At 38.9% G+C, this 139801-nt stretch overlaps 1 protein-coding gene across 3 annotated transcripts; it reads right to left on the reverse strand.

Annotated features, from left to right (window-relative positions):
* Window positions 1–21631: 21631 nt before the first annotated feature.
* SLC25A12 (solute carrier family 25 member 12) lies at window positions 21632–120135 on the reverse strand. Of its 3 annotated transcripts, XM_086358081.1 has the most exons (19): window positions 120098–120135; window positions 119097–119144; window positions 99390–99532; window positions 83605–83720; window positions 78977–79080; window positions 75352–75491; window positions 64497–64643; window positions 62217–62355; window positions 61467–61560; window positions 59808–59892; window positions 47758–47839; window positions 46332–46490; window positions 43335–43387; window positions 42864–42944; window positions 28919–29059; window positions 26853–26991; window positions 24284–24442; window positions 24069–24159; window positions 21632–22731 (listed from the first exon to the last, which is right to left on the reverse strand). In XM_086358081.1, exons 5-19 carry the CDS (start codon window positions 79026–79028, stop codon window positions 22533–22535), a joined length of 1761 nt encoding a protein of 586 aa, XP_086214207.1. In that variant the 5' UTR covers window positions 79029–79080; window positions 83605–83720; window positions 99390–99532; window positions 119097–119144; window positions 120098–120135; the 3' UTR covers window positions 21632–22532. The 3 variants fall into 3 exon arrangements, with proteins under 3 accessions (XP_086214207.1, XP_086214199.1, XP_086214191.1); XM_086358073.1 differs by lacking the exon at window positions 78977–79080; XM_086358065.1 differs by lacking the exons at window positions 78977–79080; window positions 120098–120135 and adding an exon at window positions 119469–119685.
* Window positions 120136–139801: the final 19666 nt, after the last annotated feature.

Consider the following 139801-nt stretch of genomic DNA (forward strand, 5'->3'; position numbering starts at 1 on the left):
AGAGATATTACTTTGCCAACTAAGGTCCGTCTAGTCAAGGCTATGGTTTTTCCAGTGGTCATGTATGCATGAGAGAGTTGGACTGTGAAGAAAGCTGAGCGCCGAAGAATTGATGCTTTCGAACTGTGGTGTTGGAGAAGACTCTTGAGAGTCCCTTGGACTGCAAGGAGATCCAACCAGTCCATTCTAAAGGAGATCAGCCCTGGGATTTCTTTGGAGGGAATGATGCTGAAGCTGAAACTCCAGTACTTTGGCCACCTCATGCAAAGAGTTGACTCATTGGAAAAGACTCTGATGCTGGGAGGGCTTGGGGGCAGGAGGAGAAGGGGACGACAGAGGATGAGATGGCTGGATGGCATCATTGACTCGATGGACGTGAGTCTGAGTGAACTCTGGGAGTTGGTGATGGACAGGGAGGCCTGGCGTGCTGCAACTCATGGGGTCACAAAGAGTCGGACATGACTGACTGAACTGAACTGATGATTAGTGATGTTAAGCACCTCGTCATATATCTGGAAGTTGTCTTTGGAAAAATGTTTGGTTCTATACCCATCTTTTAATCAGATTGTTTGCTTTTTATTGTTTGGTTTCTATATTTTGGCTATTAATTGCTTGATATATGCTTTGCAAATACTGTCTCCCATTCCATATGTTGCTTTTTTTTTTTTTGCTGTGCAGAAGCTTTTTATTTTGTAGCCCTGCTTGTTGATTTTTCTTTTGTTGCTTGTGCTCTTGGTGTCATATCTAAAATATCACTACACCAATCAGTATCAAGGAGCTTTTTTGTTTTCTTCTAGGAGCTTTATGGGATCAAGTCTTATGTTTAAGTCTTTAATCCATTCAAGTTAATTTTTGTGAGTGATGTAAGATAGAGGTGTCATTTTTCTGCATGTGGTTATCCAGTTTTCCCAGCACCATTTATTTACGAGACTGTCCTTTCCCCATTGAGTGTTGGCTCCCTTATCAAATATTAGTTGATTGTTTATGCAACGGGTTATTTCTGGGCTCTCTATTCTATTCTATTGATCTATGTGTGTGTGTTATGCTACTGCTGCTGCTGCTAAGTTGCTTCAGTCACGTCCGACTCTGTGCGACCCCATAGACGGCAGCCCACCAGGCTCCCCAGTCCCTGGGATTCTCCAGGCAAGAATACTGGAGTGGGTTGCCATTTCCTTCTCCAATGCATGAAAGTGAAAAGTGAAATTGAAGTTGCTTGGTCGTGTCCGACTCTTTGTGACCCCATGGACTGTAGCCCACCAGGCTCCTCCGTCCATGGGATTTTCCAGGCAAGAGTACTGGAGTGGGGTGCCATTGCCTTCTCTGGTGTGTTATGCTAGTAACATACTATTTTAATTACTATAGGTTTGTAGTATAGTTTGAAACAAAGTGTAATCCCTGTGGCTTTTTTCTTTCTCAGGATTGTTTTTGATATTTGGGGTCTTTTGTTTTAAATCTCATATGAATGTTAGGATTATTTTTTCTATTCCTGTGAAAAATGCCATGGGAATTTTGATAGGGATTACATTGACTCTATAGATGACTTTAGGTAATATGGATATTTTAGAAATATTAATTCTTCCAGTCTGTGAACACAGGGTATCTTTCCATTTGTTTGCGACTTCTTCAGTTTCTTTCATCAAAGTCTCATAGTTTTCATTGTACAGATCTTTCACTTCCTTGGTTAAATTTATTCCTAAATGTTTTATTGTTTTGATGCCACTGTAAATGGGGTTATTTTTTTTTCTTTTCAGGTATTTTGTTATTGGTATTATGTAAATGTGGGGCTTCCCAGGTGGCTCAGTGGTAAAGAATCTGCCTGCCAGTTCAGGACATGCAGGTTTGATTCCTGGGTTGAGAAGATCCCCTGGAGAAGGAAATGGCAACCCACTCCAGTATTCTTGCCTGAAAAGTCTATGGACAGAGGAGCCTGCAGGCTACAATCCATGGGGTCAGAGAGTCAGACATGACTGAGCATGCATGCATGCAAATATAAATGCAGCTGATTCTGTATATTATATATATACAGATTTTTATTATTATTATATATATATTGATTTTGTATTCACACCTTTTAGCAGTGTGTTGTGTACTTTCCCATCTCCATGTCATTGACTAGCATCTTTTCATTCCAGCTTCAAAGAACTCCTTTCAGTGTTTCTTGCAAAGCAAGTCTAGTGGACTCCCTCAGCTTTCGTTTTTCTGGGAAAGTATTTCTCCTTCATATCTCAGGGGTAAGTTAGTCAGATAAAGTATTCCTGGCAGGCAGTTTTTTTTCTTTCAATGAACACTTTGAATATGTTATTCCACTCTCTTCTGACCTGTAGGGTTTCTGCTGAGAAATTTGCTTATAGCCTAATGGTGGTGCCTTTGTAAGTTACATAATCTTTTTTTTCCTGACTGCTTTCCGAATTCTCTGATTTTTTGACAGTTTCATTATAATGTGTCTTAAAGGAGGTCTTTTTGCATTGAGAACATAGGTTGACCTGTTATCTTCATGAATTTGGATATCCAAATCTCTCCTCAGGTCTCTGTTCAGCTGTTATTCCTTTGAATAAATTTTCTGCCCCCTTCTCCCTCTCTACTCTTTCTGGAACACTGATTATTCATACATTTGTTCTTTAGATGGAATCTCATGGATAACATTGACTTTCTTTACTCTTTTTCACTCATTTTTCTTTTTTCTGCTCTTATTTCAAAATTCCTGTCTTCCATTTGCTTCACAGTGCTATGGATGCTATTCCTTGGGTAAACATCTCATCTTATTCATGTACATTTTTCCCTGATAAAATTGAATTAAGTTTTTTGTGTAATTCATTGAATTTCTTCAAAATAGTTGTTTTGAAGAATCAGCTAGATCAAAGAACACCATACCTATAGCTCAGTTATTGGAAAAATTATTCTTTTGGTGATGACTTGCTTACTTGATTTTCCATGTTCTTTGTAGTCTGGCATTGCTGCTTTCACATCTGAAGTACCTGACATCTTAATTAAATCTTTATTGGTTGGCTTCAGATGGGGTATACTGCTCTTTGGGGCTGTTACGTATGGAGATTTCTTTGCCTTTGTGTAGGAGCAGTCCACTCTAGTACTCTGGCCTGGAAAATCCCATGGGCGGAGGAGCCTGGTGGGCTGCAGTCCATGGGGTCGCGAAGAGTCAGACACAACGGAGCAACTTCACTTTCGCTTTTCACTTTCATGCATTGGAGAAGGAAATGGCAACCCACTTCAGTGTTCTTGCCTGGAGAATCCCAGGGACGGGGGAGCCTGGTGGGCTGCTGTCTCTGGGGTCGCATAGAGACGGACACGACTGAAGTGACTTAGCAGAAGCAGCAGGAATACCCACTGTACTCTTTTTGCTCCCTCTTGTGGCAGAATTCTTTAAGCTTTTATGTCTTCTCTGGTTCTTACCACTCGGCTGACTGGCTGCAGGAAATCTCTTGTTTTCCAGAAGATGGCGCTATGGCTCCAGTTTGTGGTTGCTCTCTTGCCCACCAATCCTGGTGTATTTTTCTGACAGGGTTCACTTGCATTATTCTCGCAACTGCACCCCAAAAGTGCATAAGGACCTGGCCACAGAGTAAGGGAGACAGGAGTTTAGCATTCATTGCTAAAAAGGGAGGGACAAAAAGGAATGTCTTACCCCACCATGCTGCTGACCAACTGAGTAGTTTTTTTTAAGATCTATTGTCTCTAATCTTTCAGTGCAAATAAAATAGGTTATTACTGAATACTATTTTGTGACCCCTAAGAGTATTCACTAGTAGGATTTGCTTTTGAGTATCTGTAGATTCATCACAAAGTTGTGCATACTAGGAAGCAGAGAAGAGAGCTCGTATTTCAATAATTCCTTGTAAATAATACTTCCCATGAATGGCTAATAGTACAGCACATTTTGTAACTATAGGACCAGCTCAGGAGCCACTGCAGTACTAGTTCAAGAAAATTAACTGGAGCAAAAGGAACAGTACAAAAGTTAGTTGTTACATAAATTAACACGGTAGTAGTGAGCCTGGATGAAGGTGGCAGGTGGAACAGAAGCATCTACTCTCTCAACCCTAAATTCCGTAAGGTGCTAGAGTAGAAGAAGAATAAGAAATATGCTATAGTACTGAAAATGAGAGGGCTAGCGATGGAACTGAAATTGTGAGGAATGCCAAAAAGATAGAGCGCAGATGGGCTTAAGGCTATAGGCAAATAAAATGAGAGAAAATCACACAACACTAAACAGAGGAATGGGCTGGAGCCCAGAATCAACAGATACAAAAAGTAGGAGAGTGCCCATGGATACTTGGCAGGGTGGTTCATTAGGGAGCTGACTGAGAATAGCTAGACCAGTCCCATCCCCCAACCATGGGCCAAGTTGGGTACTGATGGGGTGTTTACACCCAGCCTATACCCTAACAGTGGGTGAAGCCATTGGAACTGGAGAAGCAGGGCAGTGCCTCACAGGTACTTGCTTACCCTCAAGAGGAAAAAAAAGCCTATATCCAGAATTCAACTAGTGATATATCCTTGCCTGGAAGCACAACTTACGTATCCCATCACTGGCTCTGATAAACAGAACAACATCCATAAAGAGTCTCGAATCAGCAACTAAATGAGCAACTAAGCAAATTACAAGTATGAATCACCAGAATACTTCAAGAAAGGCCTAAAGAAAAACTTGAAAAAAAATCCACAGAAGAAAGAAGATAAGTGATTCCATATCCCAGGGGCAGAGAAGATATCATAGGCATTAAATAAAGACTAAATGCCAGAGGGGTACAGCTTAAGAGCAAAGCTGTGAGCAGGATGAACATAAAGCAAGACTCTCATTACTCAACCTAGAAGTATAGATGGAAAAAGTATCAAGGAAAGCTGAAAGATACGGGTTCAAATATTCCAATACATAACTAGACAGGAGATAAAAGTATGTAGAGAGACAGTAGATTTAGGCACTGGGGGGTGGTCTGAAAAGTCTTAGGATAAAAGGGTTCATCCCTACCCAGCACAGAACCAGATGAATTTTTTAAAGGCAAAATTTCAAAATAACCATGATTAACAAGTCCTAAAAGCTGCTAGCTCCCAAAAAACAGGTTATATACAAGTTACTACTACTGTCATGGGGCTTCTCTTTGACAATAATGTATGAGAAAGGAACTTACTTTGAACCAAGAATCCTAGACTTCCAGTTTCCAGTCCTGCATGTAAGCAGCTTATACACTGCTAGTTCATCATAAAAGGAGGTAAAAAGCTAACTGAAAATAACTCCTCCTACATCTATAATAGGAGAAGGCAATGGCAACCCACTTCAGTACTCTTGCCTGGAAAATCCCATGGACAGAGGAGCCTGGCAGGCTGTAGTCCATGGGGTCGCTAGGAGTCAGAAACGACTTCACTTTCACGCATTGGAGAAGGAAATGGCAACCCACTCCAGTGTTCTTGCCTGGAGAATCCCAGGGATGGGGGAGCCTGGTGGGCTGTCGTCTGTGGGGTCGCACAGAGTCAGACATGACTGAAGTGACTTAGCGGATCTATAAGGGAAGTAAGGTCACAGGGCAAAGCACTGTCTCCAGAATTAGACTTGACAGGCACATACAGAAGATCACAACATATTGTAGCAGTAAACTCTTTAGAAATGAATGCCAGAGTAAGGAAACCTGAACCATAATAGACAAATCATTGGAGGTTCAGTGTGGACAACTCTTAAGTTAAAAAGCCAGGGGAACCCAATCATGCAGCAGGTAGGATGTGGGGACACTTGTAAGTTTTACCTCTTCAGTGTCTACCAGTTCCTCACAGTGAGTGTATGAGAATAATTCCAGTGTGTTTCTGGGAAGAGGAAAGGAACTATTCTGAAATACATGAGAGTATTTTTCTTTATTTAGTAAAGTCTACCCTCAGAGAAACTATTTAAACAAAGCCAAACTGACCCGGGAGGACAGAAGTAGCCAACTCCCACTCTAGCCATCCTGTCCCACCTAAGTGTGCTGGACTGGGGGACTGAGAAACATATCTAATTCACGGTCCAGAGGCATCAGTCAGACTGTTTGCGACCCCATGGACTGCAGCATGCCAGGCTTCCCAGTCCATCACCAACTCCTGGAGCTTGGCTCCAACTCATGTCCATCGAGTCAGTGATGCCATCCAACCATCTCATCCTTTGTCGTCCCCTTCTCCTCCTGCCATCAATCTCTCCCAGCATCAGGGTCTTTTCCAATGAGTCAGTTCTTCACATCAGGTTCAGCTTCAGCATCAGTACTTCCAATGAATATTCAGGACTGATTTCCTTTAGGATTGGCTGGTTTGATCTCCTTGCTGTCCAAGGGACTCTCAAGAGTCTTCAACACTAGGGGATCTTCCCAACCCAGGGATTCGACCCAGGTCTCCTGCATTGCAGGCAGATTCTTTACCATCTGAGTTACCAGGGAAGCCCATTCAGAGGCACAGGCTCACCTAAAGGCTGAGCTCTGATCACAGGCATATACACGTCTCCCCCACCCCTCACCACATCACCAAAGGCCTATTTACATTAATTCCTTTTACTTGGTTCATCATGCTCATTTGTCAGAAAAAAATTACAGGCATACTGAAATTTAAGACACACCATTGGAAGAGACAGCAAATATCAAAATTATGTAATATGGCACATGTGTCATATGGCAGATGTGGAGGGATGTTGGAATTATTAGGCTGAGATAAAACTATGAAATGTTAAGGACTCTACTGAGGCACCATGGAAGAACAAGTGGGCAACTTAGCAGAGACAGGAATTCTAAGACAGAATCAAAAGAAATGCTGGAGATAAAAACACTGCAACAAACGAATAATGCCTCGGATGGACTTATGAGTAGGCTGGACATGGCTGAGAAAAGAATCTCTGACCTTGAGGGCATCTCATTAGAAATCTCTAAAACTGAAAAGCAGAGAAAAAGTACTATAAGCAAACAAAACCCCCAGAATATCTAAGAATTGTAGGACAACTGCAGAAGGTGTAACATATGTGTAACAGGAATACCGGAAGGAGAAGAAAGGGACAAAACAAATATTTGAAACAATGAGAATTTTCCCCAAATTTATGTCAGACACCAAAATCACAAACCTAGTAAGCTTAGAGATAAATGCTAAACCAAAACAAAAACCTACACTGAGGTACACAGTATTGAAAGTACAGATCAAAGATAAAAAAAATCCTGAAAGAAGCCAGAGGAAATAAAATTCAATTTATCCTCAGAAACCATGAAAGCAAGAGGGGAGATGAATGAAATATTTAAAGTGTTGACAGAAAAAAGAAGCCACCAACCTAGAGTTCTATTGCCTGTGAAATTATCCTTCAAAAGTGAAGGGATAAGGAGTTTCAAAAGGTTGAGATAGAAAGACTCTGAGCTCACCTCCTTTCATGGTTCACACCAAAATTACAACTATTTATAGAACAACTATCAATGAAAAAGGCCAGAACCTACAAGAAAAGATCTACAACAAAAAAGAAGGAACTACAAGTCAGGAAGGGTAGAGTTGTGGTATACTCAGGACACATACTCCCAGGTGGGTGACCCAGAAACAGGAGAATAATTACAATTACAGAATTCTTCCTCAGCAAGGATCTGAGCCCCACATGAAATCCCCCAGCACAGGGGGACAAAAGCCCAGAACATTTGGTTTTGAAGGCTAGAGGTGCTTTACTTTCAGAACCATAAGGCTGTGGAAATACAGACTCCATTCTTAAAGGGCATGCACATAATCTCACACACATCAGAATACAGGGTAGAAGCAGTCATAAGAAAGGAGCCTGGTTCAGACCTACCTGTTGATCTTAGAGAGTCTTGAAGAGGAAGGTGGCAACTGGAGCTTACCCTGGGGACACATATCAAGGGATCAATCCAAGAAGAATACATAACAATTGTAAATATATATGCAACCAAAATAGGATCACCTAAATACATAAAGGAAACACTCCCTGGTGGCTCAGAGGGTAAAGCGTCTGCCTGCAAGGCAGGAGACCCAGGTCTCCTGGGTCAGGAAGATCTCCTGGAGAAGGAAATGGCAACCCACTCCAGTACTCTTACCTAGAGAATCCCATGGACAGAGGAGCCTGATAGGCTACAGTCCACGGGGTCGCAGAGTCGGAGACGACTGAGCAACTTCACTTTACACTTTACCAGACATAAAGGGAGAAACTGATAGTAACAGAATAATAATAGAGAATTTAACACTCCACTTACATCAATGGACAGGTAATTCAGACAGAAAATCAATAATAGAAACACTGGCCTTAAATGACATATTAGACTAGATGGACTTAATAGATTATATATATGTAGGGAGAGGGAACATTCCATCCCAAAGCAACAAACTACATGTTAAAGTGCTCACGGAACGTTCTCCAGGATAGACTGATTCCATGCTAGGCCATAAAACAAGCCTTAGTAAACTTAAAAAAATTGAAATCCTATTAAGCATCTTTTCCAACCACTATGCTATGAGACTAGAAAATAATGAGAACAAAACAAACATCTGGAAGCTAAACAATATGTAACTAACCAACCAATGGATCACTAAGGAAATCAAACAAGAAATTAAAAAATACTTGAAGACAAATGAAAAAGAAAACACAGTGATGCAAAACTTAAGGGACACAACAAATACAGTTCTAAGAGGAAAGTTTATAGCAATATAAGCTTACCTTAAATAAATAACCTAACCTTACACTTACAGGAACTAAAAAAAGAAGAACAAAACCCAAAATTAATGGGAGGAAATCACAAAGATCAGGGCAGATATTAAAGAAATAAGAGATTTAAAAAATAAAGATTAATGAAAGTAGAGCTGGTTTCTTTGGAAAGATAAAACTGATAAACCTTTAGCCAGACCCCTCAAGAAAAAAAGAGACAGGGGCAAAACAAAAAAAAAAATAAGATATAAAAAAGGAGATGTTACAACCAACACCATATAATACAAAAAATAAGAAATTACTGTGAACAGTTAAAAGCCAATAAAATGGACAACCTAAAAATGTACAATTTCCCAAGACTGAAGCAAGAAGAAAATATGAAGAGACCAATTACTAGTAATGAATTTGAATCAGTAATTAAACAACAAGAAAAAAAAACCCCAATAAATAGAAGTTGAGGACCAGGGGCTTCCCTGGTGGTCTACTGGCTGAGACTGCACTCACAGTGCGGGGGACCCTGGTTTGATTTCTGGTCAGGGAACTGTATCCCACACGCCACAGCTAAAGATCCCTCATGTGGCAACCAAGACTTGGTGCAGCCAATAACTAATATTTTTAAAAAGTCAAGGACCAGATTTGCTTCACAGGTAAATAATACCAAACATCCGCAGGTGAATACTACCAAACATTTAGAGAAGAGTTAACACCTATCCTTCTCAAACTGTGCTCAAAAAACTACAGAGGAAGAACACTTATGAACTCATTCTGAGTCCAGCATCCCCCTAATACCAAAACCAGACAAAAATACCACAAAAAAAGAAAAAGGAAAATTATAGGCCAATATCACTTATGTACATAGATGCAAAAATCTGCAACAAAATAGCAAACTGAATCCAACAATACGTTAAAAGGATCCGACCCCATGATCAAGTGGGATTTATCCCAGAGATGCAGGGACAGTTCAGAATCTGCAAATCAATCAATATGATACATCACAAGAAGAACAATCATCTCAACAGATGCATAAGTAGATAAGATCATCTCTAACAGATGCATAAATAGATATGATCATCTCAACAGATGTATATAAAAAGCTTTTGACAAAATTCAACATGCGTGATCACTCAGTTGTGTCCGACACTTTGTGACCCCATGGACGGTAGTGCACCAGGTTCGTCTGTCCATGGAATTTTCCAAGCAAGAATACTAGAGCAGGTTGCCATTTCCTACTCCAGGAGATCTTCCCGATCCAGGGATTGAACCCATCCATATCTCCTGTGTCTCCTGCATTAGCAGGGAAGCCCATAGACTCCTTCATCCAACAGCAACAGAATACACATTGTTCTCAAGCTCACACTGAGCGTTCACCAAGATAGACCACATTCTGGGCTATGATATATAAATAAATTTTAACCAATAGAAATCATGTAGTGGTGCTGGAGAAGACTCTTGAGGGTCCCTTGGACAGCAAGGAGATCAAACCAGTCAATCCTAAAGGAAATAAACCCTAAATATTCATTGGAAGGACTAAAGCTGAAGCTCCAATACTCTGGCCACCTGATATGAAAGCCGACTCACTGGAAAACACCCTGATGCTGGGAAAGACTGAAGGCAAAAGGAGAAGGGGGCGGCAGATGGTTAGATAGCAACACTGACTCAATGGACATGAATTTGAGCAAACAGTGGAGGGCAGAGGAGCCAGGTGTGCTGCAACCATAGGGCTGCGAAGAGTGGGACCACGTCTGGGCGACTGAACAACAATGCCTCCTCTAAGACCATGATGTAATTAAACTAGAGATCAGTTACAGAAAGGCAACTGGAAAAACCCATATGTGGAAATTAACATAGTTGAAGTAACATAAGGACCAAAGAGGAAGTATCAAGAGAAATTTTTTAAATATTTTGAATTAACTTATCAAAATTTGTGGGATGCAACAAAGCAGTGTTCAGAGGGCAATTTATAGCATTGAGTGAACATATCAGAAACGAAAAAGATCTAAAAATAATCATTTAAGTCTCTATCTTAGAAAACCAGAAAAAGAGCAAATTCAATCTGAAGCAAGCATCAGCCTTTGACTGTGTGGATCACAAGAAACTGTGGAAAATTCTGAAGGAGATGGGAATACCAGACCACCTGACCTGCCTCGAGAAACCTGTATGCAGGTCAGGAAGCAACAGTTAGAACTGGACATGGAACAACAGACTGGTTCCAAATAGGAAAAGGAGTACGTCAAGGCTGTATATTGTCACCCTGCTTATTTAACTTATATGCAGAGTACATCATGAGAAACACCGGGCTGGAGGAAGCACAAGCTGGAATCAAGATTGCCAGGAGAAATCTCAATAACCTCAGATATGCAGATACCATCACCCTTACGGCAGAAAGTGAAGAAGAACTAAAGAGCCTCTTGATGAAAGTGAAAGAGGAGAGTGAAAAAGTTGGCTTAAAGTTCAACATTCAGAAAACTAAGATCATGGCATCCGGTCCCATCACTTCATGGCAAATAGATGGGGAAACAGTGGAAACAGTGGCTGACTTTATTTTATTGGGCTCCAAAATCACTGCGGATGGTGACTGCAGCCATGAAATTAAAAGACACTCTTTGGAAGCAAAGTTATGACCAACCTAGACAGCATATTGAAAAGCAGACACATTAGTTTGTCAACAAAGGTCCGTCTAGTCAAGGCTATGGTTTTTCCAGTGGTCATGTATGGATGCGAGAGTTGGACTATAAAGAAAGCTGAGTGCCAAAGAATTGATGCTTTTGAACTGTGGTGTTGGAGAAGCCTCTTGAGAGTCCCTTGGACTGCAAGGAGATCAACAAGTCCATCCTAAAGGAGATAAGTCCAGGGTGTTCATTGGAGGGACTGATGTTGAAGCTGAAACTCCAGTACTTTGGCCACCTGATGCGAAGAGTTGACTCATTTGAAAAGACCCTGATGCTGGGAAAGGTTGAGGGCAGGAGAAGGGGACGACGGAGGATGAGATGGTTGGATGGCATCACCAACTCAATGGACATGGGTTTGGGTGGACTCCAGGAGTTGGTGACGGACAGGCAGGCCTGGCGTGCTGCAGTTCATGGGGTCACAAAGAGTCAGACACAACTGAATGACTGAACTGAACTGAAGCATCAGAAAAGAAATTATAAAAGCTAGAGCAGAATTAATTAAATTAAAAGTAGGACATTAATAGAAAAATTTTTTCAAAAAACTTTTAACTGTTTCTTTAAAAATGTCAATAAAATTGACAAGTTTCTAGTCAGGCTATGAAAGATAGAGACTAATTATTATTTATTTTTTAACTTTACAATATTGTATTGGTTTTGCCATATATCAACATGAATCTGAATCTGCCACAGGTATACACATGTTCCCCATCCTGAACCCTCCTCCCTCCTCCCTCCTCCCTCCCCATACCATCCCTCTGGGTTGTCCCAGTGCACCAGCCCCAAGTATCCAGTATCGTGCATCGAACCTGGACTCACAACTCGTTTCATATATGATATTATACATGTTTCAATGTCATTCTCCCAAATCATCCCACCCTCTCCCTCTCCCACAGAGTCCAAAAGAGTGTTCTATACATCTGTGTCTCTTTTGCTGTCTCGTATACAGGGTCATCGTTACCATCTTTCTAAATTCCATATATATGCGTTAGTATACTGTATTGGTGTTTTTCTTTCCAACTTACTTCACTCTGTATAATAGGCTCCAGTTTCATCCACCTCATTAGAACTGATTCAAATGTATTCTTTTTAATGGCTGAGTAATACTCCATTGTGTATATGTACCACAGCTTTCTTATCCATTCATCTGCTGATGGACATCTAGGTTGCTTCCATGTCCTGGCTATTATAAACAGTGCTGTGATGAACATTGGGGTACCTGTGTCTCTTTCAATTCTGGTTTCCTCAGTGTGTATGCCCAGCAGTGGGATTGCTGGGTCATAATGCAGTTCTAGTTCCAGTTTTTTAAGGAGTCTCCACACTGTCCTCCATAGTGGCTGTATTAGTTTGCATTCCCACCAACAGTGTAAGAGGGTTCCCTTTTCTCCACACCCTCTCCAGCATTTATTACTTGTAGACTTTTGGATCGCAGCCATTCTGACTGGTGTGAAATGGTACCTCATAGTGGTTTTGATTTGCATTTCTCTGATAATGAGTGATGTTGATCATCTTTTCATGTGTTTGTTGGCCATCTGTATGTCTTCTTTGGAGAAATGTCTATTTAGTTCTTTGGCCCATTTTTTGATTGGGTCATTTATTTTTCTGGAATTGAGCTGCAGGAGTTGCTTGTATATTTTTGAGATTAGTTGTTTGTCAGTTGCTTCATTTGCTATAATCTTCTCCCATTCTGAAGGCTGTCTTTTCACCTTACTTATAGTTTCCTTTGTTGTGCAGAAGCTTTTAAGTTTAATTAGGTCTCATTTGTTTATTTTTGCTTTTATTCCCAATATTCTGGGAGGTGGGTCATAGCGGATCCTGCTGTGATGTATGTCGGAGGGTGTCTTGCCTATGTTCTCCTCTGGGAGTTTTATAGTTTCTGGTCTTACGTTTAGATCTTTAATCTATTTTGAGTTTATTTTTGTGTATGGTGTTAGAAAGTGTTCTAGTTTCATTCTTTTGCAAGTGGTTGACCAGTTTTCCCAGCACCACTTGTTAAAGAGATTGTCTTTAATCCATTGTATATTCTTGCCTCCTTTGTCAAAGATAAGGTGTCCATAGGTATGTGGGTTTATCTCTGGGCTTTCTATTTTGTTCCATTGATCTATATTTCTGTCTTTGTGCCCGTACCATACTGTCTTGATGACTGTGGCTTTGTAGTAGAGTCTGAAGTCAGGCAAGTTGATTGCTCCAGTTCCATTCTTTCTCAAGACTGCTTTGGCTATTTGAGGTTTTTTGTATTTCCATACAAATTGTGAAATTATTTGTTCTAGCTCTGTGAAGAATACCATTGGTAGCTTTAGAGACTAATTATTAATTACTAATAACAGAGAAGAAAGAAGGAATATAAGTACAGATTTCAAGGACACTAAAAGAAGAATAAGCAAAACTGTGAAAAATTCTGCCCACATACTTAATAATAACACCTAGATGAAATAGACTAATTTCCAAAAGACACAATTTGCCAAAACTCACAAAAGAAGAAACAGATCATCTGAATAGGATTATATCAAAGAAACTGAATCAATAATAATTAACCCTCAAAAAAAGAAAGCAGCACACCCAGAAGGGTTCACTGGCGAATTCCACCAAACATTTAAGGAAGAAATTTCACTAATTCTCTACAATCTCTTTCAGAGGACACAAGAAGAAGGAATATTTCCTAACTCATTCTATGAGGACAGCATAACCTACTATGAGGCCAGACAAAGCACTCCAAGAAAACTATAGACCAGTATCTCTCTTGAGTACAGATGCAAAAATCCTCAAAAAAATGTTAGCAAATCAAATTTAATTATGTATAAAAAGAATTATATAACACAACAGACTGGGATTTATCCAAGGCAATACTGGTTAAACATTACATTTGAAAATCAATGTAATCCACATCCATAAGCTAAAAAAGAAAAATCACATGATCACATTGATAAAGAAAAAGCATTAAAACAATCAAACATTCATGATAAAAACTCTCAGTACACTAGGAAGAGAAGGGGATTTCCTCAATGTGATAGAAAAAAAATCTACATAAACGTACACTACCATCATACTAAATGGTGAGAAACATGAAGCTTCCTCATTAAGATGGAAGAGGAACAGCTCTCCACTAGGTGGAAGAAGGCAAAGATACCAGAAAACCTAAAAATGAACCCTTATATGCACAGTCAATTCATTTTTGACAAAAGCACCCAAAGCAATTCACTGGGGAAAGACAGTCTCTCCAACAAATGATGCTGAGAAAATTAGATAGCCAAATGCAAAAAGATAAATTTAGACTCTTCACACCATACATAAAAATTAGCTCAAAATATATCACAGGTCTAAACGTAAGAACTACTCATTGGAAGGACTGATGCTGAAGCTGAAGCTCCAATACTTTGGCCACCTGATGCAAACAGCCAACTCACTGGTAAAGACGCTGATGCTGGGAGGGACTGAAGGCATAAGAAGAAGGTGACGAGAGGATGAGATGGTTGGATGGCATTACTGATTCAGTGGACATGAACCTGGACAGACTCCAGGAGATAGGGAAAGACAAGGAGACCTGGAATGCTGCAGTCCGTGGGGTTGCAGAGTTGGACGTGACTTGGCGACTGAACAACAAAAGTAAAAAAAAAAAATCAAGAAAATCTTGATGGTCTCGATTTAGGCAGAGTTTTTAGATGATACCAAAATCATGATCCATAAAATTTTTAAATTAATAAATTGGACCTAAAATGTAAAACCCGTGTGTTTCAAAAGACCATTAAGAAAACACACTGGGAGAAAATAATTGCAAATCTTATGTAGGACTCATATCCTATAAATATGTATAAAGAACTCTTACAACTCAATAATAGAAGGGCAAATCCCATCTTAAAAATAGATTAAAGACTTAAACACAAATATCTACAAGCACATGAAAAGATGTCCAACATCTTCAGTCCTAGGGGAAATGCAAATGAAAACCAAAATGTAGTATCACTTCACACCCATCGAATAATTATAAGATCAGATCAGATCATATCAGTCGCTCAGTCATGTCCGACTCTTTGCGACCCCATGAATCGCAACATGCCAGGCCTCCCTGTCCATCACCAACTCCTGGAGTTCACTCAGACTCACGTCCATCGAGTCAGTGATGCCATCCAGCCATCTCATCCTCTGTCATCCCCTTCTCCTGCCCCCAATCCCTCCCAGCATCAGGGTCTTTTCCAATGAGTCAACTCTTCGCATGAGGTGGCCAAAGTACTGGAGTTTCAGCTTCAGCATCAGTCCTTCCAAAGCAATCCCAGGGCTGATCTCCTTCAGAATGGACTGCTTGGATCTCCTTGCAGTCCAAGGAACTCTCAAGAGTCTTCCCCAACACCACAGTTCAAAAGCATCAATTCTTTGGCGCTCAGCCTTCTTCACAGTCCAACTCTCACATCCATACATGACCACAGGAAAAACCATAGCCTCGACTAGACGAACCTTTGTTGGCAAAGTAATGTTTCTGCTTTTGAACATGCTGTCTAGGTTGGTCATAACTTTCCTTCCAAGGAGTAAGCATCTTTTAATTTCATGGCTGCAGTCACCATCTGCAGTGACTTTGGAGCCCAGAAAAATAAAGTCTGACACTGTTTCCATTGTTTCCCCTTCTATTTCCCATGAAGTGGTGGGACAGGATGCCATGATCTTCGTTTTCTGAATGTTGAGCTTTAAGCCAACTTTTTCACTCTCCACTTTCACTTTCATCAAGAGGCTTTTGAGTTCCTCTTCACTTTCTGCCATAAGGGTGGTGTCATCTGCATATCTGAGGTTATTGATATTTCTCCCGGCAATCTGGATTCCAGTTTGTGTTTCTTCCAGTCCAGCGTTTCTCATGATGTACTCTGCATATAAGTTAAATAAACAGGGTGATAATATACAGCCTTGATGGAACTCCTTTTCCTATTTGGAACCAGTCTGTTGTTCCATGTCCAGTTCTAACTGTTGCTTCCTGACCTGCATACAAATTTCTCAAGAGGCAGATCAGGTGGTCTCGTATTCCCATCTCTTTCAGAATTTTCCACAGTTTCTTGTGATCCATTGACTTTGGCATAGTCAATAAAGCAGAAATAGATGCTTTTCTGGAACTCTCTTGCTTTTTCTATGATCCAGTGGATGTTGGCAATTTGATCTCTGGTTTCTCTGCCTTTTCTAAAACCAGCTTGAACATCAGGAAGTTCACGGTTCACATATTGCTGAAGCCTGGCTTGGAGAATTTTGAGCATACTTTACTAGCGTGTGAGATGAGTGCAATTGTGCGGTAGTTTGAGCATTCTTTGGCATTGCCTTTCTTTGGGATTGGAATGAAAACTGAGCTTTTCCAGTCCTGTGGCCACTGCTGAGTTTTCCAAATTTGCTGGCATATTGAGTGCAGCACTTTCATAGCATCATCTTTCAGGATTTGGAATAGCTCAACTGGAATTCCATCACCTCCACTAGCTTTGTTTGTAGTGATGCTTTCTAAGGCCCACTTGACTTCACATTCCAGGATGTCTGGCTCTAGGTCAGTGATCACACCATCGTGATTATCCGGGTCGTGAAGATCTTTTTTGTACAGTTCTTCTGTGTATTCTTTCCATCTCTTCTTAATATCTTCTGCTTCTGTTAGGTCCATACCATTTCTGTCCTTTATCGAGCTCATCTTTGCATGAAATGTTCCTTTGGTATCTCTGATTTTCTTGAAGAGATCCCTAGTCTTTCCCATTCTGTTGTTTTCCTCTATTTCTTTGCATTGATCGCTGAAGGCTTTCTCATCTCTTCTTGCTATTCTTTGGAACTCTGAATTCAGATGTTTATATCTTTCCTTTTCTCCTTTGCTTTTTGCTTCTCTTCTTTTCATAGCTATTTGTAAGGCCTCCCCAGATAGATAGACAGTAATAAATTGTTGGTGAGAACGTGTAAAGTAGATATGTTATTTTCCCTGGGGGAGGTGATGGAAACACATTAAAACTGGATTGTGGTGATAGTTACACAGCTCTGTAAAGAATACCTTAGTAGAGCTATTAAAAGAAAATTTCACCACTAAACAAACTTCCTGTTTACACACTGGAACAAGTTAGACAACACCATGAGTAAAGAATCAGGTATAAAATGTGGGACATTCTGTAAGAAACAGTTTACAATGTTGAGGACAAATAAGCAGAGACAATTGCAGAATTAAAGACTAAAGGTACATAGCAACCTATATTAATGCATAAATCTCGATCAGATTCTGCACTAGAAAAACAAAAGATATTTCTGGAGTTGTTGCTGCTGCTAAGTTGCTTCAGTCGTGTCCGAGTCTGTGCGACCCCAGAGACGGCAGCCCACCAGGCTTCCCCGTCCCTGGGATTCTCCAGGCAAGAACACTGGAGTGGGTTGCCATTTCCTTCTCCAATGCAGGAAAGTGAAAAGTGAAAGTGAAGTCGCTCAGTCGTGTCTGACTCTTAGCGACCCCATGGACTGCAGCCCACCAGGCTCCTCCGTCCATGGGATTTTTCCAGGCAAGAGTACTGGAGTGGGGTGCCATTGCCTTCTCCTATCTGGAGTTGTTGGGGAAGTCTGAATTTTGACTGAATATAAGATGACATTATGAAATTATTGGTCAATTTTTATGCAAGATAATGGTATTGTTCAGTTGCAGTATGTCTTTCTTAGTATACAGATGCTGAAATATTTAGGGATGATATTTAGGGATGAAGTACCATGTCTGCAACATACTTTAAAATGGTTCAGCAAAAATAAATGTGTATTTGTAAAGATAAAGCAAATAGGGAAGTTAACCTGGTTGAAAGGTATTAAAAAAGTTCATTTTACCTCTTCAAACTTTTCTGTAGGTTTAAAAATTTTTTTAGAAGTGGAGAAACCTCATTCAGGCATACTTGGAATGACATTAAGAAATATATATATGTGTGTATATGCCTGTATACGTGTGTGTGTGTGTATATATATATATAGCATCTAAATATATGACTTACATAGGAATGAATATATATATTTACACATACAATGTTCAGGATCTCTTTGGTGATTATAAAATTTTATTAAGACATTAAAAGGACTTAGAATAAGACATATAACATGTTCATGGATTAGAAGGCCCAATATAATGACACTAATTCTCTCCAAATGGCCACAGAATCATGATCAAATCAGGCCCACCCTGTTTGCCTTTTTTTTAGTTTTGGGGAGGAAATTGACAAGCTCTTTCTAAAATGGACATGGAAGAACAACAAGAAGAGCCACAAGCTCTTGAAGAACAGCAAGGTGAAAGGACGTGCTATACCATATGCTAAAACTTTTTAAAAAGATAGAGTACTGAAGAGAGTGTGTACAACACAGGAGAAATCAATAAAACAAAATTAAAAGTCCGGAAATAAATCTTTGCATACATCAACCCTTAATATATAACTGAAAAGGCACTTTAAAGCAGTAGGAAAAAGGAAAATGTTTTTAACAAATGGTACTAGGACAACAGATTAGCCCCATAAAGATACAAAAAAAAAATTACCACATGTCAAAGACAGTTCCAAGTAGGATGAAACCTCAATGAGAGAGGCAGAACTATAAACCATTTAAGAAGAAAATATCAGGCGTATTCATAACCTGGAGAGAGAATAAGTTTTTAAGTGAAATATAAAACATGCTACCCATAAGCAAAAATTAATATATTTGAACATATGAAAATGTTAATCAAAATAGTATAAAAAGACAAGCCAAAAATTGAGAAAAGATTCTGCAATACCAATCATAAAGGAGTAGTATCCAGAATATATAAAGAACTCCCTGTAAATGCTTAAGAAAAATGGACAAAAAACTTGAACACATAATTCACTCACCAAAGATGAAATCCAAATAGTCAATAACCTTAGAGGCATTTTCCCATGCTATTAGTCAGAAAGTAAATTAGTAAAGTCTTTTCTGAAGAACAATGTGGTAATATATATATGAACAGATGAAAGGTGTTCAGCCTCATCTGATGTAAGGAAAATGCTAATTAAAACCACAAGATAACATTATACACTCAACAGATTAGTAAAAATTAAAGTGTCGGTACATTCTTGATGGAATGAAAATCAGTACGAACGTCTCTGGGAAATAGTTTGGCATGATCTAGCTAAGTTGACTGTAATAAACCCTGTACCCCTGGGTCTCTGCTCTTAGGTATACTTCCTTTTAAAAATGCATGCGGAAGTTGCTTTTTAGTCACTAAGTCATATCTGATTTTGTGCAACCCCACAGACTATATCCCACCAAGCTCCTCTGTCCATGGGATTTCCCAGGCAAGAATACTGTAGTGGGTTGCCATTTCCTTCTCCAGGGGATCTTCCCGACCCAGAGATCCAACCCAGATCTCCCGCCTGGCAGGCTGATTCTTTACCACTGAGCCAGCTGGGAAACCTTTCAAAATGCATACTCCAAATCTGAAAAAAAACAAAACAAAACAAAACTCTAAAACACACATACAAAATATCCAGAGCAGCACCATTTATAATATCCCCAAATTAGAAACAACCCAGATGCCGATGTTCAGAGTAAAACAGCAAAATAAATTATTATATTCAAACAATGGAATAAGCAAACTACAGCTTATACAGCAAATTACAGGGATGAATTTTATAATGTTTAGAAAAGGGAACAAGTCTTGAAAGTGTACAGTATAATTTGATTCACAAAAATTTCAAAAATAGGAACTAAAAAGTGTGTTTAAGAATGTATATATGGGTGGTAAAACTATAAAGAAATGCGAAGTAATGAAGAGCCAGGATGGTGCTAAAGAGGACAACAGGAGTTGTGATGGAAGGATCCTCGGAGGGAACTTCTGAGGTGTCAGAAATTTTCTTTTTTGACCCGGGTAGTTACATAGGTGTTTATGACCATCTCCTTAAAAAAATATCTATGTGTATGTATCTGTGTATACATACACATAAAGATGTTTTCATAGACTTTCTGCATACTCTACAATCATAAAAAGATCCACAAATGGTCAGTAAATGCAAAAAGACATTTGACCTCACTAGTAATTAGTAAAATGAAAACTAAAACAGCATTGATTACCTATCACGATTTGCCTAAAATAGATTGACAATATCCATTTTTGCTGAAGCTGCAAAGAAATAAGAGTTCTCCTTATGCTGTCAGAAGGAAAGTAAATTTGCAAAGCCTTTTTAAAACAATGTGACAACATATATAAAAATGTAAAACCCATTTATCTCATGAAGTACCAATTCCAATTTTAAATATCCATCCTAAGGAAATATTAGCACATGTACAAAATATGTATAGAAAGGTGTTTACTGCTCACTACAGCTTTGCTTGCAATAGTTAAAAAAATGAGTAAGTCTCAATAAGGGAATATTTATGAAAAGTATAACCCATATACTAGAATACTATACAGCTATTAAAAATTAAGATAAATCTTTATGAACTGACATGCAAAGATCTCAAAAGTGAACAAGTGAACAAAAGCAAGTCACAGAACACATACACAGCATAATTCTATTTTAAAAATATAAAAATGTATATGAATATATATATATATATATGTATATGTATGAAAACAGACTAAAATTTTATACTCTAACTTGTGAGCAGTGATTACCTTTGGGGCAGGGAGAGGAAGGGAGAATTAGGGTAAAGAGGGCACTTTTACATCTTATGCTATATTTCTGAATTTTTGTAAGAACACATCCACAGACTACTTGTTCATTTTTAAGAGGTGGTAATAGCAAAACAACTGTGTTGCTATTTATTCCATTCCAATGAGAACAACTGAATACATTTGGAAATAACTTGCTTTCAAAGCTAATTCTTTTGTTCTGGAAGGCCTCAAGAGAGCCTATCGTGTGTTACAGGGCTGTCAGCCATCAACTGGTGAACCATGTGTAGGATATTAAGTGACTTGGTTCATCTCCAGGCTCACCCCTTGAAAATATTTGCATACATTCTCCTATCCCAGCTCATTGGCAACGACAGTAATGTTTTCCCAAAGCACTTTGCTAAAGTAAATAAATTCTGATGCTACACATCAAATCACAAAGAGCAAAGTGTAGATGTGGCTGTCAAGATGTATGTTTAGGTCTAAATTAGCAATCACACCCTTGGTGAGTGACTTTTGGAATAAGCAGTTTGTATTTAGATTCATAAGGAAGAAGCTAGAGCCCACTAAATCTTCTTCTCCACTTACTCCACCATAGCCCTTTCCAAGTCAAATGATTTCCTATAAAAGCAGGAAAGAGGGAAGCCTGATCACTAGTCATTGGCAACTGGTAGTGAATCAAAATCAAAAGCACTATCAGTACATTTATGAAGGAAAATCCAACTCCATGCATACATTTTGGTGTGCATTTTATTTTTGATTGGAATCATATCCATACGAATGAAAATTGCCAAAGTATTCTTTACTCTTTTGAAAGCTAGGCCCTTGCCTTGCTGTGTCAGAGGAAGGCAAAAACTAAGCCAGTAATGCTGGAGACATCCCTGCCATATGCGCACTGACAGGAGAGGCGCTGCCTTGGAAATGCCTTTTGGTTGATGAACAGAGGAGAATCTATACACACGTGAAATACAAATGGAAACACCAGCACACGCAGTTCGTTAGCCTGGTCCTCCGGCATCCACTGGCATGCATCTGTTGCAAAGGGTCTCTTATTCAATGGTGTCAGCACTTGGTCTCATTATGCCTCTTATCAGCAAATACCTTTCTACTCCAGAACGGAAAACAAGCTAGGAATTAATTACATCCAATTTGATGCATTATTTCCATAAGTCACCAATAAAAGAATGAATTTAATTTTAATACATTTATTTTCGTGTGATTCTTAATAAAACACTTTCAAAACATTCTGTACATTTCAAGCCACTCAGAACTGCATTACATTCTATAAATGAGATTTGTTGGGATGAGGTGCCAAGATGTCTCTGTACAAAGATGTACAATATGTACAGTCGCTGTAAGTGCAAGCTGTGCAAAGCAGTCTAGAACACTAATTCATGCCAAGGCTTAGAAAACATTTCAACACATAAAACTAAAGCTTCAAACTGCATTGTAATTTTTTTTTTCCTGGGCAAATGATTAGTTTATAAACAAATATATGTATATGTCATATAGAAAGAATAATTTGATTCTTCAGCTCAGTCAGCACCATGCAGCTGACTGGATACATTACAAGGCTGCTCTCCTAGGCTTCTCTTTCTAGGGCGCCATTTTGCCACACTGAATGGTTGTCTTATCACTGAGCTGCCGCCGCCACCTTTGGCTGAACCACAGCAACACTAGGAGGTTTAAATTTGGGGAGATAAAGGCCAAACTTGTTCTCAATGCCAGCAAAAGTGGCGGTGGCGAGTCTGTATCCACCGATGTGATCAGGATTGGCAGGAGGAAGGTCTGCGATGCGTGACTTAGGTGTTGGTTCTGAGCCAGAGGGTTTGCTGTTGATAGGAAAAGTCAATGGTCAGTGTATTCAAGATTGATGAACAGCAGACACACGGCACTGAGGAGCAACTATACTCCAAAAAAACAAACCAAAAAAATGAAGACGACACACCACTGAACACTTTCAGTCTGACCCATGTGTCACCAAGAAGAGTGTCCAATTATTTCCTTGTCAATTACGCTGCACTAGTCATGATTTATAGCTGCATTGAAAGCAACACATTCACATATTTGATTTAGAAGAGAAATGGCCTCCATTTCATACACATAAGTAGATCCACAGAAAGAGAGACTGGAAAGAAATACACTCATATATTACCACTCTGGGAAGTAGGATTATGAATGATTTTTCTATTTTCCCAATTTTTTACACTAAGCATAAATTAACTGCAGAAAATTTACATTTTCTTTTATTTTGACATAATTTTAAAAGCTAACTTTTAAAGTAATAAGCTCGCAAAGGTTATTACTAAAATTATTTAAAGAGAAGTAAATATAATTCTTACTTTTTCCAGAATGCAAAAGTATTGAAAAGCCTGAAACTCTGAGATTGTCCTTACTTTCTTTGTATAAGTCCCTCAACTTCTTGGTTCAACAGCTAACTCCCTATCTGGCTTATGAGCAGGAAAAGAATTCATAGGTTTATGCAGTAAAGACTCAGATACAGAATTTGATCTTCTGCTGAAAAGCTGGTAATTGCTTGCTTTGGGTACAACCTTCCCCTCCCAGCAAATTCAAGTGATTCCTCTTGTCCATGGTGAAAGCTTCAAGTACTAACTGTCAAAAGGCGCAATTTGTGGCCTAAATCTCACCAGTGATTATGTCCATGGGCATAACCTTTCTTTGAACCTTTTTTTTTTTTTTGCAGAGAATTAGTTCTAAGAACTTCTAAATCTATCTAATAATAAATTATGGTGAATAATGAAATCATGAGGGTGTGAAAGGGCTTGACTGAGTTTTCAAAAGTTTACAAAAGTGTAACTAACACAAATTTATATTACTTCTGGTAAAAAGGCCAAATAAGGACCTAAATCCATGAAGCTCAGTATCTGCTTACACTAAAAAGGCAACTATTCATATTACATTTTAATTTGCTTCCTCTCTAAACTTTCCCCAAGCAGTTGCTTAATGCTATGTATGGGGTCACCCTGTCCAAGTCTTACTCCTCTAACAGTGAAGAATCTTAGGCCCATGGTTTGTTTTAAACGTATTGCTCCTGTAGGGTCCTCTGTCCTGTCGGTTGCTATCCCAAAAATGCCTTTATAGGCTGAACAAACACCTGTCTGGGGTTTTGGTGCTTTCTTTATAAGGGAGTTTGCAAAGTTGCACTTACAGGCCTCCAAAATCAATGTAAAACCACCGCTGGAGAAGTTCATAGGTGACCAAAGTAACACCAAACTGGGGAGAGGATCGAAACACTCGAGCTAAAAGATAGAGAAAGGGGGAGGGGGGCAGTTAACAGCAGGATGGCTACAGCAAAGCCCACAGGTGAGTAATGGGAGCAGGACCCCAGTGCCAACCAGCCTTTCTGCACGGCTCCAGCCCTACCTGCAGTTCCTTTCCAAAATGCTGAGGGCCCTTCTTCCCGGAGTATCTTCCTGAAACAGTCGATGACACCACTGTATGTCGTCTGGCCAGCGCGGGCAGCCACCTGCAGTCTTGTCTTGATGACATCAGCAGGGGTCACCAGAGAAGCAGCGGGCACACCTTCCAGGAGAAAGGCACATTTAATTCATCCCAAATACCTTACAGAGGATAGACAGACTGCTAACAACCAACAGTACAATTAGCAACTGTAACTGCTTTAACTCAATGCTTCTTAGATAGATACCTTGGGCATTAATGGAAAAAGGAGATATAATCCCACTAGCTGCTTCAGTGGAGTCGGGGCAAAACTCTTATTCGTTCTGAATTAGGAAGATCACTCTATGTTGCATGATCCCAAAGAACAGTGAGAGGAATAAATGAAGCAATATTACTAGGACAACTCCCAGTGTTCCCCTTTGGGTTTCAATTATTTTATTACCTCTTTCCTTTTCTTAAATAAGACAGTATTTTCATGTATAATAAAGAATGACGATAATGTCAATTTAATGAGCTGCTAAATATATCTGATAGCAAACTGTAGTGTTGTTTTTTTTTGCTGATTCCTGTCACCTTACTGTATGAGGTGAATATCAATACTCATATCCACTCACCCTTTGAGGGGCTAACTTGAGAGGTGACTGTGACTCCTTTCAGACATGCTTACATGACAAAGTCATTACAACTGAAGCAGAGGAGGCCAGGCAACCAGTTAGGGAACAGTAGGGGAACTGATCATCAAAAGGCCTTGTCAGCCGTTTCCTGTGCCCCAGCTCCCTGGGGCCACGCTGAGATTCATCAGCGGCAGGACACTCAAGAAGGATTTCACAACCACACCTTTCACTTATAAAACAAAACAGGGAACAAAGAAGCAAGATAATCTTCCTCAGGGGGAAGAAATTCAATTTGGCCTGAATTTCACTGAATCATCACTAGGCAGATGGAGCTGGCCACTCAGGGTAGGTAGTTGGGGCAGGCGGCGGGGAGGGCTCTGTTAGAGACGATGCAAATATCCTCCCGCCAAGCCCTATACCTTATTCACATGAAACTAGGTAAATTGCTGCCTTTGGAATGTTCTGAATCCTGAATGTTCTCAGTGCCTGCCAGCAAAGCTTTACAGGTAAAAATTAGAAAAATTCATTTCTAATTCTGAAAACTGACATCAAGTGTCTGTGGGCAAGAAGCTGGTGCTGACAGCTCCATGAAACGTTTACTTGGTCCCATCAGCCACTGGCGAAATGCCTGTCCATGATTAGAGTGTTCTTTGCTGCTGTCTGGATAGCAGAGAGCAAAGATGAGGAAAGATGTGCTGGCCCTCACTCCAACTGGGGAGGCTCTGGTGCATACCTGAAAGGAGCTGGATGAACACTCAGTGCCAAGGCTGAGCGGGTAGCATTATTGGCTTTTGAATTATAACCGCAAGTGACTGCCCCAAATAAGGGCTCAAGGCTCCCTGGGAGAGTTTCTTCCTCATCACGAGTCATTCCCTGTCATCATGGATGAGAAGAATGACAAGTCCACCCAGAGCCCCTGGAACCCAGGGTTCCTGCTCCATACCACACCCCCAGGGGTACCCAGGCTGCCCTGCTTTGCTGAGCCCACAGACCAGAGGAGAAGGCACGTAATGCAGGAGCCTGGGTGGTCAGAGCCACCTGAGTAGCCAAGGACAGCACTGGGCTTGCGTTCATTCACCTTGCCTGTCTCTCTCCCTAAGCAGTGGTGATGGCAAGTAAACACATGCCCTTTCCTTCTTCTGCCAAGTCTGAGGATTGCTGCAGTGAAGGACAACCTGGTCCTGCCCTTCTATCTGGAATCAGCTCCCTCTCAACACAAGAGAAAGGCTGGAGCATGGGATTGAGAGGAAGCTTCTTAGCACCGTCTTGCATTTGAAACCCCTGCTTCCAAGGGGCTCCGGGCACAGGAGAGAGGGCAGAACTTATGTAAACAACCATTAATAAAAGACAAAGCATGTTAAGAGCCAAGAAGAGATGCCACCGCAGGGTGGTGCTGCTGAGGAAGTATGACTTTGTTTGGTCTGATGAGGATGATGGTAGAAGGAACATGGACAGTTTCAAACTCAAGTTGGAGCCAAATCATGTTGATTCTACTATACAGAATAAGAAAGTGAGGGGATACTAGACCTGTGCATCAGGATGAGGTGCAACAAAGCAACTGATGTGATGAAGAACTTTTCTACATTAATGCTCAGCTTGACTGCACCCAAGGTTTCAGGGGCAGAGGAGGCTAAGAAACACAGTAACTGATGAAAGCCCAATTGCGATGGGCAGAGCTAATTTGGCTGCGAGTTCCTAAGCTGCATTAAGCTGTTTATCCACATTATGCAAATGTAATTAACGCTCATCAGAATTATAGCGCACCCCACAAAGGAGAAAAGGCAATCATATTTAAACTAAGTCAGATACAAACAATAACCTTTCCAGAAATAAAGAAGAGGAGCACAGAGATTCTGTACTTAGAGAATGGGGGTGGGCTGGGTAGGGACTCTTTGGGCTTAAAAAAAAAAAATAGTTACCTGCCATGGCTCCAGCTGCAAGGAGATTTATGCCTCCCACGTGTCCGTTTTCATCAGCCAGAAGTAGTTTGCAGTGAGCATAAACAGGAAAATAAATTGCAGAGAAGGGAATGTCTCGGAGGAAACACGCTTTGGCACCCTGTCACAGAGTGAGGAAATAGTGCAAAACAGTTGTATAAACAAGGTGTGAATGACCACGAGGGATCCAGGCTGACAAGCCTGAAATGTCCCTCAGACAGCATTGAGACTGACATGGAAGAGAGACAGGATAACAAGTCAGGCACCGGGAACTCGAGACGGGGCTCAAAGTTTGAGAGTCTGGTGAATCTGGAAGTCCTAGAGTCAGTTAACGATGGTATTCTGACAACTAAGAATTTTCTGGCATTTCCAGTATGGATTCATATTTTAAGGTTAATAAAAATTCAATGTTCAGACCTTCTGGGTCGCCTTGGTGAGTGCCAGGGGATGGGGTGTGGCTGGGAACAGACTTGTTTGATAGCTTGATTTCAAAGCAACCAACAAAGGCAGCTCCTCAAACTAACACATTACCAACTCAATCCACCCAGCTTAGAGCCCCTGAAGTACCAGGTAAGAAGCTATGGGTAGGAGCCATGGATAAGGAAGGGAAGCTTCCTTGAATCTGCCCCCAATGCAGGAGACTTGGGTTTGATCCCTGGGCCGGGAAGACGCCCTGGAGAAGGGAATGGCTACCCACTCCAGTATTCTTGCCTGAAGAATCCCATGGACAGAAGTCCATGGGGTCTCAAGGAGTCAGACACAACTGAACAACTAAAACCTTTTAGGGAAGGGGAAAAAGAAAGCACCAAACTTCCCTCCTCACTTGCCATGTCCTAAATGGCAGAGGACAGGGAAACCCAGACAAAATATTTTAACAGGAAGTTTCCCTGAGAGTAGAAATCCAGTCAGACAGCTTGTCTTGGTGACTGACACTGCCCCTTCCTCAGCCCACGCTAGCCTACTGCTCAGGCTTTAGCCGGCCAGGGAAATACTCCATCTTTGGTACTTGTTTTCCGGATGGCTCTGTTTTTAAAAGACAAACTCAAACATTAAAGAAAAAAAAAATTCCTGGGACTCTCTGAGAGATGCTAAGTCAGTTTTCAAAGGGAATTCTAAAAAGGATGGCAGTTGGGGGTAGAAGGGAAAGTATGTACAAAATTCTCAGGACAGGCATCATTGGTTTACTGGACTCCTAAGAGCTGTGTAGCTGTGATTCTAATCGAGAGAATTTCTAATTTCCAATTTGCAGCTACAGAAGCCAATTTATACATTTCTACAGTGATGGATCTATAAATAAATCAGACGCTGTGGAAACACAGTTGTCTATAAAAGCTAAATTTTTGTATCCCTCCCCTTACACCAGGCAAAAGAAGAGAAAGAAATACTCTTCCTTGTTTAAGAAAAATAATAGCTTCTGCTCCATTACATCTGATCTGTAATGATGGGAGTAAGCATACCTGCAGGGAAGGAATCTGTTGACTGGCATTTTGCTAAAGTACAGTACACTCTGGTTTGCTTTTGTTTTGCTTTTTTAAAATGCAATTCATTATTGACAAATCCCACCACTTAACTTCTTAAAGACTTGAATCCTACCAAACTCTACTACTGTTTCACTGTGGTCAAATTATTAAGACAAAGACAAGCTCCTACTGGGAAGATAACAATAGAGAGAGCTCAGACTCAAAATAAACATAAGACTATTTTGAAGTCAGTCCTTAAACCAGCCCCAAAAGAACACCAAAGAAACTTTTCCCATATCCACCGGTAAATAAAAGGCTGTGAGCCTGAAGCCAGCGGGTCTGTGGCGCTGGCCTCCCTGCTGGCAGCTTCATAAAAGCCTGAAGATGGTGTGGTTGTGCATCCCACTGCCTCTAACAGAAGTGTCCTGATTTTTTCTTTTCGTTTTGATTTTCTACTCTAGGAACTACCCTGCTGGACAAGATTGTTTTTCCATTTATGGGGAAGAAGTCTGGTTTTGACATTTTTTCACATTTTTATGGAGTACACTACAACCTCTCTATTGAGATAACCCAAGGGAATCTACCCACCTTATACAGACCAAAGAGTCCCAGGTCCCGGAGCACATTCAGGGCACTGACCCTGGGTCCTGTGGTGATCTCTCCAGCTACCTGTAGGCGAATCTTTACTATCTCCAGAGGATTAGTAAAGATGACCTGAGAGCCGCCAGCCTGCAGGCAAGAAAGGAGAGACAGAGCAGATTTCCATATCAGAGCCCGACTGACCCAGAGTACAGCCAAAAAAAATCTGGGGACCTTCACACTGTACCCCTTTACTCCTCCCCCTTTGCGGGGAGGGGAATGAGAGTCCGATGCTTTGGCTGATGCTGGAAGGGCTCACAGGGATGGCCCCAAACTCTGTCTCAAATCAACTTATGTCTAGTTTTGCTTCTATTTGAAATGTCAGGAGTGTTTCCCAGACCAGTCTTTCCTGGGTCAACCCAGCCATATCCAAAATGGCAAAACTAATAAACTCATTTGGAAAACAAAAGTGAAGCCAGATGTGGCAGCTGGTGCTCCAATGAAAGGGAAAGAGATGGTAGGAGATTGACTGGCAGCTTCTACCAAGCTGGAGCTAAAATTCGGATCTACATAGCTTCTTTGCTCTTCTTAAAAGCAAGCAGTCTCCTTAGCTCAACCACTTGCTGCCACTTTCTTGGAGTGTAGAACAATTAACACAGAGGTGTTTTTGCCCCAAGCTAGTCAAAGGTGGAAAGTCTCCTCTGGTTCAAATTCTAAAATGTATTATCCTGAACAAAACTCTGCAACTACATCCACACAAAAGAACATAATTTGGAAGGACAATTGCAGTAACATTTCAAGACCAAACTAGAAACACTGTTCAAGACAGAGATGGGAAATGGAGCATCTAGCTATCACAAGTACAAGAGAGGGCAAACCAAAGCCACACTCCACACTCATCCATGGTGAGCGACCATAGGGATATTTAAATTTAGATAATGAAAGTGTATCTGCACTGGAAATCTGTTGGGGCGGTGGGGAGAGAATGTTTAACAAAACTGCTACCAACTCTTTTTTTGGTTTCCATAAGAAAAAAAAAAAGTGTGTATGTGTACACATATGGATACATAAAAATAAATAAAAATTTAAAAACATAAATATATATACATTTCCATTCATGAAGTGAAAAAAATCTCATTTGCACATTGTCATCTTAAGTGTAGCTGTTTAATTATATAATCAGAACCACACTCATATAATCATAATTACATTACATAATCCTAACTTCTCTGTAATAACACGTCATATGTGAAACAGGAAACAGGTGCCTCATGGGGCACTGGAATTCCACAGGTATAGAAGGACTGTAAACAACACCCATAAAACCCACAAGCCACATGCAATGCCACTTCAATACTCTACCTTCACCCATATCCCTGTTCATTTTTCTGAAACCCACAGCCCTCCAGACCCCCTTTCCAAGGGGCAGCAAAAAGTCCCAGACCATTCTCCTAACTGACCAGGGGCTATAAACCGACAAAACACTCCTGTTCTCACCCGGATCCCTCATTCCTATCAATATCCACAACTGCCAACACCGACTCAAGATCCCTTTCCTCCTGGTGGGAAGCTGACTGCCCTGGAGTCCTCAGGGCCCTCATCCTCTTTTCGTCCACTGAGCACTGAGGGTGCAGCAATCTGCTGTCTCTCTCTGGATTTCCTGCAACTCCCAAATCTACACAACCCAGACCACTGGCACAAAGGTTCCTGAGTGACGCCTGATCCAATTTTATATGTTGATTTGTCCCTGCTTCTGCCTCTTAATCTGTTGCACTGCAGGCAAGAGAAAGTATTTCAATGTTTCAATCTAAGGAGACAATACTTTGAAAAGGATTGCTGGGTGAAAAATTATGTTAAAATGATAATCCAAGTAATTGCTCCTGTAGCTAGTATTAAAGGCCAAACCAATTATAAAAGTTTACTACTTCCTTGAAACCTCTTGTTTAAATAATGGTTGCAAAGACTATCTCTGGGAAAATGCGCTTTATGTTCTAAACTAAAGCAGATTAAAAAAAAAAAAAAAGCATAAAATGTTATTATAATCCCCCAAATTCACCACTACCAGATGATGTCAACCCCTGGGTTCTACTCATTAAATGTGGACATTATGTTTAAATAAATACAAAGTTCTTTCATGTTTTTAATCATTAGTAAATTATCACATCCTGCAGAGTAGGAATACTCCAAATAGCACTGTGCCCCCAACCACACAGACACAGCTTCCTCCTCTTCTGTCTCTCACAGACCCTTCTGGAAATAACTGTCAGTTTAGTGAAGTTTGTAGTTAACAACTCTCCAAATTTCTTCCTACATGTACATGTAATAGGCTTTCAATTAAAACAGTACAACTAAAAGAAGGAAAACACAAACACGTTAACCATTACACCCTTTAAGATCTGTTACCCAGCACTCGCACTGCATATACAAAAAGGGCACACAGTCAGAGCTAGGCTTCTTCTGGTGGTCCTGTACAGATGTGAGAGGCGGACCATAAAAGAGGCTTTTCTTTCAGCTTTCTTTCATCAGTTAGAAAGAATTGATAATTTCGAAGTGTGGTGCTGGAGAAGATTTGAGAGTTCTTTGGACAGCAAGGAGATCAAACCAGTCAATCCTAAAGGAAACCAACCCTGAATATTCATTGGAAGGACTGATGCTGAAGCTGAAGCTCTAATACTTCGGCCACCTGACGCGAAGACATGACTCACCGGAAAAGACCCTGATGCTGGAAAAAACTGAAGGCAGGAGGAGAAGGGGGCGACAGAGGATGAGCTGGTCGGATGGCATCACCGACTCAAAGAACATGAGTTTGAACAAACTCAGGGAGATAGTGAAGGACGGGGAAGCCTGGCATACTGCACTCCGTGGCGTCACAAAGTTAGACACGACTGAGCAACTGAACAACAATACCAACATATACTAAGTCCCATCAACACACTGGACACAATCACAAAACTAAACATATATATATTTATGTTCATATATATGTAAAATACATGAAACATAACAAGTGAATGTGTAAACAATGAAATGACACTATAGGCAAGGCACACACCTGTGTGTGTGTTTCACACCTATGTATGTACTCCACTATGGCTGAAGGAGAAAACTTCTACCAACTTCATGATCTATATATTCTTTAAAAATAATCATTTTTAAGAACTTTATAACAGACCTAGGAATATATAGACAACATCCAGATGAAACGGAACGAGACCCTGTGGGATCCTTTCTGTCTCCCATTTCTAGTTTGTAGGAAATAGGTCTCCTTCAGCCTCCCTGACCTTCCCTGAGTTCCAAAGGACAGATTCAAAGAGTTGCTTTTCAGGAAAGGGAGGGAGCAGAAGCCCAGAGACACAAGTAACATCAATGCAGCCAGGAGGCAGGGTTCTGGTTCCTCCCCAAGAAATATACATAACAAAGTACCTTTGACTTCTATAGGAACGGAGGCCCCCACGCAGGTGGACTTCAGGCTTAGTACAAGACTGCAGGAGCCCTGCCCTGTTCCCTCACCACTGACTCTGTACACGGTGGAAGACAATGAAGACCGATCCCCCTCCCCAAATGATTCTCCCTTTAAAAACATTCACAGTTGAGCAGAATCTTTGAAGTTGGTTTTTGGACACGAGTCTGCCTTCTGCCCAGATTGCTGGCCTCCTGAATTAAGCAACCTTTCCTTTTCTAACTAACACTCACTTCTTAAGTACTGGCTTTCACGCTGCAAGCAGCCAAGCCTGAGTTCAATAACATAGAAACACTGAATAATAAAGATTGCTATCTAATTTGCCTAAAACTTTGGATACGTTATAACACTTAAAGGAAAACACACAAGGCAAATATACACTGTCCTTTTTTAAGCTCTGAGGTTAACCACTCTCATACATATTAAACTGGGAACAGGGAGAAGGGGGAATAAAATCTGCAACTAATTCAATTACTCTGATAACAAATCTAATGACAAAGAACAAGATTATGATGTTATCACATCCTTAACTGTTTGCCCTCTGAGAAACAAACACATGAGGAAAACATCATTTCTCCTCTATTTTAAGACTCTACTGATTCTGATATCATGAATTTAATAACATATTCACAGGGGAAAAAACACTACTTACAGTAAGTATCATCACTGAATATACAGAATTTCAGATGTGTTAAAGTGTGAAATAAAAATATAGTAACTTTTCAATTAAAAAAGTATCTGTATTTTTACAAGTAGGCTGACATTTGCTATTTTTAAAAGCAACAAAATTAAACAAAAAAATTAAAATGACCAATAAGTAAATATTTAAGCACAAATAATTCTATGCTCTTATTCAGTCTATAATATTAGGTAATAAAATCATGCTAAGTGACATAAACAGAACATAAAACACTAGGCACCCATTTATCATAAATATGTCAAAATTTAGTTAAGTTTATCAAAAGCAGAATAGCTTAGAGATGAAAACATTGGTTGCATCCCCGGGAGGAGAAGTAAATAGCTAGGAGAAAGAATCTGCAAAGCATATGCCATTATATCTTTTAAATTCTGAATCAAACGAGTGTACTAACTACTCAAAAACAAAAAACAACCCCCACCCCCGCCACCAGAAATAAGAAACAGAACTGGTCTTAGAAACAATGGCTCTTTTTACAGACCAGGTCCTCTCTCATACATGCTTCCCCAAAGTAAACTTGGGAATTCATATACTTTAAATGCATTTGAAAAAACTAGTTAGCCCTAGTTATCTGTGGATCCAAAATTTTTAATAGGCTTATCTACCTATGCATATACAGACATCAAAAAAAATCAAACTAAGTAAAGCTAGTGATCTGAAATAATAGACATTGAGATAAATAAAACTTCAGGTTAAAACATGATGATACATAGCTATGTAGGCTTAAATGAACACTGTGTAATTTGATGTCTTCCTACCTTCCTACCTTGTACTTGTGTTAACTAGCATACCATTTCATACAGTAATACCTTTGGTGAACTTTTTCACTCATCATATCACCAAAATTAATTTCTAACCTCTAACTGCTAAACTTCCCTTTTAAACTTATTATTGTTTTAAAGAAATGCAAGCATTAATGCTAAAACTGACTTAGATACTCCCATTTTTCAGTATTAAGTTGTCATTTCTTTGTTCAGAACTGAATTACAAATGACACAACAAGACAGAACAAATCTCATTTTGAATGAGGCTTACCCACATCCAACAGAAAAGAGAGAATGGAAAAGCTGCTGTATCATCTTGTGTTGCAGAATTTTTTAATGGGAAAATAAACCAACTAAAGCTGACAACTTTAGTTATTAAAGCTTTAGTGACTTCCCTGGTGACAGTAAAGAATCTGTCTGTAATGCAGGAGACCCAGGTTCGATCCCTGGGTAAGGAAGATCCCCTGGAGAAAGGAATGGCAAGCCACTTCAGTATTCTGGCCTGGAGAATTCCATGGACAGAGGATCCTGGCAGGCTACAGTCCACGGGGTCGCGAAGAGTTGGACATGACTGAGCGAATAACAGACAAAGCTGACAGCAAAGTTAGGAGAAAAGGATGTAATGCTGAGATGTCACCACTCACCTTTGATGTTCCTGAGACCAAGGGGCTGCACACAGGACTGGGCCTGTTCGACCTGCCTGCATAATCCTACCCAGGGGCAAAGACCACAAAGACGCTAGGGATCCAGCCACTGGCTGCATGACCCCCACCCCCACCCCTCCACCCCCGTGCACCAAGTCCCCTGTTGACTTCCCTCTTTGATCTGTTGTCTCTTATAGTTTGAAACTATTTCCCTCCAACTGCCAAATGTCCAATCCAAACAATTCATTTTATAAAGTCTTCCCTTACAGAGACAAATGAAAATCTAACTTCAATTTAAGGCCATATCAGCTCCTTGAACAGATGTACAAAATATATGCATTTAAAACTGCCAGAAAAACAAGTAAGAGTCATAGAATTAGTTGTCACTTTGACTCAAGCAGGATGAAGAGAGACAGTGGCTCTGGCTCACAATGCCATCAACAAAGCATTCTTATTTTATAAAGCAACGGGAAACACTATGGTTCGCTCTAAAATAGTCCAAGACAGTCATAGTTTAAAAGGAGTGATGATAAATGCCAGGGTGTTCAGAGATAAAAACAGATTAAATTACACATACTGACATAATATATGTGGACTTTTAATATGTGTGCATATGTATGTGTGTTCATGTAAGGATGCAAGCATAAAGTTGAGACCACACTGGTTCCTGGGGATGGGAGCTGAAGGGACCATTTCCAAACAGCTCTTTATAGAGATCTGCAAGCTCAGCTTGTTGAGAAAGACATGGCTTGGGGAGCTAGTGAGCTACCACTTCGGGCTCCCAGGATTAGTAAATGCTCCAACTAACAAGTGGGCCTCTTGCTACACCTATATGGGCATGGATATGGTGGTGTGTGAGCCCAAGCGCACACATAGGCCAAAGGGAGAAAAAAGAACACAAAGATTCCGGGTTTGGAAAGCTGTCAACCTATATGGTTGTTAGCTCTGTAACCGTAGATAGGTCATAACCTTTTCATTCCTTGGCTTCCTAATATGACAATAGAGATTCCATCAGCTACCTTATCTACCTCACATAGCTCCTGTGCAGTAACCAAGGTGACAGCACCACACCGACTGAGAGCAAGACACAAGGGAAGGGATGTGTTCTCCAGGACGTGTGCTCATACAGGGCTATGAAAACACCTGCAGCATACTGGGGCCAGGTAAATGTGATCATTTACCTGGAAGAGGTAAATGTGATCGTTTACCTGGAAGAGGTAAATGTGATCGTTTACCTGGAAGAGGTAAATGTGATCAGTTAGTTAAGTGCTCTGTGCTGTGCTTAGTGGCTCAGTCGTGTCTGACTCTTTGCGACTCCATTGACTGCAGCCTCCCAGGCTCCTCTGTCCATGGGGATGCTCCAGGCAAGAATATATACCTGTGGCGGATTCATTTTGATATTTGGCAAAACTAATACAATTATGTAAAGTTTAAAAATAAAATAAAATTAAAAAAAAAAAAGAATACTGAAGTGGGTTACCATGCCCTCCTCCAGGAGATCTTCCCAAACCTGGGATTGAACCCAGGTCTCTCACATTGCAGGCAGATTCTTTACTGTCTGAGCCACCAGGGAAGCCCAAGAGTACTGGAGGGGGTAGCCTATCCCTTCTCCAGGGGATCTTCCTGATCCAGGAATCGATCCAGGGTCTCCTGCACTGCAGGCAGATTCTTTATCAGCTGAGCTACCAGGGCAGCTCCTAAGTGCTCTGGCTAGAGTTTAACAACATAAAAACAGATACTTAACCAGAGAGATCATTAGAAAATACATATAGGTCAGTCCCTTTAGACTTTTCAAGGGACTTCTCTGTTGACTCAGAGAGACATTAAATTTTTTCCCACTTAGGTTTACGGACATGTCTAAGAAATTCACATAATCCTTTTCTTTCATAAAACCACTACCATTAAATAAGTCACACACTGGGAAGAATATTCATAACATATATCTGACAACAGACTGTATCCATGATGTATACAGAACTCCTACAAATCAACAGTAACAATGAGTAACCTAATAAAACCAGAAGACTAGAACAGACAATTCACCAAAAAAGATAAACAGCCAATAAACACACGAAAGCATGCTCAGTATCTCTAGGCATCAGAGAAATGCAAATTAAAACCACAACAAGATATCATTTCAGACCAACCAGAACAACTAAAACAGACTAAAAATATCAAACATTTTGAGAATGGGGAATAACTGGAATATTTGTACACTGCTGATGAGACTGTAAAATGATACATCCACGTCAAAGAACCAACTGGCAGTTTCTTTTATAATAAACTGAATATACATCTACCCTAGTCTACTCTTAGGTACTAAAGAATGTTTATAACAATCTTATTTATAATAGATAAAAACTGAAAACAACCCAAAATGTCCTTCAATAGAAGAATGGAGAGCAAATTGTAGTTAATTCATACCATGGAATAATCTTTAGTAAAATTAAAACAAACAAAAAAACCGATACTGATACCCACACAAGGATGACTCTTGAAAACCCTTTATTAAGCAAAAGAGGTTAACCATAAAAGAAAGCATTTTGTATGAGTCTGTTGATATGAAATCCAAGAAGAAACAAAACTGTTGACAGAAATCAGAACAGTGGCTCCTTGGGGAAGGGGAAGCATGACTGACTGGAAAGAGGCATGAATTAATTTCCTGGGGTGAAATGTTCTTCATCTCACTCTTGAGTGCTGATTTCATGGGTGTATACAATTGTTAAAACTCATTAAGCTGACATATAAGATGTTTTTATACATTGTTATATCTAAATAACATATATATTCAGATATATGTTAAATTATTGTAATATACATCCATATAGTATTTTTTAAAAAAGAAAAGCCACTACAAAGTTGAATGGACTCATCTAGATTTATTTTGAAAAATGGACAAGGCCTTGATTTGATTTCCTAAGATAGTATCACAGAACAAAAGGAGATGATCTTAAAATCAAAATACTTGGGAATACATGAAAACTGCAACATATATTAGCTGTGTGACTGAGGTGAGAGGTAGACTTTTCGAGCTTCTGTTCCTCATCTACCCATCTTATAAGAGATGGTAATAGTGTAGGTGAAAGTACTTTGAAAAATTCTGAGTTGACATAGTATTATTCTCCACAACAGATATCATAATTAAACAATTATATTTATGTCTGATATGGACATGCGTGTATATACAAATATGTATATACTTATACATAAATAAAGAGAGACTTTCTTATAGAAAAATAAAAACATACATCCTGATAAGAATGGCTTACCTATGAGAACAATGAGAAAAATTATTTGAAGCCTGTTATTACATATACATTACTCATATGCACCCATAACAGATATTTACTGAGTAACTGTACACACATGTATACACTCTTATCCCATCTCCACCTAAAAAAGAGTGGAGAAATTATTAACTCTAAAATTCAAGTTATAGAAACAACAACAAAAAACAAGCAATCACACCTAAATCATAAATTCTGAACTAGTAAGTGTTTCTTGAGAAGACTTTAATATAGATATAAAGTAAGTTTGGCTAATGTTCATGATGAAGATTTAAATTATGAAAATGCACACTCTGTTTATAATTTTTTTCCCAAAGGTCATATCTATTTCCAAAGTGAGACGCTCCACTGTGATTTTCTGCTGCCCTTAAAAGCAGTGAGAGCTGCTTGCATTTCCAATTAGGAAGTCAGAGTTAACAAAACTGGACCTGGTTTAAAAAATATTGTGCATGCATGTGTGCATGTGTCCATTACATGCACACGATCATGTAATTAAAAACATTAAGAGGAAATATAACAAGATGTTGACGATAAAAAAGGAAACCTTCATTTGGTAATATCTCTGCTCAAAGCAAAATACTGCAAAATAAGGTTAAAAATTTCTGTGAAAGATCAAAGAGCTAAATGTAAAATCTAAAACTATAAAACCCCTAGGAGAAAACAGAGGTATAAATCTCTATGATCTTGGATTAGGCAATGACTTCTTTAGCTATGACATGAAAAGCACAAACAACAACAAAAAATAAAGGTAAGTTGAACTTCATTAAAATCAAAGTTCAATTCTGCAAAAGGACAGTCAAGAAAGTGAAAAATATCTGGAAATCATATATCTGATAAGGTACACTAAATATATAAAGAACTCCTATAATTCAATAATAAGACAAACAACCCAACTAAAAATGGCCAAATATTCTGAATAGATTGCTCTCCAAAGGCATATAAATGCCAGTACATTCATGAAAAAATGCTCAACAGTGTCAGTCATTAGGTCACAGTAAGATACCACCACATACCCACTAGGATGTCTATAAAGGACAGATAGTAAGTATTGGCCAAAATGTGGAAAAATAAGAACCCTCATACATTGCTGGGAGGACTGCAAAATGGTGCAGATACTTTGCAAAATGGTCTCACAGGTCCTCAAAATACTAATTAGAGTTACCATATGACCTACCAATTCTACTCCTAAGTATGTACACAAGAGAAATGAAAACATATGTCCACAAAACTCTTTACATCAATGTTCACAGCAGCACTTAATCATAAAGCTAAAAGGTGGAAAAAACCCAAATGTTTAACAACTGATGAATGAATAAACAAAATATGGTATTACTTATATATTATTTATAGGTATTACTTATATATATTATATATAGGTATTACCTGTATATAATTATGCTGAAATATTACTCAGCAATAAAAAGGCTTGAAATACTGATACATACCACAACATGAATGAACCTTGAAAACACTACTCTGAGTCAAAGGAGCCAGAAAAAAAAGGCCACATATTGTTTGATTCCATTTATAAGAGATGTCCAGAAATGGTGAATCATTAGAGACAGGGTCATAGGTTTCTTTGGGGGATAAGAACGTTCTAAATTGACTATACTGATAACTGCACAGCTCTATGAATATTCTAAAAGCTACTGAATTGTTTACTTCATGTGTGGGGAATTACATGATATATGAATTGTATCTCAATAAAGCTGTTATTTCAAAACTTCTCCTTAAACATATCAATCATTCAACGAATGAGAGAATGAATGAAAGACTGAATGAATAGAAACATATACCAAATATGAAAGAATACAGATTCAGAGACAGAAGTGGTTTGAATCTCAATTTTTCCATTAACTAAGTGCTTGATTTCACTGAGCTTTTAGTTTCTTCAACTGTATTAATAGCTGGGAATAACAAAGAGATAATGCCTATAAAGTGTTCAGTCTAGTATAAGATGCTCAAGAAATGGTAGCTATTATGATGAATTATAATCATAAGCATGTATTTTCTTTGGTGACATGTAAAAATGAAGTAAATCATGATAATTCTACTTTCAAATTACCAAAGTGGAATATGATTAGACTTAAGATTATCTGGTGAGAATGGTCAGAACTACCCTTTTTCTATGAGATATAAACATATCTTAAGTCTGGTTCCTTGCACAGGAGGAAACTCTAAATCTTTCTCAGCCTTGACAGCTTGTTGAATGAGAATGAATAAATGAAAGAAAGAGAGAATGAAAGCATACCAAATATGTACTAACAGAGATTTGGAGACAAAAGTGGTTTGACTGTCAATTTTGTCATTCACTAAGTGCTATATCTTCTCTCAGGTTTTATTTTCTTCAACTCCAATTAGAAAGGATAATGAGACCATGCCTATAAAATGTTCAACCCAATAAGAAAAGTCCCTACTGCTCATTAGCGTTCTAGCTGATCAGTACTAGAGTAAAAACAAAAACCAGCATCAATGATAATAGCAATATTTGGTTGGAGTAGTAGGTTTATGGATGCTCATTTTATTATAACTTTTAATCTATATAATGTGTTCTCTTTTGCATGTATCTAATATCATATACTTTAAAAAACAGATCACAAAACAAAAAACAAGAAAACACATAATGCTTAAGGACCAGATAGTTTCATTTCTTGGTTACTGCATGATCCAGGCAGTGCACATCATTTTGCCTAAAGGACAGCACAGTCATTTTCAGAGCAGTAGACTTTCCCTTGCACATGTAGGGAACCTGACGCCCTGGTCCTAGCTGACCCTTCTGCTAAGAAAAAAACCTATACATGCGTTAGTCAATACATGCGTTAGGCTAACACATTAAATACATCTTTAAAACTGAGTGACCACACTCCTGTTGCCTGGTGGCACTGACAGCATTTAGCCAAACACCCATAGGGCACTCCACATTCTACCACTACCCATACCCAGGATCCTAACGTTTTTATGATCAGGGTTCCCTGGTGGCTCAGACTGTAACGAACCTGCCTGCAACGGAGGAGACCCAGGTTCAATCCCTGGGCTGGGAAGATCGCCTGGAGAAGGGACTGGCTACTCACTTCAGTATCCTTGCCTGGAGAATTCCATGGACAGAGGAGGTTGGTGGGCCACAGTCCACAAAGTTGCCAAGAGTTGGACATGACTAAGCAACACACACACAGGGACAGGGAGCTTGGCAGGCTACAGTCCATGGAGTTGCAAAGAATCAGACATGACTGAGCAACACACACACACACACACGCACCCTACTACCTACCTACCCCTCAGGTAGCCACTCTTCCTAGTGTTTACCTGGTGATTGCTTACCAGATTTCATTCAGCAGAAAGACTACTCCTATATTCCACAATGCCTGATAGTCTATCAACAGAGACGTCTTCTTTGTTTAGGGCTTTATTCTCCAGTGAAATAAGTAGACTTTTGGGAGAAGTAGCATATTGTGCTTCACCAATCACTTACACTGTAGTGTGATCGAACTTATCAGTGGAAACTTGATAATTGTACATTTCCTTTTATCCTTGAATGAAGAGATTTAGAGGGAAGAGGGAAGCAGAAGTGTTTGTGGTGAAGAATTGCGGACAATGAAATCATTCTGCCTAGAGCCCAACCTAACTATTTTTCATGCGGTCAATTTCCAGCTAGACAATCCATCAAAGCCTCCAGAAATGAGTCATGATTAAGGAAGAAATGTAGAGTGTCAATACAACCCTTGAGGTACCCCCAGACTTCAACAGAAATTCCCAAAGTTCAAACCTAGAAACAGGGTCTTTACCTGGGAAGAACGAAGGAACCAAATACCTGATCGTAATGTAACTACTTAGGTCACAGGTCAGACATGGGGGAACAAGTCAGTTTCATGGGCAAAAACCTCTGGATATTACAAATGGAAACAAATAATTATCTATATGGAACAAGAGAACATGACTTGAGAGATTTCTGACAAATGTATAACATGTGTTGTGGCAAAACTGAGTTAGGAAATTTCTTAACCAAATTAAAACTAAAACCACTGAGAAAAATAATATGATTTGCAATGGGTCTTTAATTTGAAGAGAAACAACTGTAGCATCTAATTGGAGTAAAGACGAAGAGAAACTATAGTAAGAGCTAGCAAAGGTCTTAGTCTATGCCTATTATTTGTCCTTCATGAAAAAAAGAGAGATACCCAGAGACATGAGTCTTCTTTCTGAGAATGCACTTGGGCATACGTGACGGGGTAGAAGCAAACACACCATAAGCACACAGGGAGTGCACCAAGCTACCTCCTCTGTAAGAGCCGTGGTTGCAGAAAGGTAAGGACCTAAGTATGCGCCAGGCCGACAAACAGCATGAAGGAGAATCCAGAGCGACCTCTCTCTCTGACCCTCAGGGCATCTTCTCTGAATTAAAAGCCGCAAAGGTCACTGACCTCATCACCTCAGTTCCACAAACAACTGAAGAGGATTGAGCCAAGACTGTCAGCCAAGTCAAATGGAAGTCGTTAAAGGTTTCAGGGACAAAATGGATTAAACAAATTAGGTACTACTAAATGTGAAAGGGACACCACAAATTAGCTGAGCTGCAAACTTAGATTTGAGAATTGGACAAAATCCAATGTCATGCTCACATTTTAAAGATAAAGTCTCTGTGTTCAGAACTGTCAACAGCTTCAACATATTTATGGTTGCTTGCTCTGGTCCCTAAAAGAAGGGACGTTGTACTGATACTACAATGATTTACTCAATCCTACACCTAAAATAAAAGGGTCCAATTAATCAGTCATCTCACACTTACTCCAGTCAATAAAAATAAAAATAAATGGTAACTCTATCCACTGTTTTCTGTGGTATTTAAAAAGAAACAGAATTAGAACTTCAAAAAGTGTGAAAAGTAATGTTTCAGGAGCTTCTAACAGACTGAGCTAACAAAAATACCCTTTTCTGCCTCAAAACCAGTTAGATTAGGCAATAAAATATTTAAAACAATCATACAATCCAAGAAAACTGCTTAGAATTCCTTGAGCTCGAGGAGATGTCACTCAGGTATTATATCTGGTGTGCAAAAAGGCTAAAGGAACATACTTGTTGTGAGAAATCACACTATTAATACTTACACAACCTCCAGCGAGGATTTCTGCTAAAAGTGGAATGGAGCCATCTCTCCTGGTAAATTTGTCCCGGACAAAATCATTAACCTAATTAGAAAGACAACATTAATTAACCAGAACTCCCAATCACTGCCTTTAGTGGTACATTATTAGTTTTCCAAGTCAGCAAAATACTTGTCTCATATAAAATTTAAAATTAGCAGATGTCTACATATAAATTCAAAATTTTACAAATGCCTCGACAGTGTGCTAGTCTTAGCAGCATCGGTTTTGGTTTGTTTGGTTTTTTAAATTTTTTGCCATGCCGCACAGCATGAGGGATCTTAGTTCCCCAACCAGGGAATGAGCCTGTGGGCCCTGCAATGAAAGTGTGGGGCTTAACCACTGGACCACCAGGGAAGTCCCAGCAGCAGTTTTAATTTTTGGCTTAGTGATAATCTAAACTAATGACATAAATTCAATGAGTCAGTCACTTACAGTCAGTTTAATGGCCTTCTCTGGAGCAACCCCTATAAGTTGCGGTATCAGACCTAGGTAAACAGAGAGAATCGTTAGCAACATAGGTGTACTAGACATGAACATACAAGCCCAATAAGGCATTTTCCCCATTATTTCCCCATCAAACATCTTAGGATTTTCATGAAAATGGGAAAAAATGGATTAGCCTAAAAACTATGCATATGTATATAATAATTATTTATGTCAAATACAATGTCATACTGTCTATTGCTATAAATCCTTTTCTTAAACATGCTTCCTTTAAAGCCTAGTGATCTAACACCTCTCAAAAAGTATGAGGAAGCAATGGAGCCCATGGATCTTCTCTACTTTCAGAACACTACCAACAACAATAGAACCACATTCCCTCTCTTTACAACCAACAACATACTAACGTACATAGACATTTTAGAGAAGCCAATGATGTATGCCTGGAAAAGCTCTGGAAAGCATCCTGTTAAGCAGACCAGGTTCTGCCACAAATGATGCTACCTGTGTAATAGCACGCAGTGGCTTGGCTGTTACAGAAAATCAACTTCCATAATTTTCTCTTTAGAGAAATGCAGAATTTAGTGCTCATTTAAAAGAAAGCCAAAACTATAAAGAAAAATGCAGCTTAAAGTATCAATTAATGGGTATGCTCTACAAGCAAAACACAGCCCACTGTTAGCCTATGTACTAATATATGTCAAACATAAGCCATTTCAAAAGAATTCTCCTAAAATAAAGGAAACCATTATTCTTAGAAAGTTAAAATTTCCAGGCTGGCTGCAAAAGAAAAAAATATATAAACAATTCAACATCTGTAGCTATTCACAAGGCTCAACTTTCTAAAGCACACAGATTATCCAAATCGTTAAAATACATTTTTGCATACAGTTTTTAAAGATGCTAACAATAAACATATTATAGCCTTTAAATTATCCAGGCAAGGGAAAATTATGTATGTGTTTGCATGCTCACTGTTGATCTTAAGCCTACTTTGAGGATATTGCTGAGTGATTTTCTACGAGTTGAGAGCCAGCAAGTAATCGTATATACAGGCTACTGTCAGTCAAACTGAATTATCAATGACAAACACAAATCGGCACACACCTTTAATGGGTAGCAGCTGATTTAAAAGAATAAATCAGCAGATGGCAGTCTTAACTTTCTCTTATGATTATCAGGCCTTATTACTTTTAATCTGATCCCCATACAACCATGTCAGCATGAGTATTTGTTTTACAACTTGCCTCAGTAAGGCTCATGGAATTTTAATACAGTACTGATAGTTTTTGTCATTTTATCATTGCTGCCTATAAAGAAATTTAGGCTAATCTGTCAACAGTTTTGTCAATCATCTGACAAAATAATGGACCAGCTCTAAACAATATATGACAATCTCAACACAGTGTTCATACACAGGACTCCTACAATCTTCCCCCCAATATAAGAGTTTCTCATTTAAAGGACTGATTTTATCAGCTCACATCTTAAATGAAGCGAATAATTTCTTCACCCCCTACCCTCAACTTGCTATACTGGACCCAAATAATATGACATCGCTCTCAAATAAAATCTTGTGTAAGCATCCATCTATTGAGAAGGTAAGCTGTGCAGTGTGTATGTCTAGGTTCCTTCTCTTTTAAAGTATACCCAACAGGGAGAAAGAGTCTTATTCAACTGGAGATGTCAAAGGAAAAAACCACTTAGCACCACTTAACCCTCAGGTTTCACATAAACAGAATTCAGATATGCAGTGATTAATAAAGTCTCAAACAAGACTGACATGCACAGATCTGCATTCTAGATAATGTACACCTCTGCGCACATTGTACGGCTAGAATTTAAGACAGGCTAGAGTTCTGAATATCTTAAGAAAATTCATCACATTCCTTCTCAAGGGCAGGGTATTTGAGCCTAATTTGATTCCAGAACCACTCTCTTCTCTTATTCTAAATAAAATGCCAAAAACAAACATCCCTGTGACCCGCTCCTTCAAGTATATCAGAACTACGTTTTCACTTGAGTATCTGCACATATCCTGTCCACGAGCATAAAGCTTTGTTCAGGCCCAGTCTTTGTTCAGGCTCAGAATGAGCTCAGGGTTAACGAGACTGTGTGTGCAAACAAATAAGTACAGTAAATTACATAAATGCCCTGGACCTGAGCATGTAGAGAGTTTTTCAAAGAATTCCAAGTGGCGCCCAAAGGGATTAAAAAATTAATCTCCCTCCCAAAGGAAACTCTAAATTCTAATGTGAAAACACGTACATGAAAGTCTCCCTCTCCCAAGAGAACAAGTTCCTACAAAGCCGACGGTGGTGGGGAGAATCCTGCATGGGCTGCTGCCTCTGACGCCGACAGCACTGTGCTCAGCTTACAGCTGGTGATCACATTCCCTGCAAAAGACAGTCTGCTTCCACTCAGCACCTCTAAGCTAAGAGGAGGAACGGAGCAAGAATGAGACTTGGAGCAAAAAGCCTTCCTTTCCTGTTTTTTTTTTAAACTTCAGATGACTCACTGGCAAAGACTTATGAATGGTCTCCTTGGAAGAGACAACAAAATTCGCTACTTCAGCTGAAACAAGTGTATAGAGAGTAAACTCACCTTCAAGGGGCAGCTTGGCTTCTCTTTCACAGAGAAGAGGTGTTATTTCTCCTTTATAATTCACCGAGAAAAGCAGCTCTCTATTTCTTACCTGTCATCCTTGTATGTGCTTCAGCTGGTAAGAGCACAGTGACTACAAACCCATGTTGGGACAAATGCAGGCTTTGGATGGCAGAAATAAGAAATAAAGACCTTGTTTGCAGACTAATACAGCTAGTTACCAGCAAGAATGTAAAAAGGGGAAATGAACAAGGAGACAATAAAAAGAAAAACAGCCCCAGTCTGACTGAACAGGCTATGCACTGATTTTCATAATGAGTGAGGCCAAGTCTGCTGTGGTGAGACAAACTCACTCACTTCAGCAGCTGAGATTCACTTACTCACCCCGGTAGAGTCCAAAGAAGCCCTCATAACGCAAGACTTTCTTAAAACAGTCAAAGCTGTTTTTGTACATCAGCTCTCCCACAACAGAGCCGGTGCCACGCTGGTTTTGCATGCGGGTCTTCACCAGATCTATAGGATATACTGCGGTGGCCCCCACAGCTACAAATAAAACAAACAATTTTTAGGCTTAAAAGAGAGCACAATTAAATGGAGAATCTGTAAAGACAACAAATCTCATCTCAGAGGACTAGGAAATAGAACACAGTATCTATTCTCACAAAAGAGACTTTCTATAGTTTTTCTTTCTTTCATACACAGCTGAAGGATCAGAGGCTAGCAACTACTGGGACCCACAAATACAGCTGCTACAGAGAACAACGGTAGCGAATTTTCAAGCTGTCACCAACATTAGTCAACACTCAATTTTCTTTAACATTAAACTATTATATATAACATATTTCTTTATATGTTCCAATACGTGTCCATATATTATACCAGTTACCCCTTAAAATAACTACATATGTACACAGAAGTGGCTATAAATTTACAATTTAGTTTACTACAGCACTTTGGTAAATTGACCTTAGTTACAGCTATTAAGAACCCAGTTTTTGGTTTTTTTTTTAAAGGCCATGCTTCAGACTATCTCAGGCACTAAAAAATTCATAACATGAATTAGAGTATTAAATTTCTCAACTGTTGAAAACCAAAACATGCTTTGCAACTTCTAAAACTGAGACTGAAAAGAAAAAATAATAGTTTCATTAGTTCAGGCTTGTTTTGAAAAATCGTAAGTATTTTAATCACATCTACTAGGTTCTTCTCAACAAAGTAACTTCAGGTTTTACACATATTCTATGGAGAGAATTAAGCCAGAAAAAAAAAAAAAGGCCTGTTAAATTTTGCCCAAGAGCAGAGAAGGGAGGTTCATTTTAGCAAATCACTAACAAGTCTAGATATTCTTCAACCAGCAAAAGATGAAAGGGGGAAAAAAAGGCAAGACGCCAAACACAAGCAGAAAAGCAAAAGTCAATCACTTTAAGAGGTTCTTTTATTTCTTAAGCGTCTGGGATTTGTACCCCAAATCTTGATTTCCCACCTTCCCTGACTCCTAACACCAAAAAACAGTCTTAGTCTCCACGTCTTCATACTGGCTTTACCCATGATAACCAGCGGAATGCACACACAGCCAAGACGTCCACGTGACCCCAGAGGCTTTCGTCCTGAAGACAGACTGGAGCCAGAGGGGCCGTGGCTGTGCTATGACAAGTCCTCTGATCATAGGTAAAAATAAAGAACACTTCAGAAAGCCCTGAACTCGTGACCCTTGCGAACAATGAACTGCACCTTTGCTGATCTGTCCCAGTCTAGTGAGATAATATTACATGAACACAAGCTTGAAACGGCACACAGACATGTCACTCACCTCCAGCAACTGAGCCCAGAGTGAATCTGTAAGCAGACTCGGCAATCTGGAGCCAGATAGGCCTGCCTAAACCATGAGATTGCTGTGGGGGAGAAGAAAATATTAAAAAAAAAAAAAATGGAAAAGCATACAGCAAATGAAAAAAGCTATAATTTGGCTATGTTAATTTAAGATTCTGAAATAGATACTTTTACTATCGACATTTAAAAACCGTATCTGGCCAAATAGATACAGTAGCTTTCCCCCCTCGTTTTCACAAGCCTATTAATGCTTCATTTATCTGCTACTATTGGGGAACACACTATCATTCTATAGAAGTGAATCTTTCAGGTAAATAAATATTTTAGGTATAAAATCTTTACACCTTCTTTGCTTTAATCAACTTAAAATTGAAAAATCTTTCTAAAATGTACAAAAACTATCTTGTTTCCTCAATCAGAGAATACCAATCATAATCTACCATCTCTGGTAGATTAGATGAAGGTCAACATTAGACAGAAGGTCAACATATTCATACGACTATCATACGACCATTCATGCAACCAGGATCTAAGGCAGCTGTTTGTGCTATCTTCCCATGCTTGACAGCTATAACTTCTTTTACCAACAGCGTCCTAGTTTGATTTTGATGCTTCCCTCCCATCTATCAAGGCTGGAGAAATCACATAACTAGAACTATCAGGATTAGACATAAGCAAGGTCAAAGACGTCTTTTTGGGCTAATGTGAAAAACTTTAATAGCCACTATATTTCAAGAGTTCAGAGCCTTTGCCCCCTTACTTCTGGCTCTGAAGCTTAACCAGTGAGGTTATCACTAGATAATTATAGTACTTCTCACCTATGCTACTGACCATCTGCTCTCCTACACCTATGTATTCCTCAATTCTGCCTATGCAAAGAGAACACCTGAAAGACTTGAAGATATCCTTGAGGCCTGGGGCTTGTAAATTTTTAAAAGGTTTCAAATCATCCTGCTGTACAGTTAGGTTCAGAGCCACTGTCCTAGCCATATTTGTAGTTCTAATACAAAATCTGTGTTGAAAATAAAGCAAATGGGGAAATTCTATTATGATTCAGAATGATATTTCATTCGTATCCCACAGCACTAACGACCTGAAATAATCTGTCTACAGTAATTGTCAGTCTTAATATTTTGATTATGAAAAATAGCAGCTACAAATGATAACAGTCTGAATGAAATACTGTTTTATAAGAAAACTTGAAAAATATCAACTTGAACGAGCTTTTAAAACACTAGCATAATAAAAAAGTTTAGATACTCTCACTAGAATAATTTAATGGAAAGGGACTCCATGCCTAAAATCTAAAGGAAAGAAAAAAGTAAGCTAATCTACTTTGATTTGCTTTCATTTGTACAATCTCTTCAAAGTTCAATGAAGCAAGCTAAAAATGACAAAACCAGATATTTATTAACAATTTGGGAAGTAACCTATAGAAAGGTTTTGTGTTCTTGTTTTGTAAATTTTGCACCACAGGAAGCATTTCTTTTAACAAAAGCATCTGATATCTAAATACTAATATTTACTACCTGAATGTGATCTCTGCAGGCAGAGATCTTTAAAACCTCATTATGCTTGCCACAGTGTTGTGGATCAATAAATTCCATAGTAAGAAGGAAAATCAGTAATGTTTGATGAAAAGTCAATATGAAACCCTTGAAAATCTGGCAATTAGTCAAATATCATCACTTCAAATAAAATCACTATTGTATAAATGTCAACTGTCCCAATATACCAAAGTTGTGTGCTTAGTCGCTCAGTCGTGTCTGACTCTTTGTGACCCCATGGACTGTAGCTCACCAGGCTCCTCTGTCCATTGGGATTCTCCAGACAAGAACACTGGAGTGGGTTGCCATGCCCTCCTCCAGGGGCTCTTCCCAACCCAGGAATTGAACCCAGGTCTCCCGCATTGCAGGTGGATTCTTTATCTGAGCCACCAGGGAAACCCATACAATTAGCTGAAAGTATATATCCATTACACCTAAAACGGAATTTGATATATGGAAGAAACCATTATTTAAAAGGTGAGGGCTTCTCTGGTGCTCTAGGGGTTAAGAATCTGCCTGCTAATGCAGGGAACATGGTTCGATACCTGATGGGGAGGATCCCACAGGCCACAGGGCAGCTAAGTTCTTGAGCCACAACTACTGAGCCCTCACACACGCCTAGATTCTGTGCTCTGCAACTAGGGAAAGCCCAACAAAGAGTAGTTCCCTGCTCTCTACAACTGGAGAAAGCCCCAGCACAGCCAAAAATAATCAATAAATAAATCTTAAATAAAATAAAAAGATGAAAAATTGCACACAGGACATAATTATGATTTTGTGGGGGATACATCTTTTCCTAGTAAGTTAGCCCAAGCAACTACATAGCCATCCATTATGCTTGATTTATATGCTGTAATAAGAGTGAGCAATTAATCATTTAATACTGATATTTTATTAGAAATTTTAAAAGGGAAAGAGAACATTTTAACAAAACCTTGTGTATAGTCTAATTTTTATTCATTCAGAGAACAGTTAAAAAAAATATGCCATCCAAAAAGATAATTACTTTTTGTTCCATCTATTACTATAATAATGCTATTAATTTTATTTAGAAATTTGCTGTCCTCCAAAAGATGAAAGCACTTTACCAAGCACTCAGGATTGGTGACCAAATATAGCTCTCAAGGGGTCCAATGTTTTTCTTTCTTTTTTTTTCATGGGAATAAAATTGCTTTACAATGTTGTGGTAGTTTCCAGTGTTTTTCAATCTTCTGGAAATAAATTCCCCTGTGAGACCATCAGAAGGGTGCTTGCTCTCAGCTATTTCTACCCACAGTTGACACCACACTGTACTAATTTGTCAGTCAGTCCACTATACATACACAGGTAAGATGGCCACACTGTGGACAGGACAGGTGACTTGCCAAAGGTCTTACTGTGAAATGGGGAGTAAGCAGAGTGATGGCCTGTGTCACCCCACTGTCTTCTCCATCACCCTTTAAGTCAACAGTCTTCAACAACTGTTTCTGACTGAACACTCCTGCCAGGTACTATATGATTTCATTTATAAGTTATATGTATGTTTCACTGTACTGATTATATGCATAAAAATCTAAATAATACATTATTAAATTACATACAATATATATTCTAAACATACAAAATAGAAATAATACAAGAATGAGAGTGAAAAAGTTGGCTTAGAGCTCAACATTCAGAAAACTAAAATCATGGCATCTGGTCCCATCATTTCATGGCAAATAGATGGTTAAGCAGTGGAATCAGTGGCTGACTTTATTTTTTTCGGCTCCAAAATCACTGCAGATGGTGATTGCAGCCATGAAATTTTTTAAAAGACACTTACTTCTTGGTAGGAAAGTTATGACCAACCTAGACAGCATATTGAAAAGCAGAGACATTACTGTGCCAACAAAGGCCCATCTAGTCAAGGCTATGGTTTTTCCAGTGGTCATGTATGGATGTGAGAGTTGGACTGTGAAGAAAGCTGAGCGTAGAAGAATCGATGCTTTTGAACTGTGGTGCTGGAGAAGACTCTTGAGAATCCCTTAGACTGCAAGGAGATCCAACCAGTCCATCCTAAAGGAGATCAGTCCTGGGTGTTCATTGGAAGGACTGATGTTGAAGCTGAAACTCCAATACTTTGGCCCCCTGATGCAAAGAGCTGACTCATTTGAAAAGACCCTGATGCTGGGAAAGATTGAGGGCAGGAGGAGAAGGGGATGACAGAGGATGAGATGGTTGGATGGCATCACTGACTCAATGGACATGAGTTTGGGTAGACTCCAGGAGTTGGTAATAGACAGGGAGGCTGGCGTGCTGTGGTTCATGGAGTCGCAAAGAGTCAGACATGACTGAGCAACTGAACTGAACTGAACCAAAATAATTTAAATTTTATTTTGCACTTATTAATGCAAAATCCTTCTTGGTGTCACTGTAAAGTATTATATTAACTGAAAATACTTCAGTCAGTTTTTCAAATATTGATTGAATACAATGAGGCTAACTAGTTAATTCTGATATGCTGTTTCAAGGACAATTCATTTGAAAACAAATATAATCTGTGTATCTTTGAGGCAAAAATGATGTTCAACATCAAATATTTTATTTATTTATTTTTTTTGAAGAACATTAACTATTTTAAAGAAATTAAAGTTATGGCGTTTTGGCTTAGATTTTAAAATCTTTCATAACCACTATAGCTGTTATACTATCTCTATAGCACATATGCTTTTAATCTCTAATCACACACACATGAAACTTTCTGAAATTAGAGTTTCTCAATCACAAAACTGGGTGAAAATAAATCTCATTCTCATAGAATATGAATTATTTCCAATCATGACTCCTTTCAAAAGAATATGTTGAATTTAAAACTCACTGACTAAAACAGCTATGACCCCAAATAAGAATCAAGTATTGGGGAGGGGCAAGATAGGGGTGTGGGCCAAATTTGGTATCCTGATAAGTGGAACCTAAAATATGACAAAAAGGAACTATCTGTGAAACAGACACACAGATATAGAGAACAGAACTGTGGTTGCCAGGTGGGCGGGGGAGGGAAGAATTGGGAGTTTGGGATTAGCAGATGCAAACTATCACATATAGGACGGATAAACAAGAAGGTCTTCCTGTATAGCGGAGGGAATTATATTCAATATCTTGAACCATAACAGAAGACTATGAAAAACAGTGAGTGTATAATTGAGTCGCTTTGCTGTACAGTAGAAATTAAACAGAACATTATAAATCAACTATACAATAAAATTTTTTAAAAAACTAAAACTAAAGGGGGAGTATGTGATTAAGAGACAAACTACTATGTATAAAACAAAGAAGTAAAAAGGATACAGTCATTATTTTGTAATAACTTTAAATGGAGTATAATCTATAAAAATACTGAACCACTGTTACATACCTGAAATTAACGTAATGTTGTAAGTCAACTATACCTCAATTAAACAAAGAATCAAGTAACCACTAATTCCCTTATTCATATAAAAGGTTTCTCCTGTGCTCAATCATATATTTTCTTTATATACTCGTCCTTTAAAGAACGTTTTTAAGCCCTACAAAATCCTATGAACACTGTAGGGATTATACTGTGATTTAATCCTTAACTAAAAACATCTTTAACTCTAAATACCCAAATGCCTTTTGAAAGAAATGTCATCTCCACCCTTATTAAATAGCATTTATTTTTTTAAAAGCATACAATATACGGCTACTAAGGGTTTTTTTGTTTCTTTTTTTTAGACTTAGCTATCACTTATGGTTCACTTATATTCAGGTATGTAAATTAATGTAATTAATGCTATGGATTTCACTTCATGAATATTCATAAGTACAATGCTACTATAGCTGTCATCTCTATTAATGACTGTATACTGAATTTTTTAGCATTTAGGCTGAAAGAAAATCTCAGCACTAAGAAGATCACCCACCGTGAACAAATGGGCCAAAGGAAAGAGGCACTCTTTTCCTTAAGGTTATGATTATGATCATGAAGGTGATATTTAACAAGATTAATTAAGTGTTTTTCAAAGCACAATAAGAGCTGAGAACCTTAAACGGTTTTTAACCTGCTCTCTAAGCTATGTGGATGATAGGAAATGAGGAAATGGTTCAAGATCTCATTTGCAGAAGAGACAGTTCTTTTACTTTGTTGTTAACCATAACTCATCCTATAAATGAGAATTAGATAAGGCAAGATCATGTCAGTTAACAAGTCAAGCACCCTGCCCAAACCAAGCTACTTCACATAGTATGCCAACCCAATAAAAAGAAGTGCCTCTTCCAAATGGTACACTATTGATGAACAGAAAAAAAAAAAAAGGAAAGGCTAAAGTTTTTTATACTGAGCATGGGTTGGGGCGGGAGGGGAAGACTAGACTTTATACCAACTAAAATGCATGACTGTAATGGCAAAATGTGCTGTGTGAAATCACTTCAGTCCTTTCTCTTTGCGATCCTATGGACTATATTATGCCTGCCAGGCTCCTCTGTCCATGGGATCCTCCAGGCAAGAATACTGGTGTGTGTTGCCATGCCCTCCTCCAGGGGATCTCTCCAACCCAGGGATCAAACCCACATTTCTTATGTCTCTTGCATTGACAGGAGGGTTCTTTCCCACTAGGGCAACCTGGGAAGCCCCCTAAAAGGTTAGGGGAGATAAAACAAAATTCTTTTGTCTGCAAATCACATCTACAAATTTAACACACATGAATTTGAGCTCACAAAACAAGACTATAATCCAAAGTTGTGACAGCCTATGAGATGGAAGAAAAAAAAATTATATACATACATATACACACCCACATCTATATACACGTGGTGGTATAATCACCAAGTTGTGTCTGACTCTTGCAATCCCATGGACTGTAACCTGCCAGACTCCTCTCTCCATGGGATTTCCCAGTCAAGAATACTAGAATGGGTCGCCATTTCCTTCTCTCGGGGATCTTTCCCACTCAGGGATTGAACCACTGTCTCCAACCCACCGGAGAGGGCAATGGCACCCCACTCCAGTACTCTTGCCTGGAAAATCCCATTGATGGAGAAGTCTGGTGGGCTGCAGTCCATGGGGTCGCTAAGAGTCGGACACAACTGAGCGACTTCCCTTTCACTCTTCATTTTCATGCATTGGAGAAGGAGATGGCAACCCACTCCAGTGTTCTTGCCTGGAGAATCCCAGGGACAGCAGAGCCTGGTGGGCTGCCGTCTCTGGGGTCGCACAGAGTCGGACACGACTGAAGCGACTTAGGGGCAGCAGCAGCAGCAGCAGCAGCTCCAACCCACGTCTCTTGCGTTGTAGGCAGATTTTTCACCACTGAGCCAGCAGGGAAGACCATATTTGCATATATATATTTCTCCCTAATGCTTAACAATATATACTTCTTTCTGACTAAGAAGTGAGGTTAAATTGTGTTAAAAACTGTAATAAGTCTTTAATTCTAACACTTTAAATGAGGTAAATAGTTAATAAATAGACAAATCTAGTATAGAAAATCAATCTCCTTTTCTGAGAACAGACTTGAATTTATGGTAAAATTATCACAGTTGATAGGTGATAAATTAAAAAAAAAAGAGGAATCAATAACTGGATTATAATGTTTCTATTTACACAGCAGCTATCCAAAGTTTTAAAGAAGGTCTATTAGAATGAAAAATACACAAACTCCTATGTCTAAGAAATGCTATACATGAAACAGAGGGAGAAATCATTCTAATAATGTTCTGACAGAACCCAAGCCATCTTGTATTCCAAAAGTTTCTTGTGCGAGTGGGCTGCAGCTTAAATATAACTTCCCATAGAAACAAAACTTTTAAAAAGTATGTATATTCCCAAGCAGGTCCATCATAGATAAAATTTACCCCATATAGTTGAAAAAGAAATTATGTGATATACAGTAAAGAAAAAATAAAGAAGCTGTCTACATATTCTCATATTGGTCTTTAATCTCTAAAGCGCTTCATGGTCCAAAAACGTCACATTCTCTTCTCTCTGCAACCCACCTTCTTTTATTTAACTCATTTTAATCAAATGAAAATTTCCATTTTTCTCATTGGTTATCTCTATTCCTCCACCTCCTAAACAACACTTGCCATGGTCAGATGTAATTCTGGCCAATCTGGACAGTATAAAATGGCATTTAATTGTAGTTTTACTATGTATTTTTTTCTGTTTACTAATGATACAGAATTTTCTTTCCCCCCTTTCTTTCTTCCCTGCCTCCTTCCTTCCCCCATTTGGATATCTTCTTTCTCTTCTGTGTAGCCTGTCTTCTCATCCTTTTGGTGATATGTTTTATGAACAAAGGTTCTTAAATTTAATGAAGTTCAATTTTTTTTTTAATGATAAGTATTTTATGCCCTGTTTGTAAAAATCTGTTTATCTTTTGATTATGAATATAATCTCCTATGTTATCTTCTCTAAGCTTTTATCTTTCAAGTTTAGAACACCCCAGGTGGAATAGATTTTGGGGTATGGTGTGGGGTGGGAATTTTTTTTGTATATTATATCCATCAATAAAAATTATTAAAAAAAATACAATACAGAATTTCAGCCAGCACAAAACTTTAAAAAGTGAAACATTTCAGGCAATAAAGGAGAAGACACAAGATATAATTCTTCCTCACTTGCCATTCTTCTAAGGAAAGTAGATGAGGGTGAACGAAGGAGTTGTGTCATATCTGTATTTGAGTTCAACTTGGAGTTGGCTCAGATAGCCTTCTCATATTTAACAACTACCACCACAACAATAATGGCAGTTAACATGTACTGCATACTTAGTAGGTATAAGCACATGACCTCATGTAATTCTCACAATAATCCTGTGAGATGGATACTATGCTCTCTACTTAATAAATGATGAAACTGAGACAGGAAAGATGTTACCTAATCAGCGCCCAAGTTCTTAAACTCTGTCTCTCTCATAACTTTTATTTCTGAGCTTGGAGATCCTCCATCACGCACATGTGTTTTCATAACTTTCACAGGCTGAGATCACACAACATGCCATTCTTCCTGTTTTTTGTCTAGGTTTCAAGAAAACTCCTATATGGAAATACTCTACATACAAAATTCTAAATAATTATGTACTTCTAGTTTGATAACATAGGAAAAGAGAATCAAAAGTGTCTTCTGGAAGTAACATGGACATAGTCATGGTTAGCACTACTGTGATTTCGCGGTCTAGAGAAGTTTTAAAAACAAGTCACTAAAATTTCAGTCTATATGGCTACCTTAGAATGCTTCATAGTAATAAGTTTAAAATAATTTTACTAAGAAAAGCTTTTTCTAGATTGAAAACTGCAGGAAGTTTATTACTTTGTTTGCTGTAAGAACTTAGGCATATTTTTATATTATTCTACTGAGGTCCTAGCCTATATTCCTCATAAAGCTTTTAATGTTACAAGGAAAAACAGAGATACATTAAAATTTTTGAAAAAGAAAAAAATCCATTGCTTCACATAATTTTTACAGGATGCAGGAACTTGAAGGATTCTTAGATCTGCAGGTACTCATTTTACTAAAGGAGAAACCGAGGACCATAGAAACTTACACCAGATAGCAAAGACAGTAAAGATCAGATTTTACAATGGCTGTAACTAGGGATATTAATTTGAATCCCTCTTAAATAATATTCATATATGTGTTTCCATGAAATTCTAAAATTATTTATGACTTGAGTTTTTTCCATGTGTTGTTTTTACAATGATTTATTTACAAGAAAAAAACAGATTTTAAATCTTCATTTTTATTTCTTTATTCCAAACTCTCAGCAATGTGTGTGTGTGTTCAATTGTTCACTCATGTCCAACTCTCTGCAAGCCCACAGACTGTAGCCTTCTAGTTCCTTTGTCCATGGAATTTTCCAGGCGAGAATACTGGAATGGGGTACCATTTCTTCCTCCAGGGGATCTTTCCGACCCAAGGACCAAACCCGCATCTCTTAACGTCTCCTGCATCGGCAGGTGGAGTCTTCACCTGTGCCACCTGGGAAGCCCAACCCCTCAGCAGTAAGACCACCCTATCTGATATGTGACAGAAAAATCAACAACACAGGCTCTGAGCGTCCTCCTTTGGGACCAATGTAAGTACACCCAGGATGTCTACCTGTTCTCTGGAGACTGCAGGTCCCCATGCCCTTCACCAGTGAGGGAAAAGGAAGAGAAGGCACACCACCACCACACTGGATGCCAATCAGAAACACAGCAAGAGAGAATGGTGGTTTCTATCACTGCCCATTTTCTAAGTAACTGACAAGAGCTTTGAGCATCAGCGCTGCCACTGCAGGCAGGCAAATCTAATCTGTCTTCAAGAAAATTTCCAACAGTAGTAGAATTACAACACCTTCCTAAGGAATCAGAACTATGAGCAATGCAGACTTAGGGCGCCAAAGATTACAAAAGCCACCTTCATTGATGGCCTCCAGCAAAATAGCTAGGGGCAAGAAAGGCCAGTAAAAGAAGAAGAGCACCAGAAAGGTTGAAAAAGGAGGAAATGGGTTAGGGTTTTTAATTCATTACACTGTTTTTAATAAGCTAAATGAGATATTCCCCAGTTAACAATTATTAAGGACACCCCCCAAGGAAAGCTTTATTCATAGACATATAACAGTAAAAAAAAAAACTCCTTTTGAAATGAAATTTTTCGAACTTTATTGTGTACTATAAAATATAAAATTATATTCAATAAGAGCTCTTTAAATATTTTAACACATCTCCAAATTTTAAATAATTTTATTAAATTTTACTATAAATCAATGAATTGGAATAAATCCACCTATTTTTTTTTAAAGGATCTGAGAACTTATAACAAAAATAAACTTTGAAGGCAGCAAATAAGAGCTTTTTACTACTAAAGGGGCTAAATCTCAGTGGGTTACTGATATATTTTAATTTACAGGAAGCTTTACTATACCCCAGGCAAAGTATTAACATAAAATGTAGATATAAAAGCAATTAGTTTCCATTTTCAATTTACTTACCTGACTATAGCACTATTATAAAAACTTTTAACTAAAATCCTATTTTGTAAATTTCTTAGCAACTTTAAATTAGATCTTATAATACCTATGAAGTTCCTGATTATTACACAGAGTAAAACTGAACATTCTATTTTGTTTCCGAGGCAGAATCATCATTCCATGGAGCTCAAACAGAAGAAAGTTTTGCTACTGAAACTTCCCACAGTGAACCACACTCAGATACCTTGATGTTTTGCTAGCACATCTAGCTACTCATCAATGTGGTAGCAGCAAAATAGACGCAGCCTTTTCCATGGTATGCCAATGTAGCTTCTCTCTCTCTCTCTCCCCTCCTCTCTCATCTCCTGTCTTCTTCCCCTCCAGCCCCCGTCTCCCTTCACCCTCCCCACATCTCCTAGCCTCATAGTGTATCACAGTCTTCTAAAGAATCATGAGGGAACAGGTCTCATGTCTGTTAGACAAGGACTAGCCCTCCTATAACCTTCATCCCCAGCCCCAAAACTATATGACCACCACTGCAACTGAGGCTTCTTCCAAATGCCTCAGAAATAGGGTTTCAGTTTAAAACAAGATTTTTAAAAAATCTGCTCAATTCCACTCTTCAAGGTAATATCATGGAGTTTAGTTTCCTAACAGAGTATTTTTCAAACCAGAAATAAGGCTGCAATAACTTTATAGGACTCAGAACTTACTGTTTTTATCACTCTTAACATAAACAAAAAACTAATATTATCAAAAATGTAATAATAATCAAGGTTTTCTTTCTGGTTCATTATTTACATAGTTTTCCTGTGTTATTGTTGTAATCTATAAGACACTATAGTGAAAGATTCTCAGTCAAAGATTCATTTCAGTAGAGGAATGTCTTGTATTTTAGAGTCTTCCCTGGTGGCTCAGACGGTAAAGCATCTGTCTACAATGCGGGAGACCCAGGTTCGATCCCTGGGTTGGGAAGATCCCCTGGAGAAGGAAATGGCAATCCACTCCAGTACTATTGCCTGGAAAATCCCATGAACAGAGGAGCCTGGTAGGCTACAGACCATGGGGTCACAAAGAGTTGGACACACAAAGAGTGTTATTGTTGTAATCTATAAGACACTATAGTGAAAGATTCTCAAAGACTGATTTCAGTAGAGGAATGTCTTGTATTTTAAAAACCCTATAAATACCAGTTTGATAATACAAACTGAACTTCACACTAATCTTTAAATATCACTAGACAAATGAACGGAAAAGACTGCTACTCTAGGGGAGGGAAGCTAAGCCCATATGTGTCTACACTCTCATTTTCCTTATCTTAAAAAGCTAAAAGAAGGAAAAAAACAAACAAAAAACACAAACATAAATCTACCTGCCCCATAAGAATACTCTATAAGGGTGGGGGTAACAGTTTTATAAACGTAATCTTTGTGCTAAGTAAAGTCTTTCTGTAAATCATGTTTTCATTTCCATAGGTTCAGAAAGTTCAGGCTGTCATGTCCATACTACTTTAGCATTTTTGAAGATGATTCTGTTTATGAGATGCCTCCTACCTGTCTCTGAAGTTCTGCCAGGTTGTAAGGTAAGGCTCCTTCAGCCAGTGGGGCTATTCTCTCAATATCTGCCAAAGTCAAGCGCCTTCAGGCAAAAATATGGGAAAGAAAGAACTGTTAGACACCAACAGACGATACCTCATACTAAGATCACCTTTCTTCAGAAAGAAAAGGGTAAAAAAGAACTATGGTTTAAAAGTAGTATTTCCCTATTCACACAGATAATTTTAGTAAGAGGGGAAAAAAAAAAAAACTTCAGACCTTGCTTGCCACACAAAAAGCAAAAGACTCTAAAGAAATAATAGAGAGTACACAAATTAATTACTCTAAAAATAGATTAAAAAAACTAAAGAAATAATTCTTCTCAGAAGCAAAGTATAAACACTGACTGTTCAGTTCGTACACATTGAATATATTTCTTTAGCATACATCTTTAATGCTTAAGTGCAAAGTATCTTGAGAAGGATAAACACAAAAGTGATAGATACTGGTTGCCTTTAAGGGTAGAAGGGAGAAGGGGTGGGAGATGTTTTTACAGCGGGCTCTTTAAAACTCTGAGTTTTGAACTGAGTGAATGAACTACTGTTTTAAAATAAGTGTATTCCATGATCCAGGTAGTAGGTCACTTCAGATCCAGTTTTGAGAAGCACTCTTTGCAAGCTTTTATTATCATAAAGGATGTTCAATACCTTTATTACAAATGTAAATTCTAGATGGATGAGGTACAGGCCTGATATTTCATGTCAGTCATCAAAGACTGGCTGGTTTATCCAGTATCAACTCCAGCTTGACAATTTATTATGTAACATGAAGGCAATAAATTATCTATGGTACACTCAACTTCTACTAGTCTTCAGTTCTAGGGTTAAAACCTATTTTTCAGATATGCCTACACTTACATAACTGCTAAAGCTGACTAAGAAAATCTGATCACTTAGTAGATCCTGAGTCCCCTCTCCCGAGGTCCTACTGGATGCCCATGGACAAAGCTTTTTCATCTGGATTTGTGTAAGACTTAACAAATTAAATACTGGGTTTTTTCAATCTATAAAAGAGACATAAAACATCTAAGCTTAATTATGCTGATAACCATGACAATAATGTCACAGGCATATTTCAAGAAAATGATACCCTCCAACACAAAATGGTATATACTGTTTAGGAAAATGCCCACTCACAATGAGTCAAAAAAAGGTTATAAGATTCCTGAACATGTACTTCAATTTATTTTATAAATTTAGGCAAATATCCACAAATCTCTAAAAATTTCTAACCACCTCTACAGAGTCCAGATTAAATCAATTTTTCTGTCCCTCACTTACTTCTCGTTTCCCTCTCCCCCTCCTCTATCATTCTTCCTTCCCCCTTTCCCTCTCACACTCTTCAACAGCCTTTACTCCCTTCGTTACCTCTCTGTTTCTTCCCTTCCTTTCTCTTCCCTCCCCTTCTTGCTTTCCCTTTCCCTTTGTCCGTTTACCCCTGCCTTTAGTCTGTCTTCACCTATCTCGTCCTCCTCCCGTTTCTCATATCTGCCCGTGTCTTTTTCTTGAAACTTATATACTGAGCAAACTATTGATTAAATGAACTAAAAGAACACCACTGCTTCACATTAAAGTAACTGTCCTAAAAAGTATCATGAGGAATTACTGGAATAGTTACCCTGTAGCATTATATAAGTCTGAAAGCTGGTACAGGATGTCAATTTCTAGTGGGGTGACTTGTCCATAGCGTATGGCACTCTGGGCAAATTCCTCTGGAAGAAAAAGAAAATGCTTTAAAATCTTCAAAGACTCTTAACATATAACAAACTTCTACCTTAACTATTATCTGAAAGCTAAAAGCATTTTAGTATTATTTTAAAAGTCTAAAACTGAATTTCAGTATCTAAGTTCAGCTACATAGAAATAACTACAAAAATATGAAAACTGGCAAAAGATAAAATGTTAAGATGATAAAACAGTAAAAGCAGGTAAAGTAATTTCAGAGGTAAAACAATCGCTTTAGGTTCCTCTAACCTCATCTTGTTTATTTGCTTTGGTCTCCAGAGCTACAAGATGAAAGAACTGGCTCTTCTCCAGTCACTTAAAACATCCCACTACAATTCAGCAAAAGGAGTAGCCCTGCCCATCTTTCTGTGGCCACTCCTTCCTCATACAAAGAAGCCGTTGCCACTGACCTGTTTGACAGACTGGGCCACGGTTCTTAAAACTGTCAAAGCCACTTTTCCACTCCTGACCTTGGCATCCCATTAAATCCAACTGGATTTTTGGAGACCATGATGGTCCAAGTGAAATATACACACTTTCTAGATGTGGCTTCACAGTAGTAAACCTAGATCAACCTCACACCCTAGATAAAGAAAAGTGAAAATGCTGAGATTCGCATCAATATGTATTTTAAAAATCTTACCCTTTGTGACTTCAACATCTTTCCTTGTGCCAGCTAGAGTGCTATATATCTTACGAACAAGCTCCATGTTATTCAGTAAGGAGTTAAATGCATTGAAGTATGAGAAGCTAACCTGGTGTGAGATACTTCCTCCGGCTGCCTAGGAAATGACAACACAGAAAGTTAAACAAACAAAAACAAAAGCACATTTATGGACACTGAACTTTCTCAAAGAAGAACCAAAGGAATCTTCATTACTAAAATGATAAACAACCAGTCCATAAACACAAGGTCGGTATCATGCTGAAACGCTCAGTGCATTTCAAGCCCTCAGGAAAGTCTATGTAATTTAGGTGTTAAGGAAGAAAGCAACATCTGGAAGTTGGACTTCATGGTTCATCTACCTATAAGGTCAAAAACAACAAATATAATTATCACAGATCAAAACCAATGATTATTTAAACAGGATTTTCAAGACCTTCAACTATGAAACTCCTGCTATTTCTGGATAATCCAAACCTCAACAGACAATAATAAGAAACATTTTTTAAACTTGTTGTTTTTTTCCACACCCATATACAAAAACCAGTGGTAACTTTAAATTTTAAGACTATTTCACTTTATCAACTTTACTAACCTTTTCTTTTTTAAGCTTCTTGTTATAATTAACATATAGAATGCTCTGTGCTGAGCGCTGAATCTCTGTGACAAAATGTAAAACTACCAAAAAACTCCAAAAAGATGTAGAGAAAATCTAGGGAGGATTTACTTGCTATAAATATGTCTTTAGTGGAACAGTGCTAAAGAGGCTCTCTCATGCCTAGGGAAGAAGGGGGACAGTACAGCCTACCCTACTCTGCAGGGTAGGGGTAACTTCTCCCTCTATCCAACAGTTAGACATAAACTCAAAAGAGAATATTTTTCGTAGCTTGCAAACATTTAATTTCTAAGCCAAGAGTCAGAGGAATCCAGATGATTAAAAACATTCTCTATTAAAAACTCAAATACTTAGGGAAATGACAGTGTGACAACCTTAATCATAAAGATCTATATTAAGGACAGTATAGGTAATGATGGGCATATGTTCCCACCCTCATCCCTCACACACGAGCCTTAGCCCAAATATATGTGATATTTGTATTAGCCTGAATTTGGATACCAGTGATCCAAAAAGCCAGATTCAAATTATTTAACACATGCCTCCAGAAACTGAGATGGCATTTGGTAAACAGGCTATAAAGGTCTATCTAACCCAACTGGAAAAGATTAAACAGGCTCCCTCACCCCAAGGTACTGAGCTCTTCTCTCTAGGATTTTCTTTTCTTCTCTCCTCCCTCTCTCCCTTACTTTCTTTTCTTCCTTCTTTCATTTTTTTGGCTAGGGTACGAGGTGAGGGTAGGGGAGTGGGAGATGGGTGTCAAGGAGGTGAAATGTATAGGAGAAAGTGACATGCTCCATGTTCAAATTCACTGAAGAAAAAGAACAGAAGTTGATCTTTCTACCCTGGTCCAAATCAGGGATAATGATCTTCAGCTGAGACAACAAAAGCACTCATTGGCTTCCCTCCATTTAAAACAAGCAGCAATCAAAAACTTACACATAAGTACAATACAGGAACAAGAAAACCGGTGAGGACAGTTTCACCATTCTTTGTGAGGAAGTGGATGACATCAGTTTGCTATTGGCCCAGATGCTTACTTTACAGAGTTTAGCAGTTTAAAGAACAAAAAACTGTCTGGTCCATGCAGACTGAGTGCACAGGTGAAGGGGCAGAGAGAGGAGTGAGCCACAGAGGCTGATGCCCACATATTTCCTCCGTACCTTCTGCCACAGCCATGGTTATTAAAACAGTGTGGAGGCCAGTGATGATCCCTCTAGCAAACAGCACCCTGCAGGCAACAAAGGAAGGAGCCATCCTTATAGCAAGGCTTTGGGAGCCTGGTGGGATGGAAAGAGGCCAAAGGTGAAGGCAGTAGTGTCTGTGAGAAGTACTGCCCTTGAGAAAAAGTAATTGCACACCCTTGTCTACATACTCCCCTGTTTTCTTTAGGTGGACTCTGTAAATGGAAATAAACAATTTGGAAATATATGAGAGCAAGATTGTGGTGCCGATCTGGGGGAAAACTATTCACTATCACCCCGCCCCCACACACATCTCCCTTACACACATCTGATTACCTCCTACCAACTAAGAGTAAAGTTACAACAGATGAGACGGAGACATGCCGAGGGATGCAATCCAGGACAATGGTTTCAAAGGTCTGAGGAAATAGAAAGTTGAAGTCATTGCTTTTTACTTACTGAAACTAAGTTCTCCTCCACGAAGGGAGTAAGCATGTGAGACCGGATGGTAACCATAATGTCACTGAAATCCAGACCAGAAATCAGGCCACTTTTGCTTTTGTCTTTGAGAGCAAAGGCTTGCCTTGCATGTTCCAATTGTAGTTCCTGGAGGGAGAAGTCAGAAACAGGGCCTCAGGCTGATGGAAGCATACCCCAAATGTGTGTTTTAGAAAAGCAGGGACATCCTTCCTGTACATGCATTTACTTTAAAAATGAATAATACACATCTTTGAATGTACAGCAAAACTCTTCATGTCTTTTCAAAAAGCACATTTTCCTGAAAATATACTTACTACATGTTATTCCTCGGGAAGAAAAGTGAGTCACAGAATGTCAATAAAAAGGGAGGTGGGGAGGGGAAAACCTTTGTTTACCTGAAAAGTTTTCATTACTGAAAACAGAGTTATCTTTTCAGTGCTTTAAGTTTTTGCTTTTAAAATATATAGTAACTCTCCTGCTTGAAGAAGTTCTTGTCATCCCAGAGCACTTTCTAGATTACAGGTGGCTCTCCCTATCGGAGGGTTTCATGTCCTTAGATTCAACCAACCACAGCTCAAATTCTAATATGAAAGTTATGAATAACAAATTGCATAAGCACTGTTCATCTATCACTCTATGTGGCTTTGAGTGATACCCACAAACTGTAGAACAATCCAGAAGATCGTGGAACTTTTCAACTATTGGGCAGCCAAACTTTGTAGTAGGTGATATCAATTAAAATTTTAAAAAAAATTTAAAAAGTGGGCTTCCCTGGTGGTCCAGTGGTTAACAATCCACCTGCCAAAATCAGGGTATGCAGGTTTGATACCTGATCCAGGAAGATCCCACATGCTGTGGGGCAACTAAGCCCGTGTGCCATAACTGCTGAGCCCAGGCCCCCTAGATACCATGCTCTCCAACACGAGAAGCCCCCGCTCGTTGCAACTAGAGAAAGCCCCTGCACAGCCAAAAATTAATTAATTAAGTAATTAAATTTTTTTAAATGCAAGTAATACCCTAAGGACTACTTAAAAGTCAAAATTAGAGCATTTCTTTCCTAGGACATATGACACAATCCAAATAAATTTGTTATCACAACATCATAATAGTGCTATTAGATGCCATTTCACACTATTTGCAACTCTGGAAATAATGAAAGTGAGTTGTTCAGCTGTGTCCAACTCTGTGACCCCATGGACTGTAGTGCTCCAGGTCCTCTGTCCATGGAATTCTCCAGGCAAGAATACTAGAGTGGGTTGCCAGTTCCTTTTCCAGGGTATCTTCCCTTTGGATTTCAGTCTGAGCCAGCAGGGAACCCCTTGGAAACAATATTCCTATCTAAATATATAAATACTATTCACAGAAGATATATTAAACATTGCAATTAGCATTATCATTTATTTATAAAAGCCTACAAATCAATGTTGCTTTACCCTTTTCTGACATTTAAAATAGCTTTTGATAGAAGTTTCGCCCTTTTACTAATTATATTTTTCTGTATCTCAACAGTGGTTGAAAGACATTAAAATTGGTTTGACTCGTAATTCATTATACTATACATTTGTTTTATAAAACATACATATAAATATGTCCATAGTTGTATGATATTTAACAATAAAACAAGTTTTTAAGTATTTTCTTAGCAGGTTGATAAGCTAGAAACAAGTTTATCAAATCTACTAAGTCTTTCAATAATCTTAACTTTTAAAAAATTTAATAATATCATCACACATATTTGGATTTTCTTGAAAATACCAACAGAAGCAGGGAAACTAAAAATCAACTGGTAAAAATATATGAAAGATAGAGTAGAAAATAAACAACCAGCATGGTTTAACAAGGACTTCCAGGTGGCACTAGTGGTAAAAAAAACCCACCAGCCAATCCTGAAGACTTAGAGATGCGGGTTCGACCCCTGGGTCAGGACGATCCCCTGAAGCAGGAAATGGCAACCCACTACAGTATTCTTGCCTGGAAAATTCCATGGACAGAGGAGCCAGGCGGGTTATAGTCCATGGGGCCACAGTCAGGCACAACTGAGCGACTAAGCACACACATGATTTGACAAAGTAGTTTTCTTTCCCACCCCTCTACTTTTTAAATTCCAACTTATTAAAGTATAATTGACAAATAAAAGTGTAGTATATTTAAAATACGTACAAAGTTATGATTTGATATATGTATACATTGTGCAAGGACTCCCACCATTGAGTTAACTAACACACCCATCACTTCACATACTTTTTTTTTTTGACGAGAATACTTAAGTTCTACTCTTGGAAAATTTCAATTATACAATACAGTATTTTCATCACCATGTTATACATTAGATCTTCAGATTTTATTCATCTTAAAATTTATGCCCTTTTTCCAGCCTCTTCCTATTTCTCCTACCCCCTCCAATCGTAATCATCATTCTACTCTGTTTCTACATGTACAATGTTTTAAGTGATACCAGGAAGTATTTCGGAGAAGGCAACGGCACCCCACTCCAGTACTCTTGCCTGGAAAACCCTATAGAAGGAGGAGCCTGGTAGGCTGCAGTCCATGGGGTCGCTAGGAGTCGGACACGACTGAGAGACTTCACTTTCACTTTTCACTTTCATGCATTGGAGAAGGAAATGGCAACCCACTCCAGTGTTCTTGCCTGGAGAATCCCAGGGACGGGGGAGCCTGGTGGGCTGCCGTCTATGAGGTCGCACAGAGTCGGACACGACTGAAGCGACCTAGCAGGAGCAGCAGCAGAAGTATTTGTCTTTCTGTGTCTGGCTTATGTCACTTAGTAGAATGCCCTCCAAGTTCAGCCATGCAGTTGCAAATGACAGGATCTCCTTTTCTGTTGTTGTCGAATAGTATTCCATTGCATAAATGTGGAATGAGATGTGTGTGTGTGTGTGTGTGTGTGTGTACACACACGACACATTTTCTTTAACCATTCTTTTGTCAATGGACACTTGTTTCTATACCTTGGCTACTATGATAATGCTGCAATAAACAAGAATATAGATAATCTCTTTGAGATGATGATTTTATTTCCTTTGGATACATACTCAGAAGTAGGATTGCTGGATTACAGTAGCTCTTTTAACTCCTTGAGAAATTCCCGTATTGTTTTCTATGGTGGCTGTACCAGTTTACTTTCCCACCAAGAGTGTACACAGGTTCCCTTTTCTCCACATCCTTGATGATATTTGTCGTGTCTGGTCTTTTTACTAACAGACAACGCAGTAAGTGTGAGGTGATATTTCATTGTGGTTTTGATTCACAATTCCCTGATTAGCAATGCTGAGCAAGTTTTCATCTATCTGTTGGCAATCTGTATGTCTTCTTTGAAAAAATGTTTATTCTGGTCCCTTGTCCATTTTGTAATTGCATTTGAGGGTGTTTGCTTTGCTCTGCTACTGAGCTGAATGAGTTCCTTGTATTTTTTGGATATGAATTCTTTATCAGATATATAGTTTGAAAATATTTACTCCCATTCCATAGCTTTTCATTTTGCTGTTGGTTTTCTTTGCTGTGCAGCTTTTCAGTTTCATGTAGTCCTACATGTTTATTTTTCCTTTTGTTGCCTTTGCTTATGGTGTCAAATCCAAAAAAATCATTGCCAAGATGGATGTCAAGGAGTTTACTCTCCATGTTTTCTTCCAGGGGTTTAAAGTTTCAGGTTTTACATTCAAGTTTTTAATCCATTTTGAGTTGGCTTTTGTGTATGGTTTAAGATAGTCCCGTTTCCCCAACACCATTTATTAAAAAGACTGATGTTGAAGTTGAAACTCCAATACTTTGGCCACCTGATGCGAAGAGCTGACTCATTTGAAAAGACCCTGATGCTAAGAAAGATTGAGGGCAGGAGAAGGGGACAACAGAGGATGAGATGGTTGGATGGCATCACTGACACAATGGACACGGGTTTGGGTGGACTCCGGGAGTTGGTGATGAACAGGGAGGCCGGGGGTGCTGTTGTTCATGGGGTCACAAGAGTCGGACACGACTGAGCGACTGAACTGAACTAAACTCTTTCTCCATATATACACGGCTTTATTTCTGGGCTCTTTATTCTGCTCCATTGATCTATGGGTCTGTTTTATGACAATAGCATACTGTTTTGAATGCTATACCTTCACAACATAGTTTGAATTCAGGAAGTGTCATCCCTGCAGCTTTGTTCTTTCTCAAGATAGATTTGGCGATTTGGGTTTTGTTTTTTTGTGTGTGTGGTTCCAGACAAATTTGAGGATTGTTTTTTTCCATTTCTGTGAAAAACGCTGCTGGAATTTCGACAGGGATTGTACTGAATCCATAAATCGTTTTGAGTATTGTGGATATTTTAACAATATTAATTTCTCAATCCATGGACACAAAATCTTTTCATTTATGTCTTCAATGTCTTTCATCAACATCTTATAGTTTCCAGATCTTTCATTTAGTTAAATTTACTCTGGTTTCCTTCTTTTTCATATTATTATGAAACAATCTTCTTAATTTACCTTTTCAATAGTTTGTTGCTGGTGTACAGAAATACTACTCTGTTTTGCACACTAATTTTATATCTGATAATTTTCCTGAAATTATTTTTAGTTCTAACAGTATTTTCAGTTCAGTTCAATCGCTCAGTCGTGTCCGACTCTTTGCGATCCCATGAATCGCAGCACAGTATTTTGTGTAAGCATAAAATCTTTAGGGTAGTCTACATACATTATGTCCTCTGCAAGCAAGGACAACTTTAATTTTTCCTTTCCAACTTGGATGCCTTTTATTTCTTTTCCTTGTCTAATTTCTCTGGTTAGGACTTCCATTCCCTTGTTTTTAATTTACATTTTTTAAATTTATTCTTGGCTACACTGGTCTTCATTGCCATGCACGGGCTTTCTCTAGTTGCAGGGAGTGGGGGCCACCCTCGAGTTGCGTCTCTGGGCTTCTCATTGTGGTGCCTTCTCTTGTCATGGAGCACAGCTCTAGAGCACGTCGGTTTCAGTAGTTGTGGGCCTAGTTGCCTGGTGGCATGCGGAATCTTCCTGGACCAAGAATCAAACCCATGTCCCCTGCATTGGTAGGCAGATTCTTTACCACTGGATCACCAGCGAAGTCCTTCCATTACCTTTTGAATAACAGTGATAATAGTGGACATCCTTGACTTGTTCCTGATCTTAGAGGAAAAGCTTTCAGCTTTTAACTATTGTGACGTTAGCTGTAGACTTGTCATCTACAGCCTTTACTATGTCAGTATATTCCATCTACATCTGAGTTTTTATCATGAAAGGATCTTGAATTTTGTCAAATGCTTTTTCTGCATCTATACTGAAATGATCATGATTTTTAATCCTTCATTTTGTTAATATGGTCTATCATATTTAATGAGTAGCATATGTTGAACCATCCTTACATCTCAGGAGTAAGTTCCACTTGATTATGATCCTTTTGGTCTACTACTGAATTCAGTTTGCTAATATTTTGTTGAGAATATGTCCATCTATCTTTATCAGGGATACTGACCTGTTCTTTTCTTTTCTTATAGTGCCCTTGTCTGGCTTTGGTATCAGGGTAATACTGATCTTGTACAATGAATTTGGAAGAAGTGCACTCTCCTCTGTTTTTTGGAAGAGTTTGAGAAGGATTGGTATTAATTCTTCTTAAAATGTTTGGCAGTATTCATCAGTGAAGCCAAAATCACTGCAGACTGTGACTGCAGCCATGGAATTAAGATGATTGCTCCTTGGAAGAAGAGCTATGACAAACCTAGACAGTATATTAAAAAGCACAGACAACACTTTGCCAACAAAGGTACGTCTAGTCAAAGCTATGGTTTTTCCTGTAGGCATGTACCAATATGAGAGTTGGGCCATAAGGAAGGCTAAGTGCCAAAGAATGAATTATTTCCTCTAGTGGTGTCAGGGGAGACTCTTCAGGGTCCTTTGGACAGCAAGGTGATCAAACCAGTCAACCCTAAAGGAAATCAACCCTGAACATTCACTGGAAGGACTGATGCTAAAGCTGAAGCTCCAATATTTTGGCCACCTGATGTGAAGGCCCAACTCACTGGAAAAGACCATGATTCTGGGAAAGATTGAGGGCAGGGGGAGAAGGTAGCAACAGAGGATGAGATGGTTGGATTGCATCATCAGCTCAATAGACATGAATCTGAGCAAACTCCGGGAGATGGTGAAGGAGAGAAGCCTGGTGTGTTGCAGTCCATGGGGTCACAAAGAGTCGAACACAACTGAGCAACTGAACAACAGTGAAGCCATCTGGTCCTGGACTTTTCTTTATTGAGAGGTTTTTATTTACTAATTTAATCTCTTTGTTAGTAACTGGTCTGTTTAGATTTTCCATTTCTTCATGAAATGGAGGTAGGTTGTATGTTTCTAGGAATTTATCCATTTCTTCTAGATTATCTCATTTGTTGGTGTATAACTGTTTATAGTAGTTTCTTATGATCTTTATCAGTTGTAATCAGTCTCCTCTTTCTGATTTTATTTGAGTCTTCTTTTTTTCTTAGTGTAGCTAAATGTTTGTGAATTTTGCTTTTTTAAAAAACCCATTCTTGGTTTCATTGATCTTTCCTATTGTCTTTCTAGTCTCTATTTCATTTATTTCTGCTTTGATCTTTGTTAATTCCTTCTGACTTTGAGCTTATTCTCTTTCTAGCTCCTTGAAGTACAAAGGTAGACTGAGATTTTTTTTTTTTGGTAACGTAGGTGTTTATCATTATAACCTTCCCTCTTAGAACTGCTTTTATTAAGCACCAAAGAATGAATGCTTTGCTTTGCTGTGTTTCCATTTTCATTTGTCTCAAGATATTTTTTTACTTTCCTTTTGATTTCATCTATGAACCATTATTTAGGAGCATGTTGTTCAATCTCCAATTTGTAAATATTTTCCTCTTCTACTTTAGTCCTTCTCCCTAACCCACTTCATATTTTTATCACCTCAGTTCCAACCACATCATCCTTCAAATGAAGCAGGCATTTTAAACCTCTATTTCAGCCTTAAATTATGGTTGAAAGCATTCCCCAAGGAAAGTATATTCCTGAGCAGCATCAGGAGCAAACACACATCTACTCCATCTTATATAGGCTTTCTCTTCCTCACTCCTGCTTATTTTCCCCCCGATTTATGCCTTTGTTATATCTTTGTCTTCTCCATGCATGCATCTTAACCTCTCAGAAATATCCAGTGGCAACTATGGGCATGATTAAGCCTTATTAATGACAGTACTGAAGAAAATGTGCACCTTTACGTTAAAGACAAAGCAGAATCCTCATTGCAAAACTAATGTCAGAAGAATAGATTTTCTATTTTCTATCAGGTCAACAGTTGAAGGACTCTTTTGTATCTTTTAAAGATATACGTATTTGAAGTATCACATATGTAGCTATAGATTAAATGGAATTGGCTTCCAAATTCTCAAGTAGGGAACAGAGTAGAAAGTATAGGTAAAAAAAAAAAAATAATAACTGGTCAATATATAATTGTTGAAACTGGTTGATGGGTACATGGTTTGTTTTTTAATATAGACATCTTTCAAAATAAAAAGTTAAAAAAATTAAAATTAAGGCCTTCAAAAAGAAGCAACTAAAGGAAAAAAGTTCTGCACATAAGCTCATTTATGTAGTATAATCAAAACATCTGGGTAGAATAGATAATGTGATCACCCTAATGAAAAAAAAAAAAAAAACTACTCCAGATTTATAAAAGATAAAATAAAGATATTCTAAAGAGATAAAAATATTCTAATAAATAAAAGAAAATAAATCTGCTTCTAGATTGAAAGGGCAGGAAAAGAAACTGAGGGAAAGGGTAAATAAAGGAAGTTATACTAAAGCTAAAGATCTTGTGTTCTTAGAAATGCATCTCATCTCACCTATCTATGAGATAAAAATAGCAGAGCTTCAGAAATACTGTGGCTTTGAATGAGACTGAATTCATACATTTAGCTCTTTTAAAACTCTATTCCTCACCAAAAATCACAGTAAAGAATGAAAAACAAAACAGAAGCTCAAAGACAAAGAGAACAAAAAAAGAAGACAGCAACTACATTTTTAAGTTTAGAGTGCAAAGAGGCAAATGATAACTGGCTTAGAAGGCCCAAGAAAACTAGAAAAGCAAAGAAAGCAATCCAATGTACATAACAGAATCCGCCAAAGACTCATGCATTGGCTGCACCAGTACCCCTAGAGTGATGGTGAAGTGGCACTGAGAATAGGAAGCTTGGATGGAAGTTCATTTATAAAGCAGTTAGTTGCCTGCCATACTCCACCAGAGCCAGGGCTCTGGCCCTTTCCCAACTCTGGCAGACAACGAGGTGAGTTTTAACAGAGGATCTCTGGACTAAGAGAGACAAGGCACAAATGAAAGGAGGAAAATAAACGAAAGCCCACTTCCACTGGACGAGGAAAGGGCAACCCACTCCAGTATTCTTATCTGGATCATGAACAGAGGAGTTTGGCAGGCTACAGTCCATAAGGCTGCAAAAAGTCGGACACGACTGAGCACACATACTATCTCCACACTGAATACTGAGACCTGTAACCCTCCTGTCTTACTCAGCAACCAGAATGTCAAAACCCAGGTCTAAGACTTCAATGGGAAGCCAAACGATTATTCTGATTCCCCTGTCCAAAATAAAAGACCTGAACTAGAGGGACCCCCATAAGACCACCCACCCAGAGAACTTTACAGTAAGGTACCTGAACCCAAAGCTCCCAATAAGCGTCAATCCCAATTTTAGTATGAGCAGAGGACCCAGAATCATCAGACTTGGAAGAAGAGCTACTAACATGAAAAACAGATCCAAACAAAAAGAAATAAAGTAACTTGAAGGAAAAAGGCAGATTGCAAGAAGAAGAAAATTTAAAAACAAAACACCTGTCTATAATATTTTTGGAGAAGTGAGAGAAAATAGTACATTCATGAAAGAAGAACAGTATAGTATTTTAAAAGGAATATTAGGAAACCAAAAAGAACTCCTGAAAGTTAGAAATATAATAAAAACAACTTAATAGAAGATTCAGGAGAGAAAAGAGAACTAAAGGATCATACAGTTATTATATTTAGTAGTTCAAGACAAGAAAAAAAATAGAAGACTATTTTTCAAGAATTGAAGTACACAAGCTTTCAAATTAAAAGAGCCCCTGAATGTCCAACACAATGAATAAAAATAAACTCACATCAAGGTACATCATCATGAAATTTCAAAACACTGAAAATAAAAAAATCTTAAAACCCTCTAGAGTGGGGGGAAACAAAATGTCAAAAGAGAACCAAAAATTAGAATGGTAATTAACTGCTCAGTGGCAACACTGGATGTTAGAAGAAAAAAAAAAAAGATTTATCTTCAAATTAGGTGGAAAATAAATTCCTACTAAAATCCTACACCCGGCCAAACTAAATGTAATGATAGAGCAGAGGTTTTCAGATACAAAAAGTCTCACAAAAGAATTATTTTACTTTCCTTAGGAAGCCCTTGCAGTAAGTAAGTAAAAAGAAGGGGAAAAAATCATAGCAAATGAAGAGATGAAATCCAGCAAATGGAAGGTTCAACATAACAGAAAGGCAAATGGACTCCCCAGCATGAAGGTGAAGGGAGATCACAAGCTGATAGCTATGTAATAAGTACAAAGTCAGGTATCAGAAAGTTCCAGAAAAGTGGTGCAGGGGGTGTGGAAAACTGTCTGGTAGTTCCTCAAAAAGTTAAAATTATCATATGATCCAATAATCCCACACCTTAAAGATATAGTCAAAAGATTCGAAAACAGGTATTCAAACAAATGCATGTACACCAATGTTCACAGCAGTACTATTCGTAACAGCCGAAAGGCGAGAACCCAAGTAAGTGCCCATCGACTAATGAACAGATAGGCAAGATACGATATACCCACACAGTGGAATATTATTCAGCCACAAAAAGAATGAAGTACTAATATCTGCTACACATTGGTAATCCTTGAAAACACTATGCTAAGATAAAGCCAGACACAAGAATTCACGTTGTATAATTCCATTTATATGAAATATCCAGAATAAGTAACTCCATAGAGACAGAAAGTAAACTGGTGGCTTCACGAGCTAAGGAGAGGCAAGAATGGAGTGTGACTGCTTCTTCAGTACAGGGTTTTCTTCTGGGGTAATGAAAAGGTTTTGGAATTAGAGCTGGTGAATGTACTAAATGCCACTAAACTGTGTACTTTCACATGGCTAAGTTAATGTTAAGTGAATTTTACCTCAAATTTTTTTTTAAAAAGAAAGCTCCTGGATTGCTCCAAGAGAACAAAACTGATCAAACACTTGCTCTGTTTTAAACATATTAAAAATGAGGGTTTAATAACTGAGGCAGAGTCTGAGAATGAATTAGCATTAACACACAGAAAATGAACCAATAAAAATTAGAGTCTCTAAGAAAAGTGATCATTTTAGTCATGCACGGTGTTGACAAAATTGTGGTGATTCAAATGTGATAATCTAAGCAGAATCATGACATAATGATATGGAGGGCGGGGACAGAAAGTGTCCGAGAGGGAAAGGTGAAAGAGCTAGTTGCCAATCTTCAGGTGTTCAAATTAAATTTTAAAAATATCTAAGAGTGAAAAATTAAAAATTGCAGTATCAGCACTTCAAAACATTTAAATAATGTTTATTATTTAGAGCTATGAAAGTAAACACTGAAGGAAAGAAACAATTGTAAGAATTTAAATAAGTTGCCTCTGGGAGTGGGAAATGAAAAATGAGGTTAAAATTCCACAGAGAATTGCCATTTCTTGGTAATAAACCTAATAAAAGTAAAAGGAAGGAGACGGAATGTTATATATTTACACTGGTTATGAAAAACTAAGCTCACCTGAAGAAACTGTGTGAATTCTGTGTAGTTAAGGTGCTTCTTCCGATTATGCCCAAAATGTAGCCGGATAAATTCACAGTCCCAATTAAAAGGGATATGATGATGAATAGTAGTCTGTCCAAAAATTTCTTTGACATTTTCTTGAAAAGGAAAATAAAAATAAATAAATTATATCTGGAATAAGTAGTTTAGTCCACTGCAATGTTCCTACAGAAAGAAATTAAGAGAAATTTTAAAAGTCAATATTATCTGCTTCTATTAAGATTAGCTGCAAAATTTTTTGTGCCCAGAAACCCATGCACAGGAACACAATTGATACAAAATATAATTTTACAGTTAAGATTGTGTACCATTACATATAAGGCCATGAGATTCTTAATTTCTCTTGATTTAATTTTAATTAGTTAGTGATTTATATCTTGCACTATAAATGGCTGCTACTTTGCATTCCAGTATAAAATCAATAGTGTTTTCCCGGTTCCTCAAGGAGTCGAATTAAGCCCTTTATCAGAAGCATGAATACCTAAATTACGGTATAATGCAATATTTGTCATACTAAGTATGGCTTGATTGAGGCTTGATTATTACATTCACACTAGCCTGAATATATCTATTGAAGATAGGTATAAGAAATACTACCCAAAGCATATCATTAGCTCAGCAGCAAGCACCTTATTAAAAGCTTCTGATATTGTCAAAAATATGGTCTTGACACAAAGCTTCAAAATCCCCGTAAAAACCATGATTATTAGTCTCAGCTATTAAAATATTTTAAGATAAGTGAAATTAGTGATTCACTTTTAAATAAAGAAGGACTAAACACAGTATACTAACTTTTAGATAGGAACCAGTCACACCATGTAATATACAACCAAAACCCTCTGACAGCTTGTCTTCATGCACTGACAATGGCATTCACTTTCTTACAGAGTTCTACACTTACTAGAAAAGTCAATTCACAAATGACTGGTACTTTAACAAGCATAGACTGGATAGACTAATTTAGAAGCTCATGCCAAAAAAAAAAAAAAAAATCATTAACAAAGTTAAGAAAGCAGGAAGCCTCTTTTACTGATGTCTTAAGAACAAAATTATTTTCAAATTTAAGCCAATTATATTAGTGAAAGGGTTTTACTATCTATAGCTATCAATTATATTAAGAATTAGTAAATACAAGCTTAATGTTTTATAATCTCCAACTACGCTATTTTATCTAATTTCTGAAAATTCTCTAAACAGATATAAATCTCACATTGTAAATGGTTTAATGGATTCCCTTTAGCTTTAACATACTTTTTCTTGATAAAAGCATTGCTATGGTGGGGAAGTAGGGGAAGTGTAAGAATCCTGAACTGGAAATCCTACCAGTTTGGACTCAACACGACAGCTCTGAATAGGTCACAGCGATCGGTCAGTTGGAAGGCGGCATTGGATGTCACTGGGGAGATGGGATTCTCATCTTTTCTTTCAAATGGAATGTAGCATCTATTTCTGGCCTAAATAGCAACAGTATTTCAGAGTTTTCAAATCATGTCAATTATTTTCATCTTCCATAAACACAAATCAAAGATGTGAGCTTCAGTTTCTGAAAGCAAAGAATTAATGCACTAGCAAGTTATGGGATTCTAAGCAACACAGAGGATTACCCTCAACTCTATGTGAGACTTCAACAAGTTGTCAAATATATTAAAGTTTACAAAATTATTAAAATAACAAGGATGGCAGAAAACTCTTTTGAGCTAAAAATATTAAGGCAGTTTAGCAAAGATTTTTTTTTTTAGGATTCTCCTACCTGCTTCTCTTTCCAAATTAATTGGTTTTCTTATTTTAAGTATTAAACTAAGGGAATAGGAAGAAATTGATGGAAAACATATTAGGATAACTTAATTACATTAAGAGAAATTATTAAAAGGAATAAGTTATTTTATAACCTTTATTTAAAGGTCACAACTCTCAAAACTCAAGTGCTTGATAAGAAATATACTTACTGCTACCTAAGTAAGTTTTATACAATAGCAGAATAAAACTGAATTCCCTTTGTATGACTGGAAAATACCAGAATCTCATGTGAAACTATATCAAATAAAACCAGACTCAAAATCTTTCAAACTTATGAAAATTTAATGAACCATAAAAATTTCTTTTTCTATCACAAAAAGGACATTTATAAACCAAAATTACAGTGTGTAATTTACATTCAGAAAAAAATAGCACTATAATAAAAACTTTTAACTAAAATCCTATTTAGTAAACTTCTTAGCAACCTTTAAATAAGATCTTACAGTACCTTTGAAACAATTAAGCTGATGGCTTAAATTACTCATATTAATTTCTCCAAATATAGAAGTGTCATTTTCCATGAATATTTGTTTAAACATTTCCCACTTTTCCCAAAATGGTCAGTTGACAGTTTTGTACATGGTTTTATTATGACCATTATTATGTGCTATGGTTTATTAACTATGCCCAGACACTTTTAATTATTTTAGCCATGTCACAGGTTGCAAACTTTCAAACCTACTCTGGCATCTCTTGATGTATGCCACTTCCTTTCTGTTATTATTTCCACTGCTGCTGCTGCTGCTAAGTCGCTTCAGTCGTGTCTGACTCTGTGCGACCCCATGGACTACAGCCTACCAGGCTTCTCCGTCCATGGGATTCTCCAGGCAAGAGTACTGGAGTGGGGTGCCATTTCCTTCTCCACTGTTTCCACTACCAACTCCCTAAGGCTAAATCAGGAAGCTTAGAGAAATAATTAGTACAACTACTGTTTTAAAGTCAAATTCATAATTACCACTTTACTTTTACCAGGATATGCTTATCAAAAAAAAAAAAAGTTATACAAAAGCTCCAGAACTGGAGAGCTTAATACTGAGGCAATAGCCCAAAGCACTAATGACCTCCTCTTATGCAGTTTTATCAGGCTCTGTATGACATGAAAGGGGGCACCAATAATCTCAAAAACACCCAATGTATCCAACTGAAACTACATAGTAAGTTTCTCCCCAGAGAGAATCCCGTCTTTCCAGTGGCAAACAAAGGTCTTTAGCTCTCTAAGCAGTGCTATTTCAGTGGCCACAGTTCTGGCTTGGATGAAAGCGATAAGAGAGTCACAACTTATTGGCAACAGGATCATGATCGAGTGTTTTATATCAGGTTGGCATTGCTAAGGGAAATAGGAATCCATTTGTTTTCTGACATACAGAAAACAAAAGACCACTTTTTCACTTCCTGCGGAGCATGGGCTTATAAAAGAGATGGTTTATAATTCCTTTGAAATGGGAAACAGGGTCAGATATAAAAGTAGCCTATCATGTTCTCTTTGCTTAAAGGAGAGGAGCACAATGATTTGTCAGGAGGGCAGGTAAATGGTGACAACTGTGATTAAGCAAAAATGTTCACAGACCTATAACATTAGTCAATTTAGCTGTATCAGTCACTTATGATGATTGGACTAAATGAAATACACTGAAGCATATATATTAGGTAAATATGTCTTAACAGAGGTTTTAATTTCCCCAGCAGCCCACACTGCGTCTCCCCATCTTATCCACCCTCATCCCTCCCCTGGTCCTTATGGGAGCTTCCTACTGGTCTTGTTCACCTTTCTGCAGTACAAAATTACCTCTGACCGGGGCTGGCACTCTTCTCCAAGACTGCCACCATGCCTGTTCCATGAATGAGCCTGGAAGGAGCTGCTGTACCAACGGTGTGGCCAGAGAACTCCTCCTGTAGGTATACAAGCCATCAGCCCTGTGACACAGCCCACCTACCATCAGCCCAACGACATCCTGATTCCAAGGATTCCAGCCCAGCAGGAACCACTGCTTCCAGCTTATAGGCTTGAGAGCAAACATTTTTATTGTCAGAGGGGAAAAAAGAGAGTCCTCAACAGCTGAGTTTCACCTGCACAGTTCTTAAAGTGAAGTCAGAGAGGCTTTTAAAAGGACTCCCACCATGAACAATGAATATCCTTGTGTATAACTGAACAAAAACAATGGCAAGACTTGTGGAAGAGTTTCTCAGAGAAGGAAAACTTGAGGGGAAAGAAGAGGAACAACTAAGAGACTGAAAAAGAAAACAAAGGAAAACAAACAACAACAATAAAAAGATCAACAACAGGAGCTTGTAGAAGTCCCAGCCAACACAGCATGTCAAGCCAGACTTCTAAGTCCTACTTCAGGTGGCTTGTTAATTTCTGGGGTGACCTTCTCTGTTTTACTGAGGGAGAAGTATTTCTATTAACCCTTTTACCTACCTCCAAAAGGGACTACTGTACAATCAGTCCACACAGTAGTCCTGCTGCCAAATATATGTAAAGGTCCATTTCTCAGGAAAAATGAGTTTACATTTAAAGAGCATCTATTACTATAGAAGGTAGATGCTTCAACAATCTATCACCAACTGGCATAAAAACAAGTGATACCATGTCCTTTTTTTACCTCAAACTCTAAGCTACTCTAGCAGTCTGGAGTACTAATGTGACCTTCTCTGTAATATCTGAGTCTCAAAAATTCTTACTGATTTAATTTGAACACCCAAGTGAAGCTCTCATTCTTACCAAGTGAAACTAGGTATTTATTACCATTAGGATTTCATATTATACCATGTCTATAGCTTTGTTCCCACTGACAGAGGATACGACATTTTTCATATCTAGACTTCCATCTCCTAAACCTTTTAACCATAGCAGCAGTCATGCCTGAAACACTCCAATCTGATTATTATGCCCTTTATGGAAAAAGAGTATTTTAGAGGCACAAATGGAACACGTATTTATTTGCTATACATATTGGTGGTCAAACAGCATAAAATTAAAAGGAAACCCTACTTCTTGAGAGTTCTACAGTCAGGGGATGAAGATATGCCCCTGGAAAAGTTTCCTTGTAACAGTTCCCATTCCTAGGCAAACACTTTTAGAACACAATATTGATGAGATTTTTAATAGGAAATTTAGAATACATAACATGTTTTATATTCATTTATTAGTTAATAGGTAAGAGTATTGTTGGGTTTTTTAGAATCCTTGTTAAAGCAATAGTTTTGTTTTTTTTTTTAACTTAGGACAAAGGTATGGCAACTATTGACAACACAGTGTAGAAGCGCTGGTTATCTTGGTTACCTCAATCCAATGCTATCGAGCAAACACCCAGTACGCTAGTGGATGACAGTGACAGCAAGGCAAGTTTACACTATATCTAGCACACACCAGTCATGCAATGGCCCGTAGAAGGCTCATGCCACCAGGCAGAAACAGATATACAAGCCATTAAGTAATCATCCACAGCATGCATTAGAGGTTTCACTGAAAGAACACCAAAGAAACAACTAATGATGTTATTCATTCTTTTAAAAACTTCAGAACCCTCTCCTGAGCTTGTGCATCCTGAAATGGATTATCAACATCTTGATCTAAGTCCTCTCCCCTACAGCAAAGGCATCTTTAAAAAAAACACTTGTCCAGCATTCAAGTAAATGTTTTTCAGTACTGCTATATATATAAATACTTGCAAAGATGTATACAATTTAAGTACACAATTTGATGTGTATAAAAGCCATATCTAAAAAAACAAAAGCATAGATGAGAACAATATATATAGATGTACACATAAATCATCAGAGTCCATGAGATAGAGATAATACTGATGGCATAATAGTTTTTCCCTATTCCATTATATTTTGCATCCAATATTCTCTCCTGGCTTTCTCTCCTGATGTGCACAAGAAAAAACTATACTTTAAATAAGCTCCAAACTAGAAAACATAAGTCCATCAGGTGAAAAGGACTGAGTTAGAATGGATCTAAATTTTCTTTCTACCTAAACATACATTTGTAAAGATATAAGCATAATTCTCTTTATTAAGTGAGTGTAAACATGAAAACTGACCTTTATCACAGATCCAAAATTCTATTAAAATTAACTCCAGGTTAATTATTTCCTTATGCTGAAATTCTGTAGTTGAATACAGCCTGAAATGAGTGGGCCTTAGAAATCTTGTTAAATGGCATTTGTAACAGTTTCAGTGCTTTCTTCTCTCCTTCCTTATGATTATTTTCATTATAGTTAAGAAGGTTTGTCTAAAAATGAATCCTCAACATTAGGGAAGAGAATGGTCTAGGTCCCCAGGATTTAGGTGAACACCATCAAGAGAACCATCCAGTTGGCCAGGGATCACAGGAACAACATCAAAAGGGAGTTCAAATTCATCTTATTCTGTAAGAATTTTCCCAACTCTAATATGGAGCAGTAGACTGAAGGATCTGGAGGAATTACATGTTCTGTTTACACCAGGTGCTATAAAAACTAAGACTGATACATTTTGCTTTTAATTCTATTTGCATTTTCTTGAAGTCTTAACTCATAAATCAGTATGAGGGGAAAAACAAAAGATCTATAAAATGCTAAAGCTGGAGTCTAATAACTATAAGCTTTCATTTGCATGAAATAATATGGTGTGTATAAACCATTCAGCTACTTCCTACACATTTTAATCCACTAATCAACAATGGCATGAGTCTCTACTGTTAGTCTGTTGAATAAACTGACTTGACTGACTTATTTTTTTAAAATAGAAATTGGAAAAGGCAATCAAAGAATCATAATACCAAGGTAAAAGGGACAAAGTAAGTTAGAATTTGGCTTTGGGAAATCTAATTTTTAAGCAAGAACACAGTATAGAAGTATGGGCATACTGTCACTAATACAGCTATTTGTATCAAGTGATTTCCCAAGCATCTGTGCACCATATTTAGAAGTAAGGCATACGAACATGTGTGATAACTATTGAAAATAAAAAATGCAGCATTCTTAGAAGTACAAAGTTAATGCTGAATGATGAAATGATAAAGCCTTTATGTTTTAAACTATAAAATTTAGGCTTTTCTGAGGAAAGTCAACATTCTTTAGGAGGCAGAAAAGGCCAGGGCTTGCTCCAAAGAGAGAATGCCAAGATAAACGCAAAAACCTAAACAGCTCTGCGTAGGTATTTATCTGGGAAAATGTTCTTACACAGAAGACGACTGGGTCAGTGGGCAGAAGAAATCAATTAATGCCATGCTAGAACATATGCCCACGAAGGTGACAGCAAAAGCTAGACTAGCCCTTTCCAATGCCTGTACTTTCTCACCGTTCTCACCACAGCAGTGATACTTTTCCCTTTGGGTTTAACAAGAGGATGTTTGTCTTCTAACAAACACTACAGTGAATAAGTATTTAGCACCGTGGCTCAGGGGAAGCCAGATTTTCAGGAGTCTCTCTACCACAAACTGATGCCAATTCACACTGTACACCGCTAAACGGGCTCAAGTTCAGTTTTACAAGATGAAAAAGTTCTGGAGATGTGTTTCATGACAATGTGAATATACTCAACACTACCGAACTGTACGCTCACAAATGGTTAAGATGCTAAGGTTAGTGTTAGGTACTGTTTACCACAATGAAAAAAAATTCAAATATTAAAAAAAAAAAAGGGAGGAGTGCTCTAGGTCCTTCAAAACACTACTTTTTAATTGAAAAGCCTATTGCAGGAAAAATTAGCTGATACTTTGACTAAGCACATACTAATTCCTGGAAGTAAGCCTCTTTTAAAAAACGAATATATAGCTATATATAGAAACCCTAGTTTGTACACTTTTGAGACATCCACAGTGTGCTCAGTGATGTGCCTACCAAATGATTTAAATGGATTTCTACACCCCATTCAGAAGGCAACTTTAATATTCTAGCCTTCTTTTCTAAAATCAAAAATTTTAAATGGGGCTTCAGAGAATGCTAACTATTCCTGCCTTAACTCCTTCCTTCAGTTCCATTCTTGGGCGTTAAAATGACACTGAAGCAATTTTCCAAAGAGGCTCCAGAGAAGCTCTGAATTCTCTACCCTGAAACCCCTTAAAGAACGAGATGATTACTCCATGTTGTTCAGTCTGTTTCATAAAAAATCTATCCCAGGCTGGCCCAGAACAAGGTAATTTTATACCACCAACTTTAGGAATGTGAAAGTGTCAGAGAGGCAATGAGTTGAAGCAACAACATTCCTACCTTCCTCAATTTTTTTTGGCAATAGTTCAATGCTTTAAAGAAAATAAAACCATTTTAATTTTATCTACATAAATTCTTTTAGGAAATTAAAACTTCATTTTCTGACTAGCTCTTAAATAAGCAGCAATCTGTATGCAGTTACTAAATTTAGCAATTAAAGATTGAACCAGCCTCACTAACTTCACTTAACTATATAATCTTTTTTTTTTCTTACCAAATGTCACCTCTCCATTTCCACTCTTGTCAAACAATTGGAAAGCCACTATGAACATGGAATCTGGAGCACATAATACAGATTCAAATGCCAAAAACTCTTGATAGGAGATCAACCTAGAATAAAATATAAAATATCATCAGCTGGTAACCTACCTTTGCAGTATGAACTATAGCTCAGGGCAACCAAATAACTGATGAAGGGAAGTTTCTCTGTAGTGGTATTCCAGATAATAAAGAAAGAAGGAATGATAGAATATTGGTTGGTGGTGGTGTAGTTGCTAAGCCGTGTCCAGCTCTTGTGACTCCATGGACTGCAGCCCACCAGGCTCCTCTGTCCATAGACTTTTTCAGGTAAGCATACTGGAGTGGGTTGCCATTTCCCTCTCCAGGGAATCTTGCTGACTCAGGGACTGAACCTGCGTCTCCTGCACTGGCAGCTGGATTCTTTACCACTGAACCACCAGGGAAGCCCATGATAGAATATTACCCTTTTGTAAACTCTTAACACATTAATGGATCTAAATAATAATCAACAGTCCCTAAATATCACAGAAAGAAAGAGACTGGATGAAAACTAACTGAAACTGAATCTGACCAAGTCTCTAATAGATCAGAGTTTCTAAACCTCTGCACTCAACAGTGACATTTGAAGCTGAATAACTCTGCTGTGGGGGCCTCCTATGCATTGTATCATGTTGAGCAACATCACTGACCTCTACTCACTAGACGCCAACAATACCTAGCACATTGAGAACCAATGTTTTAGATGTAATCAACAATTTGCAGAAAAAATATAAAGGACAAAGAAAAATGTTAAATTAAACATTACGACAGAAACACAATCAGCAAAAATGTAGATTGTGGGAAATTAGAAGTAAACATTTTGGAGTTGGAAAAAAAACTGTTTTAAAGAAGATATGGAAGAGAACCTAATTAAAGACCTAAAAGATACAGCAATTAATTACAAAGATACAGATCTTATTTGGATTCTGATTAAAACAAAGTAAAAAAAATTTTTTTTAGTTTATAAGAAAATCAGGAAATGAAAACACTGATATAACACAAATGCTTGATAATACTGAGACATCAACATTTTTGAGGTTTGTTTTTGGTAATTTTTCTTATCTCTTAGAAATATACATTGAGATATTTACAGATGAAATTTGTCACCTGGAATTTGCTTCAAAATAATCTAGGGGATAGAGGAATAGGTGGAGATATAAGTAAAACAAACTTAGTAATTATCTTCACAATTATTAAAAGTAGGTGTATTTAAAAAAAAGGTGTAGTCACACTTAATTAAAGTGAACTGGGGTGATTACATGCATCAGTGCAGTTCATCCTTGGTTAAAAAAAAAAGTCTTAAAAAAGAATTAATACTCTAGGTGGATAATTTTGACAGAGTTTTGCTTCACTTTTACATATATATATTATATATGTATGTGCGCTTGTGCATTGCGTTGTGAAATCTACTTTTTAGATCAAAAGAGTTTGTAGACCACTGTAGTTTAACTATGCTGGCAAATAAAAGCACAAATTAACCTAAAAAAAAAGTGGGTGATGAATATATTGAATTTATTACACTACTTTTTGTTTTATATATTTGAAATGTCACTAATAAAAACTTTAAAGGAAAGTTCAAAACAAAAAGGAAAACCAAAGCTTATTCATCCTATAATACTAACGGCTGTGAAACTAGCCAGTGGCCAAAACTACACTGAACTAGCCTTCAATGATTTTTTTTCTAATTTATTTTTTTATTGAAGGACCTGCTTTACAGAATTTTGCTGTTTTCATTCAAACCTCAACATGAATCAGCCATAGGTATACATATATCCCCTCCCTGTTGAACCTCCCTCCCATCTCCTGCCCCATCCCATCCCTCTAGATTGATACAGAGCCCCTGTTTGAGTTTCCTGAGCCATACAGCAAATTCCCATTGGCTATCTATTTTACATATGGTCATGTAAGTTTCCATGAAACTCTTTCCATACATCTCACCCTCTCCTCCCCTCTCCCATGTCCTTAAGTCTATTCTCTATGTCTGTTTCTCCATTGCTGCCCTGTAAATATATTCTTCAGTACCATTTTTCTAGATTGTGTATATATATGTTAGAATACGATATTTACCTTTCTCTTTCTGACTCTTTTCACTCTGTATAATAGGTTCTAGGTTCATCTACCTCATCAGAACTGACTCAAATGCATTCTTTTTTATGGCTCAATAATATTCCATTGTGTATATATACAACTTCTTTATCCATTCATCCGTCAGTGGACATCTAGGTTGCTTCCATGTTCTAGCTTTGTAAATAGTGCTGCAATAAACAATGGGAAACACGTGTCTTTTTCAATTTTGTTTTCCTGAGGGTATAATGCCTAGGAGTGGGATTGCTGGGTCATATGGTGGTTTTATTCCTAGTTTTTTTAAGGAATCTCCATACCGTCTTTCATAGTGGCTGTCTCAATTTACATTCCCACCAACAGTGCAAGAGCATTCTCTTTTCTCCACACCTTCTCCAGCATTTATTGTTTGTAGACTTTTTGATGATGGCCGTTCTGACCAGCCTGAGGTGATATCTCATTGTAGTTTTGATTTGCATTTCTCTAATAATGAGCAATGTTTGAACATCTTTTCATGTGTTTGTTACCCATCTGTACATCTTCTTTGGAGAAATGTCTGTTTAAGTCTTTCCCCCACCTTTTGACTGGGAAAATGACTATACTACCAAATGCAATCTACAGATTCAACTCAATCCCTATCAAACTACCAATGGCATTTTCCACAGACCTAGAACAAAAAAGTTCACAATTCATATGGAAACACAAAAGACCCTGAATAGCCACAGCAGTCCTGAGAAAGAAGAATGGAGCTGGAGGAATCAACCTTCCTGACTTCAGATTATACTACAAAGTTACAGTCATCAAGACAGTATGGTACTGGCACAAAAACAGAAATATAGACCAATGGAACAAGATAGAAAATGGGTACCTTATTTTTGACAAAGGAGGCAACAATATACTATGGGGCAAAGACAGCCTCTTTAATAAATGGTGCTGGGAAAACTGGACAATTACATGTAAAAGAACGAAATTAGAACACTTCCTAACACCATACACAAAGATATACTCAAAATGGATTAAAGACCTAAATGTAAGACCAGAAACTATAAAATTCTTAGAGGAAAATATAGGCAGAACACTTGACATAAATCTAAGCAAGAGCCTCTATGACCCACCTCCTAGAGTAATGGAAATAAAAGTAAACAAGTGGGACCTGATTAAACCTAAAAGCTTTTGCACAGCAAAGGAAACTATAAGCAAGGTGAAAAAACAATCCTCAGCATGGGAGAAAATAATAGCAATGAAACAACTAACAAAGGATTAATTTCCAAAATATATAAGCAGTTCATACAACTCAATGCCAGAAAAACAAACAACCGAATCAAAAAGTGGGAAAGAGCCTTCAATGATTTTATGGAGCATTTGGGCTTCCCTTGCAGCTCAGCAGTAAAAAAAAAAAAAAAAAAATCCGCCTGCTAATGTAGGTTCAATTCCTCGGTCAGGAAGACCCCTGGAGAAGGAAATGGCAAGCCACTGAAGTAATTCTGCCTGGGAAATCCCATGGACAGAGGACCCTGGTGGGCTACAGTCCTTGGGATTGCAAAAAGTCAACTAAGCACACACACCCACATGCACAATCTTTACATGGCTCATTTCAAATATCATTTCCTCAAGAGAATCATCTTAAAAGTCCCCAGATGACTTCACATCCTTACAGCATTTGTTCTGTGCCCCTCACAAAATTCCTGTTAAAGTAATTATGTAACTCATTATTTCAAATCTAATTCCCTGTCAGAAAGTAGGCTTGTCAGAGCACAGGCTTGATTCAGGGCAGGAACTCAAATATTCTTGAAGAAACTCAATTTAGGATATATGACTTTTTAGAGACATGTTTTCCAACACATTTTTAAGAAAATGACTACATTTCACATTTCATTTTATGCCCACTCATCTAAGTCACATTACACATTCAAAGTTACATTTTTATTACTTAAAACATTTTGAAGTATGTTTAAATTACACAAATTACATTATATCCAAAAGCAATGCTGCTGCTATTTACTTGCTAAGTTATGTCCAACTCTTTTGCGACCACGTGGACTGTAGCCTGCCAGGCTCCCCTGTCCATGGGACACTCTAGGCAAGAATACAGGAGCGGGTTGCCACTTTCTCCTCCAGGGGATCTTCCCAACACAGGGATCGAATCTCAGTCTCCTGCTTGACAGGCAGATTCCTGACCCCTGAACCACCTGGGAAGCCCAATATACTCTATGCCTTTGCCCTTTATTGAGGGAAAAGAATGGCTCTGTCGCGGTAGTATTCAGGGCACTGGAGACTATGCCCTCACTGTGCTCATGCTAAAGAATCCTGGGAGGAACAAGCCAATTAAAAACTGTTTATCAAGCCACATGTCATATAACACAGCATATGCATTACTAAAAAATATAGTAAAACTCTATAAAGTATGATTATCAGTACACAAATTTTCAGGTAGTAAAAACAGTGGTATCATCCTGACTATATCCACACACTCCTACAAAGCAATGAGCAATTTGTGGTTCTAAGTTCTGAACAAAACTCAAGATCAATGAGAATGTATAACACAAATACAATAGTGATCTAGGGAACCAGTTAGAATAGGTTGTCACTTTCTATATTATGAAATTTAGAAACATTTGAAATTTTTATATTTATAATGAAGAATTAGCACTATTTCTTCTGCTCATAACATTAACTTTTAAAATAAAAATGAAAAGTCACTAGGCTGATTATAGGGGGAAGAACAACGCATAGCATCTTGATTTTTTCAAAACACGCCAAGTCTCAGCAAATAGACATAAAAATACAATTACCCTGAAATATAGAATATTAGATTTTAAACATATTTCATGTTCAGTAGTAAAACTTTCTGTATTTATGAGAAGAGGTCAAAGGTTTTTTCCTTAACTAGCAAAGGTCATAAATGGTTGGCTGGCAAACCAATCATTTGCTTTTTAGGAGTCACGCTGGTATCACTTACACGTGGAATCTAAAGTATGTCACAAATGAACACATCAACAAAACAGAAAGACTCACAGACACAGAGAACAGACTTGGGGTTGCCAAAGGAGAGGTGGGGCGGGAAAGGGATGAAGTGGAAGTCTGGGGTTGGTAGAGGCAAACTATTACATTTAGAATGGACAAATGACAAGGACCTCATGTATAGCACAGGAACTATATTCTGTGATAAACCATAAAGGAAAAGAAAACTGAAAAAAAGAATGCATACATGTATATAAGTGAGTCATTCTGCTGTATGGCAGAGATTGGCACAACATTGGAAACCAACCACATTTCAATTTTATAAAAAAAAGTTCTATATTAACCTAAATGGAAAAAGAATTTGAAAAAGGATACATATATATGCATAAGTGAATCACTTTGCTATACACTTGAAACTGACACAACACTGTTGATCAATTATATACTTCAATGTAAAATACAAGTTAAAAAATAAAAGTTAAATTAATAAAACAAAAAAGCACAGGGAGAAAAAATATACACACATTCTATGAACTTTATTAAATATCTACATTTTTATCTACTAGTATATTCAGAAAGGCAAATCATATATTTATGCAATTTAGAGTCAGAAGGACCCTTAGAAAATTCAAAGAACTGATTTGTACAAATACATTCAGCAACTCAGTGAGCCACGGTGAAGACTCAACTCCTACCTTCAATCAATCCAGTGTACACCATCCTGTCCCCCAACCCCAAATTTAAAGTTATAGCTGAAAAATACAAAAGGTATCCGCTATCTCTAGCAAGTAGAATATTATTATAAGAAGGCATTTGGGGGATACTGAGCCAAACCTTAATACTCAGTTACCTTTGTTATACAGGGTGATTTATTTGAAGAAAGTCAATAAAGAAACACAAAAGCATCAGCAAACTCAAAATAAGTCACTTCGTACTATGCAGCCTTAAAAAGGAATGAAATTCTGATACATGCTACAACATGAATGAATCTTTAAAACACCATGCAAAGTGAAATAAGCCAAATGGAAGCAGAAAAATATTATTTCACTGATATGAAGTACTTAGAACAAATTCATAAAGACAGAAAATAGAATAGTGGTTACCTGGAACTGGGTACTGGGAGAGAATGGGGACTTGTTTAATGACTGTGGACTTTCAGTATGGGAAAATGAAAAAGTTCTGAAGCTGAATACTGGTGAAGAAATGAATGTGAATGTGCTTCAGTCCAGTTTAGTCACTCAGTCATGTCTGACTTTTGTGACTACATGGACTGCAGCATGCCAGGCTTCCCTGTCCATCCCCAACTCCCGGAGCTTACTCAAATTTATGTCCATTGAGACGTTGATGGATCGTCTCATCCTCTGTCGTGCCCTTTACCTCCCACCTTCAACCTTTCCCAGCATCAGGGTCTTCTCAAATGAGTCAGCTCTTCACATCAGGTGGCCAAAGTACTGGAGTTTCTGCTTCAACATCAGTCCCTCCAATGAATATTCAGGACTCATTTCCTTTAGGATGGACTGGTTGGATCTCCTTGCAATCCAAGGGACTCTACCAGTCTTCAACACCACAGTTCAAAAGCATCAATTCTTTGGCGCTCAGCTTTCTTTGTAGTCCAACTCTCACATCCATACATGACTACTGGAAAAACGATAGCTTTACTAGATGGACGTTTATTGACAAAGTAACGTTTCTGCTTTTTAATATGTTGTCTAGGTTGGTCATAGCTTTTCTTCCAAGGAGCAAGTTTCTTTTAATTTCATGGCTGCAATCACCATTTGCAGTGATTTTGGAACTGCAAAAAAAAATACAGTCTCTCACTGTTTCCATCGTTTCCTCATCTATTTGCCATGAAGTGATGGGAGCAGATGCCATGATCTTTGTTTTCTGAATGTTGAACTTTAAGCCAACTTTTTCACTCTCCTCTTTCACTTTCATCAAGAGGCTCTTTAGTTCTTCTTTACTTTCTGCCATAGGGTGGTGTCATCTGCATATCTGAGGTTATGGATATTTCTCTCAGAAATCTTGATTCCTGCTTGTGCTTCATCCAGCCTGGCGTTTCTCATGATGTACTCTACATATAAGTTAAATAAGCAGGGTGACTATATACAGCCTTGACGTACTCCTTTCCCGATTTGGAACCAATCTGTTGTCCCATGTCCAGTTCTAACTGTTGCTTCCTGACCTGCATACAGATTTCTCAAGAGGCAGGTCAGGTGGTCTGGTATTTCCATCCCTTGAAGAATTTTCCAAGATGTTCATGATCCACATAGTCAAAGGCTTTGGCATAGTCAATAAGCAGAAGTAGATGTTTTTCTGGAACTCTCTTGCTTTTTCTATGATCCAACAGATGTTTGCAATTTGATCTCTGGTTCCTCTGCCTTTTGTAAACCCAGCTTGAACATCTGGAAGTTCATGGTTCATGTACTGTTGAAGCCTGGCTTGGAGAATTTTGAGCATTACTTTACTAGCGTGTGAGATGAGTGCCATTGTGCAGTAGTTTGAACATTCTTTGGCATTGCCTCTTTTTGGGACTGGAATGAAAACTGACCTTTTCCAGTACTGTGGCCACTGATGAGTCTTCCAAATTTGCTGGCATATTGAGGGCAGCACTTTCACAGCATCATCCTTTAGGAGTTGAAATAGCTCAACTGGAATTCCATCACCTCCACTAGCTTTGTTCATAGTGGTGCTTCCTAAGGCCCACCTGACTTCACATTCCAGGATGTCTGGCTCTAGATGAGTGATCACATCATCGTGATTATCTGGGTCGTGAAGATTTTTTTGTACAGTTCTTGTGTGTATTCTTGCCACTTCTTCTTAATATCTTCTGCTTCTGTTAGGTCCATATCATTTCTGTCCTTTATTGAGCCCATCTTTGCATGAAATGTTCCCTTGGTATCTCTAATTTTCTTGAAGAGATCTCTAGACTTTCCCATTCAACTGTTTTCCTCTATTTCTTTGCATTGATCACTGAGGAAGGCCTCCTTATCTCTCCTTGCTATTCTTTGGAACTCTGCATTCACATGGGTATATCTTTCCTTTTTCGTTTTGCCTTTTTTCTTTTCTCAGCTATTTGTAAGGGCTCCTCAGACAACCATTTTGCCTTTTTGCATTTCTTTTTCTTGGGGATGGTCTTGATCACTGCCTCCTATACAATGTCATGAACCTACATCAGTAGTTCTTCAGGCACTCTATCAGATTTAATCCCTTGAATCTATTTTTCATTTCTACTGTATAATCATAAGGGATTTGATTTAGGTCATACCTGAATGGTCTAGTGGTTTTCCCTACTTTCTTCAATTTCAGTCTCAATTTGGCAATAAGGAGTTCATGATCTGAGCCACAGTCAGCTCCTGGTCTTGTTTTTGCTGACTGTATAGAGCTTCTCCATCTTTGGCTGCAAAGAATGTATCAGTCTGATTTCAGTATTAACCATCTGGTGATGTCCATGTGTAGAGTCTTCTCTTGTGTTGTTGGAAGAGGGTGTTTGCTATGACCAGTGCATTCTCTTGACAAAACTCTATTAGCCTTTGCCCTGCTTTGTTCTGTACTCCAAGGCCAAATCTGCCTGTTACTCCAGGTATCTCTTGACTTCCTACTTTTGCATTCCAGTCCCCTATAATGAAAAGGACATCTTTTTTGGGTGTTAGTTCTAGAAGGTCTTGTAGGTCTTCATAGAACTGGTCAACTTCAGCTTCTTCAGCGTTACTGGTTGGGGCATAGACTTGGATTACTGTGATACTGAATAGTTTGCCTTAGAAACGAACAGATATAATTGTGTTGTTTTTGAGATTGCATCCAAGTATTTCATTTTGGACTCTTTTGTTGACTATGAGAGCTACTCCATTTCTTCTAAGGGATTGTTGCCCACAGTAGTAGATATAATAGTCATCTGAGTTAAATTCACCCATTCCAGTCCATTTTAGTTCACTGATTCCTAAAATGTCGATGTTCACTCTTGCCATCTCCTGTTTGACACTTCCAATTTACCTTGATTCATGGACCTAACATTCCAGGTTCCTATGCAGTATTGCTCTTTACAGTATCAGACTTTACTTCCATCACCAGTCAAGTCCACAACAATGAGTTGTTTTTGCTTTGACTCCATCTCTTCATTCTTTCTGGAGTTATTTCTCCACTGATCTCCAGTAGCATACTGGGCACCTACCGACCTGGGGAGTTCATCTTTCATGCCCTATCTTTTTGCCTTTTCATACTGTTCATGGGGTTCTCAAGGCAAGAATACTGAAGTGTTTTGCCATTCCCTTTCCAGTGGACCATGTTTTGTCAGAACTCTCCACCATGACCTTGGGGGGCCCTACACCGCACAGCTCATGGTTTCATTGAATTAGACAAGGCTGTAGTCCATGTGACCAACCTAGACAGCATATTAAAAAGCAGAGACACTACTTTGCCAGCAAAGCTCCGTCTAGTAAAAGCTATGGTTTTTCCAGTAGTCATGTACGGATATGAGAGTTGGACTATAAAGAAAGCTGAGCGCTGAAGAATTGATGCTTTTGAACTGTGGTGTTGGAGAAGACTCTTGAGAGTCCCTTGGACAGCAAGGAGATCCAACCAGTCAATCCTAAAGGAAATCAGTCTTAAATATTCATTGGAAGGACTGATGCTGAAGCTCCAATACTTCGGCCACCTGATGAGAAGAACCGACTCATTGGAAAAGACCTTCATTCTGGGAAAGATTGAAGGTGGGAGGAGAAGGAGATGACAGAGGATGAGATGATCCATCACCAACTCGATGGATGTGAGTTTGAGTAAGCTCCCTCAATGGACAGGGAGGCCTGGCGTGCTGCACTCCATGGGGTCGCAAAGTCAGACCCAACTGAGCGACTGAACTGTAACTGAATCTTAATGAAGATAATGGCAATCTCCTTCAAAAGGGCCCATGCACGCATGGTTGCACTCAGTGCCCCCAACCCTGCACCAGGCCACCGTCAACCCACAGAGACTCCTGGACACTCATGGCAAGTCTGGGTCAGTCTCTTGTGGGGTCACTGCTCCTTTCTCCTGGGTCCTGGTGTGCACAAGTTTTTGTTTGTGCCCTCCAAGAGTCTATTTCCCCAGTCCTGTGTAAGTTCTGGTGGCTCTATGGTGGGGTTAATGGTGACCTCAGGCCACTGCTGACCTGTCCCTCCACAGGAGACACTCAAACACTCAAACGCAGGTCTGGCTCACTCTCTGTGGAGTCTCCTGGTGTGCACAGGTTTTGTTTGAGCCCTCCGAGCATCTCTGGCAGGTGTGGGGTTTGATTCTAAAAATGATTTTGCCCCTCCTACCAACTTGCTGGGGCTTCTCCTTTGCCCTTGGATGTGGGGTACATTTTTTTGGTGGGATCCCACATTCTCCTGTCAACAGTTGTTCACCAGCGAGTTTTAATTTTGGAGTTCTCACAGGTTGCACACTTCAAATGCATATACATGTATCCATTCTTTCTGTTTTGTAAGTTCGTTAGTATCATTTCTTTTTAGATTCCACATATAAATGATGTCATACAATATTTCTCCTCCTCTGTCTGACTTATTTGACTCAGCATGACAATCTCTAGGTTCAGCCATGGTGCTGCAATAGCATTCATTCTCTTTAATGGCTGAGTAATATTCTACTGCATGTATGTACCACATTTTCTTTATCCATTCCTCTGTTGATGGAAATTTTGGAAAACTCAGCAGTGGCCACAGGACTGGAAAAGGTCAGTTTTCATTCCAATCCCAAAGAAAGGCAATACCAAAGAATGCTCAAACTACCGCACAATTGCACTCATCTCACACGCTAGTAAAGTAATGCTCAAAATTCCCCAAGCCAGGCTTCAACAACATGTGAACTGTGAACTTCCAGTTGTTCAAGCTGGATTTAAAAAAGGCAGAGGAACCAGAGATCAAATTGTCAATATGTGTTGGATCATTGAAAAGCAAGACAGTTCCAGAAAAACATCTATTTCTGCTTTATTGACTATGCCAAAGCCTTTGACTGTGTGGATCACAATAAACTGTGGAAAATTGTTCAAGGGATGGGAATACCAGACCATTTGACCTGCCTCTTCAGAAATCTGTATGCAGGTCAGGAAGCAACAGTTAGAAATGGACATGGAACAACAGACTGGTTCCAAATAGGAAAAGGAGTACATCAAGGCTGTATATAGTCACCCTGCTTATTTAACTTATATGCAGAGTACATCATGAGAAACGCTGGGCTGTATGAAGCACAAGCTGGAATCAAGATTGCCAGGAGAAATATGCATAACCTCAGATATACAGATGACACCACCCTTATGGCAGAAACTGAAGAACTAAAGAGCCTCTTGATGAAAGTGCAAGAGGAAAGTGAAAAAAGTTGGCTTAAAGCTCAACATTAAGAAAACTAAGATCATGGCATCTGGTCCCATCACTTCAAGGCAAATAGATGGGGAAACAGTGACAAACTTTATTTTTGGGAGCTCCAAAATCACTGCAAATGGTGACTGCAGCCATGAAAGTAAAAGATGCTTACTCCTCGGAAAGAAAGTTATGACCAACCTAGACAGCATATTAAAAAGCAGAGACATTACTTTGCCTACAAAGGTCCATCTAGTCAAGGCTATGGTTTTTCCAGTAGTCATGTATGGATGTGAGAGTTGGACTACAAAGAAAGCTGAATGCTGAAGAATTGATGCTTTTGAACTGTGGTGTTGGAGAAGACTCTTGAGAGTCCCTAGGACTGCAAGGAGATCCAACCAGTCCATCCTAAAGGAGATCAGTCCTGGATGTTCACTGGAAGGACTGATGCTGAAGCTGAAACTCCAGTACTTTGGCCACCTCATGCGAAGTGTTGACTCATTGGAAAAGACCCTGATGCTGGGAGGGATTGGGGCAGGAGAAGGGGATGAGAGAGGATGAGATGGTTGGGTGGCATCACTGACTCAGTGGAGATGAGTTTGAGTAAACTCTGGAAGTTGGTGATGGACAGGGAGACCTGGCGTGCTGTGGTCCATGGGGTCAGGAAGTGTCGGACACGACAGAGAGACTGAATTGAACTGAATGGCTTTTCCTTTTAGACAACCTATCATGCTATTTATACAATGTTGTTTCTCCATGGCTCTCCAGGGACTTCCCTGGCAGTTCAGGGGTTAAGACTCCGAGCTTCCAATGTGAGGGGCCCGGGTTTGATCCCTGTTCAGAGAACTAAGATCTCATATGCCCTGTGGCACAGCCAAATGAAATACTTAGAAAACAAAAAGCAATAAAAAAAATACATGGCTGTCCATAGCAAGCACCTGTATCAAAACACTCCTGCTTACTTTACTATTTATTAGAGGAAAGGGAGCCAGGAGAAGAGAAAGGGAGCAGTTAACATGCTAAGAAAACAAGGGAGGGCAGGCAAGGATAGAACACAAAAGGAACACAGCATTAACCACCCCTAAACCTGCTTTGATGCTTTTGAACTGTGGTGTTGGAGAAGATTCTTGAGAGTCCCGTGGACTGCAAGGAAATCCAACCAGTCCATTCTAAAGGAGATCAGTCCTGGGTGTTCTTTGGAAGGACTGATGCTAAAGCTGAAACTCCAATATTTTGGCCACCTCATGCGAAGAGTTGACTCATTGGAGGGATTGGGGTAGGAGGAGAAGGGGACAACAGAGGATGAGATGGCTGGATGGCATCACCGAATCAATGGACGTAAGTTTGAGTGAACTCTGAGAGTTGGTGATGGACAGGGAGGCCTGGCGTGCTGCGATTCATGAGGTCGCAGGTTCAGACATTACTGAGCGACTGAACTGAACTGAAACCTGCTTTTCTCATATACTTAAGTAAATCATTCAAACTTGTTTATACTAGTTCTATTCAGATTTGGTCTGGAGTAATTATAAACAGTATTATGTGATTCTTGTCAAGTTACATACCAATATAGGCCATGCTGTGCTTGTTCACGTCTGACTCTGCAACGCCATGGACTGTAGTCCACTGTCCACAGAATTTTCCAGGCAAGAATCTGGAGTGGGTTGCCATTTCCTACTCCAGGGGATCTTTCTAACCCAGGGATCTAATCCATGTCTCTTGCGTCTCCTGCATTGGCAGGCAGATTCTTTACCACTGTGCCGCCTAGGAAGCCTATATACCTACAGGACTGGTCCTCAAAAAACTATAACAGAATCAAGGAATACCTCTTGGAGTTGGAAAAAAGATAAACCAACTAAACTATCCTAACTTTCATCACTGCCCTGCTTAAAGGAGTAGGAAATGGAACAATAGAGAAAAGATAGCTTTTTAAAATGATTACAAGAAGATGAGCTAAAAAGTAAGAGAATTAATCGTGTGTTATTGGACAAGCCAATCAATTTCTCTGGAGTTCATTTTCCTTAAATGTGAAATGAGGAAGGGCTGGCTACTTGGAATAAGTTTAAACATCATCAATGCCTTTGATTTTCTTAAATTAAAAGTATTTAAAAAAAATTTAACAATGATATTTAACCCTTCTGAAATCATAGACCCTTTGAAAAACCTGTGATTTCTGCCCAGAAAAATGAAAATACAAAATCATTCATTTTTGCATTATATTTCAGTAAGTTCAGGAAACTATGAAGACCATCCATGGGTGGGAGGTTTCTAGAAAATTGTACCTTTCTCTGCTTTTAGAAATAATCTATATGTTTATAATTTTTATGACCTAACTTTATGAATCAAATTTCCTACCCAATCTGAATCTGACTTATTCTAGGGAGGGAGGGGAAAAAAGGAAGTGTAAGTAGTTTTTAAAATTTTAAATAGAACAAATACATCTTTTCAAAAAAGAAACAGCTTGCTTTTTTAAAGTAAACAGTATTCAACATTATTAGATTCTTTACTAGCCAAAACCCATTTTTGATCGATTCTACCCTGGCAACTTAAACACTCGATTCCACTGGACCACACTTTAACAACACAACTGCTTCTGACAGAACCACATGAAGCTTCAAATAAGATACACCAGTGGAATGGGTCAGAACATATGGTCACAAAAGGAAGCATCTGAAAAGATATGGAGGAAGCTTCTGAAAAGAAACGTCTGGCAAGTCTCAGACCAAGTTAATGACAATAATTAAAATTTCTAAATTTGAAGAAGGAATTCTGAGTAAATACCATTAATTTTTATATGCCTCACTGTCTAATCACTATTGAAAGACCCAAGGACTGAATGGGCCACAGTTACCTGGCAGCCAATTTGACTTTTTCTGGAGACTGGGCACAAAATGTATACAAGTTCCTCAATATCTGTCAGTGATGAATTATAGAAAACCTTTCCAAGATATAAAATACTCATAGTAAATTTCATGCACTGTGCTAAATTCTGTGAGAAAATAGAAATGAATACAATAACCCTGGATTCAAAGACCTTAGAAACCAACACTTCCACTGTATTTCGACAGCCTTCTAAACATTTTAAAGAGTTAAAACTAATTTTGCCTAGTTTTTCACACAAGCCCCTCTACAGGCAAGAAAAAGAAACTGGGCCCTTGGAGTCCTGGGGCTCTAGCTCAGAACTCACAAAGCAAAGAATACAAATATTCCATTCCCTCCCTAATACAGTCCTACTAGATTTTAATATAAAAATGCCCTTCCCCCTTGATTTGAGTAAACTGACACTCAAGTAAGATGCACTTTGTAATTACTGTGACTGCACACATGCCTACAATGCCAGGCTAAAAATACCTCCAAGTCTGAGAGTCACAAGCCTATAGGATACTAGTCAAAGCTTAGCACACAAGGTCCCCAGCTGTGCCCCCATTACTCTGACAACCTGCCCACTGTGGAGGCAACACAGACATGCAGGTGCCCCTTGATGGGTTTTGTGGGGGGGAAGTAGAAAAGAATAGCTTTATTGCTTTGCTAGGGGACACAGTAGGCTAATGCCCTCAAAACTGCGTTTCCCTGCCCCTTGATGTTTCATGCCAATTGTTCCCTTTCCTGGAATGCTCCCTCTTTGTCCAGCAAACTCTTTCTGTCTTGCCAGATTCACTCAAGCATTACTTCTTCTAGGATGCTCTCCTGAACACCCAAAACAGAGTTAATTACGCTGTCTTAGGTGTCCCTTGTATACTTCATATGGTTCTATCATAGCACCTTATTCCCAAAGTATTACTTTTTCTCTTTGTTTACTCATCCTTTCTCACTAAGCCATGAGTTTCTTCTCAAGGTCATGAACGTCATTTTGTTTATATTTCTAATGTTCAACAGTACCTGGCAAATGATGGCTGTCTCATAAATACCTGACAGATAAATGAATAAGTATCACTCTAAATGCTTCCTTATTATTCCTTATAGCAGTTGTAACCACCTAATGTTATAGTTTACTTTTAAATTTTGTTTATTGTTTTTCTGTGGTTTATTCACTGATGGAATTCTAGCACATAGAACGTGCCTAAAACATAGTAAGTACTCGATATTTACTGAATGAGTGAATAAAAGATAACTTAGCCATCTGAAAACCATTTTGCTCAGATTATTCAACATAAAATACAGCTTTGCATGTATTTTTTTTCCAAAAAAAAAGAAAGAAATGCAAGTATACTTGATAATGGCAGTAAATAACAATTTTTTTAAACTTCTAAGAAAAGATATGGTTTATTAATATTAAAATTCTAAATGGTCATGGGTAAGTTTATGGTTTTCCCATTTTTTCAGTATGATATTGAATAACATTAGCTTTTAAGAACAGCATACAAGTTCTTACCCATCCTTGGTTTGATCAGCTACTCCTGCCAAGAGCTGCACAATCTTCGGATTGCTATTTGGATCATTATACAGTCCAAGATAGCGCTGGACAAAGTCTTCTGGGGTCATGTAATGTTCTCCATCAACCTCAGTACTGGCATACTAAAAAGTAAATAATGCATACTTAAAATTAAAATTGTTCAGTATCTTTTTGTACCCAGCAAAAGTTTTCTGAAAAAGTAAATTAAATGCCAGTATCATAATCAAGGTAACAATAAATGCAGAAGTTTTCTCTGGATAGTCCAAAAACAGACACCCAGAGCCTGAGTTCAGAACATTAGCAAAGTATTGATACATGCTACAATATGGATGAACCTTGAAAACACTTTAACTTAAAGAAACCACACAAAAGACCACATACCACATGACCTCATTTATATAAACTGTCCATAAGAGGCAAATTCATAGCATCAGAAAAGTACAGGAGTAGTTGCCAGGAACTGGAAGGAGTGGGGAATGGAGTTAACCACTTTACATAGGGGGAGTTTCTTTGGGGGTGATAGAAATGCTCTGGAATTAGACAGTGGTGACAGTCACACAACTTTGTAAATAAACTGAAAAAAAAAAAAACAACACCGACTTGGACACTTTAAAATGGTGAATTTTATGGTGTGTGTGTGTGTGTGTGTGTGTGTGTATGTATATATACACATAAAGAAATATGAGAAATATAAAGAAAGGTGAAAGGGCAACCAAGGTGAGAAAGCCTCAAAGCCTCTGGAGGCTTCCTGATGGCAAGAGACGGGTGTGGAGACACAACAGCCAAACCTTAAAAGGGAAATGAACAACAGCATAACAAACAAGACCTTCCAACACAGGTATTCCTTCTAAGTACCAGGAGCTGGAAAAAAAACAAAAAAATTCTGCCTTTTATGTCAATAATTTTAGAGAATAAAACAATAATAATACCTGCTTATTAAATAAACACCTCAATGTATAGTAAGGGTTTTATGTACTATGGTAAAGAAGGCTCAGCACCAAAGAATTGATGCTTTTCAACTGTGGTGTTGGAGAAGACTCTTGAGACTCCCTTGGACTGCAAGGAGATCCAACCAGTCCATCCTAAAGGAGATCAGTCCTGAGTGTTCATTGGAAGGACTGATGTTGAAGCTGAAACTCCAATACTTTGGCCACTTGATGTGAAGAGCTGACTCACTGGAAAAGACCCTGATGCTGGGAAAGACTGAAGGCAGGAGAAGGGGACGACAGAGGATGAGATGGTTGGATGGCATCACCGAGTTGACAGACATGAGTTTGAGTAAGCTCTGGGAGTTGGCGATGGACAGGGAAGTCTGGCGTGCTGCAGTCCATGGGGTCGCCAAGAGTCAGACATGACTGAACTAAACTGACTGAACTGGTGACCAAACATGAACAACCACAGCGTTCCTCTATGGGTTGCAGTCGATTAACTTACCTACTTCACTCAACTATCAGAGTAATAACATCAGAACATTTCCCAGAACTGAGAAATACAAGGGGCCACTAAGTGCCAAGCACAGTCAATTAAAACAAAACAAAAACCCATAGCAGGGTTTGACTCATCGTCATAAAATTATAGAACATCAGAATAAAGAGAAAATCTTAAACGTTTTCAGAGGGGAAAAATAGGTCATGTGTAAATAATTATGAATCATGGGCCTCAATGTTTCCCAACAGAAACTTTGAAAGCTTGAAGACAATGCAATAAGGCACTGAAAATTCAAAGAGAAATGATTTCTAACCAAGAATTCTAAACTGAGCCAAACTTTCAATCAACAGTAAGGGTAGGTTAAAAGTACTTTGGAATATCCATATTTTCAATATGCTTTTCCTCCCTTTTATGTACCCTTTCTCAGGAAGCTATGGGATAATTTGCCCCATCAAAAAGACAGCATGAACCAAGTAATAGTAAGATGGAGGATGATCCAACCCAGTGAAGTGGCCAAGGGAAACCCCTGGACAACATTTGTGCTGCAGGTCTCTGGAGTGCCAGTCCTGGCTGGCAGAGGGAGGGCTCCAAGAGAGCAAGCCGCTAGGGAAACTGCAATGTCAGATTATTCGAGGCATTTGGCTTTGTGGAAAATAACCCTGGGAGGAGCCTAAATCTTTACACAAATGTCATCTTCTCAATGAGACTTACCCTTTATCACCCTGTTTAGCATTGCCACCCAGACTTGTATTTATATTCCCAATTCCCCGATGGTGTTCTGCTTTCCCCCTTGGCACCTATCAACTACCACACTATGTATTTTACTTATTATGTTTGTTGTCTATCTCGCAAGGGGCATGTAAATATCACAAAAGAAGGAATTTTTGCCTAGTATGTTCACTGATGTATCCAAGCACCAAGAATAATAGCTGACACAACGGCAGGCACTCAGTAAATATTTGTTAAGGGATCAGTAAGAGGTACACAAATCACTAAATAAACAAAAAGTTAAGCAATTTTTAACTCTATAAAAAAGTAAATTATGAACAAGTGTTTTTGTCATATAAAAATAGAAAACATTACATGATTTGGCAGAAAATAAACAATTTAAAGTTATAATAATGTAGATACCAAATATTAATTTAATGACAATTATAAATATACATTATAAATATAATGACAATTATAATATGATAAGCATGGAGGGAGAAGAATGGGAGAGGAAGTAAAATACTTCAGCTGCTATAAGAGAAAGTCAATAGTGTCTAGAAGCAGCAGTACAAAGATATGAAGTATTTCTATACTTTATGAAAAGTAAAGATATGAAGTATTTCTATACTTTACTTTTCATAAAGTAGAAATACTTCTATTCATGAAAAATGAATAGCTAGAAAAGTTACAAGAGGTTGCTTCTAGGAAAGACAAGGATCAAAAGATCAAAGGACTGTTGGTTTGCTTTTGGTTAAGCATTTCAAATGTCCTCATTTGGGAATCTGACTAAACCAAGCCATTGCTGCTGCTGCTGCTAAGTTGCTTCAGTCGTGTCCGACTCTGTGCCATCCCATAGATGGCAGCCCACCAGGCTTCCCCGTCCCTGGGATTCTCCAGGCAAGAACAATGGAGTGGGTTGCCATTTCCTTCTCCAATGCATGAAAGTGAAAAGTGAAAGTGAAGTCACTCAGTCGTGTCCAACTCTTAGCAACTCCATGGACTGCAACCTACCAGGCTCCTCCGACCGTGAGATTTTCCAGGCAAGAGTACTGGAGTGGGGTGCCATCGCCTTCTCCAACCAAGCCACTAGCTTACAGCAAAGGACTGTTGGTTTGCTTTTGGTTAAGCATTTCAAATGTCCTCATTTGTGAATCTGACTAAACCAAGCCATGAGCTCTTTCAATAAGGATAGAATTAAATTTTAAATTGTTTCCTTTGTTGTGTTCTGAAAAATATCATTGAGGTTATCACAGCAAATGCTCTATCAGCCAACATAAGAAGTAGCCCAAAGGTGGACACATTCTTACTAGCTGGTACTACCAAAAGCACCTAACTAGTATAACCCCAAAATAAAGTCATGTTCTCTCTACATGCTATAAAAGTCATACCTGAAAGGTTCCTGTGTTTACACCCTGGCTCTAAACTTATTCACTGTGAGTCCTTCAACAATGCCATTCTCCTCCCAGGCCTCTAGATATATATCACATATCTATAAAATGAAAACTACATAATCTTTGACACTTCAAAATAGGCATGCAAACAGGATAAACAAAAAATAAACTGTATGATATTGAGTGGATTGTACTAATTCTAATCAATTGCTTCTTCTCCTCAAAATTCTTCAATGTATAACATAATCTGACACATTTACCAGATATGAAAACCACCAGGGTAAAAGACAGGCAGGAGTGGAGAAAGGCACAATGTTGGCAAGACTACTGGAGCTGGAAAGAGGGATCAATACAAGGAAGTCTAAAAATAGAATTTAAGCAACTGATAAGTGAGCAATTAACTAGAATGAGTGCCAAAGGTATGAGAAACATACAATGGGAACCAAAAATAAATGATTCATTTTGAGGATAGATGGCAGGGAGTTGGTGAGAGGAAAAAGAAAATAATGTTCAGAACAGGCCTTGAAAGCAAAATTCAGTTTTAACTGCAAATTGAGAGAAAGGGTATTTCAGGCTTTAAAAAAAAAAACCCAAAAAACAGAAATTTTAAAAATGAATTTCTTTCTTTTTGGGTGGAGGCGGTTGTTGTCTGGAGAAAGATAACAAAGAGAGGGTATATAAAGATAACAAAGAGAGGGTATATAAAGATATGTAGAAGTGATATAAAAAGGCAATTTGAGACCAGATAGTGGAAGACTTGGAATGCTAAAACAAAGAGCTGGAACTTTATCCTATGGGCCATGGGATACCATTGAAAATTTTAGGAAGTGAGAGACATGATCCGACATGTGCTTTCCCCAGCAGCAATGTGAAAGATGGACTGGAGAAAAGATAAGCTGACTGGGGGCAGGGAGACCAAGCAGTGGCTACTGCAAAGATCCAGAGGAAAGAGATCGAGGCCTGCACCAAACAGTGGGAGTGAAAATGAAAACACAATGGGGATTTTCACCCATTGCTAGAGGCTTTTTGTTTTATTTATGGTTTTAATACTGTCAATTCACACCATTCAAAATAAGAATATACAATGAAAAAAGTCTTCCTCTCACCTCTTCCCAATCATTCAATTCCTCACTCCAGAGGCAATTAATTTCTCACACATGCTTCCAGAGACTTTTTTTGTGCATAAACAAGTAAATTTTATATATAAGAGAGATATATAGAGAGATGCCAATATGCATGCATGCATGCTAAGTTGCTTCAGTTGGTCTGACTCTTCGCGATCTATGGACTGTAGCCCATCAGGCTTCTCTGCCAGCAAGAATACTGGAATGGGTTGTCATGCCCTTCTCCAGGAGATCTTCCCAACCCATGGAATGAACCCATATTTTTTACATCTATCTCCACCAGCACCACCTGAGAAGCCCCATATATGCCAATGTTGCTGCTGCTGCTGCTAAGTCGCTCAGTCGTGTCCAACTCTGTGCGACCCCACAGATGGCAGCCCACCAGGCTCCCCCATCCCTGGTATTCTCCAGGCAAGAACACTGGAGCGGGTTGCCATTTCCTTCTCCAATGCATGAAAGTGAAAAGTGAAAGTGAAGTTGCTCAGACGTGTTCGACTCTTAGCAACCCCATGGACTGCAGCCCACCAGGCTCCTCCGTCCATGGGATTTTCCAGGCAAGAGGACTGGAGTGGGGTGCCACTGCCTTCTCTGATATATGCCAATATATACATACAAATATGTATGATTATTCTTATCCATGTCTTTTTAACACAAATAATAACATATTATTCACATTGTTCTTTACATTTTGCTTTTTCACATTCAGTCCTTTAAAAAGGTGATTCAGCTATACAGCAAATACCAACACAATACTGTAATTATCCTCCAATTAAAAAAATTTAAACAAAAAAGTAATTTAGCAATATATAAATACATACCCACAAATATATATATATATATATATATATATATATAAAAAAAGAACTATCAGTCAGTCAGCTCAGTTGCTCAGTCGTGTCTGACTCTGCAACCCCATGGACTGCAGCACACCAGGATTCCCTGTCCATCACCAACTCCAGGAGCTTACTCAAACTCATGTCCATTGAATCAGTGATGCCATCCATCTCATCCTCTGTCATTCCCTTTTCCTCCTGCCTGCAATCTTTCCCAGCATCAGGGTCTTTTCCAATGAGTCAGTTCTTCTCATCAGGTGGCCAAAGTATTGGGAGTTTCAGCTTTAGCATCAGTCCTTCCAATGAACATTCAGGACTGATTTCCTTTAGGATTTACTGGTTGGATCTCCTTGCAGTCCAAGGGACTCTCAAGAGTCTTATCCAACAACACAGTTCAAAAGCATCAATCCCCACGGATTATACACTCCATGGAATTCTCCAGGCCAGAATATTGGAGTGGGTAGCCTTTCCCTTCTCCAGGGGATCTTCCCAACCCAGAGACTGAACCCAGGTCTCCTGCATTGCAGGCGGATTCTTTACCAGCTGAGCCACAAGGGAAGCCCATAAAGAACCATAAAAATGCTCATATTCATTGATAAAGACTCCTTTATCAATGGAATGAAAAGGGCCAATTTCTATAAGAAATTTAAAATAATTAAGAACTAAATATAAAACAAGAAAATATAAGAGATGGGTTATGGTGATCTTTGTTCTCTCACTTCACAATTGAGTTGATTTCTTTAATTAGCAGATATTAATTTTCAAAAGGAACAATACAAAAACATTTCAGTTAGTATTAACAAAATAAAGCAACTAAGTGTCCATTTGATGTTTTTAAACTATGGTGTTGGAGAAGATTCTTGAGAGTCCCTCGGACTTCTAGGAGATCCAATCAATCCATCCTCAAGGAAATCAGTCCTGAATATTCATTGGAAGGACTGATGCTGAAGCTGAAACTCCAATACGTTGGCCACCTGATGTGAAGAGCTGACTCATTTGAAAAGACCCTGATGTGGGAAAGATTGGAGGAGGGAGGAGAAGGGGACGACAGAGGATGAGATGGTTGGATGGCATAATTGACTCAATGGACATGAGTTTGAGTAAACTCCAGGAGATGGTGATGGTCAGGGAGACCTGCGTGCTGCAGTCCATGGGGTCACAAAGAGTCGGATACAACTGACTGAACTGAACTGACTGAAGTGTCCATTTCTTTTTGTCACAAAGGTGTCTGATATCTAATACCTGAATCTTTTTGCCAACTATCACCACTATATACACAGATTACATACAGACAGAAATACCAACACTCTTAACTTTAAAACTATCAGGAAATGGAGCAGCCTTAGCACAAACCACCAAGGACACAGTAGCCAACAAGGAAAACAATTGCTTTCGTGGACATGTACTTGGAACAGGCTTTGCCAATATCTGGGGTTATAAATGATGCCAGAGAATCACTTACCCTGAGGTATTTTGCTAGTGTTTTTCCCAACTCTCCTAGTCTATTTTAACTGAAAGATAAAGTGCATAGCTCAGAGGGAAAAAACACAAGTCTTCTCAGCCACAAGGAGTCAGTACTTGACTTCTGCAGGAGACAGTTAACTAATTAACTCATTAAATTAGAGACAATTACTTGGCAATGTCACTGAGCCTGCTGCCTGAACAGACAAAACAGAAGAGGGAATTTAGAACTGAAACTAGAATCTACCCACAGTCAGCCAAAAGGCTAGAACATTTCCTTAACAAAGAAAAGCAGGTACCTCAAAAATGGGTGATATGTTTAAACTAAAAATATTTTTTAAAATAAGAATGACCTATCTATTTTAAATAACTTCATTACTTTTAATGCTGATTTTAATTGACTGGATAATAACGCTTGCTGCTGCTGCTTCAGTCATGTCCGACACTTAAACAAACAAAAAAAGGAAACATGGCCTAAAGTAAGGCAGCTAGAAACAAGAAAAGGTTAAGTGGGCTTACTAGACTTTTTCTGCTAACCAAAATGACTTGCATGTTTACACTAAAAATGAAAAAAAGCAATTTAAGACAAATTTTTGGATCTCCTAGGCTAACACTTATGCTAAAAAATTAATATATTAATTTAGTTGCACAATATTGTTTCTATTTTGTTCCTATCAAAGACTGAACTAAAATGACTTGAAATGAAATTAGCCAAATATTATATCCATACTCCAAATAACTTTAGAGTTAATCATCTGCCATTTCAAAGATGTTTCTTAAGCAGTCAGTCATAAATCCTTCTTGGGCAAGAAGTCAAGAACACATAAAAGACATAGATAAGAAGTAGCTGACAGTATCAGAAAAAAAACACGTGGTTTATTTTCTCAATTAAACTTTTTTAAAACCTAACTGAAGTGCTTTAATGTAAAAGTGCCCATAGCTTTGGCATTTCCAGAAATATTTTGAGTATAGTTCATATGTGTTTGAAAAAGCCTTGACATTCTGAAGCATGAGAAAGAAAATGGATCTTAATGAAAGATTAGAATCTTTATATATTTAATCAAAATCATTGCTGATTAAAGACAGTATGGTTTCATACACAGATTTATGTTATACTTTCACTGAACTACCTCTATCTTCAAAAGAGACAATCACGTTTTCCAGAAATGTTCTATCAAGCCAACAGATCAACACATCAAGACCTCACGTGACTGTAGTTAACTGGATACTAATAACTCCTTTGCAATTTTACCAAATATAACCTTAAGTAACCTTTAGAATGTATGCAACCAACATCACAGGTTAATTATAAAGCAGACTTTACAAAGAGTTTACATACTACATTTCCACTAAGGGAAGAAAAAAAAAGGTTAACTTAAAATTCAAGAACACGAATGAGTAAATAGGCCCAAACAGTTTTAACAAGAACATGAATGAGTAAATAGGCCCAAATAGTTTTAATGATATAAATTAGCTGTTTAAATGGTGTAAGTTTAAAAACAGAGATTTTTTTATTTTTATATTTCTAAAAGATTTTCCAGAAATTATAAAGGAAAGTTCTGATAGGCTGTGACTAGAAAGTTGGTTACTTTTTAAAAATTATACAGTGTGTCAAGATCAAGGATTTTCTTTTTCAGTATGCCCACCAAAACCAAGGTAATATATCTAGAAGCACTTCTTATTAAGCCGAAAATCTGCTTTAATCTTTCAGGTTATTTTGCATTCATTTTAAAACATTTATCAAGTACCAACTTTGTGCTGGGCACCAGGCCTAGCACTAGGGATGCAGAATCAAGAAAACATAGTTCCTGCCCTCAAATCACTCAGAGACCATGGCATGATGGACACTGAAACTAAGGTCAGAAAAGAGGTTCTAATCTCCTGTGTTGTTAAATAGTAGAGATTTCTGGAGCAAACACACACTTCTCAGAGTCTCTTTAATGAGAAATTACAGAAAGGTAGAAGGCCCAGGGACGGGGGAGCCTGGTGGGCTGCTGTCTCTGGGGTCGCACAGAGTCGGACACGACTGAAGTGACTTAGCAGCAGAAGGCAGTGGCATCCCACTCCAGCACTCTTGTGCCTGAAAATCCCATGGATGAAGGAGCCTGGTGGGCTGCAGTCCATGAGGTCGTTAGGAGTCGTACACGACTGAGCGACTTCACTTTCATTTTTCACTTTCATGCATTGGAGTCGTACACGACTGAGCGACTTCACTTTCATTTTTCACTTTCATGCATTGGAGAAGGAAATGGCAACCCACTCCAGTGTTCTTGCCTGGAAAATCCCAGGGACGGGGGAGCCTGGTGGGCTGCTGTCTATGGGGTCACACAGAGTTGGACTCAACTGAAGCGACTTAGCAGCAGCAGCAGCAGCAGATCTTTTTTAAGGGAAAAAAGTGAGATCTTGAACATCAAAGTATTTGAAAATTATAAAGCTAATGCAGATTGACATAGTTAATCTAAAATGCTTAGAAACACAGAAAAGCAGCAGATCCCAGTTTTCCTCCTTGCATTCTAAATTTTTCTGCTTCTGCTCAAACATGAAGGAGTTACTAACTCTTCACCCTTATTCTAACCAAGGTTTCCTTAGGGTTGGCTTCTACTATTCTTGGGTTTATCAGAAAATCAGTCCTGACTGGTCTAGGCAGCTTCATCTCTGCTTATCCAACATGTGGCTGTAACATGAGTCAAAACAAACTGTTCCTCCCTGACTTTGTTCCAATTGAGATAAACTGACAATTTCAGATTGCAACATCCTTGCGATTTCTAACTCTCAAAGGACAATGTCATAAAATTTGGTAACTACAAATACCACACAGAGCATTTCCTCCACAGAAAAAAGAATTACATGAGCAAAGGAAGAGAAAGACTTCTACCACAGCAAGAGTTGAGCACATGAAGCTAATCTTGTTGTCCTTCACTATTACTGCTCTTACTCCTACTGCAAGCCAAATTTAGTCCGGAATGCATGCCCTTTCACTACTCAAGCACTCTATGTAACAAGCAAAGACCACAACAGATCCAACAACACAACTTTTGTTACAATAGTGCAATGTGGAATTCAATAGCAGAAATAATATTTTAATGAGAAAAAATAATTAATACATATAGCCACATGGATTTTAACAACTCTATGAAGCCACGTTAATTTTTTAAAACAGATTTTAATGAGTGACACAAGATTTTTCTGGTATTTACTAAAATCTACACATGCATTTTTTAGGAAAAGGCAGTTTTATACATCTAATTAGCATTTTCAGTTGCATATTTCACTTACACTGGAAACAAAACCTATTTAATATTGCAAAAAAAATTTCTCCAGAAATCTGCCTTTCTCAGATTGTTTCATGAAATACTATCTTTTTGCGTTAATATGTGTATTTTTACTATCTGTTACATCAAGGCCTACTATCAGCTACCATGCAATGTCTAACAAAGTGCGGAGGTGGAAGACTCCAGTTACTCACTGAAATTAACAGAAGTTACCATAATAAGCTAAGTCTTTCAAAACAATTTAACCCCTAAAAATGGCCAAAAACCTTGGAAATAATGACCCCAGAGAATTCAGTAACTGGAACTAGAATGTTTCATAGCAGATTAAGTTGAATAATTTGCATTGTTCTTAAAAATACTTCAGTTTCTTGGTCTAAGTAACCATGGGAACATTCAAGGGGCATATATATTTACAAGCCCAGACAAATCACGTGTTTGATAATCAAGGTGTAGCTCCCAGGTGTATCGAATGCTTTACTGTTGGTAAGCCTTGATTACATAGCAAGATTTTTGCCATAAGGAAAAAAGGCCTTTTATCCTGGCAGGGAGCAGTGACAGATCAACAAAATGCAATGTAGGAACCGGGCCTGGATCCTGATTTTAATAAAACAACTTAAAAAAAAAAAAGAAACAAGCATGGAAACTACAACTCTGAATTGAAATTCATTTATTAAGGAAAAATTTTAGGTGCAGGAAGTATTGTGGTTTGTTTGGTTTGTTTTTCAGAGTCATCATCTTTTAGAGATAGACACTGAAGTATTTATGGATGCAGTGATAAGATGTCTGAGAATTGCTTCAAAATAATCCCCTGCAGCTGCAATATAAATGAAGCAAAATTATCCATGATAGTTGAAGATTCGTGATGGTAGATGGCAATTCATTATGCTATTTTCTTTAAATTCATATGTTTGAAATTTTTCATAATAAAAAAGGCTACCCCAAAAATGAGATGATTCTGTATGTACTACCATACCTGCATTGCCATACAATATTAAGTAAATAAGCCAAGTTGTATTAACATACATAAAGCAAGTCTCCTCCATTTACTATATAACCTTGAGCAGGTTGCTTAACCGTTCTGGGGCTCAGTTTTCTCATCTATAAAATGGGAATATTAATGGCACCTACCTTATAGAGTTGTCCTGAGAATTACATACAGTGATTTGTATAAAAAGCTTAAAATAGTCCCTACAACATAACAGTTAACAAACAATAGTACAGTTCTAGAAGCCATGGCACTGGTTTCAGTGAGCCATGTTTCAGAAATTTCAGCAGTGCTAAAAGAGAGCTGAACAGAACAGGGAGATGATTTTTCACAAATTACAAACATAAAGAATGAATTGTAAGTCTCTCTTTCAGGTCTGCGTCTTGGTATTCCTTGGTTGGACTACTATTCCTTCTCTGGTTAAGACAGAGCAACAGAAGGTTTAAATGAAAACTCTGCACATACTTCCAGTCTCCCAGTTTTTAATCATGGCTCTACCCCTTCTCAGGATCTATAGATTTGAGAGAGAAATTACCTTTTGTGGAGATATTTCTGATTATGGGGATTTGTGAAGATCTTCAGATGTATATTTTAAGAATGTAATTAATAATTAACTGATTACATGTACATAATCACAAGTACTTATTAGCATCCTTAGTCACTTTCTAGGTCCAGCACAGTTACCTGGGGAACACAAGGGACTGAGATCCTTTTCAGGAAAGAAAAGTCCTCAGCTCAGAAGAAAAGGAAAAGGACAAAGAACTAAGTTTTATCAGGTTCTCTGAGTGCCAGGCACTATTTACACATTATCTTATCCTTGTAATATCCCTATATGCTAGATGCAGTTATCCTTTCTTAGACAGATGAGAAGACAGACTCCCACAGAAATCTAAACACCTAAGGTCACTCAGCAAAAGGGATCAAAGAGGATTCAGATTCTGGTTAGACTACAAAGCCCATGTAAGGTTCTGGCTACTTTCTGTTGCCTCCTGGATAAAAAGGAGTCAACCAAGGCCCAGATCAAGATATCCTAAGAATGCTACGGACAGGAGGAAATTAAATTGGAACAATCACAGTCTACTCAAGGTAGAGTAGAAAATCCATGAGAAAGCACAGAAATATATGAGAAAGCTTACATTTCAATATGATCTATCTTTAAATACAATCAATTTAACATATAAACTGAATCATTCAACTTTCAAGGTGAAAGACCTCCGACAGGTTCCACAACATTTTTTTAGAAAAGAATCCAAACTCTTCTTCATGGTCTATAAACAAGGTCCTGCTTGGTGTGGTTCCTTCAGCCTCATCTCTTACTGCCCATTCACCCCCTCACTCACTGAGGCCTCAGGAGCACTGGCCTCATTTTTGTTTGTTGAACATACCAAATCCTATCCACATCCAGGCCCTTGCACATGTGGAATTCTCTCTACTTACTTTTCAGTTCTCAGCCCTGATATCACTTCCTTACGGGCCTTCACTGGCCACCATCTTGAAAAATGATCACCTTTTCCATCATTCTACTTATTGGAATTGTCACAATCCTGTGATTAATATTTCTTTTTTTTTTAATGTGTGGTCTTTGTTATTGTCTGTCTCACCCCTACCCAGAATGTGAGGTCATACCTTCATTAAACAGCTCTGTCGTACCTACAAACCTCGCACAGTGCCTAGCCTATTTATTGACTGGTAGTAGGACATAGATCAGAGAAGACAATGGCACCCCACTCCAGTACTCTTGCCTGGAAAATCCCGTGGATGGAGGAGCCTCGTGGGCTGCAGTCCATGAGGTCGCCAAAAGTCGGACACGACTGAGCGACTTCACTTTCACTTTTCACTTTCATGCATTGGAGAAGGAAATGGCAACCCACTCCAGTATTCTTGCCTGGAGAATCCCAGGGATGGGGGAGCCTGGTGGGCTGCCGTCTATGGGGTCGCACAGAGTTGGACACGACTGAAGCGACTCAGCAGCAGGACATACATAGCATTTAATAACTCTAATGTTTTAATCTTAATTATTTTTCATCTGTCTAGTTAATTCAAGGATAAAGTCTTCACTATGTTGCTAGCACGCCCTTAATGCCTAATACTTTTTTAAAAATAAGAACTCTATATAGTTTATGGCAAATATTTTATAAACTAAAGATAAAGGCTATTATCTTCAATTCCTATAGCCTGAAAAACTGGTGAAAACCTTAATCAGGGTGGCTAAGAAAACTATAGATCCCTTTCTGTGTGTCTCTTACTGGTTTCTTCAACCCAGTTCATGTTGGGGAGTCTCTTTTAACTTCATGTTCTGAATTACTACGAAGAAGGCAATGGCAACTCACTCCAGCACTCTTGCCTGGAAAATCCCATGGATGGAGGAGCCTGGTAGGCTGCATTCTATGGGGTCACTAAGAGTCGGACACGACTGAGCGACTTCACTTTCACTTTTCACTTTCACGCATTGGAGAAGGAAATGGCAACCCACTCCAGTGTTCTTGCCTGGAGAATCCCAGGGACAGGGGAACCTGGTGGGCTGCCATCTATGGGGTCACACAGAGTCAGACACGATTGAAGCGACTTAGCAGCAGCAGCAGCAGCTGAATTACTAAGTTCTTACTTTTAAATTATGTACTTGCTCAAAATTTAACACATATACATTGAGATTTTGTTTTTATTTCCCCTGAATTCTTACCTCAACCCCGTTAACATTATCTATTCTTCTGTATATACACCTGTCTTTCCTCATTTATAAAGAAAAAAAAAGTGCTAGTCGCTCAGTTGTGTCCCACTCTTTGTGACCCCATGGAGTACAGCATGACAGGTTCCGCTGTCCATGGAATTCTCCAGGCAAGAATACTGGAGTGGGTAACCATTCTCTTCTCCAGGGGATCTTCCTGATTGAACCTGGGTCTTCTGACTGCAGGCAGATTCTTTACCATCTGAGCCACCAGGAAAGCCCCAAGAATACTGGAATGGGTAGCCATTCCTTTCTCCAGGAGATCTTCCTGATCCGGGGGTCAAACCTGTGTCTCCCACAGTGCAGGCAGACTCATTTATAGTACATTTGAAATCCCTCTAAATCAGCTGGAGTAAGTCTAACTCATTCTTTTTAGTATCTGCTTAATTTTCCACAGTTGTTATTTCATAATTTTCCTACCACTGCCCTTTGATAGCATTTATTTTGTGTCCCCCAGCTTTTTTTTGTTTTTGAGGAACAACTGAGTGCTGACACTAACAATCTAATACATATATATTCTTATGAGTATTTTTACCTCTCTGGGATAAATATCCCCAAAATAGGATTGTTTCTTTAACTGGTTATCTTTTTATTTTAAACCATTGCCAATTGCTTTGCAAAGAGTCTTTGTTTCCACAAATGCACTGTGAGAGCACCTTTTTTCTCCACATTTGGCCTCAGTAGATATTATCATCTTTCAATACCTGATTCTCTTATTTTAACTGTAATATTGTGATACACTTCCTACACTTTGGAAAACATAGCCCTAACTCATATTTCAACAAAATAGAAAAGTCTCCTGCTAAAAGCTAATTCCCTTTTCAGCTGCAGGTTATTGCCAAAAGTAAATAAATACATAATATGTAAAAAAATATTTATTGAATAAAGGACATTTCTTTCAATTAAAAATTTATGTTATCATAAAAACCCTAAAGAAGAATCACTGTTTGCTTTACATTAGCAGCAGCATCTTCTACTTATTTTCTAATGTAAAATAAACAAGACAGAAAAAAATGGATTTTCATAATTTGATATGGGATACGATCTTCTAGTTATACTGGTGATGAGAAAAAGGGATAAAAATAGTATTTGATTTCTACATTGCCACACATTTTGGGTCTAGCATATATTATTCTACAGTCTCAACATGTATTGCTTTTATCATAGGATACACTGGTAAATGAACAACAGAAAAATCTATCAACTTAAAAAGAAAAAAAAGAGATCTTCAAAAATCATTCACTTAAAACAGTTTTTTGCTTTTGGGCAGCACTGTACGGCCTGCAGGATCTTCATTCCCCCAACCAGGGAATGAACACAGGGCCACAGCAGTGAAAGAGCCAAGTCCTAATAATCACTGGACCACCGGGGAAGTCCCGTAAAACTGCTTTTTGATAAACCTCAGTTCAGTTCAGTCGCTCAGTCGTGTCCGACTCTGCAACTCCATGAATCACAGCACGCCAGGCCTCCCTGTCCATCACAACTCCTTTGCCACAAAACACAGACCATACCAGATTAACTCTTCATTTTTAAATTTGCCAGGTTTATAACAAACAGCCTCTGACATCCCTGTTGTCCTTACCTCACCTTCCTCTTCACTGTTTCCCTTGTCTCCTTTTGCTACTATATACCTCTGATGTAGCAGATTTGGGTCAATAATAGTGTGTGGCTGAGAGAGGTAAAAGAAGACATAAATCCAGAATTGACGGTTTCAAGGGTACTAACAGTAAAATATTAGCTTGATAGCTGGTTGTAAAATTACAGCAGTCTAACACATAAGAATTCATTTGCTGTGCTCTAATTTTAAGTACTTGGGGGGGGCAGGAAAAAGAATCCTAGTGAATACTATTGTTCTTTTCTTTTAATTAATAGAAAACACAGCTTATCAAAATTTGAGAAATGATGAACATAAAAAAAAACCTATTTCTCTATACTCAGAATCAAAATGCTTACTTACTCTTATCAACTCGCACATAAATGGACTTGCACATAAAATGGAGCGTCATTAAACATAGGTATAATATCACTTTCAAACAGGAGTATTTTGCCTTTTACAAAACAAATGACTGTTAGCCACACCAGCTAGTTGTGAATTTAGACAGTCAATGCCATAGTTCTAAATTTTCCAGAATTTTTCAATTGCATTCTAAAATTCAAAATTATATCTTCTTGTAGTCTTTAATTAGCTCAAATGACCCTGAATTCAAGTGACCCCTCAAATCCTACCAAAACAAAATTATATTAATCACAGAAAAATCTAGATTTTACTCTTTGACTTGACCCTTTTCTGTGACACTCTAAACTCCCATGAGGCCATTCTCCTTCACTTCCACTCCTCCTCCTTCCATTTCAATTGATCATATCACTTATAAATCAGTCCTTTATTCCCTGTCTTGTTTATTTTATAATTAATTCTCCTAATCCAAGGTTTCATCTACCACCTATACAAAACTTGTATCTGACTTCAACTTATTGGGACACATGTATTTAGCAACCAAACTTTAACAATCCCCTCACCCAACTCCTCAAATAGACGCCTTATAAATTAACATCTGTCATAAAAATGCTAGATTCACTACTCTTTCCTTTACTTTCATATTTAATACCACATTCAATTGATTTCATCCCTTCCAAAGTCCCTAGTATCATCCTTCCATTCCATTTCCCCAGCCATCAGCCACTCCAGGTCATTATCTCCCACATGAATTATTTCAATGGCCTCTTAACAGATCTCTCTACCTACTTTCAACCTCTCCACACTTTATCCAACATACACAAAGAGCTGCCAGAATTTACCCACTTCAATTTGCCCACTGAGAAACCCAGAGTGCCTTCCTACTGTTTCAAATCCAAAGTCCTTGGCCAAATGTTCTAGATAGTCACAGTGGAAAGGTATTATATTTCAGCACCTAAGAAACCAATTTTTTTTTCCTTTAATTTCTTAACAAACACAGTTGCAGTTAGACTTTTACATGCCTCTAGCTTTTAGCACGGAGAAGGCAATGGCATCCCACTCCAGTACTCTTGCCTGGAAAATCCCATGGATGGAGGAGCCTGGTAGCCTGCAGTCCATGGGGTCGCAAAGAGTCGGACACGACTGAGCAACTTCCCTTTCTCTTTTCGCTTTCATGCACTGGAGAAGGAAATGGCAACCCACTCCAGTGTTCTTGCCTGGAGAATCCCAGGGACGGGGGAGCCTGGTGGGCTGCAGTCTATGGGGTCAGAGAGTCAGACACAACTTAGCGACTGAGCATGATTTAACAGGGAAAATAATGCTATCTCCTAAGGTTGTTAAAGAATCCGCCTGCAATGCTGGAGACCCAGGTTCAACCTCTGGATTAGGAAGATCTCCTGGAGAAGGAAATGGCAACCCACTGCAGTATTCTTGCCTGGAGAATCCAATGGACAAAGGAATCTGGTGGGCTACAGTCCATGGGGTCACAAAGAGTCAGACACGACTGAGTGACTAAGCATGCAGAAAGGTTGTTATGAAAATTAATAAGATATCCTTACCTGAAATATTGTAAATTAACTATACGTCAGTTTAAAAAGAAAAAAAATTAATACCCGAAAAGACTAAGCCAATGCTCAGCATACTTCAGAATGATCAGTAAATGATAGCCATTGTCATTATTATTACATGACCACAAGGATCTAGAGAAATCAATTTGACTATCATACCAGAGGCTATAATTTGCCTTCATTGTTCTGGACTCCCTCAACCACAAGTTGTGGGACATGGGACAGGTCTCAAAGAGAGACTAGTCACGTTTACCTGTCCATTCAAGTCTGGGCTCAATTCTCCCCTTTAATTATTCATCATGTTAGTGTCTACTACTAAACTAAATACAAGTACATACATGACACACAGTAAATAATTCCCAGTGACTATTCCGATAAATATGTTAAGTTGCTAAAGAAATGCATAGTTAGTATGTATTTTTGCCTGCTATTGTTTCTAAAATATTTAAAAAAAATATGCATCTAAAACAAAACTGTTTCTAAATAATGCCCTATAGCTTCAAGTAACTATAGTTTGAAGTATTTAAGATATAAATTTAAAATCTATGTTACTTGCTAATAGCCCTCAAACTGATTCAACTAACTATATTCTATATCAAGCTGTTTCAGTTACCAGAAGGTAGTATCTATGTTCTGACCCTTATCAATAACTCTTGGGTCAATGCTTTACCATTACTGCTAAACATGTAGTTAATGAATTCCACAAATTTTCAGTATAAAAAGGGTATCATCAAAATAATGTGTAAAAAGATAAAATTTGAAAGTTTTCAAAAAGCTAGGCATAGTCCCAGCCCTCTCCTTTCCAAAATCAAATCCATATAGAATCACAGATTTTTTTCCCACAAGATTTTTAAAGCTGAAAGGACTTCAACTGCCATTTCCTTATAGCCCATTGAGTACTACATGAGAAGATGAAACCCACAGGTAAAACCACAAGATAGGGGCAGGACTGGCAATTGAACCCAATGTTGCCAACACCTGGTCAGTACTCTGTTCAATAGTTCATGAAGCATTTCCACTGATTTTTCCTTTGCCTACTTAATTTAGAAAACAAAATTAACTACATCACATGAATTCCTCATGAAACAATTGAGCACATGGCGTGGTTAACACTGACATATTTTTGGTTATTTTCAAGAATACTTGTGAGAAATCAAGGTTTCAAACCACAAACAGAACATTTCTATTACAATTACTTTTGTTCTGGAAATGATGCTTCCCTTTACCAGAGTTTATAAAATTTAAGATTCTCATTTTCACTAATTGGTCATCTATACAGCCGCCTCCCCAACAATAGCTTAAGCAATCCACATTTCTCAGATAAAAATGTCATCTGCACCAGGCTGATGCACATGTTAGAATCTGTTCCTAATATAGAATCATAGACTTTTGGAGTTGGAAGGAACCTTGGAAGATCACCTCTCATTTTACAGAGGAAACCAACACCCAGCAAGGACCTGCCCAAGGTCAAAGTTGCTATACAAGCACAGGTCCAGAATAGACCCGTTCTCAAAAATTCTCAAAAGAATTCAGAGAAAAATACAGTATTTGGTAGGTCACCTAAGCTTGTCTCCCTTTATATGTACTTAAACACAATTTCCTGCATGCAGAACTTCTGAAATTAAGAAATGAAAACAAAAAACTAAGTCAATTTTTTAAAAGTCTACAGCCAAGTAAGTCACTGATCATAAAAATTTAGCAGAACTGAAGGTGGATTCTTGCAAGAATCACATAAAGTAACATTTTGTAACACAACCCCCAAAGCCCATGGATATAATAAAAATAAATGGAGGAAGAAAAGACACACACAAATTAAGAATAACTATATTATTCTTATCTCTGTAACAAATTGCACAGAGTTGCTTAGAAGCAGGAAAACTTTACAAACATAATTTTCAAAGAACAAAGAATTTTAATCATACCTATCAATTGCACAAGTGTGCCAATATGTTTTGAAATTTTATTTTGGTCACAATGCTTAAAGGGAAGCTGCAATTTTTCTCCTTAGTGATTTTTTTTTAATGTCTTAAGTCATTAAAAAAATAATTTGAGGGAAATCTATTTAATCAAATCTTAATAAGAGTTATAATCTATATTATTTATTCTCATGTTCTGAAGGAAACATGAAAATACTGATAAAACATTCCTGAAAGCGAAGGCCTGAAAAATACTAGACTTACACGTTCCCCCCATCCCACCCCTACCAAGAAGCAGCACAGGACAGAAGCCATTACCTGTAGGAATATGTTTCTTAACTCCTGAGGATCACCTCGCTTGGTTGTCTGTAAGGGAAAAAAAAAAAAAAAGCCAGTTAATGCTTCACTAGAGATCACATAATCTCTGCAGATTAGAGTTCACAGATGCTAACAATCAATGCTCTTATCTTTCACAAGTGCATCTAGTTGAAAACAAATTAAAAGCACTAATACTGATAACAACTGTCAAATTGGAGTTGTGCGATCACACGGTGGAAAGACAGGTGTGAAAAGCCTAAGAAACAGCAAATCTATCAGATAGATTTCCCCTGGGCTGGAAAGGAAGGGCCATGAGGATCAAGCCCTTACTTTACTCCACATCCACTAGCGACACAGTGAGCATCCACCCACCTTCAAACCAAGAGTCCAGCAAGAGTAGAAACAACAGCAAAGTTGGAACACCCAAATTAATCGCATGGCCTACTGGCCTTTCTTCCCGTGGAAAGCAATGCAGAATATAATTATCTCCACGCCTCTTTCTTTCTCCACCCAACCTAAAATAGTGAAAGCAGCTACAACGTTTCTAAATACTTTAGACATCCTGCCACCTGCAGCTCAAATGCCAACCGCTGCCCCTGGCTCCAGAGGCCCCCAAATACTCAATTACTCACCCCCTCCCCCACCACAATACACGGATGCCTTGGGTATCCCCGGCTTTCCATGCCACTTCCTCCCACTCCCTTTCTGATGCCCTCCAACTGCTGGCTCACAATCCCATGTACCTAGGGCAGGATACTCCTCCTCCTTCACGGACCAGTGGTCCTTACAAGCCCCTCCAACTCACAATCCCTCCTCCCTCCCCTCCCCCCGCCGGGCATCCTCTCCCTCCGGTCCAAGCCCCGCACAGTTCTCCCTGGAGCCCCAGGACACGCCATCTAACAATCAGGCCAAAAAGTCAATGGGAAGAGGTGAGGGGCTGCAGGTAGGGTCCCTGGAATGTCTCTTATGAAATAAAGGCAGCAGCAGAGAGTTAGAGTCACCTTGACCGCCATGCTGTGCTCGGAAGCCGGGGACGAGCGAGTGAGCGAGCAGGGCCGAGCTGTCAGGGCGCGCGCGCGCCGCCTCCCCGGCCGCGCCCGCCCTCCCGCTCGCCGGCGCCGCGCGCGTCTCTATGCAAATGAGCCCGGGGCGGGCGGGGCGGCTTGAAGGGCCGCGTCCGGGCCAGAAGCGGCTGGTCAGCAGCGCGGAGGGGGACCGGCCTCCCACAGGGACGACCTCGGTGCCAAGCCGTGGGATTCCGACGCGCCGCGTGGTTGCCAGCAGCTGAGTAGCTGCCAGGAAAGCCCCAGGTCTCTTAAGGCCTCTTGGAGGGTGTGGCTTTGGGCGCCGACTTCAGCCTAAGTCGTTTTCCCTTGAGACTTACAGAAACACTTGAGGCCTAGATTGAGCAGGATTTCGAAGGATCAAAGAACGTGTCTCAATAATAACAACAATAATAATTGAATTGTTGACGAGAGGGAAATACTGACAATAAAACAGACTGGGGCTCATTTCTGGGGCAAACCTAGGTAAACATAATTTGAGAAATATGCCCTAAAATTGGCATGGGATGAATACACTTAATAGAGTGCCTCCTGAACTGTTGTAAAGCTTTATTAGTAGACTCCACCTTCCTAATCACCCAGATCCCTTTTTGGTTGAGGTGGAACACAAATGTTTAGGGGAAAAAAATCCATCTGCCAGGGCTGGCACTGAATCCTGGCCCAACTTCCTTCTCCAAAAACGTTTCCAGCCCCATCCAAAAATAAGTAGCTCTACTTTGAACCAAAATAATGTCTCTCAAACTGAGTCTTGCCATTACCACTATATTGAGCTGAATATTGAGTCACTCAACAATTGTTTGCTGGGCATCTATTATATGCCAGATACAGTCCTGCTTATAAAGAATACAAAGATTAATAACATATAGTCCCTACTTCTAGTTTACAGGTGGGCAGTGCATCCCACAATCCCAGCTCTGTGTATTTTGTTTGTGTCTTTAAAGGAAGCATGAAAGTGAAGTGTTTGTTGCTCAGTCTTGTCCAACTCTTTGCAACACCATGGACTGTGGCCCACCAGGCTCCTCTGTTCATAGAGTTCTCCAGACAAGAATATGGGAGTAGGTAGTCATTCCCGTTCGTTAGGGAATCTCCCAACCCAGGGATCAAACCCCGATCTACTTCACTGCAGGCAGATTCTTTACCATCTGAGCCACCAGAGAAGCCCAAATAAAGCATACTCCCTATTTGAAAAAAAAAAAAGTCTAACACTCCAAGCTTTATCTTATCTCATTTAGTGCAATAATCCCTCCTCCACCCTCTTTCTTGTTTCCAGTGTTGAATCTCACAAGAGGTTTCCCTTTTCTAAAGTCTCACTAATGGTTTTATTTCTGTTAAGTATCCAAGTTAATGGGCTTTCCAGGGGGCACTAGTGGTGGAGAATCTGCCTGCCAAAGCTGGAGACACAGTAGGCTTGATTTCTGGGTCAGGAAGATCCCTCTGAAGGAGGAAATGGCAACCCTCTCCAGGAAGTTTCCTTGCCTGGAAAATTCCATAGACAGAGAAGCCTGGAAGGGTACAGTCCCTCAGGCTGCAAACAGTAAGACATGACTGAGCACCCCCAACACACATCCAAAGAAATGAGGAAAGTGCAGCGGCAAATGGAAATTGTGGATAAGGCACAATATATTATAAGTACTCCTAAAGTGAGCTTTTCTTCTGAAGTAGATTTAACTGTCTGCCACCATCACATCTCTTTCTTCAGTCTGTTCAAACTTCTTTTAACAATGTAATTGGATATACGTACTAAGTCACTTCAGTCATGTCCTACTCTTTGTGACCCTATGGACCAAGATTTACAAATTCATAATTTGTTCTACTAGCACCTTATGTCCCTGACACTCTGCTCTCTTATTTTATGAAGTTTCTCTAAGTAGGAATTTCAAGATGTTTATTGTATGTTACTTTTCAAGGGAAGGATGTTTGTAGCCCAAAGTCCCTCAGTTCGAATAAAAGTACTTAAGGGAAAGGAAGGGATTTATTTAAATGAAGGGATTATTTGCTAATGGAACATATTGTTGTCTGCCAAATCCATACTGTTGGAGTGAAATTTAGGGTCAGACTGGCCACTTGGAGAGAGGAAGACAACACTACATTTAGACAGAACTCAAAACAATAATTCACAGGAATAAACACCAGGCCATGGTAACAATTTTCCTGTATAAAAAATAGATGATTTTTAAGCAAGTTTAAGAGTCTCACTGGTGCCAATCTAGTCGCAATGGAGATGATATTAACAACTTAAAACTAAGGCTGCCAGCTACCCTAAATAATAAGAAGTTAGAAAAACTCAGCTACCCTAAATAAAGGTGAATTTTGCTGGATTTTTCACCTATCCAAATATAACAAACAATAAAGTGAATAAAGTTATTAAAAGTAGGTACCATGGGATGAACTAAGTATTAAAAGGAATACAAAAGCAAGTGAATTGGAGCTTCTGCCCTTAAAAATTTTGCAATCTGTCATTCTATTATGATGATTGGCTAACAGTATTATTAGATACTAAAACTTATTTTTCCTCAATTGTAGTTGATCAGGGTTGAGGGAAAACTTATGAGTTAATGGGATGGCAAAAGACAAACCTGTCAAATAAGATATTTGGGAAAAGGAGGTAGAAATAATTCAAAACTTTTTACAATTTTTAAAAATAAAAATCCCAATATAGTAATTTATAACTCTTTCTTTAGATTGCAAAGTGATATTTATAAACAAGAAGTAATTTTAAAACTGTGGCACAACAACTATAAGTTGAAAATTTGAAGGTTGAGTCGAAAAGAATAACATTGCAGAAAGCAAAATTGGAAGTTAAAGGCTAAGAGACTAGCTGCAAAAGTATTGTCATCAATAGTCACTTTTTAGTGTTGGTTTCATAAAATATTTAATGCGTAGTTTGACTGAGCTGGGAATTTAAATCTGCCTGTGAAGTCCTTGCCCTAAAAATATTACCCCCAGATGCAAAAGCAAAGTATGAGCTTACTAGACCAATCCGCAGAAATATGTCTCCAACTCCCAGGCAGCTTACACTGTATTAACTTTGTAGGTGAAAGTTAGAATTATGCTAATGCCTAGTGCCCTAATAAACCAAAATGTAATTATTAAAACAAGAGGCAATTGCCAATGAGCCTGTTCTACCACAACTCTTGGCCCTCCTCTTATCTTTAATAACATATTCTTTCAGTTTATTTTCTAGCTTCCTCTCATTATTTTGAGAGGTGAGAAATCCTGCATAGGCCATCAGTGTGTGTGTGCTCAGCTGTGTCTGACTCTTTGTGACCCCATGGACTGTAGCCTGCCAGGCTCTTCTGTCCATAGGATTCTTCAGGCAAGAATACTGGAGTGGGTTGCCACTTTCTACTTCAGAGGATCTTCCAGATCCAGGGATCCAACCCACATTTCCTGCATTGGCAGGCGGATTCTTTACCACTAGCGCCACCTGGGAAGCCCTACTGACAGGAATACATTTTGTTCCTGTTTCCATATCCCACACAGATATGATGGATGTCATCTTTCAAGAAATAAATCTACAAACACTAGTAGAGCATTAGGATGTCAGTGACTAATTAAGCCAGGAGTGGGGCTCCTCCTAGACTAAAGGTACATATGTCATCACTATGACACTATGATGAGGAAGAAGCTGAATTGTATCCCTCCCCCACATCAAGATGCTCACTTAGAATATTTAGAATAGGGGCTTTCCTGGTGGTCCAGTGATTAAGACTCCCACAAAGGACATAGTTCAACCCCTGGTCTGAGATATTCCCACATGCTGCAGAGCAACTGAGCATGTATGTCACAACTGCTGAGTACATGCTCTAGAGCCCGTAAACCGCAAGTACTGAGCCCATGAGCTGCAGCTACTGAAGCCCGTTCACCTATAGCTTGTGCTCCACAAGGGAGAAGCCCACTGCAATGAGAACCCCATGCATCGCAACAGAGTATCCCCCACTCACAGCAACTAGACTCTTGCTAAGGTCTATATGCCACTTATAGTTAGATACTAGATAAATGACACATTTAAGGACTTCTCTATACTGTACAAGTATTATATTCCCTGTAGAAACATTTGCTCTAATTGAAATAAATTCTCATTTTGGTGGAGAGGGAAGAGTGGCATATCAGAATCAGATGAAATAGCTGTACTCTTACAATTGCATCTGCCTAAGCTGCTCTTCCTCACAGTCTGACTCTAAGTCTTATAAATTATGCAGTGGAAATAATAGTGATCTTAGTTTGGGACCACAGTCTTCTTTATTCCCTTATGGAAGCAGTAACAGTCAGGTTTTCGTGTTGTTTTTTTTTTCCCAATGGATTTTGAAAGGAATTCATGGAATGAACTGTTGTAGATGGTTAAGGCTGTGAGTACCCTATTACTATATAAGTCAGAACAGGCTGGTATTTAGTGGGAAACCTTATGATCAGATGGAGGATTGAACTAGGTGAGCTTTAATGTTTCTTTTAACACTCTGATATTATGACTTCTAATAACACAAGTTTTAGTTAACAAAATTTATTAAGTGCCTTGTGTTGGTACTAAACTAGCTCTTGCAGCTACAGGAAATATGAAAAGAATAGATAGCATGATTCTGAAAGTGTGGAGAATGTTTTACTGCAGCAACTACTATCATTAATTTTTTCAATGAATATAGCTGAAAGAATGAGACCAAAACTTTTGCATACACCAAAGGTCAAAGCAGCTTTAGGTAATAATGCCGTAAAAACTCTGTGGTTTGTCACATATTCCCATTCCAATCAAAAGTATATAACTGGGAGAACAAACATCCTGCCTGGTCCCTCAACCACCCACCCCTAACCCCACCCCTGGAGATTTACTTGGATCTGGTTTTTGCCTCCCTCCTACTTAGAGGTCAGTAAGGAAGGAAGCTTTGGATCTGATCCAAAGTAAAGAAAAAAAAATGCACTTTAAAAACTGCTGAGAGAAAAGCAAAGGCCTCAGAATATCCAAAGCAAACTTGAAAAAGAGTAAAGTTGAAGGACTTACACTTTCTGGCTTCAATATCTAGTACGAAGCTAAAGAAATCAATTCAGTATGATATTGGCTGGCAAAAGAATTGATAAATAGATCAATGGAACTGAATAGAGAGCCCAGAAATAGTTACAAAATCATAAAGTCATTTGATTTCTAACAAAAGTATTATACTAATGCAATGCAGTGGGGGCAAGGAAACTTTTCAACAAATGACACTTGACTAGATACATATCTATGTAGGAAAATAAAGAAACTTCAACCTCTAAATATATACTAAAATCAATTTGAGATGAATCATAGACCTAAATGCAAAAGCTAAAACCATAAAGCTTTTAGTAGAAAACATTAAGGAATATCTTCATGACTCAGAGGTAGGTAAAGTTTTTTAGTCAGAACAGAAAAATCAATAACCATAAATTAATAAACTGCTAAATTAGATTTCACTAAATTCAAAAATGTCTACTGGTCAAAAGACAGCATTAAGAGAATTAATAGGATTACTTCTCTGGTGGCACAGTGGATAAGAATGTGCCTGCCAATGCAAGGGACGTGGGTTCAATCCCAGGTCTGGGAAGATTCCACATGTCGTGAAGCAACTAAGACCATGTTCTACAACTTTTGAGTCTGAGCTCTAGAGCCCATGAGCCACAACTAATGAGCCCCTATGCTGCAACTACTCAAGTCCACTCACCCAAGAGCCAGCAAGTTGCAGCTACTGAAGCCTAGGGCCTATGCTCTGCAACAGGAGAAGCCACCATAATGAGAAGCCTGTGCACCGCAACTAGAGAGTAGCCCCATTTTCCACAACTAGAGAAATTCCAAGCGCAGCAACGAAGACCCAGCGCAGCCAAAAATAAATAAATACATATAGCTGTGTATACCTGTAAAAACATTTTTTTTCTAAATAAAATAAAGTAGGGTAGGGGGAAAAAAGGAAATAGGGAAAAATACCCAAAAATGGAAAGAAATAGGCAAGTCACATCTGGGAGAAAATTAGCAAATATATATACAGCAAAGGACTGATATCCAGGATGTAAAGAACTCCTAGATCTCAGTGATAAATAAACAGCCTAGTTTGAAAATGGGCAAAAGAGGTGAACATTTCACAAAAGAGGATATACTAGTAGCCAATATGCATATGAAAAACTGTACATCATTAGTCATCAGGGAATGCAAATTAAGTCACAGTAAAAAGATAGCACTATACACCCACTAGGGTAGCTAAAATTAAAAAGACTAAACACGCCAGATTCTGGCAAGGAAATGGAGCAACCAGAGCTCTCATGCACTGTAGTGGAAGTGTAAATGGTATAATTACTTTGGGAAAAGATCAAGCAGGTTCTTATAAAACTAAACAGACAGTACACAATGACTCAGCAATTCTACTTATCAGGATTTAACCAAGAGAAATGAAAATATGGTCAACATTTAATATGGTCAACCAGTCTTCTTAAGACTTGGTCAAGAGTGTTCACAAATACTTTATTTATAAAAGCCAAAACTGGAAACAGCCCAGTGATTCATCAGTAGGAGAATGGATAAACAAACTATGCTATATTCACAGAACATCTGGAAGCTCACAGTTCACGTATTGCTGAAGCCTGGCTTGGAGAATTTTGAGCATTTCTTTACTAGCATGTGAGATGAGTGCAATTGTGTGGTAGTTTGAGCCTTCTTTGGCATTGCCTTTCTTTGGGACTGGAATGAAAACTGACCTTTTCCAGTCCTGTGGCCACTGCTGAGTTTTCCAAATTTGCTGGCATATTGAGGGTAGCACTTTCACAGCATCATCTTTTAGGAGTTGAAATAGCTCAACTGGAATTCCATCACCTCCACTAGCTTTGTTCGTAGTGATACTTCCTAAGGCCCACTTGACTTCACATTCCATGATGTCTGGCTCTAGGTGAGTGATCACACCATCGTGATTATCTGGGTCATGAAAATCTTTTTTGTACAGTTCTTCTGTGTATTCTTGCCACTTCTTCTTAGTATCTTCTGCTTCTGTTAGGTCCATACCATTTCTGTCCTTTATTGAGCCCATCTTTGCATGAAATGTTCCCTTGGTATCTCTAATTTTCTTGAAGAGATCTCTAGACTTTCAAATTCATTGTTTTCCTCTATTTCTTTGCATTGATCTGTGAGGAAGGCTTTCTTATCTCTCCTTGCTATTCTTTGGAACTCTGCATTCACATGGGTATATCTTTCCTTTTCTCCTTTGCTTTTCATTTCTCTTCTTTTCACAGCTATTTGTAAGGCCTCTTCAGACAGCCATTTTGCTTTTTTGCATTTCTTTTTCTTGGGGATGGTCTTGATCACTGTCTCCTGTACAATGTCATGAACCTCCGTCCATAGTTGATCAGGCACTCTGTCTATCAGATCTGGTCCCTTAAATCTATTCCTCACTTCCACTGTACAGTCATAGGGATTTGATTTAGGTCATACCTGAATGGTCTAGTGGTTTTCCCTACTTTCTTCAATTTCAGTCTGAATTTGGCAATAAGGAGTTCATGGTCTGAGCCACAGTCAGCTCCAGGTCTTGTTTTTGCTGACTGTATAGAGCTTCTCCATCTTTGGCTGCAAAGAACATAATCAATCTGATTTTGGTGTTGACCATCTGGTGATGTCCATGTGTAGTCTTCTCTTGTGTTGTTGGAAGAGGGTGTTTGCTATGACCAGTGTGTTCTCTTGGCATAACTCTATTAGCCTTTGCTCTGCTTCCTTCCATACTCCAAGGCCAAATTTGCCTGTTACTCCAGGTGTTTCTTGACTTCCTACTTTTGCATTCCAGTCTCCTATAATGAAAAACATCATTTTTGGGTGTTAGTCCTAGAAGGTCTTGTAGGTCTTCATAGAATTGTTCAACTTCAGCTTCTTCAGTGTTACTGGTCGGGGCATAGACTTGGATAACCGTGATATTGAATGGTTTTCCTTGGAAACGAACAGAGATCATTCTGTCGTTTTTGAGATTGCATCCAAGTACTGCATTTCGGACTCTTTTGTTGACTATGATGGCTACTCCATTTCTTCTAAGAGATTCCTGCCCACAGTAGTAGATATAATAGTCATCTGAGTTAAATTCACCCATTCCAGTCTATCTGAGTTCGCTGATTTCTAGAATGTCGATGTCCACTCTTGCCATCTCCTGTTTGACACTTCCAATTTACCTTGATTCATGGACCTAACATTCCAGGTTCCTATGCAATATTGCTCTTTATAGCATCGGAACTTGCTTCTATCACCAGTCTCATCCACAACTAGGTGTTGTTTTTGCTTTGGCTCCATCCCTTCATTCTTTCTGGAGTTATTTCTCCACTGATCTCCAGTAGCATATTGGGCACCTGGTTTTAGAAAAGGCAGAGGAACCAGAGATCAAATTGCCAACATCCGCTGGATCATGGAAAAAGCAAGAGAGCTCCAGAAAAACATCTATTTCTTCTTTATTGACTATGCCAAAGCCTTTGACTGTGTGGATCACAATAAACTGTGGAAAATTCTTCAAGAGATTGGAATACCAGACCATCTGACCTGCCTCTTGAGAAACCTGTATGCAGGTCAGGAAGCAACAGTTACAACTGGACCATGGAACAACAGACTGGTTCCAAATAGGAAAAGGAGTACATCAAGGCTGTATATAGTCACCCTGCTTATTTAACTTATATGCAGAGTACATCATGAGAAATGCTGGGCTGGAAGAAGCACAAGCTGGAATCAAGATTGCTGGGAGAGATATCAATAACCTCAGATATGCAGATGACACCACCCTTATGGCAGAAAGCGAAGAGGAACTAAAGGGCCTCTTGATGAAAGTGAAAGAGAGTGAAAAAGTTGGCTTAAAGCTCAACATTCAGAAAACAAAGATCATGGCATCTGGTCCCATCACTTCATGGCAAATAGATGGGGAAACAGTGGCAGACTTTATTTTTCTGGACTCCAAAATCACTGCAGATGGTGATTGCCGCCATGAAATTAAAAGACACTTACTCCTTGGAAGGAAAGTTATGACCAACCTAGACAGCATATTAAAAAGCAGAGACATCATTTTGTCAACAAAAGTCCGTCTGCTGCTGCTGCTGCTAAGTCACTTCAGTTGTGTCCGACTCTGTGCAACCCCATAGACGGCAGCCCACCAGGCTCCCCCGTCCATGGGATTTTCCAGGCAAGAGTACTGGAGTGGGTTACCATTGCCATCTCCAAAGGTCCATCTAGTCAAGGCTAATGTTTTTCCAGTGGTCATGTATGGATGTGAGAGTTGGACTACAAAGAAAGCTGAATGCTGAAGAATTGATGCTTTTGAACTGTGGTGTTGGTGAAGACTCTTGAGAGTCCCTTGGACTGAAAGGAGATCCAAACAGTCCATCCTAAAGGAGATCATTCCTGGGTGTTCATTGGAAGGACTGATGTTGAAGCTGAAATGCCAGTACTTTGGCCACCTGATACAAAGAGCTGACTCATTTGAAAAGACCCTCATGCTGGGAAAGATTGAGGGCAGGAGGAGAAGGGGAGGACAGAAGATAAGATGGCTGGATGGCATCACTGACTCATGGACATGGGTTTGGGTGGACTCAGGGTGTTTGTGATGGACAGGGAGGCCTGGCATTTTGTGGTTCATGGGGTTGCAAAGAGTCAGACATGACTGAGCAACTGAACTGAACTCAACTGATATTCACAGAATGAAATACTATCCATGAATAAAAGAGAGCAAACTACTGATAAACACAACAACATGGATGAGTCTTAAAAGTATCATCAGTTCACTTCAGTTCAGTTCAGTCGCTCAGTCATGTCCGACTCTTTGCGACCCCATGAATCGCAACACACCAGGCCTCCCTGTCCATCACCAACTCCAAGAGTTCACTCAGACTCACATCCATCGAGTCAGTGATGCCATCCAGCCATCTCATCCTCTGTCGTCCCCTTCTCCTCCTGCCCCCAATCCCTCCGAGCATCAGGGTCTTTTCCAATGAGTCAACTCTTCACATGACGTGGCCAAAGTATTGGAGTTTCAGCTTTAGCATCATTCCTTCCAAAGAAATCCCAGGGCTGATCTCCTTTAGAATGGACTGGTTGGATCTCCTTGCAGTCCAAGGGACTCTCAAGAGTCTTCTCCAACACCACAGTTCAAAAGCATCAGTTCTTCGGTGCTCAGCCTTCTTACAGTCCAACTCTCACATCCATACATGACCACTGGAAAAACCATAGCCTTGACTAGACGGACCTTTGTTGGCAAAGTAATATGCGTAAAATAGATAGCTGGTGGGAAGTGGCTGTATAATACAGGGAGCTCAGCCTGGGACTCTGTGACAACCTAAAGGAGTGGGATGGGGTATGGAGTGGGTGGGAGGCTCATGAGGGAGGGGATATATGTACACTTATGACTGATTCACATTGTTGTACAGCAGAAACCAACACAACATTGTAAAGCAATTATCTTACAACTTAAAAAAAGTATCACGCTACATGAAAGAAGCTTTACATAGTACAAAAGAGCATATACTATATGATTACATATAGATTCATGGGGTCACAAAGAGTTGGACACAACTGAGCAACTGAACTGAACTGAATGTCCTAGAACAAACAAACCTAACCTATGGAAGAAAAAATCAGAACCATGGTTGTTTAGGGAGAGGAATGACTGAAAAGAGGTATGAGGGGATCTGGAGCGATAGTAATAGTCTACGTCTTGCTAGGGGTTTAGGTCACACGTGTATGTATTTTCCAAAATTTAAGGAATGTACACATAAAGTTTATAAATTTCATTGTGTGTAAATTTTTCCTCAAAAGGAAAAAAAAAACAAACCTGGGGACTTCCCTGGCAGTCCAGGTCAAAAAAAAAAAAAAAAAAATCTGTTAATAAATATTGAACTGTAAGTGATGACATGAAGTATTTAAGGAGAAGAGTACTGGTATATTAAATTTACTTTGAAATCCATAAAAGAAATAAGAGAATGAATGGGTAGATACATAGATAATGTGATACCCAACTGGGGCATGTGTTAGTGTAGTCTCTTTGCAACTCCATGGACTGTGTGCAGCCCACCAGGCTCCTCTGTCCATGGAATTCTTCAGGCAAGAGTAGTGGCGTGGGTAGACCTCCCACGCCACCTCAGTTTTCAGATACTATAAAAATTCAGTTGTTATTGAGGAAACTGAGGCACACTGGGGTAGGGGGTGGTATTTGGGAATTCACTGCTAAACTTCTCTCAACTTTTGTATACTTTTGAAATTGTTCATAATCAAATGCTGGGAGAAATTGTGCCGGGTCTTTTGAAGCTTAAAATGTTACCCAGTTATGTAATTCTGTTATCTGGCTAGAAATTGTAATGGAACTTGTTAAATACTGACATGCCTCTGTGCATTGTTGGAGAGTAGGGAAAAGAAACTGAAACTGATGATTGACAAATAGTATATCTCTAGTATGGGCAGCAAAATCTGTGAAAGATATATTGCACTGAGAAAAAAAATATTTTCCTTATCATGGATTTAGACAGTAATCATATGTCCTTGGGAGTTGTGTGTTTGTGTCCATGTGTCTGTTTGATCTAATAGTTACCCACAGGAAAGCTAGAGGAAGAATGTCAAGGTATATTTGCATACCATATTGACAGAGATGTTGGAAAGTACCAGACTTGGAAACTGAAGTCTGCCCTAGGACTCCCTTTCTGAAATGCCCCTAGAGTGTAAATCTAGGCTAAGAAACTCAAGACTTTGATGGGAGATATCCTGCAATGGGTCATTGTGTCCTTGGATTGCTGTTTCGGGAAAGGAGAACTCATCCTAGTTTGAAACCAACCCCAGGAAGTAGAGAGTTTCCAGAAAAGCCAAGGGTAGATTTGTAGCTAGAGACCTAAAGAAAGGACTCATTAAAGGAAGAGAGGGCCACAAATCTCAAGAGAAGGAAGCCAGGAACCAGGGTACGCCCAGGAAGAAACTCCTTCTGAAGAATCACTATAAAGGAATAATGTAATATTGATCAGCATAAAATTCTGGTCTAATTCTAGTGACCAGAAACACAATCTGAAAGTTTAAGATAGAAAGTTATGGAGAAACGTCATGAATGAGCTAGACCTAGAGGAGAGTTAGACCTTGTGGAAAGACACAAATCAAGGAGGAAAAGTGGGCAGAATTGTGAAATGACTGCCTTTTTTTTGACTGGAAGAGGTCAGAAGCTGAGAACACACAAGGAATTTGACCAAGAACTGTTAAAAGGTCTCAAAGTAGTATTCTGCATTTTCCATTCCTAGTGGCCCTGACAACAGGATATATACCACCTTAAGACAGTGACTTCCCTGGTGGCTCAGATGGTAAATAATCTGCCTGCAATGCAAACAGGCCCATGTCCAATCACTGGATTGGGAAGATCCCCTGAATAAGGGAATGGCAACCCACTCTAATATTCTTGCCTGGAGAATTCCATGGACAGAGGAGCCTGACGGGCTACAGTCCATGGGGTCTCAAAGGGTCGGACACGACTGAGTGACTAACATTTCAGTTTACTTCAAGGTAATGACAATATAATAAAAATGTGACAGTGAAATAGTTATAAGAAGTCTTCACTGTGGTATAAGGTCTCTGTACTTTAAAAGATGTCATAATGGATACGAATAAATTTATGTATAAAAAGGATTAACTGGGGAATTCCCTGATGGCCTAGTGGTTAGGATCTGGCACTTCAGGAGGGATGGGTTTGATCCCTGGTCAAGGAATTATCCTGCAGGTTTTGTGATGCAGCAAAAATACCAAAAAAAAAAAAAAAAAGAGAGAGAGAGAGAGAGAGTAAACTATATTCAGCACTTTTGAGGAAGCTTCTGGGTAACCCTAACCTGCAGCTTCTTCATTGACTCTGGTCAGCATGGGAAAAAATCAGAGTTACATGGTCTTGCCTGTATTATCTCTTATTTTTACAGTTTGGTAAGAAGCCCCAGAAAATAGTCATTGTTTGCTCATCCTGCTCTTCCCTCAGCCTGGATGGATGAATGGATGGGCTTACCCTCACAGTACAGGATGAGGATGGGGAATAAGACAGTCAGCAGTTATACTTCCCTTAATCATCCCCAAACTTTCAGTAAAACGTTTTATGTGAACTAGTTTTGTGTTGATGGTATGGAAGAAAAATTAAAGTTCAGTAATGCTAAATGTAGCCTTCCTCATATCACTCCTTCACTGAGATCCATGTGGCAGCAGCAACATCATTTCATCAAAGACAATAGGTTCAGAGTTCTAGGTAGGGAAGAGCAGCCAAGTGAGTGAAACCCAAGGCATGGTAAAGAGGGGACATGGATCACAGAGAAGAAACTGCTCAGTAGTAGCTGAGACAAACCCAACTTTGTTCAAACATACTAGAGAACTATAGAAAGATGATAGAGCATTTCATCATATGGAATTCTAAATGGCCATGACGTTCTACTCCATCTCTTAGACACAGTATCCATAATAAGCCAGGAAATATAAAGGGAATATAACAATTCCTCTCCATAAAGATCTCACCCTTATGGCAGAAAGTGAAGAAGAACTAAAGAGCCTCTTGATGAAAGTGAAAGAGGAGACTGAAAAAAGTTGGCTTAAAGCTGAACATTCAGAAAACAAAGATCATGGCATCTGGTCCCATCACTTTGAAAGGTTGTTGTTGAATCACGCAAATACACCGGGATTCTTGGCCCCCGGAGGAGAAGAATTCAATCCGGGGCCAGAGACGAGGCTTGATCGCTCAGAGCTTTTGTGTAATAAAGTTTTATGTGTAATAAAGTTTTATTAAAGTATAAAGGAGATAGAGAAAGCTTCTGACATAGGCATCAGAAGGGGGTAGAAAGAGTACCCGCTTGCTAGTGTTAACAATGAAGTTATATACTCTCCAGTGAATCCAAAGAATGTCTGGAGGTTGTAAAGACCTCATCAGACCTACTCCCATAATTTACATTTTAAGATAACAGAATTAGCCAGAAGGTTTAATCCAAAGACTGTCCTTAATCCAGAGACTGTCCTCAGGCAGGATACATTATTGTTATATAATCCTAAGGAATGTGGAGAAAGAAAAAAAGTTTGTCCTTTCTTCCTCCTTGAGAATTCCAGACCCCTCTCTCCTTGGGGACCCCTAGACTCCCTATCAACCTGCCTAGGAACTGACTCTCTCAACTTCAAGGCAAACAGATGGAGAAACAGTGGAAACAGTGTCACACTTTATTTTGGGGGGCTCCAAAATCACTGCAGATGGTGACTGCAGCCATGAAATTAAAAGACACTTACTCCTTGGAAGGAAAGTTATGACCAACCTAGACAGTATATTAAAAAGCAAAGACATTACTTTGCCAACAAAGGTGCGTCTAGTCAAGGCTATGGTTTTTCCAGTGGTCATGTATGGATGTGCGAGTGGGACTGTGAAGAAGGCTGAGCACCGAAGAATTGATGCTTTTGAACTGTGGTGTTGGAGAAGACTCTTGAGAGTCCCTTGGACTGTAAGGAGATCCAACCAGTCCATCCTAAAGGAAATCAGTCCTGAATATTCATTGGAAGGACTGATGTTGAAGCTGAAACTCCAATACTTTAGCCACCTGATGCAAAGAGCTGACTCATTTGAAAAGACCCTGATGCTGGGAAAGATTGAAGGCAAGAGGAGAAGGGGACGACAGAGGATAAGATGGTTGGACGGCATCACCGACTCAATGGACGTGAGTTTGGGTAAACTCTGGGAGTTGGTGATGGACAGGGAGGCCTGGTGTGCTGCAGTCCATGGGGTCTCAAAGAGTCGGACACAACTGAGCGACTGAACTGAATTGATAAAGACCTCATAATGTATTAAGAAGAAAAAACACAGGTAATACTATTAACTAACAATGAGGGGACTCCCCTGGTGGTCCAATGGCTAAGACTCTGTGCTCCCAATGTAGGGGGCCTGGTTCAACCCCTGGTCAGGGAACATGCTGCAACTAAGAGTTTGAATGATGCAACTAAAGATTTCACATGTCACAACCAAGACCTGGTACAGCCAGAGTGTGAAAGTGTTAGTCACTCAGTCATGTCCGACTCTTTGTGACCCCATGGACTGTAGTCCACCAGGCTCCTCTGTCCATAGAATTCTCCATGCAAGAATACTGGAGTGGGTTGCCATTTCCTTCTCCAAGGGATCTTCCCAACCCAGAGATTGAACCCAGGTCTCCCTCATTGTAAACAGGCTCTTTACTGACTGAGCCACCAGAGAAGATGTGCAGCCAAATAATAAAATAAATATTAAAAAATAGTGTATATACTTAACTGTGGTAAATATGCAATATATTTCAGAAAGAGAAAAAAATCAGTTCAAGCTGAGTGATATTCAGGTTTCATGGAAATCATGATTTGCTACTTTTTGAATTCATGATTCCTGTTTCTTCAAGGACATGTCTTATTATCCTATCCTTCCTTCTTGGCCCTAACACTTATCTCAATGCTTGACATTAACTACATAGGTACCACTTAAGTGTTTATTGATTATTCTTACCTGGTCAAGACCACAAGCTATTAGTCCTGTTGTCAATATTTCCTAAGTAAAGACCATTCCCACTGCTTCTGGTTCAAGATGGCAGAGTAGAAGGATGTGCACTCATCTCCTCCTGCGAGAGCACCAAAATTGCAACTAGCGGTTGAACAACCATTGACAGGAGAACACTGGAACCCACCAAAAAAATACCTCACATTCAAAGACAAAGAAGAAGCCACAGCAAGACAGTAGGAGGGGTGAATCACGATAAAATAAAACCCCATACCCACTGTGTGGGTGACCCAAAACCTGGAGAACAATAATACCAAAGAAGTTCCCCTTCTGTTATGAAGATTCTGAACCCCATGTCAGGCCATATGACAAAGGGACTGGGAATCCCCAGGGAATCTGATCTTAAAGGCCAGTGGGATTTGATTATAGGACTTCCATGGGACTTGGGGAAACAGGGACTCCAGTCTTGGAGGGCACAAACAAAAGTTTGCACACACCAAGCCCCAGAGGAAAGGAGCAGTGACCCCACAGGAGACAATCCAAACTACCTGCTCATGTTGGAGGGTCTCCTGTGGGAGGTGGGGGGTGGTGGATCCACAGGGGCTCACCACAGGGACAGGGGCACTGGCAGCAGCAGTGGAAAGGTCCCTCTTGGTGGCAACCCTTTTGGAGGTCTCCATTAACACCACCATAGGGCTTGCAGACCCTAGGTGGCCTCAGGTCAAACAATTACCAGGGAGGGAGTATACCCTACCCATCAGCAGATAGCTTGCCTTGTAGCTCAGTTGGTAAAGAATCTGCTTGCAGTGCAGGAGACCTGTGTTAGATCTCTGGGTTGGGAAGATCCCCTGGAGAAGGAAATGGCAACCCACTCCAATATTCTTGCCTGGAAAATCCTGTGGACAGAGAAGCCTGGCAGGCTACAGTCCATGGGGTCGCAAGAGTCAGACACAACTTAGTGACTAAAACACTGTAACATCAGCAGATAATTGAATTAAAGCTTTACTGAACAAGGCCCTGCCCACCAGAGCAAGACCCAGTTTTTCCCATTGCCAGTCCCTCCCATCAGGAAGCTTACACAAGCCTCTTAGCCTCCTCCATCAGAGGGCACACAGAAGCAAGAAGAACCACAATCCCACAGCAGCCTAAACAAAAGCCACATTACAGAAAGTTTATCAGGATAAAAAAGCAGAAGATTATGTCCTAGATGAAGGGACAAGATAAAACCCCAGAAAAACAACGAAATGAAGTGGAGATAGGCAACCTTCCAGAAAAAGACCATTACCATTGCTTTAGTAGCTCAAGCCAGAAAGCTGGGTATCAGACTCTTCCTTACACCACACATCCAAACAGCTGCCCAGTCCTGTGTTTTCCATCTCCCTGTCTTTTTAAAATCTCTTCTCTTGATTAAAAGGGCCTTTATTGTGCCTCCTATTTGCTCTCCGTGCCTCCAGTTCTCCACTTTCTGCCTCCTGTTACTATCCTCAAATCCATTCTTCACAGTGCTAGCAAGCGTTCAATACAAAACAGATACTAAATTTTGTCATTTCCCCATCCTCTAGTAGCTCTCTAGAGATGTCAATATAAAATCCAAGCTCCTCAGATGATGAAGAGTAGAAGCTCCCTGATCTGGCCCTTCCTCTTACTTATATGTTAGTTATACTTGTTCCTTTAGTTACAAGGATTTTTGAGCTTTTATGCTATTTCATTTACTGGAAATATATTACTCCACACTTATTACAATTTGTCTAGCCTTTAAAATACAGATCAAGAATCCCTCCTCCAGAATACAATCCTTAACTCCCCTTTTCACCATAATATTTATCACATTGTGTTGCAAATACCTCTTTGTTTATTGGCTTTTCCATTGGTGGCTTTCCAACTTCATTGTCCCAGACTTGAGTAGTAAAAAATATGTTTTTAAATCACAACCCCAGGACACACTGAAATAAAAATTCCATAAAGCAATATTGAACTTTATTACATGCAATGTACTATGGTATTTACTATTCTATACTATTCTATTTCTTTTTTTTTAACTCAAGTTTCAACATACTGGATTGATTTCATGACCCATACTTTAAAAATACTGTCATAGATTGTGAACTTACATACATTCTGAAGCATAGTAGATGCTGAAAATAATTAAGAAGATGATACAAACAAAATCTCTGTCCTTAGCAATTAGCAGAGGGCTTCCCTGGTGGCTCAGACGGTAAAGAGTCTGCCTACAATGCGGGAGACCTGGGTTCGATCCCTGGGTTGGGAAGATCCCCTGGAGAAGGCAATGGCAACCCACTCCAGTACTCTTGCCTGGAAAATCCCATGGACGGAGGAGCCTGGTGGGCTACAGTCCATGGGGTCGCAAGAGTCGGACACGACTGAGCGACTTCACTTTCACTTTTCACTTTCATGCACTGGAGAAGGAAATGGCAACCCACTCCAGTGTTCTTGCCTGGAGAATCCCAGGGACAGGGGAGCCTGGTGGGCTGCTGTCTCTGGGGTCGCACAGAGTCGGCCACGACTGAATCGACTTAGCAGCAGCAGCAGCAGCAAACACATGGCAGTGTTAAATAAAGATGCCTGATAAAAGGATAAATGCACACTCCTGGAGCAGACCATTCTCATGAATCATCATTTTCCCTCCATCATTTCCCTTTTTAAGAATAAGAGTTTGCTACAACACATTACATGTAATTTTACATTACAAAATATACACATGTAAGCACAGGTACAGGGCTTCCCTGGTGGCTCAGCAGTAAAGAATCCACCTGCAATGCAGGAGACCTGGGTTCAGTCCCTGGGTTGGGAAGATCCCCTAGAGAAGGAAATGGCAACCCACTCCTGGGAAACCCCATGGACAGAGGAGCGTGGGGGGTTACAGTCCATGGGGCCGCAAAAGAGTTGGACATGACTTAGCAACTAAACAACAACAATAAACCACAGGTACAGATTTAGGCAAAACTGGAGAAGGATTTTGAAAATTGCTGCACTTGAAGAACATAATGAGATAGAGAGGCATGACTGCCAAAGGCCAACTGTTTGGTCTTCTCAAAACAGGCCAAGATCAGGATCTGGTGAGAAATTATCTTCTAAATGGCCCAAAGATCACTTACACTAACTAGGTTCACAAGATACTGATGAATAGCTAATATTAATTAATATTTATTATTGAGTACTTAGTGTGTGTCAAAATATTCTAAGCACTTTTTCTGACGCTATCCTCAAAAAAACACTGTGAAATATGGTTGGTTATCTCCTGCTAATATCTCCATTTCAAAGATGAGGAAGCAGACAGATATTAAACAGCTTTCCCAATATTATACAGCTAGTGAGTGGTAAAAAGGTTAGTCAAAGCATTGTAATTAAACTGTTGTAAAAATCTCAGAAAGTAGGACAATACACAAAGAATCAAAGGAAAAAAAATATTTAAACACAGAGTTAAACCAGGGGAACTATTTATTGGCTACTAGGATATCCAGAGAAAATAGAGATTTTAAATTATGGGGAAGAAATTAGCAAAGAAAAAAAAATGAGAATTTCTCAAATTCAAAAGATGAGTTTTGAGTTTCAAAGTGTCCTCTGTGTACCCAGAACAATGAAAGAAAAAGATTCAATACCAAGGCAGATTAGAAAATACCAGAACACTGGAGATTAAAAAAGGATCTCCTATAGTACTAACCCACGTACTAAATAAAAGAGGAAGTAAAAATGGACCTCTCACTATCACAACAAATAATCCACTAAAGAAATTTTTGCTTTTCTTCCCCACAACATTGGGCTCATGCTTTTTGAGGTCTTATATCTAAGGGAGGAACGCTTCCATCAGGAATCAGATGAGTTGGAAGCTGAAAGTTCCCCTGGCTATCTTTGGCTTCTGGAGCTATAGAATTAAAGGCAGAAAAGGGTTATCATAGCCATGTGGTGATTAATCCCAGTCATCAAAGGGAAATTCAGTTGCTGCTATACATGGAACATGCTGCTGCTGCTGCTAAGTCGCTTCAGTCGTGTCCAACTCTGAGCGACCCCATAGATGGCAGCCTACCAGGCTCCCCAGTCCCTGGGATTCTCCAGGCAAGAGTACTGGAGTGGGTTGCCATTTCCTTCTCCAATGCGTCTAAGTGAAAAGTGAAAGTGAGGTCTCTCAATCGTGTCCGATCCTTAGTGACTCCAGCCTACCAGGCTCCTCCACCCA

Source organism: Bos grunniens, chromosome 2 (genome assembly GCF_055505025.1).
Source record: "Bos grunniens cultivar Pamir isolate PY7600 chromosome 2, Bosgru_T2T1.0, whole genome shotgun sequence".
In the NCBI taxonomy this organism is placed as follows: domain Eukaryota; kingdom Metazoa; phylum Chordata; class Mammalia; order Artiodactyla; family Bovidae; genus Bos; species Bos grunniens.

Excerpts from the sequence above, each read along its gene's own strand:
- SLC25A12 (XM_086358065.1), bottom strand. The coding sequence starts at position 119,534 with ATGCGATTAATTTGGGTGTTCCAACTTTGCTGTTGTTTCTACTCTTGC. Across the intron at positions 43,388-46,331 it reads CTTCTTTGGACTCTACCGGG|GTCTGATACCGCAACTTATA; the intron begins GTGAGTAAGTGA and ends CTGTTTACCTAG. Across the intron at positions 22,732-24,068 it reads TACATTGATTTTGGAGGCCT|CAAACCCTCTGGCTCAGAAC; the intron begins GTAAGTGCAACT and ends TCCTATCAACAG.